This window comes from Gorilla gorilla, chromosome 1, assembly GCF_029281585.2.
Source record: "Gorilla gorilla gorilla isolate KB3781 chromosome 1, NHGRI_mGorGor1-v2.1_pri, whole genome shotgun sequence".
Classification (NCBI taxonomy): Eukaryota; Metazoa; Chordata; class Mammalia; order Primates; family Hominidae; genus Gorilla; species Gorilla gorilla.
In genome coordinates, this window is record NC_073224.2 from 220920028 (window position 1) to 221050987 (window position 130960).

The following is a 130960-nucleotide window of genomic DNA, read 5'->3' on the forward strand; positions in this document are numbered from 1 at the left end:
GAGGAGCAGGAGCCAACCTGGGAAGAGGAGGGTCTTTAACCTGGGAATAACATGGGCAAGAACCCGAGGCAAGAAGGGGTTGGGGGATCTATGCGGAATAGGAAGGGGGGCCAGGGTGCTTGGCCTGGAGTGAGCAGGGGGCAGTGAGCGAGATGCACAGAAGAAGGACTGAGAGGAATGACATTAAACTTGGGACAGTGGTCACACATGAGGAGGGACAGGTACTGGGGTGGGCAGCGGGTGGTTAAAGGTGAAGCTGACCTTCTGTGTTTTGTTTGAATATTTCACCATGAGTCTGCCTTCATGCATTACTTGTGCAATGAAAAAGTTAAAATTAGACCTAATATATATTCATTGCTGATCCTTTGAAAATGCAGCCTTGCCAAACGAAGGGGAAAAAAACACAACACTACACCCGAAGATAATCATGTTAAGATCTTACTGACTGGGTGCGGTGGCTCATGCCTGTAATCCCAGCACTTTGGGAGGCCGAGGCAGGTGGATCGCTTGAGCTCAGGAATTTGAGACCAGCCTGTGTAATATGGCGAACCCCTGCTTCTGTTAAAAATACAAAAATTAGGCTGGCTCGGTGACTCATGCCTGTAATCCCAGCACTTTGGGAGGCTGAGTCAGGCAGATCACTGGAGGTCAGGAGTTTGAGACCAGCCTGGGCAACATGGTGAAACCCCTGTCTCTACTAAAAATATGACAATTAACCAGGCGTGGTGGTGCACGCCTATAATCCCAGCTACTTGGGAGGCTGAGGCATGAGAATTGCTTGGGCCTGGGAGGCGGAGGTTGCAGTGAGCCAAGATTGCACCACTGCAGTCCAGCCAGGGTGACATAAAAGACTCTGTCTCAAAAAACAAAACAAAACAAAACAAAACAAAAAAATTAGCCAGGTGTGGTGGCATGCGTCTATAGTCCCAGCTACTCTAGAGACTGAGTAAGGAGCATCACTTAAGCCTGGGAGGTCAAGGCTGCAGTGAGCAGTAATGGCACTACTGCACTCCAGCCTGGATGACAGAGAGACCCTGTCTAAAAAAAAAAATCATATTACATCTTTCCAAATCTTTTCTATATTTTTCTATGCTTAAAAAGTAAACATATGACTCCATTGAATATACTATCTTACAATCTGCTTTTTTTTAATGCTTTATGCTATATTGAAGATATCTTTCCATGCCATTAAATATTCTCCCAAGACAGGTTTTCTTTTTTTTCTTAATGAACGCGTTGCATCATGCTGCTTGGATTTACATTATATATTTAAATCCCTTCATGTTGACCCACAGCTCATTTAAAAATTTCCTTTATTATATACAACCTTGGAAATGCATCTTGATACAGCTGTCCAGTTGCCCATTTAGGATAGTTTTATTAGGAAAGTGTGCCAGGCTAAAGCCACTTTAAAGCTTTTGATAGACATTGTCCAGATGCCTTCCGCAAACGGGGAGCTCACTGAAGTCTGAACAAGGCAGTATGTTCCCAATAAACCCCTTTGCCTCAAGCTTTTCAAGAGGAACTTCTGATGTAGGAGAAAATATTCCTAAGGGAATCAATGGCCTCTCCCCGACAGGAAACGTTCAGAGAGGGAAGAGATCAAGATCTGTCTGAGTTGGTCTCCAGAGGCAGAGCTGCTCAGGGGGTCTTTTGAGGTCCCTTCCAGAACTGGATTTTAGGTTTCCATGACAACAAGACAAACTGTGGAAGCAGCATCAAGGATCAAGATTAACCTTGACCTCTGTTGTGAGTGCCAGGGACCCTGGGTGGGTCTCCAAAGACTTTGCCTCCAAGAGCTCAGGCAGGAGTTTCCACAGAAATCCACAAGATGCCAGGCATTTTTGTTTGTTTGTTTGTTTGTTTTTTGACAGCGTCTCACTTTGTCACCCAGGCTGGAGTGTAGTGGTGCAATCACGCTCACTGCAGCCTTGACTTCCGGGGCTCAGGTGATCTTCCCACCTCAGCCTCCTGAGTAGCTGGGAACATAGGCATGCACCACCATGCCCAGCTAATTTTTTGTATTTTTTTTGGTAGAGGTGAGGTTTTACCATGTTACCCAGGCTGGTTTTGAACTCCTGAGCTCAAGGCCACCACCCACCTGATTGCCTCCTTGGCCTCCCAAAGTGCTGGGATTACAGGCATGAGCCATCGCCTGGGCATTTTTAAGAGACAATGAAAAAGCCTCATGATAGAAAGGTTCTATGAACCAAAAAGGTGACAGCAAACTCTTTGGCGTTGCCTTGGGGCTGAAGCAGCCTTGCCCTCAAGCTATGGAGTCTGCACATGGCTCCAAGGGTGGGTCTAGGGGCAGCTCCTCCAGTGAGTCCTCAATTCTCCTCCTTTATACAAAGTCTCCATCTAACTTTCTTCACTCTGCTTCTTCAGTCCAGTGCACACAGCATATTAATAACAACAACCATCCGTGTGACCCAAACATGCATCAGAAGCAGCCATCACCCCTGGGACCTTCAATTGCTTCTCCCTACTAGTCCCTGCTTTTTCTGCAAATACTAAGTATATTAACACACACAATGAAATAATGATATCATTATTGGCTCTCTCATCCCACAATCACTTCCTTGATAAAATTAAGAACATCCATCCATATAAAACATATCATATGTGTGACATATAAATAATAATAATAATAATAAATCCATGTACCTGCGATTCAGCTTTGGAGAGCTGACATTACAAGTTTGTGAAATCTTTCCCCATGACTTCCTCAAGCTCTCCTCTCCCTCTCATCCAGAGGTAATGATTGCTTTGATTTTTATGTTTATTATTTCTTTGCCCTTTTCTTTACTGATTCCTCACAGATAGTTGCGTTCCTGAACAATATATTGTCTAGTTTTGCATGCCTTTGAACTTTGGAGAAATAGTCTCATATGTAACATACGCATTTTTTTCATTTGGAGAATTTCTACCATATGTGTTTTCTTATAGCGTGTGTGTTGTTGCTACACATTTTTCATTCACATTGTTGAGCATAGCTGTGATTCATTCATTTTCGCTGCCATAAAGTAATTTATTGTATTTTTGTTTGTGTGTTCGTGTAGAGACAGGGTCTTGCTCTGTCAGCCAGGCTGGAGTGCAGTGGTGTGATCATAGCTCACTGCAGCCTGGAACTCCTGCCTTCAAGGACTCTTTCTGCCTCAGTCTCCTGAGTAGCTAGGACTACAGGTACGTGCCACCATGCCTGGGTAATTTTTGAAATATTTTGTGAAGATGAGGTCTTGCTATGTTGCTCAGGCTGGTCTCAAACTCCTGGACTTAAATAATCCTCCTACCTCCACCTTCCAAAGTGCTGGGATTACAGGCATGAGCCACTGTGCCTGGCCCTGTACTGTATTAATAAACCACAGATTATGGATCCATTCTCCTCTTGATGGACATAGGATTGCTCTCATCAATATCTGTTGTATCTCTTGATACACGTGTGTAAGAGTCTGTAGGTGAAGTACACAGAAATAGAAATTCTGGATAGGAAGCTATGTGCATTTGAACTTGACCGGACAATACCATGTTGCTTTTCAAAATGTTTATATGAATTTACACTCCCCTAAGCAATAAATAAGAGCTTGCATTGTTCCACAGCCCTTACAACACTTGAGGTTGCCAGACTTTAACATTTTTGCCAACTTGGTGGGTGTAAATTGGCATAAAATGGAGGCTTTAAACTTGCATTTCCCTAATTTCTAATGAGCTTGGGCATCTTTTCATGTTTATTGGCAATACTTGTTTTCTTGTCTCCACAAGGTCTGGCTATGTTTTTAGTCCTTTTTCTTTTGTGTTGCTTTTTTTGTATTGATTCTTCAGGAGCATTTTATATATTCTTATCCTAATCTTAGGTAAATTATATGCATTCTAAGTATCATTTCCCAACCTGTGACTTGTCTTTTCATTTTCTAGATGGTGTTTTTGTGTGTGTGAACAAAAGTTATTTTTTGGGGGGGAGGGGTGGGGGGATGGAGTCTCACTCTGTTGCCAGGCTGGAGTGCAGTGGCACCATCTCAGCTCACTGCAACCTCTGCCTCTCAGGTTCAAGCAATTCTCTTGCTTCAGCTTCCCGAGTAGCTGGGACTACAGGTGCATGCCACCATGCCCGCCTAATTTTTTGTGTTTTTAGTAGAGAGAGGGTTTCACCGTGTTAGCCAGGCTGGTTTTAATCTCCTGACCTTGTGATCCACTCGCCTCGGCCTCCCAAAGTGCTGAGATTACAGGCATGAGCCACCACACCCAGCCGAAGTTCTTATTTTTAATGTAGTAGAGTTTGTTGATACTTTCCTTTATTATTTGTGCTTTTTGTGTCCTTTAAAAGACATTCCTCCTTCCCCTGAGGTCACAGAAGTAGTTTTCCTTTATTTTCTTCTAAGAGTTGTGCCTTATGCATTTAAGACTTTAATCCACCTGGAATTGATTTTGTATAGAGAAGGATACAATTTCAGTTTTTTTCCATATGGATAAGTAACTACATAAGCCATGTTTACTGAATAGTTCATATTTTACATTATTTTGCAAAACCATGTCATCTACAGATCACATTTTCATTTATTCTTGAGTCTGCTTCTGGACTCTCTAGTCTCATTCACTGTCTATGTGTCTATCCCTGGGCCAATTCCACACTATCCTGATCACAAGTGCTTTAAAGCAAGTCTTAATTATCACTTTATGTTCTGTTGAGACCTGGTAGACCAAGCCCTACTCCTTGCTATTCTTCTTCAGGAATGTCTTGGCTCCTTTTGACCCTTTGCTTCTAAATTATAGAAAGAGATTGTCATATGCCATGAACACCTTGTTGGGGTTTAATTTGGAGCTGCATTGAATAATAAATTAATTTGTACAGATACTATTTTTATAGTTAATATTTACTAATAGTTACCTATCTCTTTGCCTCTTTTTTCCTCTTATTGTTTTATCTTGCATTTTAGACCTTACATTGGGATCATTTTCCTTCCTCCTGAGGTGTATCTAATAAACTCCTTTGATGAAGGTTTGTTGGTGGCCAACACACTCAACATTGCTTTGTTTGAATATTTTGTCCTTGTTCTTGAGAGATAGTTTTGCTGGGTACATCATTCTAGACTCTTATTTTCTATTAGCCCTTTCAAAATATTGTTACACTGTCTTCTGGCTACAGTTGTTACTGTTGAAAAGTCAGCTGCCCACTAGTCCCTGTTACTTTGTTGGTAATCTGTTGTTTGTCTCTCTGACTTTCTTTCTCCCTTCCTTCCTTCCTTCCTTCCTTCCTTCCTTCCTTCCTTCCTTCCTTCCTTCCTTCCTTCCTCCCTTCCTTCCTTCCTCCCTTCCTCCCTCCCTCCCTCTCTTCCTTCCTTCTTTCTCTTTCTCTTTCTTTCTTTTTTCTTTCTTTCTTTCTTTCTTTCTTTCTTTCTTTCTTTCTTCTTTCTTTCTTTCTTTCTCTCTCTTTTCCTTCCTTCTTTCCTTCCTTCCTCTCTCTCTCTCCTTCCTTCCTTCCTTCCTCCCTCCCCACTTCTTTCTTTCTTTCTTTCTCTCTCTTTCCTTCTTCCTTCCTTTCTTTCTTTCTTTCTTTCTTTCTTTCTTTCTTTCTTTCTTTCTTTCTTTCTTTCTTTCTTTCTTTCTTTCTTTCTTTCTTTCTTTCATTCCTGTCTCTGTCACCAAGGCTGGAGTGCAGTCGTATGATCATGGCTCACTGCAGCCTCAACTTCCCATGTTCAAGCAATCTTCCTGCCTCAGCCTCCCAAGTAGCTGGAACCTCAGGCATGCATCACCATGCCTGGCTAATTTTTTAAATTTTCTGTAGAGATGGGGTCTCCCTATATTGCCCAGGCTGGTCTTTAACTCCTGGGTTCAAGCAATCCTCCTGCCTCAGCCTACAAATGTGCTGGTATTACAGGCATGAGCCATCATGCCTGGCCTATGCTTCATTTTTGACCACATGCTCCTGCAGGTTCATTATATTTAGATGTGGCTTTAAACTGTCATCTTGCTCTTTATTTCCTGTACTTCTTGAATCTGACAATTCATGTCTTTCATCAGTTCTGAACATTTTTTAGCTATCATCCTTTTGAATATTGCTTCTCTCCCATTGTATTAGTTTCCTGTAGTTGCTGTAACAAATTTCCACAGACTTGGTGGCTTAAAACAGAAATGTATTCTTTCATTGTTCTGAAGGCCAGAAGTACTAGATCAAAATTATTGGGTTGAAATCAAGATGTTGACAGGGCCATGCTTTCTTTGGAGGCTCTAGGGGCAAATTTATTCCTTGGCTCTTCCTGCTTCTGATGACTGTCAACATTTCTTAGTTGATGGCAGCTCCATTTCAATCTTCAGGGGCAGCATTTTCAAATCTCTCCCTGTTCTGTCTTCATACAGACCTCTCTTCTGTGTGTTGTTGAGTCTCCATCTCTCTCTTACAAGGACTCATATAATTGCCTTTAAGGTCTACCCAGATGACCCAAGCTAATTTCCCCATCTTATGACCCTTAACTTAATCACCTCTGCAAAGATCCCCTTCCCTGTTTTGCTGCATAAGGTAACATTCACAGGTTGCAGTGATTAGGACATGGATATCTGGAGGGAGGGGATTTTTAATCCTGCCACACTCATTTTCTCTGAAAATTTCTGAATTTTTAATCCTACCACACTCATTTCCTTCTGAAACTTCAATGAGATACATGTTAGATATTCCCACTCTGTCCTGTACGTCTTTAATCTCTTTTTCATAGTTTATAATTCTGTCTCTGTGCTGCATTCTGGACAGTTTCTTCCAATCTATCTTCCATTTTCTCCATTGTCTTTTCAACCCTGTATCATCTGCTTTTTAATCTAGCCACTGATTTTTAAATTTCAATTAATATATTTTTATTTCTAAAAATGTTATTGGGTTCTTTTTCAAATCTTCATGAATATTTTACAGTCTCTTGTTTCATGTTCAGTTTCATTCTAACTGATTCAATTCTTTAATTTGAATGTGACTGGAGAAAAATTCACAAATCTTTTGTAAAACTTTACTGTGAAAATGATCAGAGAAATGAGCCAGTACCTGGAGGGACATGTAGGGTCAAAAAAAAAAAAAAAAAAAGTGAGGATTGAGAAATTATCTTAAGGTAAGAGTATTAGTCTGTTCTCATGCTGCTATGAAGAAATACCTGAGACTAGGTAATTTATAAAGAAAAGAGGTTTAATTGGCTCACAGTTCTGCAGGGCTAGGGAGGCCTCAGGAAACTTACAATCATGGTGGAAGGGGAAGCAAACATGTCCTTCTTCACATGGCGGCAGGACAGAGAAGTGTAGAGCGAAGTGGGGAAAGCTCCTTATAAAACCATCAGATCTCTCGATAACTCACTCACTATCATGAGAACAGCATGGAGGTAACTGCCTCTGTGATTTAATTATCTCCCACTGGGTCCCTCCCAAGACACATGGGGATTATGGGAACTACAATTCAAGATGAGATTTGGATGGGGACAAGGCAAAACCATATCAGTAAGGTAGAGATTTGTATGGTGAGGAGAATGATGCAGCAGACAGGGGCCAGCTGATGGATGTCCTTCCTAGCTGAAGAGGTCCAATACACAAGGGGAGGAATTGGTCTCAGGCAAGAGTGGGAGAGTTCACTCATAGCGACAGAAGGAACCACAGAGCACAGAGGCACATAGGTTGGGAATGAGGTGATGGATGGGTGTGGGCTGTCTCTTCTGGTTGCTTCTCTTCTTCATAAGTAGCAAGGAAGGTCATTAGCTGAGATGGGGGATGGGGAGGAGGTGTCAGAGCTATGGGAGAGGGAAGGTGTGAAACGGTCATTTAAGAGAGTGGGAGTGTGAATGGATTGGGAAATGTAGTGGAATTACCTGGCAGCACGAGAGACCCCAGGGAGCAGCAGAGGGCTGCATTTGAAGAGATACTGTGCTGGGCTTGGTGGCTCACACCTGTAATCCCAGCACTTTGGGAGGCCGAGGCAGGTGGATCACTCGAGGTCAGGAGTTTGAGATCAGCCTGGCCAACATGGTGAAACCCTGTCTGTACTAAAAATACAAAAATCAGCTGGGCATGGTGGCAGGCACCTGTAATCTCAGCTGTGAGCTGAGATCATGCCATTGCACTCCAGCTTGGGTGACAGAGTGAGACTCCATCTCAAAATAAACAAATAAAATAAATAAAGAAATAGAAACTGATCCACGTAGTTGTATTTTTCCAGACTACAGATTTGAACAGCCCCTTCCCTGCTTAAATCCCTCATTCACTCCACCTGTTCCAAACTCCTTTGCATGGCATTCAAGACCCTCTATGACCCCAGCCCCACTAGGTCCCCACTCCTTCCTTTTACGATCCAACAACTCAGAGCAACCTGTATTTCCCTAAACATATTTTGCACCTCTCCGCCATGGTCTTGCTGTTCCCTCTGCCTGGAACACCCTTTCCCAACCCGACCCTCCAACAGTGAGGCTGTCCATGAAACTGGCTTCACTTCTGCCTCCTACCCCTCACCCCACAATTTTCCAACAGACTTTTCGTGCCTAATATTCCTCCCATAAAACTTCATTGCCATCAATCATTGATGGTTCTGCCTCCTCCACCAGGCTGGGGGTTTGTCAGGGGCACAGACTGTCCTGTTCTCTCCATGTCCCCAGCATCCTGCACCAAGCAGGTGCTAAGACAATGTCCATTGAGAGGACTGACTGATGACTTCTAGAGGAGAGCTGGGTCAGCCCAGCAGGGGTGTTACCCACAGGGCCATTAGTGCAATCATTGCACTGTGGAGAAGAGCCGAGAATAGTAGCTAGAAGTAGAGCCAAGGCCTGAGGTCAGAAGAAAGCAGGCCATGCTCCCAAGTGGAGGGCAGGGAGGGATGGGGGTAGGAGGCTGAAGGAGCCACGTGGTTCACAACACACGTCTGCAAACTCAGAGCACCTGGCAGGATGGGCCTGGGCTGTGACCTGGTCCCTCGTTCTGGAAGAGGTGCAGGCTTATCTGGGTGAGGGGAGCAGGCTGAAGCAAAGCACTTTCCTCTGGGACTTCTCTGGTAATCACAGGCCTCTGAAAGCAGGAGTGATGTGGAATCTCTCAGCCCATTTCCAAAGAATCAAAAGTTCGACTCTCATCCAGCATTTAACTCTGCCCTCAGGCAATCAGGTCAAATGGGGATCTGAAGACAGCTTGGGGTAGTGCAGTGCCCAGGGGTCAGGCTGCTTAGTCCCCACAAGCTGCTCTGCATAAAAGGGAGATGGTAAAAATGACATATCACCCAATTACAAAATGGACAAAGGATTTGAATAGTCATTTCCAAAGAAGATTTTCACACGGAAAGCTGCTCCACTTGCTTAGTGCTTTGCATCCTTAGGGAAATGCAAATCAAAACCACAGTGAGACACCACTTCACACCCACCAGGATGGCTACACTGGAAAGACAGATAATAACAAGTGTTGACAAGGTGGTCAAGAATTGGAGGCTTCATCCATTGTGGTGGGAATGTCAAATGGTGCAGTGTCTTTGAAAAGGCGTTTTCACAGAATAGTAAACAGAGTTACCATATGATCAGGCAATTCCACTCCTAAGTCTGCTCAAGGAAAGTGAAAACAGATGTCCACACAAATACTTGTATGTGAATGTCCAATGCATGTTGGCTATTCACAATAGCCAGAGAGTGGGAACAATTCAAATTTCCATCAATAGATGAAGGGATAGACAGAATGTGGTGCATCCATATGATGGAATACCACTTAGAAATAAAAAAGAATGAAGTGTTGAAACATTTACAACATGGACGAACCTCAAAAGCATTATCCTAGGTGAAAGAAGCCAGACACAAAAGACCCTATGTTGTATGTGATATGGTTTGGAGGTTTGTCCCCTCCAAATCTCATGTTGAATTGTAATCCCCAATGTTGGAGGTGGGGCCTGGTGGGGGGTGTTTGGATTGTGCGGGGTGGATCCCTCATGAATGGCTTAGTGCCATCCCCTTGGTGATGAGTAAGTTCTCGCTCAGTGAGTTCACACGAGATCTGGTAGTTTAAGAGTGGCATTAACCACCCCCCGGCCCTGTTACACCCTCTCTCACTCCTGCTCTTACCATGTGACTCACATCCTCCCCCTTTGCCTCTGCCATGATGGAAGCTTCTTGAGACCCTCACCAGAAGCAGATGCGGGTACCGTGCTTCCTGTACAGCCTGAAGAACCATGAGCCAATTAAACCTCCTTTCTTGATAAATTACACAGTTGCAGATATTCCTCTATGGCATAGCAAAAACAGACTAACACAGTAGGACTCCATGTATATAAAATGTCCAGAATAGATAGATGTATGGAGACAGGAAATAGTGAAATAAGTGAAATTGGAAATTAATGAGTGCCTAGGACTGGTGGGAGGTGTCCATGGTGGGAAAATGGGGAGTGACTGCAAATGGGCAATGTTCTAACATTAGATTGTGGCGATGGTGGCCAAACTCTGCAAATAGACTAAAAAAGGTTGAATTGTCCACTTAAAATGGGTGAATTTTGTGGTATATAAAACAGTTTTTTTTTTTTAATGAGTAAGAGTTTTTTTTTTTTAATGTTGCCTGTGTTGGCCTCAAACATGTAGCCTCACCTCTTTATGCACCAGGATAACTGGCTTGAGCCACCGTGGCTCCCTATTTTTTATTTTTTATTTTTGAGACAGAGTCTTGCTCTGTCTCCCAGGCTGGAGTGCAATGGCATGATCTTGGCTCGCTGCAACCTCCACCTCCCAGATTCAAGTGATTCTCCTGCCTCAGCCTCCTGAGTAACTGGGATTACAGGCATGCGCCACCACCCCTGGTTAATTTTTATATTTTTAGTAAAGACGAGGTTTCACCATGTTGGCCAGGCTGGTCTCCAACTCCTGACCTCAGGTGATACGCCTGCCTCAGCCTCGCAGTGCTGGGATTACAGGTGTGAGCCACCGTGCCCGGCCAATAAAGCTGCTTTAAAAAGAGAGGAGAGAAAAAAAATAAGAAAAATAAATAAATAAATAAATAAATAAATAAATAAATAAATAAATAAAATAAAATAAAAAGAAAGGAGATAGTGACGCCCATCTTTCAAGGTTGTTGGGGGGATTAAGTGAGAAATCATGTGGATGGTGCCTGAGTGCCTGGAACACAGTAGGAGCTTGTAGCAGGTGCAGTGGGTGCCTCCACTGTCCCTCACCCTCATTGGCCACAGCACACGCCCCATTTCCAGCTGCTGGCCCCTTCCACTTTTTGCCTGGGATTTTTTTATGCTGCCTCCGCAGGTATAAAGTGATGGGGAATTAACACTCCTCCATCACATATGTAGATAGCAGCCCTCTGTAAAGTGGCAAACGGGAGTTGGTGTACGAAGACCCCAGATCCCTCGGCTCATGTTCTGCAGTGGCTCCCAGGATCCCCACGTTGGGAAGGAATGAACACTAGCTGTCCGCGGAGGTGGCTGGCTGCCTTCCTTTTTCTGTCTCACTTCCTCATCCCCTACAGAGGTTTTCTGGGATCACCTCCCCAGTTTCACCATATTGGGGGGTTTCACCATATTGGCCAGGCTGGTCTCAAACTTCTGACCTCAAACTTCTGACCCCAGTAAGCGACATATTCAGGTACACGAAGCCTTGTATCAGATCAGCTTTTGGGGGCACCCTGGCTTAGGCAGTGCTCCCAAGCACTAGTTGTGATTATGGTCCTATGGGGGCCAGATGAGTCTCATGACCCCTGCTGGCCCATCCACATCTTGCTCCCAGTGTGCCCCACAAGCCTGGTCTTTCTATTCTCCACCCTGAGGAGGTGAATATAAGGAATGACTTACGCTGAAGGAGCTGAGGCCTAGAGAAGGAAAGATGGGGTCCCAAGGATTCCTGTGAGTCAGTGGAAGTGCCTACACTGAGGATAAGGGCTGGGTTGGCCGGGTGCGTTGGCTCATGCCTGTAATCCTAGCACTTTGGGAGGCTGAGGCAGGCAGATTGCTTGAGCCTGGGAGTTTGAGACCAGCCTGGGAAACATGGCAAAACTCTATCTCTACAAAAAATACAGAAATTAGCCTGGCGTGGTAGCGTGAGCCTGTAGTCCCAGCTACTGGGGAGGCTGAGGTGGGAGGATAGCTTGAGTCCGGGAGGTCGAGGCTGTAGTGAGCCGTGATCACACCACTGCACTCCAGCCTGAGAGATAGAGAGAGATCTTTTCCAAATAAATAAATAAATAAATAAATAAATAAAAGAGCTGGGTGAAGTAAAGATTTACAATTGTCCCCCTTATCTGAGAGGGCTACATTCCAAGACCCCCAGTGGATGCCTGAAACTGCAGATAGTACTAAACCCTATATATACTGTGTTTTTTTCTATACATACATACCTATGATAAAGTTTAATTTATAAATTAGGCACAGTAAGATATTAACAACAGTAAAAGTAAAAGAGAACAATTATAACCATATCCTATGATAAAAATTACATAAATGTGATCTTTCTCTTTCCCTCAACAACCTTTATTGTGCTGTACATATTCACCTGTGTTCAGGCCACTGTTGACCAGGGGTAACCAAAACTGCGGAAGGTGAAGCTACAGGGAAGGGCGGATGACAGTACTTTGTGCCTGGCTCTGTGTGCAAAGCACTTTCCAGTGCTTGTTCATCCCCATGGCCACTCTGTGAGACAGGATGCTACTATTCCCATTATACTGAAGCTCAGAGAGGTGAAGTGTCTTGCCCAAGGTTATACAGCTATTAAGTTGTGAGGTTCACATTTGAACCCAGGGCCGGAGCTCTTCGCTACGGTGTTATACCCGGGCTTTCAGCCCTGTTTTGCAGCTGACCCACCTTCTTTCCGTTTAGACGGATGGGGACTCTGGTTTGACTGGGGAGGCTCGGCCTTGCTCTGCCTCCTGCTAACTTGGTCCCCAGCCCAGCTGCGAGGACACCATTCAGGCATGTCTTTTGCTGGGTTTTTTTTTTTAACAGATTTATGTTTAGTGGGGAAGCCCACTCACAGGAGAGAGGCTGGGGCTGGACCAGGAACAAGGACACTGCTGTGGCCTCGTTTGAGGTCCCACTGACTCAGGAACAAGGCAAGCCTCTTAGTCTGTTTCCTGGCTCATAAACCAACGTTTATAGGGTACTCTTCTCTGATTTCCTTCCCTTCCTTCCTCTCTCTCTCTCTTTCTTTCTTTCCTTTCTTTTTATTTATTTATTTTTTTTTTGAGATGGAGTCTCTCTCTGACGCTCCGGCTGGAGTGCAGTGGCATGATCTTGGCTCACCACCACCTCTGCCTTCCGGGTTGAAGTGATTCTCCTGCCTGAGCCTTCCGAGCAGCTGGGATTACAGGGACCCACTACCACGCCTGGCTATTTTTTGTTGTTGTTGTTGTATTTTTAGTACGACGGGGTTTTACCATACTGGCCAGGCTGGTCTCAAACTTCTGACCTCAAGTGATCCACCTGCCTCGACCTCCCAAAGTGCTAGGATTACAGACGTGAGCCATGGCGTCCGGCCTGTCCTCTGATTTTCAAGGGGCTGGAAGGGACACCGCAGGGGCAGCTCCTGGCATGGCCCTGGGACCCCCGTGAGAAAGCAGACTTGTACTTGGGCAGGCTAGTACAAGTTTGCTTGCGCTCAGTTTGCTTGATTCAGTTGGGAGCAGGGGTAGGGTGGAGGTGAGGAGGAAAAAGATGGGAGGGAACTCACCTTTACTGAGTATCTATCCCAGATCTGACACTGCGTTAGGCACTGGGGAGTTGTCCCCTTAGGCAAGAGCCAGTCTCCAGTCCCACAGAACCCCCGATCGATCAACTGCAGGGTGTGTGGGAGGGGAAAGAAACTGACAACTGCAAATACAGTGCAGTATAACAGCAAAAATTTATCGAGCACTTACTATGTGCAGGGGTTTCACGGGTGTTATTCAATCCTAACACTGATCCCAGGCACAATCTACTGTCACTGCACCCATTTTACAGATGAAGCAGCTGAGGCAAAGAGAGGCTCAGTCACTTGTCTAAGAACACACAGTTAGAACTGTGAGGAGCCAGACTGGAACCCAGGCTGTTTGGCTCCAGAACTTGCAGTCTAAGCTGCCCGTTCTACGGTCTTATCAATAACAGGAGGCACGGAGGCAGCACGGGGGACAGATCTTCTCTGTTGGGAGTGAGATTGGAGAACACAGTGGTTTCCATACTGATGCCTGATTGAGGCTTTGAAAGATGAATAGGAGTTAGGTATAAAAGAGGCAGGGAGGGTTTTCAGCAGAAGGAACAGCCTGTGTAAAGGTAGAATCCTGAGCTAGCACATTAGGCTTGGGAAGTTGTAACTGGTGGTGATATTACTTGGGGACGGGTTTGGGAGTTACAATTCAGGATCGCTGGAGCATCAAACATAAGCAAGGGAGAGGTGAGGTGAGGCTGGAGACCAGGCTCAAGCCACAGAGGACCTCTCCTGTCCTGCTAAAGTGTGTGAACTTTGTATAAGACACAGTTCCCTCCCCAGGGGCCTGTCCTGAGCTTGAGGAGACGAGCCACATTATTAGGAAATGATGATGAATCCACGGCTTCCTCCCATAGAGGGAGGGCAGAAGAGGAAGGGCTGCAGTCCCAGCTACTTGAGAGGATGAGGTGGCAGCATCTCTTGAGCCTAGGACTTCAAATCCAGCCTGGACAACATAGAGAGATATCATCTCTTAAAGAATAAAAATAAAAAATAAAAATAAAAATAAAAAAGAGAGATAGTGGGAAGTGTGTGGGGGACATGCAGAACGGAGCTCAGTAAAGCATATGTTATTTTTAGCCCTGTGTAGCCTCCTGCCCCTTTCAAATCTAACTTGCGTTCAAATCCCTGCTTGCTGCTGACTAGCTGTGTGACCTTGGGGAAGCCACTGAACCTCGCTGAGCCTTAGTTTCCTCCTCACCTATAAACTAGGTGGAAATAAATGATGACAATCTCCCAGAGTTTCAGTGAGGAGTTCACTGGATCTTTGCCATATCACCAAGGTCTTTGCCATATTAGCTAACCATCTCCACCAGGAGGTGGCAAACTCTTTCCATAAAGGATTAAATAATAAATATTTTAGACTTTGCAGCCCATTGTCTGTTGCAACTACTCAACTGTGCCATTGTAGCAGGAAAGAAGCCTTACACAAGAAGTAAACTAATGAACCTGGATGTATGCCAATTAAACTTTATTTATGGACCCTGAAATTTGAACTTCATATATTTGTCACTACCACAAAATATTATGATTTTTAGAGACAGGGTCTTGCTGTGTCACCCAAGCTGAAGTGTGTGGTGTGCTCATAACTCACTGTAACCTCAACCTCCTAGGCTCAAGTGATCCTCCCACCTCAGCCTCCCAGGTAGCTGGGACCACAGATGTACTCCACCATGCCCAACTAATTTTTAAATTGTTTGTAGCAATGGCGTCGTGCTATGTTGCCTAGGCTGGTCTTGAACCCCAGGCCTCAAGCTATCCTCCTGCCTCAGCCTTCCAAAGTGCTGGGATTACAGGTGTGAGTCACCATGGCTGACTCCCACAAAATAGTATTCTTCCTTTGATCTTTGTTCCAGCCATTAAAAAATGTAAAATCCATTTTTTTTTTTTTTTTTGAGGCAGAGTCTTGCTCCATCACCAGACTGGAGTGCAGTGGTGCGATCTCGGCTCACTGCAACCTCTGCCTTCCAGGTTCAAGCAATTCTCCTGCCTCAGCCTCCCAAGTAGCTGGGACTACAGGTGACCGCCACCACGCCCAGCTAATTTTTGTATTTTTAGTAGAGATGGGGTTCCACCATGTTGACCAGGATGGTCTCGATCTCTTGACCTTGTGATCTGCCTGCCTCGGCCTCCCAAAGTGCTAGGATTACAGACGTGAGCCACCGTGTCTGGCCATAAAATCCATTCTTAGTTTGTGAACGGTGCATAAACAGGCAGTTGGCCAGATTTGATCCTTGACTCATAGTTTGCAGACCTGTGACCTAAACTATTATATATTTTTTAGATTCACCTTTTACTTACTTAAATAATTCCTTTGAAAAGGAAATTTTCATCATACCAACGTCACTTCTGATGGCCATATAACTATGATAGGCAGGGTGCGGTGGCTCATGCCTGTAATCCCAGCACTCTGGGAGGCTGACGCAGGCAGATCACCTGAGGTTGGGAGTTTGAGACCAGCCTGGCCAACACAGTGAAACCCCGCGTGCACTAAAAATACAAAAATTAGCGGGCATGGTGTCACCTGTCTATAATCCTAGCTACTCAGGAGGCTGAGGCAGGAGAATCGCTTGAACCTGGGAGGCAGAGGTTTCAGTGAGCCAAGATTGCACCATTGCACTCCAGCCTGGGCAACAGAGTGAGACTCCGACTCAAAAAAAAAATGAGTAATGCAAATTTACATTATTAAATTCTCGACAGGCCTCTCATCTGAGCCTGGGGCCTGTTCTTTCTTTGTTGAAGAGGAATAGAGAGGTGTCAAGGACAGATGAGAACAAGACTGAGACTTTCTCCTTGTTGAAATCTGCGAGAAAAAATGGGAAAGGAATGAATGAGAGGTTATCTCTTAATGTAAGTCAATGTTTATTCAATGCTTTGCCTTGTACAGCCTCAAATCATCTTGGGATCCACGGTGGGAGGCAGCACTGATGTGATGTCATCCAGTGCCTAGAGATGAGCCTGGCTCTATTACTGGAGACCGCTGGTGGCTGCATGGTGCCCTGAGTTATAACCAAGATTGCTGAATATCTGGGGAGAAAATTTCTGTCTCTGATCAGCCTCTGGGGCATGAGTCAACCTCTGCTAAGTGTTTTGAGCTTGCCTACTGACAAATTGATGGCCAATGCAGAGAATTATTATTCTTAAGAAGATAGTAATCACAACTATGATGAATCCAGGTTGATGAGACATTAATGCCTGAAGGCTTTGGAGTATTTTTGAAAAGCATCGCTAAAATAATAATTGAAATCGCAACAAGGGGGAATCAAGAACATAAAAGCCAACTGAGATAACCTCGCAACCCCGCCTGCCTTTTCTAGACACCAGCTTGCTGGGGGGCTTCATGAGGCTTGTGAAGAAGACAGGACAAAAGAGTCAGGCTGTTGGGAATTTTAAGGTCCCAAGTGACATGATGCCTTCTGATGTTCCGGGCCTCGGTGGCCTCATCTGAGAAATGTGAATGATAATAGCGTATGTGCATGGACCAGATGAGCTCTTCTGGTCCTGTTCCAATTCTGCCAGCTCTTACTCGATGAGATTCTTAACTCCTGGTACCCAGGTGATTGCAGCATACCAGGTGCTCTCATTCTGGGAGGAAGTATCTAACTCAGGGGTAGTAAACGCACTGCCTGGGGGCCAGATCTGGTCCTTAGATGTTTTTTATTTGACTTGTATAGTTAAATACTTATAAACAGCTTTTGAGATTTATTACATATGGTAAAGTAATAACACAGACAGAAACAAGTACAATACTTTATTAACTAGCTCAGTGAACTATCACCTAGCAGACATTGGGGTAACCACCAACCAAGCATGGCTGGCCCCTCAGGATTCACCCTGGGCTTCCTTCAGTCACTTGACACTGTGCTGTACTTTTTTTTTTTTTTTTTTTGAGACAGGGTCTTGCTCTATCACCCAGGCTGGAGTGCTGTGGCGTGATCATAGCTCACTGCAGCCTTCACCTCTCGGATTCAAGAGATCCTCCCGCCTCAGCCTCCTGAGTAGCTAGAACTATGGGTGTGCACCACCATGCCTGGCTAATTTTTAAATTTTTTGTAGGGACAGGGTCTTACCATGTTGCCCAGGCTTGTCAACTCCTGGACTCAAGCAATCATCCCACCTTGGCCTCCTGAAGCACTGGGATTACAAGTATGAGCCACTGCACCCAGCCTGTACTTTAAAATATTATTATTATTTTAGTTTGGCCATGTGCTGCCTTGCTGTCTTCTTAAGCTGACACTAAATTATGTTGTTGTTTTTTCACACCTATTCTGCAATTCTCCGACACCAACTGAGTGTCCAATAATTCAATTCAATTCCGACAGTAACTACTTGGAATGAGTGCAGACTGCGCAAGTGAAGGGCTCAGTCCCACAAAACTGCCTGACTTCAGACACTGGTCCCAGGAGGTCACCCAGACTTCTGACCAATTGGCTATAAATCGAGAGTTCTCCTGACCCCGCCTCAGGCTCAATATTTCACTTGCATGACTTGCAGAATTTAGGAAAATACTTCATTTATGTTTGCTGGCTTGTTACAAAGGGTACAACTCCGGAACAGCCAGATGGAAGGTATTGGCGGAGGGGCACAGAGCTTCTGTGTCCTCTCCGGGCCCCCCACCCTCCCACCCAGCACCTCCATGTGTTTACCAACTCAGAAGCTCTCTGAACCCCATTGTTTAGGGGTTTTTATGGAGGTTCCATTATTTAGGCATGATCGATTAAAATCTTTGGCCATGGGTGATTAAATTCCATCTCCAGCCCCTCTCCTCTTCCCAGAGATGAGTGGTGGTGCTGAAAGTTTCAACCCTCTAATCATGGCTTGGTCTTTTTGGTGACTAGCTCTCATCCTGAAGCTCTCTTGGAGTCCCCTCACTAGCAAGCAAAGTACAGTAAATTCTGAGAAACTCAGAAACCCTGCTGAGAACTAGAAACCAGATAAAAAGATTAAATATTTATTTTTTAATTATATCACAGAGTGCCTTTAAGCAAAGGCATGCACACTCCAATTTGCCACAGACCCCACCATGCCCTATTATTGCTCACTGCCCTATTCATAGATTTGTGTTGCCTGTTCAGCCTCTGTAGGCATTTGAAATTGTGATGCCTGCTTAATAGATATTATTTGCCTTAATAACAATTGAAACAGTCATTGTCATAATAATAGCAATGACAATGTATTAGTCCATTCTCACACTATTATAAAGAACTACCTGACACCAGGTAATTTATAAAGAAAAGAGGTATAATTGACTCACAGCTCCACAGGCTGTACAGGAGGCATGGTTGGGGAGGCCTCAGGAAACTTACATCAAGGCAGAAGGTTGAAGGGGAAGCAAGCACACCTTCACATGGCAGCAGGAAAGAGAGAGCAAAGCGGGGAGTGCTGCACATTTTTAAACAACCAGATCTCATGAGAGCTCACAAGAACAGCGAGAACAGCAAGGGGGAAGTCTGCCCCCATGATCCAATCACCTCCCACCAGGTCCCTCCTGCAACATGTGGGGATTACAATTTGACATGAGATTTAGGTGGGGACACAGAGCCAAACCATGTCAAATAACAAAGTAGCTATCAACTGTTGGGTATTTATACTATTCCAGGGGCTGTGCTGAGCATGTCAGATGTAGCATCTTGTTTAATCTTCACAGAAATTCTTCTAAGTTGGCCGGGCACGGTGGCTCATGCCTGTAATCCCAGCACTTTGGGAGGCTGAGGCGGGTGGATCACAAGGTCAGGAGATTGAGACCATCCTGGCTAACATGGTGAAACCCCGTCTCTACTAAAAAAAAAAAAAAGAAAGAAAAATTAGCCAGGCCTGGTGGCGGGCGCCTGTAGTCCCAGCTACTCGGAAGGCTGAGGCAGGAGAATGGCGTGAACCCAGGAGGCAGAGCTTGCAGTGAGCTGAGATTGCACCACTGCACTCCAGCCTGGGCAACAGAGCGAGACTCTGTCTCAAAAAAAAAAAAAAAAAAAACCAAAAAAATTCTTCTAAGTAAGCATTCTTACTTAAGGACTCCCTTGGTCCATTTGTCTATTTTTCAGATAAGGAACCCAAGGATCAGAGAATTGGGGTACATTTTCTAAGGTAACACAGCAAGTAAGTCAGAAAGCTGGATTGAGCCCAGGCTGTGAAGTCGGATGAGGTCATGTGGGGAGTGGGACCAGCTCTAACCTTCGGGGACTGGGTTTTTACTGTATGAGTGGCACAGGTTTGGTGGTCAGATGCGCCTAGCGTCAACCTTCATGCCACCACCCTAGACACGTTACTTAGTCTTTTGAGCTTCAAGTTCCCTATCTAAAACATGAGCACAGTGACAGCCACCTCACAGGGTCACAGTTAGGATTGTATGTCTTAAGCACTGGGTAGAAGTTCCATAAATGATTCTTTGCTGCATCTGGCTGAAGCAGAGGGATTGCTACAAAGTGTAGGGTCCCCAAGGGGTGCCCTATCTCCACCACCTGCAAGACCCAGTTCAAGGCTACCTCCTCCAGGAAGCCTCCCCAGGTTCTCAGAACCCATGCGGCCTGATTCCAGAACCCATACGGCTTCTATGTCACCAAACACTCCCCCTGGCCAGGCACATTATCCAGGTGCTTTAAGCTCAGGATTATCTCTACTGCATCTGCCCTGCAATACCTTGGATTTCTCCTTTAATCCTCACACCAACCCTATGAAGTAGGTATGAGTACCCCCAATTTAAAGATGGGAAAACTGAGGCTTGGAGAGAGAATTGCCTTCTTTTTCCTCTCCTGCTGTTGAAACATGACCTATGAAGCAAGGTTGGCCTCGAAAGCTGCTTTGTCCTTAATATATCCCCAGGGATTTTGGGAATGGTGAGGGCAGGAGAGATGGCATCAGATTTGGAGACAGAAGTTTGAATCCCATCTCCACTACTACTAATTTCATAGCCCTGGAAAAAGCCAGGAGCTTGCATTTCCTCAAGGGGTACAAGGCTGGAAGTTACATTAACTTCGAAGGCTATTGTGAGCCCAAAATGAGATATAGTGCTCAGAGCAGTAGGCACATAGTAGCTGCCCAATAAATATTTGTTTCATTGCCCTTAAAGCCATGTCTTGTTCTGTGTTCTCATAACACATCTCCGGTTTCTCCCTTGGTCCACTTACCAAGTGTGAACAGGTATTCTTGTTATTTAGACACCTGGGGCTGGAAACTTCTTGAAGTCAAGGGCCACTCCCAAACATCTTTAGATTTCCCACTTGGCCTAGTACATTTGATGCAGTCATATCCAACCAATGTGTTTTTTTTTAAAAAGTGCAAATAGCTTTTCCATTTTTTTCTCATAATAAAAGTAATCAGCGCTCAGTGTAAAATAGGGAAAGAATTTTACCTCCCTCCATCATCTTGATGCGAGGATTACCTGTGATAAAGCTGGTAAGTGCCTGCCATTGTGTCTGTCACAGAGCCTTCCAAGTATTGTCATTTTCATTAGTTCAAAAAACACATAGGGCATTTCAAAAAGTAAAAAAACATCTGCTGATCTTCTGGGATGTCCTTACTGATGTTTTCCCATGTATATAAATTTAGACAACTCACAGATATAAAACACACACACTTTTTAAAATGGTCGTTCTGTGTTTTACAGTGTGCCTTCTTACTTTATTGATAAGTGGAGGAACTCTTTCTCCACCAATAACTACAGATGTGTTTTATCCTGCTGGATGGCCCTGAGTATTGTACGGTATGGATGTGCCATGACTTATTTAGTCAATCTCCTGTTGATGGCACTCAGTGATTCCCATAATCTGTTCTGGGTAGGGCTGGAAAGTGCTGGGCAGGTGTAGACCAAGGAAGCCTCCCACCGGCGGAGGCCTCTGCAGTTACAAAGCAGCCATCAGGGATGTCACCAGGCTGACACAGTGACTTCTGGCTGGCAAGTAATTTTGAAGTTGTGTTAAGGACAATTAGGGAGACATTCCTGTCGTGGGGCTGGGATGAGCTCAGCCGCATTCCTTCTTTTCATAGCGTTGGACGGGGCAGTCCTCCGGGAAGAAGGCCTTTTGACTCACCCTTTCCTTTCAGTCACCTCCCAGGAGGTGTCTCCATTGCTGCGACTTCTGTTTCAGCAGAAATAAGATGATGAAGCTTCAGGGGACCTGCCCTGCTTCCCTCGGAGGGTTTTCCCTGACACGTGAGAGAGTCATTTGTAAACCAGCAGTCAGAGGTGAGGTAAGTGGGGATTTACTGGGCTCACCTTCAGCAAGCTGGTGGAGAAGACAGGAGGGACCCCCAGGGCAAGGATGCCCTTGTCCTCCTTTGCCCTGGGGTTTGTGGAACTCCCAGGGTCTCCCTGGCAACAACCCACTTATCCTGGTCCTGCATTCAGCTGTGGATTCATCCATTGCCCTGAGGCTGGTGTGGACATTGCAGTCTCTAGGCAGGACCTGGCTTACTATTTTGGACCTATGATGTCCAGGCCCTGGAATCTTCCCTCGGCCAGGGAGCTTCTCCTCTCCAAGCCTCAGCGTCTCCATGTGTAAGATGGGAATGATGGGCCTTCCTGAAATTGATGAGGTTAGGATGGAATGAAATGATGCATGTGAAGCCTCCATCTGATGCCTGGCACTCGATTTGATGTCTAGGTGCTCCATAAACCACTGCCGTTAGAACTGATCCGAGCAGGGTGAGGTGAGGATGAACGAGAGATGGTGTGTGGAGCAATGAGAAGGTGCTCAGGGGAGTTGGTTCCTGAGGTCAGGGAGCCATCTCTTTGGACAGAGATAGATGCATCGATTCACACTGTTGGGCACTTTACAGTGCTTTCCCATGATGATAAGAATGAGGCAGGAGAGGCCGTCTCTGCTGAGAGAGGGCTGCAGGCTCTGGAGTGGCCTCAGAGAGTCACCCTGATGCAGCACTTGCCCTCTGCCAGGCATCCTTCCAAGGACTTGGACAGCATTTCATTTAGCCCTCACCAAAACCCTAAGGGGCAGAGGTGCCTTTCTTATTTTATAGATGGGGAAACTGAGGCTGGGAGAGGCCTCTGGAAGAAGCTGTCTTGTTAAGCATTGGGCTTTAAATTAATTAGGGGCTGGGCACTGTGGCTCATGCCTGTAACCCAGCACTTTGGGAGGCCGAGGTGGGCGGATCACTTGAGGTTAGAAGTACGAGACCAGCCTGGCCAACATGGCAAAACCCCGTCTCTACTAAAAATACAAAATTTAGCTGGGCAGGGTGGTGCACACCTGTAGTCCCAGCTGCTTGGAAGGCGTGAGAATTGTTTAAACCAGGGAGGCGGAGGTTGCAGTGAGCCGAGATTGTGCCACTGCCCTCCAGCCTGGGCGACAGAGCGAGTAAGACTGACTCAAAAAAATAAATAAATAAATAAATTAGGGCACATCAAAGACAGGGGTACTGTGTCCTCAAGGCAGGACTTCTGGCTGTAGAGAGAAGAGTCAGAAGGTGAGTGCTTGGGGCTGGGGCCATAGGGTCTGGCTTCTCCCTCCAGAAGGAGCTGTGAGTCGGGCAGATAGTGTCCTTTCCTCCCTCAATGAGCCCTCCCTTCCTGAGATGGGGAAGACAGTGAACTGGCGGAAATGCTACAGAGAAATGAATGCTTACAATGGAGAAGAACAGGAGGCCCCTACCCTCGGTTACAGGGTGTGGGGTGGCTTCTAGGAAAAAGTGCTGCCCTCACCTTCACCAGAAAGTCTAACATAAAAGGGACTGACTTATTAAATGTTAGCCGGGAGGTGGAGCAATCAGAACCCTCATGCATTGCCGGTGGGGAGGTAGAATTGCATGGCTACTTAAAAATCTGTTTGGCTGTATTTGCCAATGTTAAAAATGTGCGTCCCCTGTGACACAGCAATCCTGCCCCTGGGGCGAGTCCCAAGACGAACAAGTACTGTGTTCACCAAAAGACGTATATGAGAAGGTTCCAGCTTGACTCCTAGTAGCCCCAAACTAAGAAACAGCCCAAATCGGCAGTAGAAGGGATAAATAGATGGTGATGCTCACACCATCTAACTTTATGTAGCAAAGAAAAAGAACAAAACACAGCACACAACTAAATGGATGAATCTCATACACGTAGGGTTGAACAAAAGAAGCCAAAACTAGACCGTATGGTTCCATTTAATGAAGCCTAGAAAGGAATCTGGGGAAAGAAAAGTCAGCACCTGGTTACCTTTGGGAGGTATCAACTGAGAGGGAGCATGAAGGGACCTTCTGGTGTGTGGGAAATGACCTGGTGAGTTCATCGGGGGTGCATATGTAGGAATTCATAGAGCTCTACGATTAGTATTTGTGCACTCTACCTATATACGCACCTCTATGCAAAGTCAAAACAAGACAACAAAAGAGAAGGAGAAGGGCTCCCAAAGCTAAGATCTGGCCAATAAGCAAGGGCCAGCCAGTGAGGAGGGGGATGGTGTCTTGGAGGAGAAGCCAGAAGGTGCAAAGACCCAGGGGCCCGAGTGTGTGGTGTTGCTTCTCTGCCTGGTTCCAGGGTTGCCGACGGGGCTCCTGTCCTTCTCTTCTCTATGCCCCCTTCCACTCATTTGGAGGTTTCCACTGACACAGTGAACTAGGTTGACAGAAGTCATTTCAAAACACGCTCCTCCAGTCCATGTTTAATGTTCTACTTTTGAGTTGTTGCGGGAGGAGCTACAGTCAGAGCAGGAGAGGGGCTGGCCTTGGAATTCAAAGCTGGATTCAAAGCTCAGCTATGCCATGAACTGTGTGTTCTTGGAGAAGCCCTTTCTCCCCTATGAGCCTCAGTTTCCCCATCAGTAAGAAGGTCTTCTTAACATATAGAGTTTTAGTGAGAGAGTTGGCTGCAGGAGGTGTTCAACAGGTGCCCACCATATGGGAATGAGGGAATAAGGTCTGAAGGCAAGGGCCCCATGCCAGGCCCAGGGCTCCCCCTAAAGTGATTGAGTGTGGCCCTGATAAGGCCTCTGCAAACCCCGGCATTGATCATCTGTCACATAGAACTTAAACCACCACCTCAAACAGTGCCTGGCACATACCAGGGATTCAAGAAGCATTGGGTTATAATAGCTGGTGCCTAATATGTGCCAGGCATTGCTCCAAATGTGTCATACCTGTGGACTTCTTTTTTGATCCTCCCAGCAGACCTATGGATGTCTACCTTCCCGTTTTACAGAGGGGAAACTGAGGCACAGAGCATTTGAGTGACTTGCTCAAAATCACTCTGTTAATATTTGATGGAGCCTGGCCCTCGTCCCCTGTACCTAACCACACTACCACACAGCCAGAACAGATGAGGCCGCCTAAGCTGCCTCTACGGGGAGGCCTGGAGAAGGTGCCAAAGGCAACCAGGGCTCCCCCAGGGCTGCTGACCAAGATCAGTGCTGTCAGGGCAGCCAGGGGGACACTCCAATGCCCTGACTTTGGCAAAATCCACGCCCTTTTCGAGGAAGGCAAACCCACCCAGAATAATTGTTGAGCCAACAAGCAGCTTAAGCCGCTCATAAGCCCTGAGGTGCCTGTGAAGGCTGAGGCCCAGCAACGAGCTGCCACTGCCAAAACCAGTAAGAGTCACTGTTTTTGCCAAGCTTTTTTTTTTCTTAGCTGTTGTCATTGCTTTTTGGGAGGAGAGATGGGACATCTCAGGAATTCGCCTGTGCTGCTGAATTCTCACGTGCAGCCTCATGTGGACTCACAGCCACTCCCTATCCTCTGCACCATCATGTTTTACTGTTCTCTTTAATTCCACCATGAAGAGACTTGATAGGAATGTTCTGGAAACTGCAGCCTAGGGGTGGGGACGGGGGATGCGAGGAGTGGGGAGCGGTTTATTCTCCCTGGCAGCAGGACTGAACTTTGGTGCCAGAGGGCCACTGGGTGTGAGACTGTGGGAGATGTTTGTTTTTTTCCTGCCTCTTTATACATTTTATGGGCTTTCCATATTTGCTTAAGCAAAAAAGTTAAAAAATGACAATGATAATAGTTAACATTTATTGAGCATTGCTGGCATTGATTGAGCATTTATCGAACATACTGACTTTCCATGTATGAACTCACTTAACCCTTACAACCACCTTTTTTTTTTTTTTTTTTTTGGAGGCAGTCTCACTCTGTCACCCAGGCTGGAGTGCAGTGGCGAGATTATAGCTCATTGCAGACTCTACCTCCCAGGCTTACATGATCCTCCCACCTCAGCCTCCCAAGTAGCTAGGACCCCATAGGCATGTGCCACCATGCTCAGCTAATTAAAAAAAAATTTTTTTTGTAGAGATGGGGTCTCACTACGTTGCCCAGGCTGGACTCGAACTCCTGGGCTCAAGCGATCCTCCCACTCCGGCCTCCCAAAGTCCTGGGATTATAGGTGTGAGCCACTGCACCAGGTCAGATATTCTTTTTTTTAGACCAGGTCTCACTCTCACCCAGGCTGGCCTGGAGTGTAGTGGTGCAATCTTGGCCTCTGGGGGTTCAAGTGATTCTTGTGCCTCAGCCTCCTGAGTAGCTGGGACTACAGGCGCATGCCACCATGCCCAGCTAATTTTTTGCATTTTTACTAGAGACAGTGTTAAGCATTTGGCCAGGCTGGTCTCAAACTCCTGGTCTGAAGTGATCCACTCGCTTCAGTCTCCCAAAGTGTTGGGATTACAGGTGTGAGCCACTGCACCTGGCCCCAGGTCAGATAGTCCTATAGTCTTATTTCCAGATGAAGAACTGAGTACAGAAAAGGAAAAATTAAAACTATTGAAATTTAAAAAGAGATCATTAATAAAGAGGAACAAACTACTGATACATGCTACCACATGGATGAACCTCAAAGACATTGTGCTCAATGAAAGTGGCCAGACACAAGAGATCACATATTGTAAAATGTCATTTATCTGATATATGTAGAAAAGGCAACTCCATAGAGACAGATCCCAGATTAGCGGTTGTCTGGGGCAGGGGGTAGGAGTGGGGATGATGAAATATTCTAAAACTGGTTTATAGTGTTGTTTGTACAACTTGGTAAATTTATTAAAAACCATTGACATGGGTGAATTACATAATATGTAAAATATTCCTCAATAAAGTAAAATAAAGAAATGCAATTACGTTCTGCAAATATAACATTTCCTAAGCAGCCATGATCCACTTTACAGGAATTTCTCTAGTAACTAACAGCTCATTCATTTGTTCACCTGAACTCATCTTCGTTGAGCACCTATTATGTGCCAGGTACCATGCCAGGATATGGGTTCCAGGGTGAATCTGATCAAGTGTTTCTGCTCTAATAGAGAATATGGGTTAGCAAGTGTTAGAAGGCTGGGCTAGAAGGGGTGGAGATGCAGATGAGAAATCCAGCAATGACAAGAGCGTATACTTGGGGCTGCTACAGGGTGGGCAGTGCTGGCAGAGCCTGGAGGAAGCACCCTCCACCCAGACCTGGCAGGTACTTGAGAAGGTTCCGAGAAGAGAAGGTTCCGTGCTTGAGGCTGGGACCTGAAGGATGAGGAGTTGTTAGCAGGTGAAATGGCTGGGGAGTGGGGCAGGAAGAATAAAAGTCATTTTCTCATTCATTTCTTAATTCTTTTATTCATTCATTCAGCAACTGTTCATTGACAGCAGTTATGCCCATTTCCCTGATGAGGAAATAGAGCCTCAGAGAGGTAAAGTGACTTAGATACAAACCTTAGCCAATCTCTTGTCTTAAAAGCCCACCTTTTTCCACTCCCCACTCTTGCCTCCAAAAAGAGTCTGGACAGGTTAGACACACCACTGTGACTTTGAGGGTCAAGGGGAGGTACCCTGCCAAAAAACAAAAACCTAATTATCCTTGTTTAGTGAGAGGAGGCTGGCGTCCCCCTCAGGGATGTTCCTTTGTCTGTTGGAACTCTTCCGCTGCCTTGAGGACCCAACTTTAGCCCCCTTTGGATCTTGAATGGGGGAGCCAGCCTGCCAGCGTCTGGGGTTAAGGGGAGGAGACCACTGAATTCATTGTCTGGGCCAGGGAGGACCTACCATTGGAAAGGGAATGGGACCAGAATTCCAGACCAGGCCTTGATACCAATTATTCAGGAGACCTGGGTCAGTCCTTACCTCTCTGTGGCCCTCAGTTTTCTGGTCCCTAAAACAAGAAATCTGGGCTGGCTGTATCCTGAGCTATAGGACTTCTGGCCTCAGATGCCTCCAGATTGATATGGGCTGGAAGTAGGGTGACACATTTGTTCTGATTTGCTCGTTCTGATTTACTTTCCAGGTTTTAGCATCAAGAGAAACCTTCTCAGTTCCTGATAAATTGGGATGGGTGGTCACCCTAGCTGGAGGACTGTTAGGTTAACCTCACCTCACATTTTACCCACAAAGAGCAAGACACGCAGCACCCGCCTTTATTCCTATGTGGCCACGAAGCTATTTTCAAGCCATTTTGTTTGTACATATCATGTTTCTAGGGTTCAGCTGAAAACCCTCTCAGGTCCAGCTACCACTTCCCTCAATTCCTTCAGATCTTCTGGGCTCTGCTTGGCAATCTCCTTTTCCCCCCCTCTGCACCCCCTCCCATGCCTCAGGATGGTCTTTTTTGGTTGTCTCCATCAGCTCCCCTGGAGCCCCTTTAGCTCCTTCCTCTGCATTTAATGCAGGATCTGTGCTGAAGCAGGTGCTCCACAAGTCATCATGGAAAGTCTGAATATCTCTAGGGCCCAGGGCAGGGCTGCCCCCACCCTCAAGGAGGGCTTCACACCCCAATTCCAGGGCAACTTTGTTGGAAGGACAGATCCTTCCTGGAAGAGGTTGCAGGGAGCCACTCCCCAGGTGTGACTTCTTAACCCTTTCTCTTCCATGGGACCACTCAGGCATTGGGTGGAGCCTGTGGACCCCTTCTGAGAATAATTTTTTTAAAAAGGCATTAGGATTACTATGAAAAGTCATTTTACTAAAAATAGATATCAAACTATTAACAATTTCTCATATAGTAACATACGTTCTCCTTTACTAATACATTAAATAAGATTTAGTGGTGGGTCTAATATGACTTTAATTTCACAGTTCTGGTAGCTTAGATGATATCTTGAGATGTTTACAATAACTGTAGTGTGTTATGTAAATACCTGTGATTTCTACTAGTAACAAAATCACAGGGACATCTACTTGCTGCCTACATTCATAATCAAAGGATATGTTAAAAACCATTGGCTGGGCACGGTGGCTTATGTCTGTAATCCCAGAACTTCGGGAGGTCGAGGTGGGCGGATCACCTGAGGTTGGGGGTTCAAGACCAGCCTGACCAACATAGAGAAACCCCCATCTCTACTAAGAATACAAAAAATTAGCCGGGTGTGGTGGCGCATGCCTGTAATCCCAGCTACTTGGGAGGCTGAGGCAGGATAATCGCTTGAACCCCGGAGGTGGAGGTTGTGATGAGCCAAGATCACACCATTGCACTCTAGCCTGGGCAACAAGAGTGAAACTCTGTTTCAAACAAATAAACAAACAGACAACAAAGCATTTAGAGATTAGTGAGGCTAAAGATATAACTTTTGTCCACCCCTGTGTCATGGACCCCCCAGAATTCTATCCTCAGTCCTCTTGGGGGTCCATGAACCTCTGCTTCAAGGCAAAGGGGTTTTGATTCCTTAGGTTAGATAAACAAGAACATCATCGAGGGATGAGAGAACGAAGAGTAAAGGGCAGTGTCCAGATTGGGTTGGGTTAAGCAGAGAAAGGTTTCTAGATGAGTGAGTTTCAGAGCTGGGTGTTTAAGGTGAGTCCATGTTGGCAGGAAGCAAGGAACTGTGGTTGAGGGAAGGAACTATGGGGAAGGTTTGCTTTTGTGGCTAAATCAAAAACACAGCAGACTAACATCACAGCCACATCACTCCAGGCAAGCCCGTGTCTCCTTTGTCACCAAGAACACCAAGGCATTGTCCATGTAAGACAGTGTGCCTGTCCTCAAGCTTACATACAAAGAGACAAAACAAACACAAAAGTTAATAACAAGACAAAAATTAAACTGCTATTAAAAAATGCAGTCGGAAGTATCTGAAACATGCCACATATCTGGTTAAGTGCATACAATGCAAGCCACAGGCGTTCAAAGGTGGGGGTTCAAGGTGGGGGTCACCTCCCCTCTGAGGTTTGCGGTGAGGACCAAATGCGGAAATGGACACGAGGCCCGAGGCCAGCATTGTGGAAGGCCGGTTAGAGCATGCACTTTGGACCATTGTGGCTACTTAACGTCTCAGTGACCTTCTCTGTAAAATGGGGATAATAAATAAGTATGGCGCCTGACATATACTAATGTTTGCAACACGGTTCAGGAGACACCAGAGACTGGAGAACTTGGCCTTTAACTTGGTAGGTGTGAAAACATTTGAATGAATGAATGAATGAATGAATGGGTCCTCGGGTTGCCTCGGTCTGCCCCAGGCGGCCCGCTAAGCCCCATGTCTGTGAAATGAATCCCCAGCTCTCGGGGTCAGCTTCATCTCAGCGTGTGGGTGTGGGTGGTGGGGAGGTGCTGAGCAGCTCAGCAGAGGCGAGGCCCAGGCCGAGTTTGTGGGTGTCATCCCGGGAGGGTCTTGCTCGGCCTCCCCAACCCCCATGCTGCTCGGCTCCTCAGTGGGCGGGGGAACCAGCGGGCTTAGCTGTGCCCGGGCCGATCTCGAGAGGACAAGGCCCGCAGCTAGCATCCAAGGAGCCCACCCCCGGGTCCGCAGCGTGGGGCACGTGCCGGCCTAGGCGTCGCCTTATCCCCGAAAGGTCGATCTGGGCCTCCCCAGGCTAGAGTGGGGGTGGGGTGCCGATGCACCTTCGGATACTGTGGTCCCCCAGCCCTTCCAGCCGCGGTCGCCCACATCCGAAGGAATTTGGGGCCAGGGGCATTGCGGGCGGAGAGGACAGAGAAACGGAGCCCTCTCGGCAGGTGACGTGGGAGACGAGCGCCCTAAAAAGTGGAAAGCGAGCGTTGCCGAGGCTGCTGGCCCCTTTAAGAGGCCCGGCTGGCTCTGCGGCGGTTCCAGCTAACCCGGTCCCTGGTGCAGCTCTGCGGTCCGGGTCCCCCCAGCAGAGAATCGGCACCCGGCGGGGAGGCAGGACCAGACGCAGGAGAGGGCGTGGCCCCGCCGGGGAGCTGGGCGGAGTCTATGCTGCGGAGAAAGCAGGAGAACCCGGAGGTGGGCGGAGCCGAGGGTCTGTGGGTGGGGCCCGGCGCTGCGGGCCTCGTGGGGCGGAGCCTCGGGCTCGGGGAACGCCGCAGAGGGAGGAGGGGTGGGCGGGGCCGCGGCGGGGGCGGGGCCAGTGTCTGCAGTGGGCGGGGCCCGCCGCAGAAGGGGCAGTGCCGGCCGAGAGTCCTCTGCGTGCGGCTGCCGCGGCCCCTCCACAGCGTCTCTGACAGCCCGGGCGGTGAGACCCGCGACCCTTCTGGCCCCGCGCAGATACCGCGGCCTCCACCGCGTCCCGAGGAGCGGCCGAGTGCCCTCTCTCGCCTCGGCGCCCGCATCCGGGGCCATCCGTCCCGCCGTCGCTGCGGAGGCCGCATCTGGCGCGCATCTGGAACAGCCCGGCCGGCCGCGCTGGAGCCCGCGCCCACCCTGGCCCGGCCGCGCCGGGAGCCCTGCCCGGAGCTGGAGCCGCACCTGGAGCCGCGGGCCCGGGGCCCTGAGCCGCGCAGCCGGCGCATGGTGAACTCGCTGCTGTTCGGGGAGATGGCCTTGGCCTTCGGCTGCCCGCCGGGCGGCGGCGGCGGGGGCTGCCCTGGCGGGGGCGGCGGCGGCGGCGGGGCAGGGCCGGGTCCGTCGCCGGTGACGGCGGCGCTGCGGGACGACCTGGGCTCCAACATCCACCTCTTGAAGGGGCTCAACGTGCGCTTCCGCTGCTTCCTGGCTAAGGTGCACGAGCTGGAGCGGCGCAACCGGCTGCTGGAGAAGCAGCTGGAGCAGCAGCAGAGCGAGCGCGAGAGGCGGCTGCGCTACAAGACCTTCTCCCGCGAGCAGGCCGTGCAGACCGGGCCCGAGCTGCTGCGGCCCCCGGCGCCCGGCGGCGGGCACGGCCTCAGCAGCGGCGCAGCGGCCGGCGCCAACGCCAATGCCGTGGCCCTGGGCGGCCTGCCCCCCGGCGGCGGCTCGCATCCGCAGCACTACGGCCGCCTGCCCGGGACCATCTGGAGCTACACGCAGGTGCGGCGCACGGGCGGCGGCGGCGTGGAGACCGTGCAGGGCCCCGGCGTGTCGTGGGTGCACCCCGACGGCGTGGGCGTGCAGATCGACACCATCACGCCGGAGATCCGCGCGCTCTACAACGTGCTGGCCAAGGTGAAGCGCGAGCGCGACGAGTACAAGCGGAGGTGAGTGGCCGACCCTCCCCCGCCGCCCTGGGAGGGGGCGCCCAGGTCCAGGCTGCCGCAGAATGCGTATGCGGGACGGGGGCCGGGCGGGCAGCTGGTACTGGCAGGTGGGCTGGAAGCTGTGTTTGCAGAGCGTCTTACGCACGCCAGGAAGGCCCAGTTATCTAGATCCCAGGATGGGGGCGAGCGCTGGCTACCGTGGGGGCCACCTCGATGCTGTCACTGGTGAGGCACATTGTTTTCTAGGTGACATAATAACTATCTGTGTTTTATGCGATCTCATTTAATTCTCAGCACAATACAGCGTATTGTGTAAGGCAGTCTTATCCTCATCTTGCAGATGAGGAAACCGAGGTGCAGAAATGCTAAGTGATTTGCCTAAGGTGGCTTGGCGAGTAAGTGGTGAAACCAGGATTTCAACCAGAGATTTTAACCACTCCTGGCTAGTCTGTCTCCTAGCATAAGTATTTTTACCAAGGAAGTAGGAAATAGGCTCCCCTCCCTCAACATATGAAAAGAAAAACTCTAACCAACCCACTGCCTTTTTATTTCTTGAATTAAATGAGATCACGTTTTTGAAAATGGATGGATCTGCCCCTACCGCCTGGGGCCAGTGTCTGCCGTCTTGCTCCAGCTCTGTAAGGTCCAGCTTGCTGGGTTGGATAACCACAACTACAGCAGACTGCTCACAAGCTTTTATAAAATGCCTCCTTTCATCCCTCTTCTCCCCACTCCCTGAGTCTCATGGTTTATTGAGCCCTAACAAACTCAGCCTTAAAAGCCCCCAGGAGAAGATAATGTTGGGCTGGAGACTGGACATTGAATGGACTGAGACCACCATCTCTGGCTAGAACTGGGGTCCAGACTCTGCAAGACTGGCCAGTGCATTCCTGCCTAGCCCAGATTCCCCAGCTGGGAAACTGTCATTGCTTCCTGTCTGCAGTCTGGCCGACAATACTGTCTGCTTGGCTTTCCGATAAGAGGAGAGGGGTCTCCTATCCTCCTCCTCTTCCCATAAGAGGAGAAGGGTCTGTCTTTGGCATCTCAGGCCTGGCTGGGGAAGGGGCCCTCTGGCCCTGGCAATCGCTGTTCCAGGCACAGGCAGCCTTCCATTCAGAGCTATTGGCTCTGAACTCCAGGGCTTGGAGGATGTACTGAGAAGGACCCTTCCTTCCATCTCTAAAGGTCTGTCCAGGGAGCTGGGCATAGGTCTCCTTCCGTATTCTCCCATTGGACAGGCTAGCAACTGGGTAGGATTCAAATGCCAGCCTTATACCTGCTGGTGAGATTATCAAATCACTTGAAAGCCTGTTTGCTCATCAGAGAAATGGGAATAATAAAATCTGCCCACAGTTGCTCGAGGAGAGAGCAGGATGGTGATGCTCTTTGGGAGGTATAAAGTAATCAGGCTGATGTTATTAAAGATGATAGGCACTTTGTCAAGCTAGCAGGGAGTAGAAATGCTGAGAGTCCTCAAGCTCTCTCATGTGGCGCCTAGCTTCCTGGGGGTAGGTCTTACACTCCACTGGGAGACGGGCTTCTCTCCTGGGTTACCTGTTTCTCTGGAGGACTTGAGAATGGCCCGCCTGGTGCCTTGCCACGGGGAGGCCACCTCGCCGCCCCTCATGGTCAATGTCATTGGGGCAGGCTAGGGAAGCAGGCACTTGCTCTCAATGGTGAAACTGGGGAGGGATGGGCCGGGCCCTCCTGTCTGCCACTGTTGACTGTGTTGTCATGCCTCAGGCTTGTGTTGTGTTTGTTTTATTGTGTGTGTGCTTTTTGGACCTGGCTACTAAGGTGATGGAAAAACCGTGCCCAGTCTTGGAGGGAGATGGGTTGGCATTGAGCAATGATCTATTCAAGTTGCACCCAGGGTGTGGGGTGTGATGTCAGCTTCTGGCGCTGGCCTGGAATGAGACGGCGCTGCTGAGACAGGTGGAGTGCGGGCGTCTCTCTTCCCGCCCTTCTGGGATGCGTGCACACCTCGTCTTCCATTTATTTTCTGAAGTTAACTCAAGACTCATGTTGGATTTTTCCAAAGCAGGTATACTCCTTTCCCGGGGCCTCAGTTTCCCCGTCTGTGAAGTGAGGTGGGTGGGGGGCTAGAATTGCAGTCCTTGAAACCCCAGGCTTTCTTAGAGATGCTTTAGGGGTTCCTTGAATATTTAATAAAAATGATCATTTAAAAGAACATTAAGACGTTAATACAGTGATAAAAATGTGCTCACCCACTTTTAAGTTCTTAATATTAACTCATTGGTTCTACTAACATGCTAACTTGTTAGTAGTATGTTTTGGGTATCTCCTAAGAATTTTCTTTGGGGAGGAGGGCAGACATTTGATAAACATTTTTTAAAAAGTTGAAAAACCACTGGGCTAGATGATCTCAAAGGGTCTTCCCAGCCTTGGCAATATATAAATCTGAGTGTGAGCTCCCAGCCCGCTTCTGATCCCCTGGCCATAAGAGAAGTCACCGTCTAAGGGATGAGACCCAGGTGTCTGCCTGGACTGTTGTGGCCATGAAGGGCTTTAAATCATCCCAGGATATCTATCACAGAACTCCAAGCAATGATGCCCAGAAGGAGCCTAACCCAGAAGGGGAAGGTTCCAGGGTTTCCCCTGGTCCACCTGGAGGAAGCTGCAGCTCCAGAGACCCCCACTTGCTTCCCCAAAGGACAACTTAGGCTGCGAGGCTCAGCGATCTTCAAGCCGGAGGCTTGTTGAGTTCCACCTCCGTGATTTCTGGCCACGTCCATGTACTACCGCCTGTGCTATTACTTACATAAAATATTTTAACAACTTCATTGAGGTACAACTTGCATATCACAAAAACTGCCCATTTTAAGTGTACAAGTCAAAGATGAGTAAATTCACAGAGTTGTGCAGTCATTACCACAATCCCGTTTTAGAGCATTGCATCAGCCCCCAAAAAGATCCTTCATGTCCATTTACAGAAAATTCCAATTCCAAGCCCAGCCCAGGTAATCACTGACCTGCTCTGTTTCTAGAAACTAGCCTTTTCCGGACATTTCATAGAAATAGAATCATACACTCTGCAGTCTTTTGTGTTTGGCTTTTTTCACTTAGAGAATTTTTTTTGAAGTTCATCCATGTTGTAGCATGTATTCGCAGGCTGTTCCTTTTCATAGCTAAAAATATCCCTCTGTAGTATAGACCATATTGTGTTTATGAATCCACCCAGGTATTCAATGTCTTTTAAGTTTAAAACGTCAACTGTGTACCACCGAGCATCATCTCATGTGCCATCAGTGGTCCACAAACTGTGCTTTGGAAACACCAACCCAAACCAGAGCCCCTGGCCTGGGGTGCCTGGGTCCTGGCCCCAGTCACCACTGCTTTGGTTTTCCCTTGGCCCAACCAGGTCTTTACCACGTGGGAAATGTGGTCGCTGAAGCCGCAATGAGGACGAGGTTGTCAAGCGTTGATTTGGAAACCAAAACAAACATCTCTACTCTGTCACCACCCAGGGCCACTAAAATATCTTGTTCTGACTTTGCAAGCTGGGGGCTTTTCCCTGGAGATTCCCACTGAGTTTATCTGAACTCAACAGTGGAGAGTTCCCTGAGTTGGCATCCAGGAGACCTGGACTTTAGGTCCAGCTCTGCCACTGGGTGCTGTGTGACCTCTGGCCAACCACTGCCCTCTCTGGGCCTCAGCTCCTCCACCTTTACATGCAGGAGTTCCTGTAGGTGATCTCTCTCAGCTCGCTCTCTACTTTAGGTCAGTGACTCCAAGAGGCCTGTGTCGTGGCTGATCTTTCTGCCTCTGGAGACCACACTGTGTTCGCTGAAGCCTTTCTCTGTTCTGGGCTTCCCCTTCCCTCTCCTATCTCTGCCCCAAATAACTAGGGTCCAGGCTCCAGGCATAGGCAGCGCTGGCCATCCCATCCCCAGGCTTAACCGGTTCAGCCGTTTCCCCTGTCTTCATTGGCTCCAAGGAAGGATGCAGGAAATCTTTAAGGTTGTCAAGGAAAAGGTCCCTCCAGCCTGGCAGCTGTCACGAAGTTGCCATGGGCTGGTAGGGGAAGTTGCCCGGCGCTAGTAGTGCTGGCCTAGCTGCCTGTCAGACAGGGCGACTCTTTTGGGGGCCTGGTGTCCCTGTCCAGAAGCCTGTCCAGCCATCCTGGCCCCCTCAGGCCTAGTGTGATTTGCAGCTGGCTGGCCTGGTTCCCTCCCGTGCGAGTGGCTGAGTGTATGCGCCCCCCAGTTGAAGTCAGCCTGGAGGCTAGGTTTCTTTTTTTCCTGGTGCCTGGGGTGATTGGAGGGTGGTTTGGGAGCCTGGAGAGACCACTGTGATCATTCAGCCTGGTGGCTTTCAGGTGGGCTTTTCAGAGCCCTGGAGTCCATAGCGGGGCGCCTTGGGAGACTCAGGGGACAGTGGGAGGCTGAGTACCTGAGATTTGACCCACGTTGCCCACCATAGCTCCATGCCTCTCTGACTCCCAGATTGTCCAAAAAATATTCCATTTTAAAAAGGGTTCTGCTGTTTTAAAAAGAAAGAAACCACTGATTCAGCTGAGTACTTTCATTTTAAAGGTGGGGAAACCAAGGCCCAGAGGGGGGCTGGCCCTCAGTGCTGAGCTGGGCAGACCTTCCATCTGCCGTGCAGAGCTGGCCTCCCCGCCTCGACATGATGCGCGCATCATCCGCCCGCAGTCGAGGCTTTGTTATGTTCTTTCCACCTTTTTGTGTGTCTGTTTTAAACATTTTTTTAAAAAGCCACTTTCTGGGATGGGAGGGACTTTTGTCACAGCTATTTCTGACTGTGAGCCGGAAGGGGCTGGGCTGTCGGCCGGAATGGAGGACTCCAAAAAGGGATGGTGGGTGGGTCAGCTGGAGTGTCCCCTGCCCGTTCCCGTCACACCCCAGGGGGGCCCTCAAGCAGGTGGGTGCTTGCCCCTGAATGTCCCGAAGCCCGAAGGCTGCCCTGGAATAGAAAGCTGAGGGCTTTGTTCCCTGCCACTCCCATTGACACTTTCGTTATTTCTGAAGCTGGCACCGATACGGATTCTTTATTTCTGATTTTCCAGTGAGGCAGCCTTCGATGGTGGAAAAGGGTTTCGCATCCTGGCTCTGCCACTGTCTGTGTGAACATGGGCAAGTGGCTTGGCCTCTCTGAGCTGCCCTTGGAGCTCCCCGCTTCGTCCTCTGTAAAAGAGGGATCATCTTGTTGCTCTCCCAGGGATTGAGAAGGAACAAATGAGGTCTGGTGTTAAGGTACCTGGGGCTTGGCAGATTTTGGGCATACCTACCTCCACCCCAGCCCAGCCCCCTTCCCCTGGCAAAATCTGTTCCTTTAATTTACAAGGATTTCTCAGCATGGCCCTGACTGCCTAACAAGTCCATTTCAGGGCATGTCGCCGCTCTCTCTGTCCCATGGAGGCGCCAGAGATGGTGTTGGGGGTGGAGGGAAAACGGCTGCTTCTTTGTCCGGCATCTAAGAAGGCTGTTTGACCTACTCTTAGCGGTTGATTTGTGCCTCCGGAAATCTCTCGCCATCCCCCAGCCCTTTCTCCCAACTTCCTTTAAGAGAAACACACAAACCCCTCCATCTAGCGCCTCGGGTCCCTTGAGAACTATATTACAGAATCCCTTGGCTGGGTTGGCATTCTCACTGGGGACAAATTTGGGAGCGATTCTCAGAGCCTCAAGCTAGAGGGAGGGGAATGAGGTCCCAGAAAAGAAAAGGAAGCAGGGAGACAGCTGACGCTGAAGATTCCTTCTCAGAGGAATGCGAGGCGGGGCTTTGCCTTGGCAAACGAGACCGGATGCGGGGCCCCTGGGTCCCCCTTCCCCCCACGTGTATGCACACTCACACTCACACACATGTACGTGCACACACACACATTCACATACACATGCAGATGCACACACCAGGCTCTCCGTTCAGTCCTGTGGCCCACGTCCCCACACATGACCGTGTTTGAAGGACACAGAAGGGTAGACCCGGAATTTGAACACGCCCTTTGCTGCAACGAGATGCGTTGCCTTCCAGGAGAATTGATTTAAACTGTGCCATGTGTCAGTGACACCGGAGGCTGTGGGCTTTGCATTTGCAGTCCTGGCTTTTGATCGCATTGAGAGGTGAAGGCCGGCTGGCATTCCATTTATTTCCTATGTCGCGGATGGCTGAAGGCCCGGGATGGGAAGGAGGCAGCCCTGCTATGTCCTTGTGCTCAGGATTAGGGATGTGTTGCTTTTTCCTGACTTTCTGCTGTCAGGCAGTCCTAAGCACCCACCACCTCCCGATCACAGCCCCCCACACCCGGAATTGTAACTACCTGGCATGTGTCTGCCCCTGCATCGACTGGAAGCTCTGTGGGGGCCGGCTCCAACTCTGGCTTCGTCTCCCACTGGCAGATCCCAGCCAGGACCTGGCCAAGGTCCATGCTGAGTAAATACTCACGCAGCAGGGAGGCCTCTGTGTCTGGCTGCTGTGAGCTAGTAGGCCTTCAGGAGGATGGGACAGAAGACGGACAACACAGACCATGTCCAGGGATTCGGCTGTTTGTGGAGGGGAGGGCCTGCACTTGGAATCAGAAGGCCTGGGCCAAAGTTCAAAGTTTGAATGAACCCCCAAGCCTGGCAGTGCGGGGTGCTGGGGCCCCAGGGCAGGAGTTGAAAGCTGAGTGAGCTTGGGCTAGTCACTGCCTCTCGAGCCTCAGTTTCTTCATCTGTAAAACAGGGATGCTAAGCTCTGTGTCCGGAGGTTGTGGAAGAAGTAGACAGGCTTGCCTAGCTACAGCACAGGGCGTGTAAACAGTCAAGTTCGGAATGATTTCACAGGGCAGAGAGTGGGTGCCCTACAGAGGCGGATCTGTGCTGGCCCTGTGGGGTGGGCAGAGGTTGAGAACCAAGCTGGAAACTGGGAGAGGGTGTCCCGTGCCCTTTGTTGGCAGCATCTGTGGGTTGCACAGCCCTTTGAGCATTGCCAGACTGTGAGGTGTTTAGAAAATTCCAGGCCAGATGGGAGACTGCTGAAGGTTTGTGACGTTGCTGCCTCCTGCCCATGAGGGGAGTGTCCTCCCACCCACACTGGGCACCGGGTGCTTGGCTTCCTGGGCAGGATGTGGTTTCTCATTCTAGACCTGGTACAAGAGAGGGTAGTTTTCACCCAACAGTAAACCTGGCAAATGGCAATGCCTTGTTCTCTGGAGGGTCCGTGGAGCCCAGGTCCTGGTCTGGGTTTGCCTGCGATGTGGTCTGAGCTTCACTATGCCCACCTGGGAATGGGGACAGTGGGAAGGTGGGCTTGCCCAGCAACCCTGTGAAGACTACGTTCTCTCCGTAATGTAGCACAACTCTGTGCATGCCATTTAATCTCTTGCACCTCAGTTTGTCGCTCTGTAAAATGGGGGTGTGGTTTCTTATGAGCTCTGCTTCCCAGGGTTGAGGTAAAAGTCAATTAAAACAGTGCAGTAGGAAAACATTTTGCAAAAGGGTTTGAAAATAAATCAATATGGCTTAATGCTTCCGTTTATTGAGCACCTACTTTGTGCTAGGTGCAGTGATGACTTCTTTAAATATGTGATAATTATGGGAGCAGTCCCAAGCGGTGGGAAGTGATTATGCTCATTTTACAAATGAGAGGTTCAGAGAGGTGAAGACTTCTGTCCCAGATCTCGCCACAAGTCCATCTGGGTCTCTGGACCCCAAGGTCAGTGCTCCTCCCAGGAGGTGGCCTTGTCCCATGCCCCTGGAGGTTGCCGAAGGCTGGCTCAGGGTGAGGAGGCAGGCAGGAGGCACGGGGTCTCCCCAGCACCTGTCACAATATTGCCATGGCGGGTGGCAGAATAGGAGGCGGCTGCTGCACTGGGAAGACTCCCTGCTGTCACTTTACGGTAATTATTTCTTGAGAAGCAAATGAATCACTGGCAGTAGCAGGCAGATGAGGCTCCCGGGCCACTGTAGCAGGCCTGTCCAGGCCCCTGCTCTTTGGAGAAGGTCTCAATGGGGGCTGGCAGGGCTGGCAGGGGAGGAGTTGGGGAACAGGGAACACATATTATGACCCGTCTGGTGATTTCCACGCGGTCTCATTTAAACCCGGTGGTGGCACTGCAGGATGGAAACCGAGGCTCAGAGAGGAGAAGTAACTTGGAAGTCAGGCTCCAGATCCAACCTTTATCCTGTGCTGTACCCAGAAAGGGCCATGCCCATTGCAAGCCGCTTTCCTGCTGTGAGCCTCAGTTTTCACTTCTGTGAAATGTTGCCTAGCAAAGCTGGGGCAGGCTGTGGATCTCAGACTCTCAATTAATGCTCCATTTATCTTGCCCGGCCCCTGAGTGTCCTCAGGGCAGCAGCCAGCCCGAGGTTCTCATCCACGGATCACCAGCAGCAGAGGGCCTCGGGCATTCTGGTGGCTGTTTGGGAGCTCGCCTCCGCCCTGGGCTGGAGTCTCCCTAGCTTTTGCTTTCAGTCAGTGCTGTGAACTTTGCCAGGGAACAGGGAAGTTGTTACAATCGTTTGGTGCCTCTTGTTGGGGAAGATGAGACTGCTGGGTGTGGATGTCTGAGAAGCCAAAGTGGTGGTGGTTACAGAACAGTGGCTGAGTACCCACCGTGGGCCAGGCCCCTGCCCTCGAGAACTCAGAATCTGGGGACATAGACAAATGTGTCATGCCATGTGGCAGCATCATGTGACAACAGCATGTGCCCAGTACCTTCTCCAACAGTGCTTGCGGATAGTAGGAACACAATAAACATGTGTTAGTTAATGAATTTCATTAAATATTTATACAACATTTACTCTTTGCCAGGCTTCATTCAGAGTGGTTTGCAAACATTTAATTCATGGAAGCTGTAATAACCCTGTGAGTTGGGTGCTATCATTAGCCCATTTTAGAGATGCTAAAACTGAGCCACAGAGGCAGGGGAGGGAACTGGGCCAAGACACCTTGAAAGTGGCAAGCCCAGGCCCGGTGCGGTAGCTCATGACTGTAATCCCAGCACTTTAGGAGGCCGAGGCAGGTGGATCATGAGGTCAGGAGTTCAAGACCAGCCTGGCCAAGATGGTGAAACCCTGTCTCTACAAAAAAATACAAAAAAATTAGCCGGGCATGGTGGCAGGCACCTGTAATCCCAGCTACTCAGGAAGCTGAGGCAGGAGAATGGCTTGAACCTGGAGGGTGGAGGTTGCAGTGAACCAAGATCTCACCACTGCACTCCAGCCTGGGCAACAGAGTGAGACTGCGTCTCAAAAAAAAAAAAAAAAAAAAAGAAAGTGGCAAGCCCAGATCTGACCGCAGGAAGTCAGGCTCCAGTTCCAACCTTAAACCTGTGTAGTACCAGAAAGGGCCGTGCCCATTGCAAGTAGCTTCCCTGCATGAGCCTCAGTTTTCACTTCTATGAAATGGGAGTAATAAATCTGACCTCATGAGGCTGTTTGGAGGACTGTCTAAAATGATACCTGTGGAGCACTTTGTAAACTGGCAAGTGGAGTGCCTGTGGGGACTAAATCCTTGGGAGCCCTGAGCTCTACCCACACTGCGGTTTCTTTTCCAACTTCCCATGCAGGCTGAAGCTCCTTGAAGCTCCATGCAATGCCTTGTCCTCTCTTGCCTTTACATTCACACCTCCCCTAGATCCTGGGACGGGAGGTTGGACAGAAACCTGCTATGTTAGACAGCTTAGAGCAGAACGTTTGTGTGGAACCCAAAAGCGGGGAAGAGAGGAACCTGCAGGATTTATTTCTGCTGCCTGTCAGCTCTGAGACCTTGGGAGAGTCACTTTGCCTCTCTGAGCCTCTGTTTCTTATCTGGAAATGGGAATGATCATGTTGTGTGGATGGCAAGTGCGATGATGGTGCTCCGATTCTGGCTGCTGTGGCAAAAATCACTAAATAAGGCTGGGGGTTCTGGGGAGAGGAGCTGGGCAGGAATCGAATGGCGTTTGGGCCTTGGCCCTGGCGGAAGCCCCTCCACGTGGCTGTGCTGGGGGTGGGGCCTGTCTCTGAGCTGTCTCTGAGATGCTTGCTCAGCGCCCTCTGGCCTGCGTGCTCCGACTCTGGGATGTGTGTTCACACAGATCCTGCTCATCTGCTGCTCGATGGAGAGAGGCCCCTGCAGTGGAGACAGCGCCTTCCGCCCTCTTAATTGGCCATCTTTATTACTTGAGTTATTTAAGACGGTTCTTGGCTCACTGCCGCCTGTTTGCTGTCTTGGGGGAGGGGAAGAGCTACTGGTCTAAGCAGACCTTGTGAAGTTCCCCAGCAGACAGGCTCCTCTCTGTATAGGGTCGGCCCATCTTCCCAGGGCCCGTTGGCACCCCCGTTTTGCTCCTGGCCCACTGTGGCAATAGGCAGAGGACCATCTTGGGGTAGTGGAGGCTTTAGGGAAAGCTTGTTGCAAAGTCAGGACTAGAGAGTCTTGGAGGTCTGGGTGGGACACTGGTGAGACCCTAGGGTGCCCAAAACCCAGGGATTCTGGAAGGTACCCAAGCCAGTTTAGGGCCAGTCAAGAAAGGTTTCCTGGAGGTGACATCACCTAGGTTGTATCTGGAAGGTTCAGTAAGAGTGGAAGAGAAGGAGAGAGGGTGTTCCAGATAGAGAGGACAGCGTGTACAAGGGCCTGGAGTTGAGCTGCTGTGCAGAACAGTGTGGAGCTGCTCCTGGTGCCCGGGCTTGAGCCTGGCACTGCCAGAACTTGGCCTGTCCTGTGCTTGCTTCTTCCCTGTCTTGTCCCCTCCTCCCTCCTCATGCTCTTCTTGGCTCTCATTTTCTGTCTTGCTCTCCTTTCCTCTCCCTCTTTCCCTTCTTTCTTGTTTTGATCTCTACTCTTTATGGCTGGCTGTCTCACTCCCGTCCTGCTTGGGGCAGGGCTCTGAGGGACATCTTGTCCCCCATCCCTCAGCCAGATGTTGGGCCCTGGTGAGTGGCTTTTGCTGCTGGGGCCTTGTGAGCCCATGAGTGTGCATGTATGTATGTGTGTGTGTGTGTATACACGCATGTGAGTACAGGTCTGGAGCTTCTGGATTTGGAGCCCTTAAGGTCATTGCCCTGCCTCTGGCGGGCCCTGCAGACCCCTTGTACTATGGGGCTGGGGGTAGGGTCTTGACATCATGGTGGGGGGCAAGGGAGGCTGCCTAGTGAGAGAGAAGCTGCCGGTTTGGAGCTCAATGCTGGCCACTGGAGACCCTCAGCCTCCCCAGCCCCCATTATGGTCCAGGGCCTAGGATTAGACACAGGTCAGGAAGTGGGGGCTGGGGGGAGGCTTGGCTGCTCCCCTTACCTCTCCCTGCCCCGGCCCCCGATCACCGTGGCTGTCCCTTCTCCCTCACACCTATGACTTCCTCTCATCCCCTGGATGCTCCAGAGGACTTGAGGTACCCTTCAAGCTCATCTCATCCATCCTCCTGCTTCCAGGCAAAATCATTCCCTGACATCCCAACCAAGTTAGCTATGCCTTCTGTCTTTCAAAGCGACCTTCAGCCATTCTGTAGTGGTTTCTATTTCTCTCTCACCCCTATTTGCATATTCATGACCATTTTATAGATGAGAAAACTGAGGCCCAGCGAAGGAGAGCAGCTACCTTGAGGTCACGCAACAGAGCAGGGGCTGGAACCCAGGTATTTTCACCCTGTCCCCTCCACAGGACTCTCCTTAAACCCTTGAGCTCAGGGCTCCCTCTGGGGGCTGCTGGCACTTTCAGGAGGGGTTTGGAAAACTCCCAGAGGACAGAGCACTTGGAGTAGAGAAGCAACTGCCAAAGGCATGACTCGGAGCCTGTACAGTGGGGTTCGCAGAGACAGGGCCCTGCTCCTTGACCAGACATCTGGGTCCCTGGTGCTGTGGATGAAGCTCCCTCCACCTACAAAAGAGACATCTGAGGTTGCCCGTGGGGTTTGTCTCCATGTCGCAAAAGGCACTTCTCCAGCCTCTGGCCTGGTTTTGAGGTCTTGGGATGCTGACACTGACCTGCCTTCCCGATCTGCCAGCCCTGTGCTTGGCTGCACCATTTCTCTGTGCCTCGTTTTCCTTCTGTATGGGATGGGATGGGATGATGATACCCACAGGGTGTTGGTGAGCCTGACTCAGGAAAGGCTGCCCTGTCTCCTTATCTCTGGGATAAGCCCTGGAGCTGGAAGTCTTGAGAACTTTGCCTAGAATGTTGGAGTTGGGTGAACCGTAGAGGCTGATCTTTCATTCCCCATAAAGACCATGTTTCCAGAGCTCCTTATCTGGGGATGTGGCCTGACAAATAGTACTTTGGGATTTGCACGTGTTTTTATATGGAAAGACATTTTTTTTTAAGACAGGGTCTTGCTCTGTTGCCCTGGCTGGAGTGCTGTTGAATAGTCACTGCCTGCTGCATCCTTCAACTCCTTAGGCACAAGCAATCCTCCTGCCTCAGCCTCCCGAGGAGCTAGGACTTCAGACACACACCACTACATCCAGCTAATTTTTTTTTTAAAAAATAATTTTTGTTGAGATAGGGGTCTCGCTGTGTTGCCGGGGCTGGTCTTGAACTCCTGGCCTCAAGTGATCCTCCTGCCTTGGCCTCCCAAAGTACTGGGATTACAGATGTGAGCCACCATGGCTGGCTGAGTCTTAATATTACATTGCTGTTGGTTTCACACTTACCTTTAAATAAAATATTAGCATTTAAAACATCAGGACTTAAATTTGCCGGGTGTGGTGGCACGAGCCTGTAATCCCAGCTACTTGGGAGGCAGAGGCAGGAGAATGGCTTGAACCCGCAAGGTGGAGGTTGCAGTGAGCCAAGATCTTGCCACTGCACTCCAGCCTAGGCGACAGAATGAGACTCCATCTCCAAAAAAAAAAAAAAAAAGAAAGAAATAATATAAAATAAAACATCAGGACTTATCTGACTTGGAGACTGATGGCCTGAACTCAGCAAACTACTGCTGGCAGAGCCAGAATTAACCTGATGCCAAGTTGAGGGACCTCCAACTTGTAGATTATTCCTTTTCTGAGCCCTAAGGCATAATTCAATTGTGGGGAATTAAAAAGAACTTGCTTCATTTGCTCTTGCTTCATGTTTCCTGTTGGCCCGTGATTTGGGCCTTCTCTTGGGTGGGAGCTCTGGCTCTGAGGTGACACTGCTTGGAGTTGTGTTACTGCTCTGAGCCTCAGTTCTCTCATCTGTAAAATGGGGATGACAATCTTAGCTTATGAGGTTGCAAGGATTTGATGTTGCCTGCAGAGTGTTACGTGTGCTGCTGGCCCCTCAGCTGTTACTGCTCCCTCCCTCCTGCCCTGGCCTGGCTCCCACCAGCCCCCAGGCCCCAATTTGTACATATAAAAACGTGAACAAATGCCAAAGTACTATTCGTCAGGCCACATCCCCAGACAAGGAGCTCTGGAAACATAGTCTTTGTGGGGGAATGAAGGATCAGCCTCTATGGTTCACCCGACTCCAACATTCTAGGCAAAGTTCTCAAGCCTTCCAGCTCCAGGGCTTACCCCAGAGATAAGGAGACAGGGCAGCCTTTCCTGAGTCAGGCTCACCAACACCCTGTGGTTCTCATCATCCCATCCCATCTCATACAAAAGGAAAATGCGGCACAGTGAGAACTGCCTGCTCCCTCCCCCTTTGGCTGAAGACTGGCCTTTTGTGTTCTGAGCACTTCCTCTCCCCGGTAGAGCCGCCTGGGCAGCCAGGAGGAGGTCATGTCCCCTCTCTTCTCGAGCAGACTGTCAGCACAGGGTGACTGGGAAGGCAAGACCTGGCATTCAAGGCTGTGTCCAGTGCAGGGTGTCGCCTGGAGCCTGCGGCTCCTAGGAGGGCCTGATGGAATGTGGACATGAATGGGGGAGTCTTTCCCTGTCCCCGCCTCCCTGGGGATCATGGACTGTCTCAGCCTCCCCGTTGTGTGGATTTGGAAGCAGCCTCAGGGGGTCACATTGCTGGTCTGAGGTCTCACTATGAGGTAGGGCCAGGATCAGGATTCGAACCTGCCTCTTGCAGACTGTTACCCAAAGTACTCTCTGCCACATGTGCAAGCTCATTCTGGCAGGCTGAGATAGGGGAATTGGAAGACAGGGGTTCAAGCCCTGCCCTGCACCCAGCATCAGCAAGGCAGCCGTTCCTCCTTCTGGGCCCCTGTAGGCGATGGGTAGATGGTTTCTGTGTTTTCATAGACTGCTTTGCGAGGCCTTGTGGGTGAAGGGCCCAATCCCAGACCTTGGCAGAGGAGTGACGTTGAAGGCTGGCTTGGCATTGTTTTTCCAGAGTTGACGTCAGGGCAGCTGGTTTAGGGTTTCATCTGTGAGACAAAGGCTGCTTTGTAGCTTCTGCCCGGTTTAAGTCCAAGCACATCACCCCCCAAGGTGGGAAACGAGGTGGAAGGGATTGCAGGGCCCAAACAGAGAAGCCTTGGGAGGCTTGGCTTGCGCTCAGCCCCTCCAAGAAGGGAGCCAAGATCTCATAATTCTATCGCCATCTTGCTCACTTCCCGAGAGCACTCTGTATGCCCACTGCAGTGTTTGAAGCCGCACACATGTGTTGTCTGGAACATCGCACCACTCCAGCAAGGTGGCTGTGGGTATGTCCATTGTACAGATGAGAAAACTGAGTCGTGCCAGGTAAAATGACTTGTTCCTTGTCAAAGCTAGAGAGTGGCAGAGTGGGCATGTGACCTCAGGTCTCTTTGGCTTCCAAGATCACCACTGGGTTCCACCACTAGAGTCTCATGTTGCACCCAGCTTTGGAAAGGGAATTCTAAAAGCCAAGATACCCTGGAATCAGACTGGAGCAGATAAACCTCATGGCTTTTGGGGGGGACTTGGAGCTTTCTCTTGTCAGGATTCAGAGTTGGGTCACTGCTTTGAGCACGTGTTGCGTATTTGTATCTGCATGTTTAGGTATTTGCACATGTACATACAAGTTAAAGAAGGGATTTGGATACTGGAGGGTCTGTATCACTGGCAAGTGATTCCAGGGAGGCCTTGTGGGCAGGTGTAAAGAGTCATCCCAGGGGACACCTAGGACCTTCTGCTCTTCTTTGCCAGGATTACGCTACTTGATCATTTATTCTTCCATCCGTCTGTCCGTCCGTCTGTCCATCCATCCATCCATCCATCCATCTGTTTGTCCATCAGTCTGTCCATCCATCCATCCTTTTCTGGGCCACGGTGCTCAGTCCCTATGCTTGGGCTTTGGGGATGATGCTGCATGAACTGGGAGCTTGTGGAATCTGGGGAGCTTGCCAAGGGACTGTTAAATCAGGGCTGGAAGAGTCCTTAGAGATTGGTTAGATATTTTCTCTCCCTTTTGTCAGAGAGGGGCAGTGACTTGCCCAAAGTTGCACGGGGCGAGTGGCGGAGCTAGGGCTCAAAGTCAGGTCTGTAGGTCCCAGCCCCAAGTTTCTGCTTCTCTGCTGCGTCAACAGACAGCTCTCACTCCTGGCCGGCAGCCCCCTTACCTAGCTCTTCCTCCTCTGCTATTTTCATGTGTTCTTGGCTTTTCGGGAGTTGCTGGCAGCCTGTGTTCTGAGAGACTTCTAGAGGTGTCTACTGAACCAGCATGCAGGCCCCAGACTGGGGCCAAGCTTGGCCATGCTCTGCCCTGAGATGACACCCTCCCGCATCTGGAACAGCAGGTTGGCTGAGCCCCTGAGGGGAGAGACTCCAAGGCCCTGTTTACTTTACCCTACTGGACACTGGCTTCTTTTCCTCCAGGGGTCTCCAGAGGTCATCTGTTTCTTCCTCATCTTGGGGCTAGGACCACTGCAAATCCTGCCTGAAGATCTTACTGCCTAGGAAGTACATTCCAGAACCCTTTCTGAGACGGGCCGTCCAGTGTCCTTGTGGCCTTTTCCATTGGGAAGTGCTTCCTGGTGTCTAACCATGATCCCTACTGCTGCATTTCCCCCTTTGTTTAGCCTTTCACAGAGGAGGAAAGTGGTTGGACATCAATTTTCTGGTGGTTCTCAAGGCAGCACCATTACCTTGCTGCGTACCCTCTTCCCACCTACAATCTCCCTTTTCTCCACTTCCTGAGAGACTGTGCCTTGACTCAGATACAAGTTGAGACACAATCTTCATGCAGAAAAGATCTGGCTGGTCCCTGTAGTATCCCACAAGTTTCTGGGAGGGAGGCACATTCCTTTTCTAGGAGTCAGGGAGCCCTCTGAGCTAGAAGTGGCCTGAATCCCAGGGATCACTCTGGTCCCATCTTTCCTGATGGGGAAACTGAGGCCCAGAGAGGTTGAGCAACATGTCCACAGCCATTCAGCCAGCCTGTCCGAGTTGGGTGTCCTCCTTCATGTGGCAATGCTGTTTCTATGGTTTGGGCAGGGGGCTTGATAAAGGTGGCCGGTGGCCTCTGGCCTGGTGGTCCCTACCGCAGACAGATGTCCTGGAAGCAGAACAGCCAGCCCCATGTGGCCCCAGAGGGCTCCCTGGCCTGGAATCAGTGCTCCTGCCTGCTGGTTCCCTGACTTGGCAGATTCCTGGTGGTCCTGGGCTGCCCTCAGGGCCAAGCAGTGGCATCTTCTCTGCTCCCACCCACCCTGTGGCTTCCTCTCTCCCACAGCCTCCCAGCCTCCCTTTTGGCCCTAGAGGTGCCAGGGAGGCCCCTCACCTCCAAGGGGAGAGGACAGGAGGCCTGAGTGTACACCAGTAATTAAGTTGCCAGGGGGACACTAGCTCCTGTGGCTGGGGCAAGAAGGAGTTAAGCAGTGTTGCCTGCCAGGGCTGGACTCCCAGCTGGTGTCCCGGCCCCTGGGGCCAACCAGGCCATCTGGCCTGACAGATACCACACTGTGTCCCATCTGTCCCAAGGCAAAATCACCAGGAGGAGACTGCCTACTGCCTTTGAGGGCCTGCAGGGGTGGGCGTGGCCCCTGCTGTCTGTCCCTGGGGGGCCGGGCCAGTTGGGAGGGACTCCCCACTGGGCAGGCTGTCCTCTGGCCACCCTCCCTGCAGGGTCTCCCTAGGTGTGAGGTGGGGGAGTCTCAGTCCCTGGTGTGGTCGGAGCTTCCTTGTGCAGAAGGTCTAGAGAGGTGCAGGGATGGGCTCAAGGCCACACAGTAAGTCAGCACAGGCAGAGCTGGGCTTCCCCCGAGGCCTGCTGGTGGTTACGCCCAGTGGCTCCAGCTCACAAGCTCATTCATCCAGTCAATAGCGGTTGAGGGCCTACGGTGTGCTGGGCACTTGGTCACTCTGGATACCAGACAGTTCCCCAGTCCCAGCATGGGAGAGGGAACCCAGAGACAGAGCCTCTAAGGGGAAGCATGGTGCAGCTCAGCCAAGCCCGGGGCCCTGGACGCTGTAGCAGCCCTCCCAGTAGCCTCCCTCCCAGCCTTCCCAGCAGCTGGAGGTGGGGCTTGCTCACTAGGAGGAGCAAAATAATGTTAGGCACTGGTGTTTATGATCTTGTGGGGTCTTCACCATCCGGGGAGGTGTAGGTACTATTGTTATTCCCATTTTACAGATGAGGAAACTGAGGCTCAGAGAGGTAAAGTCGCTTTAGCAGATCACCAGCTGGGGAGCGGCTGAGTTGGACACCCATCCCAGCTCTGCCTGACGTCAAAGTGTTTTGGGATAAGGGACAGGGGGTGGCTGCAAGTGGCCTCCCACTTTGCCCCAAGCCGGCTTCTTCTCACCACGCTGGCCTGGACCATCTCCTTTTTGGCTTTTTGCTGAGTCCGGGCTGGGAATCCTGTGGCTGGAGGCCCAAATCTCAGGGGGAAGAGAGCCCCCGCTGGGTTGGAGTTGAGAAGAGAGGCTGTGCTTGTGCCGGTTCTTTTGCATAGCTGGGGCTGGTGACCCTCTGCCTCCCCTGTGTGGGGTGCCCGGCAGCATCTGGGCAGCGCTTGTGGGATTCCCCTCGGAGGACCCTCCATCCATCTGAGAGCCCCAAGGCTCTGCCCTCCAGTGGTGGCTGGGCCAGGCCATTGGGAGCCTCCATAATGCTGTTATGATTATGTGACCCTGGATGAGTCACTGCACCTTGGTGAGCCTCAGTTTCCCCATCAGCAGAATGAGGGTGATGAGATGACAAGCTCCAATAAAGATGCCCTCCGAGGGGCTTTGCAGTCATGGAAGTGTCCCTGGGAGGCTTTGCTCCATTTCATTCCCCCTCTCATCTTAAGGGGACTGACTTCTCTTTCCAGCCCCATGGGTAGTTGGGAGGAACACTCTTGTTTGTGTGTTGTGGGGTTGCCTGGTGCTCAGCCTCCACACTCACCAATGGTTCACATCAGGTGGAATGCCAGGGCCCGCCATGATGACAGGAGCCTGGGATTAAGTAATGAGTCCATCCCCTTGAGCTGTATTTAGTCACTAATTCTTTTGGTGCGCGTGTTTGCAGTCTAATTACCTGCCTCAGCTGCGCTGGAACCTGCCCCTTCCCAGCCAGTGAGGACCATGACGGCTCTGCACAGACAGGTGACCGTTGCTCTGTTACCCATCCTTGGTTGCACAAGCCCCACGTGTCTTTTGTTAGCTGGGTCCTTGTCACTCTTCCCTACTCCCTCCTGGAGATTGCTCTGGAATGTTCTCCTCCCCTTACCAGTGGCATGGCAGGCAGCTCCTAGTCTCTGGAGTTGCACTGAGCCAGCCGCTGCCTGTGTGGGACCTTGGACATATCACCTCCTACCTCTGAGCTTCAGACTTCTCATTTATGAATGACCTGGACGTCCCCGTCTGATGTCCTAGGATCCTGTGTTCTGTGCTTTTTTTTTTTTTGCCCCACCTGCAGCCAGTTTGTGTTTGCCCATCCTCATTGAATCCAGGTGGGGTCATTCTCACCCATTTTACAGGTGAGGAGACTGAGCCCTAGAGAAGTGACTTGGCTTAAGGCCGCAGAGCCTTGCTTTCAACCCAGGTGTGCTGACTCTTGCCTGGTGGGCTCTGCCTGGCTGCTAGCCCCTCATTTTTTCAGGCTGCACATGATAAGGAAAATCTGGGCTCCCAGGCAGCTGGCTCCAGGGCGGCTGCGGGTGAGTAAGTATGCGGGAGATTACCCTGAGGTGCCCTACATTTACCTCCAGGGCAGCAGTCACTTGGAATAAACAGTGGAGAGACCCAAAGTACATATTAGGTTTCCAAAATAGCCTTGGGAGTTGCTGTTTTTCTCAAAGCTGTAAACATAACCCTGGGCCTGGGGGCCCCCACACTCTCCTGGGCACAGACCCCCTGGGCCTCCTGCCTCTTGACCTGAGTGCCCAAAGACCTGCTGCCCAGACCCCCTGCTGGCTTCCACTTAAGCAAGAGCCAGCAGACACGGGATGGGGATGTGGTGGAGGGTCCATGGGGGCTTGGCCAGGCCTAGGCAGAAAGACAATGTCCCAGGGATGGAGAGCCGTGGACACCAACTTTCCCATCATCGGCCCCATGCAAGGTAGGCCCAGGCTTCAAGGTGCAGAGAAGAGAGTAGCAGAGTTGGCCTGGACTGTGGAGGTTGTTTGGGGAAACTGAGGCTGGCAGGGAGGGGCTGGCAGGGAGCCCATGTCTAAGGCGACAGGGCTGCATTGGCCTAGATTGGATCTCCTAGAGAAGGCCCTGGAGATGACACTTACTGGGCCTTTTTAATCCAGTGAATATTTATGGGGCCTCCTATGTGCCAGGCTTTGTGCTGGGCACTGGAGTTGCAGTTGTGACCCATAGATGGGCCTGATCTTGAAAGAGATGAGGGCCAGGTGCAGTGGCTCACACCTGTAATGCCAGCACTTTGGGAGTCTGAGGCGAGAGGATCGCTTCAGCCCAGGAGTTTGAGACCAATCTGGGCAACATAGTGAGACCTTGTCTCTACAAAAAAAAAAAAAAAAAATAGAAAAATTAGGCAGGTGTGGTGGCATGCACCTATAATCCCAGCTACTTGGGAGGCTAAAGCAGGAGGATCCCTTGAGCCTAGGAGGTCGAGAGAGCTGTTGTTGCACCCCTGTGCTCCAGCCTGGGCACACAGCGAGATCTTATCTCAAAAAAAAAAAAAAAAAAAAAAAGACAGAAGGAGAGAGAGAAAAGAAAGATGAGTTAAGTAGAGGAGACCAGCAGGGGATCAGTAACCTCAATACCAAGTGGCCCAGAGCCTTTGCAGTACAGAATAGTGGCACTTGACCCTGACCAAGGAGTCGGGTCGGCCTCCTGGAGGGGGTTATAAGCTGGGTCCTGAAGTCACATTAGGTAAGGGAGACAGAGAGGAAAATGACAAAGGGGAAGGGGTGTAGAACCTGTTGGGCAGAGAATGCAGCCCATGCCTTGGAGGTGTGATGGAGCTTGGCACAGGGGGGCTGGAGATGTCGGGGGGATGCTATTCTGCCTTACTCTACCCTAGCACGTGGCCTTGTTCTCCAGGGCTTATCACCCACCAGGTGAGACCTCTGTCTACCCTTTTGGAGAAGAAGTGTCTGGCCCATTTCTCAGATGAGCCTGATCTCCCAACCCTTGCTCCTTGGGGAAGGTAGAGGGCCACTGGTGAGGAAGGACAGTATTTATAGTGGAGTCTTCTGCACCCAACGGAGGCAATCTTTTGACTAATGAGGAAACTAAGGCACAAAACATTGTTGCTGCAGGAGCTGGAGTAAGGGCCCAGAACCCTGCTTTTCCTTGGCTCCCTGGGCAACTGGGAGCCTGTGGTAGAGAATGCCAGAGAGCGTTCTCTCCAACACGTCACACATGGCTCTTTAGAGGGGCACAAAAGCCTTTTCTACATCTGCACACTTGATCCAGAAACCCAATCTGGGTATCCCAGAGGGATACCTGGACACATATGCAAATGTGAGGGTAAGAAGGTGTTCACAGTCTTGTTTAGATTGCAAGGACTCTGCGCTGACAGTGGAGGACCCATCAAGCCAGTGGCCCTGCAGCCACCTGCTGTGTCACCTGCTCGGGAGGATGCTGCCGTATATTGTTAGGTGGAAAAAACGCATTTGAAAACCACATATGGTCGCATCCCATTGTCGTTAAAAACCAATCTCATCAGAAGAGAAAATCTCATAAGAAAAAGTTGGGAAGGATATAGAGCCGATGTTAACCGTAATTCTCTCAGGGAGGGGGATTCATTTGGGTGGGTTTTACATTGGTTTTATCTGGCTTACCTGTTTTTTTCTTTTTCCATTTCTTGTGTAATCATTGTAAACACTCATGCAATTTAAAGCAAGGGGAAAATGAGCAGGTATTTTTGTCTTTTAAAAATTTAAGTGGTTTTGATGTTTTGAGCAGGTATACATGACATCATTCAAAATTAAAAAGATACAGAAGGAGGGGAAATTCTGACACACACTACAACATGGATGAACCTTGAGGATATTATGCTAAATGAAATCAGCCAGGCTGGGCGCGGTGGCTCACACCTGTCATCTCAATACTTTGGGAGGCCAAGGTGGGAGAATCGCTTGAGCCCAGGAGTTCGAGACCTGCTGGACAGCATGGTGAAACCCCGTCTCTACAAAAAATAATTTTTAAAAATTAACTGGGCATGGTGGCTCATGCCTATAGTCCCAGCTGCTCCAGAGGCTGAGGCAGGGGGATTGCTTGAGCCCAGGAGGTGGAGGTGCAGTGAGTTGTGTGATTGTACCACTGCACTCCAGCCTGGGCAACAGAGTGAGACGCTGTCTCAAAAAAAAAAAAAAAAAGAAGAGAAATAAGCTATTCACAGAAGGACAGATACTATCTGATTCTATTTATACAAAGTACCCAGAAGTTGAATCCACAGAGACAGAAAGTAGAAGGGTGGTTGCCAGGGGCTGCGGGGAGAGGGGTACGGGGTACTACTGCTTAACAGGTACAGTTGCAGTTTTGCAAGATGAAAGAGTTCTGGAGAAGGATGGAGGTGATGGTTGCACAGCAGTGTGAATGCACTTAATGCCACTTTAAAAATGGTTAAGATGGTAACCTATGTTATATGGTTTATTTATTTATTTATTTTTGAGACAGGGTCTTGCTCTGTCACCCAGGCTGGAGTGCAGTGGTGCGATCTTGGCTCACTGCAGCCTTGAGGTCCTGGGCTCAAGCAATCCTCCCACCTCAGCCTCCTGAGTATCTGGGACTATAAGCGGTGCCACCACACCTGGCTAAATTTTTTGTAGAGATGGGGTTTCGCCACATTGCCCAGGCTGGTCTGGAACTCCTGGGCTCAAGTGATCCACCTGCCTCGGCCTCCCAAAGTGCTGGGATTACAGGCGTGAGCCACCGTGCCTGGCCTGTTATGTGTATTAAGAAAAGATACAGAGGGGACAGAGTGACAGTTCTACCCCATAATCCCCAGCCACCCAGGTCGCCGCTGAAGGGAACCAGTGTTTTCAGTGTGATGGTGGATGCTTGGTTTCCTTTCTCGTGCCTCTGGGTACAAATGGGCAGTGGCAACTTGGATGGGGCCCCTTCACTCATGGATGGAGGAAGATGCCCCCTGTCCCAGGGCGAGCATTCCCTTCCATCCCTGCTTGCCTGGCACAAGGCAGCCAGTGCCCAGAACTTCCCACGCTTCTTGGGTTGAAGGGATTGAGGATCTGAGGCTGGAGGAGCCAGAGGTCCTGCCCCGGCGAGAGCTCCGGAACTCGCCTCCCCTCTCTCAGAGGGAAGAGAATACTCTTAATCCACTTCTGTGTCCCCAGCACTTGGCTCCTGGGTGAGCACTTGGGAAATGTTTGTTGATTCTGTCCTGGGGGAAGAAGATGAAATGTAAGCCGGCAGCCAGCCTGAGTTGGGCTGTGGGAGATATTCTGGGCTGCCGGGCCTGGGTGTCTCCAGAAACACCCAACGCTCGCTCATGAAGTCTCTCTTGGTGTGAGGTCTTGTGCCAGGCACTGGGACATGGTGCCGAATTGGATACAAGGGAGATGGGACGTCCTCCTGTGTGTCTTGACTGTCGGTGTGTTGCCAAGCATTGGTAGCAGAGGGGGCTGGTTTGGCACCCAGGTACCCTGCCTCATCCCCGGGGCCTTGGCCTGTCTACACAGAGGAACTGCCCTCCAGCTGAGTTACCCATTTTCCATGGCAGGGAGGACAGCAGAAAGGCCGTGTTCCATGACTAATCATAGCTTCCATCTATTGAGCATTTACTGGGAGCTGGGCACTGTGCTAAGTGTGAAACGTGTATTGACTCATTTACTACAACAACCTGGCAAGGCAGGTTCTTCCGTTAGCCCCTGCTCAAAGCTAGGGGACCTGGAGCACAGGCGGTCAAGTGCTTGGCTCAAGGCATACAGCTCAGAAGTGCAGATCCTCTGCCCCTCCTGGCATCCCAGTCTGGGGGGGTCAGGGGTGGGATCTCTGCAGTCAGTGCCTGGGGGCTGGATGACAAGCTGCAGCCTCCCCACAACCCCACGATTTCCATAGCGCAGTGGAGCCAGAAAGAAACAGACAATTTTACAGACCAGAGCAACAAGGGTGCTGTTCTCTCAGACCCTGGAGCCAGTGACAGAGAAGGCGGAGAAGGGACGAGAGCCTCCATTTATTCGGAGCCTGGGTATACCCTCCTTTTCACAAACTGTAGCAGCCTCCAGAGGCAGGGGGGATCTTCATGATGACCAAATGGGGAGGCTTAGGGATTGGAAATCACTTGCCCAGGAGCATGTGGTTGGTACCACTGGGATTTGAGCCTTGTTCTATCCAGCTCCAGAGCTTGGTGCCTTTCTTGCTCACCACGTGCCGGCCCCAGCTCGTTGCCTTGGCAGTGGAGGTGGTGGTGTGCCGAGGCCTTCCTGCACCCTGGGTTCTCTGGCGCTGAGAAATGAGTGCATGGGCAAAGTGGCTTTGTTTCCAGGTCAGTGACTGTGACCCCATGTGTACACATCTGTGCATCTGACCGTGGCACTGTAACCCAGGTGCATTTTCTAAGTGATGTGCTGGGGGTGTGGGCAGGGAGTGGGGCTTATGGAGCCGACGAGACACCATCAGACCATAGAGAGGCTGCCCAGGCTTGGGAGCCGTATGGACCTGGATTTGACCTTGAACAGGTCGTTTCACCTGAGTGTGTATAGTGGGAATGATAACATCCGGCTCACAGAACTGTGGTGAGAATTAGAGATGGTGGGTGTCGAATGATTAGCACCTAATCAGCATTTTACAATAAATGCAAATTCTTCCCTTCTCGTAGAAGAGTGGAGTCTGATGAGAGAGACAGGGAAGTGAAAATTCACAGCCCCTGGATGCCAGTGCGGAAGGAGTGGGTTCAGGACTGGGAACATCAGAATGGGCATAGTGACTTATTCTGGGGAAGTCATGAAAAGCTCCCTGGAGGAGGTGATGAAGGGGTACCGAAGCCTGGAAGAGGCTGGCAGTGGTACTCCAGAAACTTCATGGTGGCCTGCAATTTGCGATGCAGATTTTTCCTCACTGTGAGATGCTGGTTGAGACAATTTCCTCCTTGGAGTGGCCTGGTTTTTTAGGGGTAGGGGGAGTGCCCACGTGGGTGTAGTTTCTAGACAGAAGCAGTGGGAGGAGGGCACTGGCAAGCATGCTGCTTGGGATTATGGGTGTCCACAGAGCTGCAGTTTCTCCAAAGGTGTTTTTTGTTTGTTTTTGAGACAGGGTCACACTCTGTCACCCAGGATGGAGTGCAGTGGCCCGATCCTAGCTCACTGCAACCTTGAACTACTAGGCTCGAGGGATGCTCCAACCTCAGCCTCCCAAGTAGCTGGGACTACAGGCGCGTGCCACCATGCCTGGCTAATTTTTAAAATTTTTTGTAGGGATGGGATCTCCCTATGTTGTTCAGGCTGGTGTTGAACTCCTGGCTTCAAATGATCCTCCTGCCTCAGCCTCCCAAAGTGTTGGGATTACAGCTGTGAGCCACCATGTTCAGCCTCTCCAAAGTTGTTTTCAATAAGCAATACCAAGAGGGAGTGATGCTGGGAACCTGGGCAAATATAGACAGGAGGGAATTGGACAGGTGGCTCAGAAAACAACTGAAACCTCAGATTGGCATTGGGGCAGGTGACCCGGGGGTTCCCTGGGCCCCATGTTGCCCAAAAAAGCCAGCAGCTGGCCTGGGTGAATACCCTTAAATGCCTTGTGTGTGTTGGAAGGTGCCATGAGACCAGCTGGGCTCTCCTGCCCTGGACCCACCTGCTGCCACAGTGGCCCTTGTTAGGACAGATCTCAAAGGGCTGGGCATGCCCATTAGTTCCTGGGGTATGTCTATGGGGTGTGGACGGCGAAAGCAGGGTTTTCAGTGGGTTTTGCTGACAGGGGTTCTGTGGCATTAGCATCTGGCTTCTTTCCTTCTGCCACCCTGTCCCCTTGTACTGCCAGCCACCCAGCCAGGTGAAGGCGGCATCTAGCTCATTATCATGACTATCAACAACATGACTGTTATGCAGACAGTGGCTCTGGGGTCAGATGGCCCTGGGTTCAAGTCTGACCCCCTCACTTACGATGTGGTCCAAGAGCATTCTCCCAGCCTCTCCCCACCTCTCTGAGCAGCTGTCATTGGGAGGTCGTGAGGATGAGAATGACACCAATGGCATGCTCATGGTAGACCAGGCAGTATTCTGGGCACTTTTCATATGCTATTCCATGGAATGTGGGCAAAACCCCTCGGAGCTGGGAGGTATTACCAAGGCCCAGAGAGGGTCATAGCTTGCTCAAGGTCACAGAACTGCAAGATGGATAGCTGGGATTTGATCCCAGGACCCTCTGGCTCCAGAGTCCCTGCTCCCCTCTCCACTACACACACTGGTTGGAACGCAAGGACAGACGTCTCAGCTGGCTTTTGAGCATTTGTGGTTTGTCAGGCGGCTTTGTGGTCAGTGTAGGATGCTTGTCCAGGGATCATGGAAGTTGTTTTCTGGCTTGGCTGGGTGGGCCCTTAGAATTCATCCAGTTTGACATCATTGCATTACTGACGGGAAAGTGGTGCCAGAGGAGGGGAAGGGACTTGCCCAAGATCACAGAGCCAGCTGGGGCAGAGGCAGGACTAGCTTCAGGACTTCCTGCACAAGGCTGCTGCCTCGTTGCCTGAAGGGGTGTGTGGCTGGGGGGCCGGAGCCCAGTTAGGGGCTTGCCGTTCTTTCCCACTCACCTCTCAAGTCCTGTTGGCTCACCACAGAGAGCCCAGAGACCAGCTAGCTGCCCTGCAAAGGGCCCCTTGGTCACCAGGAAACAAGTGGGGGGAATGTCAGGTGGGGGGAATGTGATGACCCCACACAGCTCATCCCCCCTGCCTGGCGATGGGACTCACTTTCACCTCCTTGCTGGGAAAACTCCTTAGCAACTTGATTTCAGTGCTGCCTCTCTCAGTTGCTCCTGGGTCCCCAGAGGGCCAGGACAGGTTGGAGAAGTGTCCTGGCTGAGGGGGCCCAGACTTTCACCCACCCATTTGCCCCTCCTTCCCCCAGGTGGGTAGAGCCAGGGTGACACCAGTGAAGAGCATGGGCATCATCCGTCAAGGGCACCTGTGTGCCTCACTTGAGCCTGCTCTCCTGATCCGTCCATGAGCCCTACAAGGTGGGATTGCTATCCCCGTTTTACAGAGATGGAGACTGAGGCTCCTAGCTTGAGGTAGGCAGGCCCTCAGGGGATCACACAGAGGCAGATGACTTTCTCAGCTCACCTGCCCTTCCTTCTGCAGAATTGCCTACAACCTTTGACTCTCTAAGGCCTGCAGGGCTCGTGGCAAGCCCTCAGGAACTGTTTATGGAATGAATGAGTGAGGGGCAAATGAATGAATGCATGCTCCCACACCACGCTGCTTCTTCTTCTGGGAGAGGGCACCCAGCGGGTGTCTGCTGTTGAGTGCAGGCTGTCAGAGCCCTGATGGCACCCAGGATAACTCTGGATGGAGTTGGTATCCCTGAGGCTGTCACCACTTCTGGACTCCAAGGAAGGGCCCTATCCAGGGTGTGCAAATAACACTGCAAATATCATGTCCCGAGGGATTTTGGGAGATCCTATTACAGATGGGGAGACTGAGGCCCAGGGCAGAGAAGGTACTTGCTCAGGGTCATGCAGCGAATTAGCAACGCCGCCAGGGCGTGAACCAGGACCTCCTGCTTCCTAGCCCAGTACCCGCTCTTCCACAGGGAACTTCCCTATGGATGTCAGACCCCTCTGCCTCTCCCCTGAGCAGCCTTGCGCAGACCTGGCATGCTGGGATCCCTGGAGGAGGCTGCTGTTTCTGGTTGAAAGCAGCTCTGTGTGTCTGTGTGGGTGGCAGTGTTCTAGGGGCACACTTGATTAGTGGCTTCTCAAACCTGGCCCCCATCCTCAGTGTGCAGCCTGTGCTCCGTCCTGCCCAGGCCATTACTGCCCGCCTGTAATGGAATTGGCTGCCCTGGTTAAGTGTTCGCATTAAATTAATACCTCCTCCGTGGAGACAATCAGTTGGCATTTAATTTGTCTTTCCTTCCGAGAGCTGGAAAGTACAGCTGGGCAGCCGGGCTCTGATGGGCACGTCTGCGAGGCAGCCTTTCCTGGGGATCAGGGGCTCCATGGAGATGGGAGCCGGGAGGCCACAAGAGGTGGTGCCAGGTGTCCCCAGGGGGTGGGGCTTGGGGTAGGCAGGAGGGGGCCTCTTTCATGCACAGGGGCTAGAGCTTATTGGCTGTCCATTTTTGGGGGAGAAGACGGGCTTGCGGCATGCCACGTGGGAGAGGAAGTCAGGAGGCAAGGCATCCACACGTGCATCAGTGCTGAGCTGCCCGGGAGGTGAGCCCTGTGTTAGCAGTGGTGGCGGGATTTCCACATTGTATTCCCAGCCCTGCGCCACTCCCACTCCCTTATCGGATTTTCTTTCTGCCTTAAATATGAATTGTCTGTGGTATTTGAGGGGGATGGTATGCAAGGAGGAAGTTGACTCGGTTGTGGTTTTCAGGTTCTCTAGAAGGGCTCAGAAGAAGCAAGTGGAGGCTGTTGGGGGCACGCAGCCCTGACCCCACCGGGGAACCTGCTCTGGTCTTCCCAATCCATCAGCTTCTACAAAACTGCATTTGCAGAAAGGGCTCCCCTGGTCTACCACTGTGCCTGCAGCCTCTTCCTCCAGCTCAGATATTATTTTAGAGAAGAACAGCTGATTGGGGCCCCCAGGCGTGGCCCTGGCTCTGCTGTGAGGATGCCTCTGTGCATCTGCAGGTGGGCAAACACAGGAGCTAGGGCAGCGCAGAGCTGAGGGGCATTGGCTGGGCCAAATCTGTGGTCTGAGCGGCCGGGCTCCAGCACAGCTCCCTGGCCACCTGCCCCCAGCCCTGCTGCAGTGGGGTGAGCTCCCCGAGGCCAGGGTGGAGCTGAGAAGGTGCCAGCCCTCCACCCGCCGGGAAGGAAGCTGCTCTCTGCCCCCACCTGCCCTCTGCCAGAGGCCAGGCCCACGCTTGGCCCAGAATGAAGTCTTCCACTGAGGGCTCCAGCCCAGCCTCACCTGAGCTCGTTTCCCCTCACCTGAGTGAGTCGGCCTAGGCGTGCCGGCCGCTCGCCTTCCCGCAAGGTGTGGGCCATTTCCACACCTCCCTCCCAACTCTGGAGGTGGGAGGCAGCCATGCACTGTGCAGTTCACATGGAGCTGCTGAACACCCATGGTCTGCTGGGTGCCGGGGTGCTTTTACCCACACCGTCCCCTTCCTGTAGTTCTCACAGCCACCTTCAAAAGGGGGTGGCTGGTTTCCCAACTCACAGAGGGGACAACTGAGGCCCAGAGAGGGTAACTGACTTGCTCAAGATCACGCAACTGGGAAGTGATGGGGCAGGATTTGAACCCGTCTCTTGCTGCCCTGGCGTCTTGGGATGCTCACTCCAGGAGCCCCGGGTTCGTCCCTGGAGGCTTCATTGTCTTGCTGGGCCTGCACCTACTTTCCTCCTGAGCGGGAGCCTCCAGCCTCTTTCTCTGACTGCACAGGAAGTGAAAAATCTGTGAGTCAGCCCCTCTGCTGGTGACTTCAGCTTGGGTTTCCGCCCCTCTGTAGGGCAGGCTTGTCGGTCCCTTTCCTGCGGGTCTGTGTGTCATCTTGAGCTGACGGGAGAGGGGGAGGCACTGGCCCTGAGTGGGGTGGGGGTGGGGACTGGCATAGAATCTGCCCACCCCTTTTCCCCAGAGGCCAGCAGAGACTTCTCGTCCCTCACGTGGTTCCAGTGGTGGCTCCTCAGGAATGCGGAGGGACCACATCTGGCTGGGGTGGTGCTGCCACCTCTCCCTCCTGGCCACCAGCCTCAGAGAGTGCTTGTTCTGCTAAGATGGTGGCCGAGGCCCCCGATCTCAGCTGCTGTGTGCTTTTGTGGAGTCATTTCCTCTCCCTGCACTCTTTGTCCTGACATCCCTGCCTCCCCTCCCTGGCCCAGGGCTATGGGAAGTGGGAAAGGGAAGGTTTCTCCTTCTCCTGCCTGCTTCCTGCCCTGGCCATCCCTCCCCCTGGCCTGGCCTGGCCTCTCCCAGGAGAGGCTCTGGAGCCGAATGGATGAAGCTGAGTGCAGGGGCTATGCTGGGAATTTGCCTCCTGTGAGCCCCTGGGCTGGGATGTTCAGTCTAAGGATGCTCTGGGGGAAAGGAGCTCTGGCTGGAGGCGAGGGCCATCAGGGCACTGAGGAGTAAGTGCAGCTTTGGATTCATTCATCCATCCATCCATCCATCCATCCATCCATCCATCCATCCATCCATCCAACCAATCCATTCGATAAATGTCTGACTCCTTAGCAAGTGCCCAGCCAGTTTTAGGTGCAGGGAATACAGTAGCAAGCACAGGAATGATCATCATAACCAGCTCTCTGGGCCTGCAGAAGGACTGGACCCCCGACCTGAGACCCGGCTCCTGTGCCTGTTTTCCCACCTAGACCAGGGAACTTGCCTCTTGCTTCCTCTTTGCCCCATCTCTGTGCCTGAGACCTCCCGAGATAAGTGCCAGCCCCCGGTGGCGATGGGGAAGGTGGAAGTGGCGGTGACCACACAGTGGAGCCATCACTGGCCCTGGCGTCATGGGACTGGCTCCTTTGGGCGAGAGCTGTGTGCCGTGGGATCCCACAACCATGCCACTGGGGAAGAGGAGATCCTGGGGCCTCCACTGCTTTAAGCTGTGGGGCAAACAATGGAAGTGGATGCGAGGCTTGGGGAAGAGATGACATTTGAGACAAGCCTGGGAGAATGGCTAGGGTTTCAGGAGGCTGAGGAGGAGAGAGGAAGAGGGGAAATGAGTTACCTGACCTCTGAGCCTCATCTGCAACATGGGGACGATCCCCAGGGGAGGGCTCAGCGGGATTTTATAGAGGGAGGTATGAGTGCCTAATGTGGTGGATACCACCGAGAAGGTAATCAATAAATGTCCCTTCTCTCATCCAGCGCTAGAAAAGAGAAGGATTTGGAAGTTTTATGAGCTGTTGGGTCAGGGTGGGCAGGGGCGGCTCTCAGTGATTCAAGCCGTGTCAGCCGTGGCTGGAGTTGTCCATAGGCCCTGGGTCTTCATTTTCCCACTTGTAAAGTGGGGACAGGGTAGCTTTCCAGCCCAGTGCATGTGCAGTATGATGGAGGGGATCTATGGAAAGGCCCTGCAGAGAGCACTGGGATGTGTTTGTCACCTCATTTTCTGCCAGTGGCAGGCCTGTCAATATCCTGGAGTCTTCAAAAGACCAGAAAGGACCCCTCCCCAGCCAACAGAACAGCTCCTGGACTGCTGAGGGAGACTCGAGGAAAATGGCCTTTGTGCCCCAAAAGTGATCTCTTTATGTTCACTCCAGCCTTCCTTCCCCTTTCAGCCTTAAAGGGCCCGGGCGTAGGATTCTGTCAGACCTGGGTTCGAATCCAGGCACTGCCACTTCCTAGGCAGTCTTTGGGCAAGTCGTTTGCTCAGCCATGGGCTGGGGCTGGGAGAGGGGATGGTGCAGGCTGAAAGGAAATGATGTCTGCAAACCGCTGATCCAAAGTAGGTGCACCCGCCTCTTGGTGGCAGACAGCGCCTGGCCTGTCCCTTCCTGCTGCCCTCTTTGTTTCTGTTGGTCCCTCTGCCTGAAACACCCTCCCCACTGAAACCTTACTCTCGTGGGCAGACCCAGGGAAGAGGGAGGGTTGTGCTTGGGAAGCTGGTGTTGAAATCTCTGTGCCAGCAACTTGGTTCACCAGTTCTCAGTTAAGCTGAGTGCTCCCTGGCTCTGGGTGGGTGGGCAGGGAATACAGGTGTCTGGAGTGCCGTAAGAAACACATCGCCCACCTGGCCCTTCACGCCAGTCCTCAGAACGGTCCAAGGACAGAGCTTTTCTGCATTGTCAACACTGGAGCTGGCTGAGCCAGGTTTTCTCCACCACCGCCGGGAGGGATGTCAGGGCGAGCGACAGGCTCTTCAGTCAAGCCAGCTGCTGTCCACATGCGGGGTCTGTCCTCAACCTCCTGGGAGCAGGCCAGCCGGCTGCCTCCCCCGTCTGGCTTTGGAAATAAAAAGCCCATGAAATCATTTGTGCAAGCTCATCCTGGGGATGTGGTATGTGCAGCTCAGGAAACACGATTGAGATGTGGGGTTGGGAGGGTGCAGAACTCGGGGCAGGAAGGGAGAGGTGAGGTGGAGGGGCTGGGTTGTGTGGTCTTCAGAGCCTGGCCACTCGGTGCCATCTGTAGCCCAGCATCACTGGGGAGCTGTTTGCCCCAGCCCTCGCCTGTGGAACCAGCATCTGCATGTTAATAAGATGCCCAGGTGATTGGTATGCACATTCTAGGCTGAGACACGCTGCTTTAGAGACTGGACTAGCTTTGAGTCCCAGCTCCCTGCTTGCTAGCTCTGTGACCTTAGACAAGTTACTTTTCCTCTTTGAACCTCAGCTCCCTCATCTGCAAGATGGGCTTAGTTAGAAATTCTTTCCCCAAGAGGGTTAATAATTCACATTCAAGCCAGTGATGTGTGTGTCCAAGGCAGTGAGCCGGGTGTGTGGGGCCCAGACCGTACCCCCCAGTTAATGGTTGCTGGTGCTGTTGCTGTTATTGTGTCTGGAAAGCCAAAGATCTGGGCTCCCGCTGTCACCTTGGGTGGATTTGGGGCAAGTCTCATTCCCTCTCTGGTCCTCGTTTTCTCCGTCTGTACAAGGGGTCTGTTGGCCCCTGCCTCGCCTTCCTCATGAGATGGTTGCTCAAAGGAAAAGTGAGGGGTGCTGGGCCTCATTCCCAAGGGCCCCTCTGGGGAATGGGGAGTGTCGGGGAGGTGCCCCTGGGTGCCTGCGTCCAAGGGAGGAGCCATGCCATTCTTTATTTTTTGTGCCCTTCTTTGCTACTCCTGCTCTTGCTGCAAGATGTGTTAGCAGGTTCGCTCTAGATGCCAGGCTGCAGCCAGAGGCTTGCCGGGGCTCGCCCTTGCACCTGCCCTGCTCAGCGGCTTTGGAATTGAGTCGCCTTCCCCTCTCTGAGCCGTGTGGCCAGGAGAGATGATTCAGCTCGGGACCTGTGCTCCAGCCTTTATCCCCGAGAGAAGCCCCAGATGCTCTGTGCTCCTGGGCAGGGATGGGGTGGCCTGGGAACTTTCCCCCCATTGTGATTCCTGTCCCCAACATGGGGCCTGCTCTTCTCGGTGAGAGGTGGCCTGGGACCGGACTCCTAGCCTTGCTCCTGATATACTGGGTGATCTGGGCAAATGGCTTGACCACTCGGCCTCAGTTGCCCCATCTGTACAATGAGGGGAGGTTCAGTGAGATGGTCCTGGCTGGATTAGGCCCTTAGGTTCCCTCCCTGCCCCCTGTTAGCTTCCTCTGTGCCCTCCAGCCCTGGCAGGAATCCCAGCCCCTTGCCCTCCAGGTCCGGACCCGGGAGCCCACGCAGATCTCAGCCTAGCAGCTAATGTTGGGGCTGGGAAAGGCTGGAGAAAAGGGGGAGAGGGAGAGAGTGTGTGTCCTCCAGGAGCCCTGGCCGGGGCTGTCTCCTGTGGGAGAGAGGAGGAATTTTCCTCTGTGTGTGCAAACAGTATCCGTTTTCTCTTGTTTCCAAAAGCCGGTGACGTAACCGGCTCTCCACCCCTCCCTCCCCTCTGGCCTATTTTTAGCTGGCCCCGACAGCATCCTAAAAGGGTTCCAGACTGCCCTGCTCCGAGGCCATGTAGGGAGGGTAGCAGTGGGGTGAGGAAGGAGAGAAGCTCCTCTGTCTGTCCCAGGATGGACAGACATCCGAGGAGGGAAAGAACCTGCCCCCAGCTTCCTCCAGGGAGGGAGGAACTCTGTTGGAGTAGCTGGGTTAGGGCCTTTAGGCTTTGACAGTTCCTGGGTCTATGAGGAGCTCCGCAAGGGGATTCTGAACAACCAGTCTGGAGCGTCCCCACCTGGGTTTCAGTCCTAGTTCCACACTATCTCACCCTGGCCTTGGGTTCAGCTTGTGCCTCTGGGCCTTGCTTTCTGCACCTGGGGATAATGACGGTGCCTACGTCATAGGTTGTTACGAGGATTGAATTAACTTCATGTAGAACAGTGCCTGGTACAAAGTAAGTCCCAGTGAAGGTGGTTCTGGAATTGGTATTATCATCCAGTCCCAGGGAACTGCTCCCACCCCTTCCTGCAGTTAAGGGCGGGGGTCCACTGAACCCTCCTTTGCCTTCTCCCCTCCCGCCCTCGTTTCCTATTCAGCTTCGGGCAGTACTCGTGTCAAAGTAGTGGTGTGGAAGCCCTTGGAACAACAGGGCTTGGCACATAGTAAACGCTAAATCAGTGGGAACTGTATTTATTGAGTTTTGTTTCAATGTAATAAAACAGCCCCACCTGCTGACTCGCTGTGTGTCTTTGGGTGAGATGTTTATTTAACCTCTCCGAGCCTCAGTTTCCACTTCTGTAAAATGGAATGATAACACCTACGTAGGAGAGATCTGTGTTGGTTTGGGTAGGCTGTCGGGCATCGCAATGCTTAGCACAATAAAAGTTTGTTTCTTGTGGGTGCAAAGAACAGCCTGAGAGTGGAGCTGGCTGCAGCCTGGCTCCTAAGGACTGGCTTTGCTACTGCATCTTGCAGCAACAACAGGAGCAGCAGTGCTTGCACAGCACTTTACAGTTTGCATGCAGGCAGGGTGGTGGTCCCTCCCACCTCTGTCTTCACGAAGTGCTGGGCTCATACCTTAACGTGGCACTTGTCACCACCACCTGATACTCTGGTTATATGTCAGCCTGGCTGTCCTCTCACACCACCTCCCCTAGGCGGGGAGCTCCCAGAGGGCAGGCAGGGATGGATGCCCCAATGCACCTTCCTTGCCCAGCTCAATATAGTCCCTGGGTGGGTGTTGGGGTTGTATCTGAGGGCTGGACTGGCACAGGGAACTCACCTTCTGACCACCTGTTCCTCTTGGCTTTTGCAGATGGGAGGAGGAGCTCGCCAAGCGCATGAACCTTCAGACCATGGTGGACACGCTGCAGGAGGTAAGAGCCCTCCGATATCCCGACCAGGAGAGGCACGCCAGAGAGCCATGTGGCCAAGGGGCACAGTCTTCATGCGGCAAAGCCAGGAAATTCTTGCACAGCCCCTACTCTGTTACCTCCTACCACCTCAGTCTCTCCTTTATGGAGCCAAGAGATCCCTTCCACTTCCTCTGCTTGGAAGCTAGGAATGGACCAGCACAGTGTTGCACAAGAGCTCTGATGCAGGGGTTGAGAAGCCTGGGTCCAGGTCCCGGGGTGCAAGTCCCAGCCGCTGTATGACCTGGGACCAGCGACCCTTCTCACCCGTCACTGTCTCCCCACCTGAGGCTTGGACTAGGTGGTTTGTAAGCCCCCAAGCAAGAAGGGTGCCCTCGGTTGGGGCTGAAGGCCTTGGAGAGGGCAGGTGGGCACGTCGCAGGTGGGCTCCCAGCCTGAGCAGGCTCTCTGTGGTGGGCAATTGGGAACATTCCCCTTGCTGCTCTAGCTGGAATCTCTGCATTCTGGGCTCTGCAACTCCCCCGCCTGCGGTGTAACCTGGGCAGCAAACTTCATCTTCTCAGCCTCTATTTTCCTCTCTGACAAGTGGGAGGAAGAGTAGCAACCCCATGAGAAGGCATGAAAAGTTCTTCCAAAAATGTCTAGAAATCGCATTCTGATACTGAAAGCATTTATCGTCTAAGAAAGTTAGAGACAGATTAAGATAATTGTCAATGCGTAGAAGGAAAAGGTTGAATATCTCCCTTTCTTTTATAATGAAAGTGCTTTTTTCTTTATAAATTTAATGGGTTCATCGTCAAAGATGTGGAAACTATAGAAAAGCCCAAAAATAAAAATTATTTCCAGTTCCCCCTTCCACAGTTGAAAAACTGGCGTGTGACCTTCTGATCTTGTCTGTGTGGACACACGCCCACGCTCTTCAGACGCATGTTAGGTCGACACACATGACATTGTCATTTTTGAAAGCAGAGATGGCCCAATACTGGCAGTTTCACACGGATTGATCTCATATTTTTAACGTAATAGGATTGCTTGTTAATTAACCTGCTCTTTTAATACCTTCCATGGATTTTCCCACGTAATAGATAACCCTTTGAAAAGTGTTTTAAGCAGTCAACAGTGTTCAGTGGGAAGTCAGGCTGGGATGAGGTCCTTGGTGCCCCTTCCCTGGCTGCAGGTGCCCAGCTGGGGTGGACATCGGGTGCCTAGGGCTCTGGACTCAGGTGTCCAGACCCTCCTATTCCCAGAGGACCCGGCCCCTCTGAAGCCTCCCCATCTCCGTCCCCGCAGGCAGCACAGGAGGCTGATGCCATCCAGGAGGAGATGAATGAGAAGATCGAGCGGCTCAAGGCCGAGCTGGTGGTGTTTAAGGGGCTTATGAGTGACGTAAGTGCCGCCCGCCGCCCCTGGGTGTCATGACCTCCCCCACACCCATCATGCAAAATGCTTCATTCCCTCCGAGGCTCCGGAGCTCGGCTTCTAGTTAGAATCCTGGCTGGCTGTGTTTGACCATGAGGATGACGGATGCATTGGATGCATCGGAGACCAGGCACCCTCCTCCCGCCCCCTCCCCACTTCTGCTTCCCTCGGTCTGAGTAGAGATGCATTAATCTGCCGCTTAACCCATCCCGCCCTCCCCCGGGCTCCCCTGATGGTCTGTGTGTGTTTGCTCCCACTCCTTCCCAGCTCGCCTTGATGAGGGCAGGCCTCGGTGTCTGGGCGCAGCGGGGTGTCTGGCAGGTTGGGCCGGGTGCCGTCTGGTCTGTGCGGGCCTGAGAGACTCGCAGGCCCAGCGGCTTTTGGCAGGGTTGCTCCATGAGGTCAGGAAAGGCCAGCGTGCGTGTCTTTTTGACAATCTGGGGCCCCTCTGAGTATCTGTGGGTGGGGGGAGCTGTTGGCAGCAAAGGGCTCCTTGCTGCTGGGGACCCAGGTCTCCTCCCCCTTCAAACAGTGGGCAGTACAGGGGGAGACCCCACCAGAAGGCAGAAGGGGCCAGAACGTGGGTGACTGAGCCTGGCATGGCTCCTGGTGTGGAGGGGCGTGAAGCTGGGTGTGGTTGGTAGAAGCCTCCCAGGACCCTAGTTGGAGGCCACTGGGCTCCCTCTCACTTGTGTCCAAGGGGATCAACCCCGTGGTCCTCAGTGACTCCCACTGCCGGCCTTGGAGGCATCCAGGAGAGAGAGCTGCCTGTGTGGGGGACAGGTGGGGTGTGCAGGTGGGAAAAGAAGGGCTATCTTTCTCCAGCGGGAGTTGTCTTTTTTCTTCGCTCTAACAAAGTGAACACGGACCCTGTGTCTGCTGGGAGGATGCCTTCCAGCCCTTAGGGAGAGCAGCACACACGGCGTCACACTGGACCCTGACTCCCAAGGCCCCAACCCCATCCCACCCTGAGCAGTGCCGCCGCAGCCCTCCACTCCACGGAAAAGCCCAAGGCACCCTTGGACTCTGGAGGCCTCCCCGCACCACCCCTGCTGACACCTAGGGGTCTCCCCACCTCTCTGCCCAGCCCCCCAGGCTTGCTCCATCCCTCGCTCATGTAAACCCTGCTGTCCTCCCTGCAGCCCATGACAGACCTGGACACAAAGATCCAAGAAAAGGCCATGAAGGTGGACATGGACATCTGCCGCCGAATCGATATCACGGCCAAGCTGTGCGATGTCGCACAGCAGCGGAACTCGGAAGACGTGTCCAAGATCTTCCAGGTGACTAGGGCTGCCCTGCTCACCAGCCAACCCCCCACTCTCCCAGAGCAGCCCTGGCCTCCACCCCTGCCCGGCCAACCCCTGTTTCCCTCCACATCCCACTCACTCCCTCCCCTTCCCCGAGACGTAGCACTACCCGACCCTGTGGCCTCCCCAGGAAAACGTAGAATCAGGCACCCGTGGACTCATAGGCTTGTCTGACTGCTTCATCCTATGGCTGGGGAGACCGAGGCCCAGAGGGTGATGTGCTGTGCTCACGGAAGGAAGTGGCAGAAATCAGTCTCCTGCCCCTCCAGGGCTTGGTTCACCAGCCCACACTGTACCCATTGTCCCGCTTCCTGCCCCTTCCTCTGGGTGCCAGAACTGGGCATCATCCCCACGGTTGGGGAACCCTGGCCAGGTTATGGGGAGAAGTGGGGGAGCTGGCCTGAGCTCTGGTAGAGGGGCCTCAGAGTTCAGAAGAGGAGCCGTTGGCCTTTGACTATTTTTCATTCCACCCCAAAGAGGCTCTCGATACCCCCCCGACCTAACGTGCAAGTGTGGGTGCCCCCGAGAGACGGCGATCAGGTTAGCGCCAGTGAGGCTGTCTTCCGGAGAGGGCTTGGGGGGCCAGTCCAGCCGAATGAGGCACATGTCATTCTCCGAAGGCTGCTTCTTGAGTTTCGGGTTGTGGTTTGGCTTTTGCTTGAGCCCAGGGCAATACGGTGTGTTGTCGCTCTGTGTGTGTGACTTTGACGTCGCTGGGCCAGATCTGGGCCTCCCTGGGGCCCTCTCTCCACCTCCATGCCTTCTTGCTGTCCCTCTGCCGGGAAGCAGGGGAGGCCAATGCAGCCTTCGTTTGCTCGTGGCTTGTCTGCTTGGAGTGGAAGCTTTCGGTGAACCTTGGGCCGTCTGTCCTTTGCCTTTGCATGTGAGCAGGAGGGCTCTGGTCAGCATGGGGCTGTATGGCCTTTGTCAGGGGTTCTCCATCTCTCTGGCTGGCTCTGAGATATCCCAGGCAACTCTGTGTCCTGGTCTGGCCTGCTCCTCTCCCCAAACTGTGGGGCTGCTTCTGTGGTAAAAGGGCGAGCCAAGCTGGCGCACCCACCAGGCCGCCCAGGGCAGGGAAGAGTCCAGGCCGTCTGTGTCCCCCTGCATGTCTCCCACCTCGCGCTTCCTGCTAACGCCGCCTGCTTCTTAGAGGACCTGCACCTTTCCTGGCACTGGCCGGCCCCAGTCACGCTCATCATCCTGTGAGATGCCGGCTCCCTTCCCAGTTCACCCCTACCCTCCATCCTAGCCGAGCCCCCCAGTTACCTTGATTGCTTCCTTTCCGGTTCAGGTGGTCCCCAAAAAGAAAGAGCGTAAGGTGGCTTCTGATGATGACATCTCTGAGCAGGACGGGGAGGTGAACCGGTTCTCGGACGATGAGGTCGGCTCCATGAACATCACCGATGAGATGAAGCGCATGTTTAACCAGCTGTGAGTATCCCCGTGGCCCGCACACTCTCCGTTTCCCCGGATTGCTTGCACAGGGGCGGTGAATGGGAGGCTTGGGCTGAGAGTAGCCTGCAGCACTGGAAGAATTTGAATTCATTTCCTTTTTTTTTTTTTTTTTTTTTGAGACAGGGTCTCACTTTGTCACCCAGGCTGGAGGCTGGAATGTGGCGGCACGGTCACAGCTCACTGCAGCCTCAACCTCTTGGGTTTAGGGATCCTTTCATCTCAGCCTCCCAAGTAGTTGGGAGCACAGGCATGTGCCACCATGCCCAGCTAATTTTTAAATTTTTTTGTAGAGACAGGGTCTCACTGTGTTGCCCAGGCTGGTCTCAAATTTCTGAGCTCAAGCGATGCTCCTGCCTTGGCCTCCCAAAGTGCTGGGATTACAGGCGTGAACCACCGCACCCAGCCAAGATTCATTTTCAACATTTGTAATTTGGGAAATTTCATATGTTCAGCCTCTCTTGGAAGCTCGAGGAGGTCAGGCATTGCTGAGCCTGGGGCACAGTTGACAGGGCTGGATGGCAGCTGCTGAATCTGGACAGGCGCATACTCTTCCATTCGCCAGCATCCTTTATGTTCCCTGTCTGCCATTCTCCTGCCTTTCCTTTGAAAGCTTCCTCCAAAAAAGCGGTGGGAGAAGGGGTGTTCTTGCCCATGAGATACAGGGGCTGGGCTGTCCTCTCTCTGGACATGTCTGTGTCTGAGGATGTCATGAACCCAGAAGGGGCAATGGCAGATGTGGTCTTATTTGTAGGCTATTTTTTTTTTTTTTTTTTTTTTGAGACAGGGTCTCACTCTGTCACCCAGACTGGAGTATAGCGGCCAGATCTCGGCTCACTGCAGCCTCTGCCTCCTGGGTTCCAGTGTTTCTCCTGCCTCAGCCTCCCAAGTAGCTGGAATCACAGGCATGCACCATGAGGCCTGGCTAATTTTTGCATTTTTAGTAGAGGCAGGGTTTTACCATGTTGGCCAGGCTGGTCTCGAACTCCTGACCTCCAGTGATCTGCCTACCTCTGCCTCCCAAAGTGCTGGGATTACTGGCATGAGCTACCGTACCTAGCCTGTGGGCCATTCTTGAGCAGACCTTAGCCAGACCCACCTGCACTAGTTTGCCCTTGGTGGGCTGGCTGTGTTGACCGCACGGCTTGCAGAAATGGCTCCTGATGTTCGCTTGGAGGGGGCTTCACAAATGTCACTTTGCTCACTCCAGATGCCCATCCTAGGAGATGGGGTATCACTCCCCTTTTGTAGACAGGGAAACTGAGACTCTGAGAGGAGAAGGGACTTGGGTAACACCACTCAGCTAGTATGTGGCTGAGCTGGGATTCAGAGCCAGGCCGCCTCCCACGCTAGTGCGCTGTCAGTAGGAAACACTGCTTGGAGTGGTGGCAGGGTCTGGGCTGGGTATGATCAGTGGTGGGCGAGCCTGCTGGTGCCAGCTCTTAGAAGCTGCTAAACCCACTCCAGGCTCAGTGATGTCATATTAGTACCTTAAAATTTGCCATTGCAGGAAATCAGCAAATGCTACCAATCAGAGCTCTGGGAGGCTCTGCCACCTCCCAGAACCCCCCCAGAGAGGGCATGCTCCTTCTAGCAGATGCCTTTGACATCATTTGTTTCAAAAGCCCGGGGCACGGGCTCTCCTAACCTCCCTGCAGAGCTCTGAGGCTGGCTCAGAATTCCATAGTCCAGAGCTCACTCTGCCCAGCCACTTCATTGTACAGATGAGAGAATGGGCTCAGAGGGGCACACAGAGCCAGGCCCCCAACTCTTGGTCCAGTGCTTTGTCCCCCACGCCATGCTTGGAAGAGAATTCTCTCTTCTGTCCCTATTCTAGGCTGACTTTTAAGGTAGACAGGAGGCAGGGGCAGGGTTGGAACTGGGTGGGGACAGGAACTCTTTTGCCTGATACTTTCTGGACCTGCCATTCCCTTGAAACAGAACTGTGATCGGAGCTGTATTTTGGGGGTTTGCTATTTAAGGGTGATAAGGAGACCCCTAGATTCTTGATTCCTCTTTTGAAACCCCCATCTCATATTCTCATCTTTTGCTGCCTGCCAAGAGGGGCTTTTTTTTTTTTTGAGATGGAGCCTTGTTCTCTTGCCCAGGCTGGAGTGTGGTGGTGCAATCTCAGCTCACTGCAGCTTCCACCTCCTGGGTTCAAGCAATTCTCCTGCCTCAGTCTCCGAAGTAGCTGAGACTACAGGCATGCACCACCACACCCAGCTAATTTTTTTTTGTATTTTTTTAGTAGAGACTGGGTTTTACCATGTTGCCCAGGCTAGTCTCAAACTCCTGGCCTCAAGTGATCCGCCCACCTCGGCTTCCCGAAGTCCTGGAATTACAGGCATGAGCCACTGCACCTGGCCAATAGGGGCTTTTGGAAAGAAGCAGTGGTTGGGTCTAGGTTTTCTGAATGTTGCCCTGGGCACTTCTGAGCCCTAAGACAGGATTGCATGTCCCGGAGATCCCAGGCTGGGTCCGTGTGGTTAAATTAAAGGACTTATCTGAAGAAATTGTTGTCCCTGCTTTTATAAAGTCCCCAGGGCATTGTTAAGCTGACCAGCAATGGGGTGAGCTACAAAAGGAGACAGATCAGAGTGGAAGCCAGGGGGCCCCATGGGCAAAGGCTCCAGTGTGTAGAAAGAGCATTCAGATCCAAGTCAGGCGAGACTGGCTGCAGGAGTGGGCGCCTCAGTGTTGATAGAGCTAAATTGGGTTCAATATGGAACTCGATTTAGCTGGTTGTAAAGTTACCAAAGTTAAAACAAACAGGCCGGGCGCGGTGGCTCACGCCTGTAATCCCAGCACTTTGGGAGGCCGAGGCAGGCGGATCACAAGGTCAGGAGATCGAGACCATCCTGGCTAACACAGTGAAACCCTGTCTCTACTAAAAATACAAAAAATTAGCTGGGCGTGGTGGCGGGCTCCTGTAGTCCCAGCTACGCAGGAGGCTGAGGCAGCAGAATGGCGTGAACCCTGGGGGGCGGAGCCTGCAGTGAGCCGAGATCGCGCCACTGCACTCCAGCCTGGGCGACAGCGAGACTCCGTCTCAAACCAAACAAACAAACAAAAAACAACAACAACAACAAACAACGAAACCTCTGATCACTTTGATCACCCCCCACCCCGATTCTGCAGTTCTGTGTGGGCCGCCCTGACCCCCACCCCAGGCGGGGCCCTGGGCCTTTCCCATGGACATCTCCACTAGCTGTGGGCAGAATCCTAGCCAGGCTGCCCCTGGCCAGATCTGATGAAGTGTTTGAGTAATGCAGCTGTGTTACAGTTGTGTTTTGTTTTGATCCAAGTCGGTTGTTTGGGCTTCAGACCAAGGAGAAGAGAGGGAACGTGTGGCTCTCCCCCGCTGGGGCCAAGGCTCCTCCTCAGCCCCACTCTGCAGATTTGTGAAGTGGAGGCCTCTTCCGAGTCCCTTCTCTTGCCCGTCTTTCTGTCCTTTCCAGCTTCCTGTCCCTCGGCTGGGGTTTCCTTCAGATCCCAGACGCTGGGAAGGAAGTGAAGTCAGGAATCGAGTGTGTGATGCAGTGACCACTGGACCCTGGCGGCTCCGGGCCACACGGCCCTCTCCAGCACCCACCCCCTACCAGCTCAGGACCCTGGACTCGGGGAGCCACCTATGGGCTCCTGTGGGAATGGCTTTTGGAGGGGAGCCGGCCCGGCCTGACTCCAGGGGGCGCTCGAGGCAGCTTTTTACCAGACAGCCTTCTTGGGACCTGCCCAGTCCCCAACCCAGTCCATTGGGAACACTCATTGTTGCTCTGGAGGATCCAGGAAGGAGTTGAGGGAGGGCAGGCAATGGGGAGAGCCCTGGGATGGCAGCCTGGAGACAGGGTCCACATTGTCCTGTGCTACCGATGCACTGGGTCAAGTGATTTCACTCCTACAGACTCAGCCTTCCCCTTGGAAATAGGGGTATGTTGGATGAGCTGATCTTTAGGTCTCCTCCAGTTGGGGTAACCAGTGCATCTTGGGAACCCCTTAGTCGCAGGCAAACCTGCCTGGTTGGTCAACCTACTTCTAGTTCTAGCCAATAGGGAGGTCTTGACATCTCCCAGGCTTTGAATTCAAATCTCATTTCCAGCATGTATTGGTCTAGAAGGCCACTGAATCCCTCTGAGCCTCTGTTTCCTCACCTGCAAAATGGGAATGATAGTTATGCTTACCTCATAGGATTGTTTTGAGGGTGGAATTGTTTTGAGGGCGTTGCATCTTGCTGCATGCTTAGTGGCTGGTCCAGTGCCCAGCACCTAACGGGTGCTTGGGGAGTGTCTTGATGGGGAGGAAAAAGCTGTAGGAAACAGAAACATTTGGCATTCTAGCCTGTTTCTGCTACATGCTAGCTGTGTGGCTTTAGACAGTTGAGTTATCCTTTCTGAGCCACCATTTCTTCATCTGTAAAATAGGTATAATACCAACCTTTCCGAATTACAGAGAAGATGATATTGTATTGAACATCTCACTCAAACTAGGGGCTCAAGAAATAGCTGTTAAATGAATGAGGAAAATTGCAAGATTGGACTTGGAGGAAAATATCTTTAGTCCCAATTAATTAAAGCCTGACATTAAAAAAAATACACATTTTTAATTGTACAAACAATACATAAATGCATTCTGCATTTTAAAAGAGTTAAACTCCTTTTGGATAAGGTGAATGTCCCCTTTGGCTTACTATCCCTGTCTTTCCTGAGGACAGCCTTGAAGCTGTGTACCCGCTGGGCAGCTGCCCCTTTCTGTCCCCTGTATGGGTCCCTGGAGCCTGCCTTCTGTTCAGTCATGCCCTCTGATGTCACCCCCACAGGCGGGAGACCTTTGACTTTGACGACGACTGTGACAGCCTGACGTGGGAAGAGAATGAAGACACGCTGCTGCTCTGGGAGGATTTCACCAACTGCAATCCGACCATCGACCTGCAGGGCGAGGTAAGCCCAGCGCCTGGCTTCCCAAAGGCCAGGACTGGGGCTCTGGGGGACACCGCCTTTCAATGGTCCCTCATCCCTGTTATTTTTCTACAGCCCCCACCACACTGCTAAACTGTCCCCTTTGGGCCGGGCGCAGTGGCTCATGCCTGTAATCCCAGCACTTTGGGAGGCCGAGGTGGGCAGATCACCTGAGGTTGGGAGTTCAAGACCAGCCTGGCCAATATGGCGAAATCCCATCTCTACTAAAAATATAAAAATTAGCCAGGCCTGGTGGTGGGCATCTGTAATCCCAGCTACTTAGGAGTCTAAGGCAGGAGAATTGCTTGAATTCAGGAGGCAGAGGTTGTAGTGAGCCGAGATCATACCTCTGCACGCCAGCCTGGGTGGCAGAGTGAGACTCCATCTCAAAAATAAATAAATAAATAAATAAATAAATAAAGTAAACTGTCTCCTTTGTTCTATTTCCCCAGCAAGAGGAAAACTTGGGCAACTTGATCCACGAGACCGAATCCTTCTTCAAGACAAGAGACAAGGAGTACCAGGAAACGATAGGTCAGATCGAGGTGAGGGCTCGGGATGTGGAGCCCACTCGTGAGGCTCTCCTGAGGTCCACATGGTTGAGATCCTGGTGATCAAACACCCATGTGTCATGGGCAGGGGCTGGTAGAGTGGGGCAGGCGCAGGATTGGGAGTCAGGAGGCCTCAGGGGCAAGTAACGTCTTTCTTAGGGCCTCAGTTTCCTAATCTGTCAAATGGGGGTGGTGATCCTTGCCTGCCTCAGAGAATTAGAAAGAATATATGTAGCTGAGATGATGATCCCATAATAACCACAGAGCTGACATTCGAGTGATAGTGAGTGACACAAGGTGCTGAGTATGCCCGGTATCCTTACCTGTACCCTATGCAGTAGGCACCGTGCACCCCTTTTACAGAGGAGGAGATGAGGTTGGAAGAGACCAAGTGACTTGCCCAAGGCCTTGCGGCCAGGAAGCAGCACTGAAGTATAATTCTCTCTGGCTCCAGAGGCGGTGCATGTGATCACTTCTATAAACGACAGTCATTGCTATTATGCAGGAGAAAGGGAAGCCCAGCTCCTTCCCTAGAGGAAGTATCACTTGATAGAGGACAAGAGTCAGAAACATGAAAAAGCCTTCAGGATTTTTGTAATCAGGTTTGGATAAAGGAACCCAAAGATGTTGAGTTCTCAGCACCGGGTGGGGTGCATCAGAGCCAGGCTGCTGCTGGGGTTGCTAAGCGACCATTCCCCTTTGGCCAGAATGAGTTCTAGGGGAAGTGGACCCATGTGCAGAGAGCAGAGGGTGAGGGAGGTTGATGTCCGGAGGCAGGGTCCTGATGGCATGGTGTCCAATGGTGGCTTTGATGGCACCATCCCTGAGGAATCCAGGAGGACAGGTTGCTGAGGCTTCTGTCATGAGGATGGCTTGCCCTCACCCTTATTCCTCACTGGTTCCTCCCAGCTCGAGCTGGCCACAGCCAAAAGTGACATGAACCGACACCTGCACGAGTACATGGAGATGTGCAGCATGAAGCGAGGCCTGGACGTGCAGATGGAGACCTGCCGCCGGCTCATCAAAGGCTCCGCAGACAGGTACCTGCCCATCCTCCCAGGGGATTCAGCTATGGCATCCTTGGAGGGGAATTTCCAAGGCTGCAACTCGGCCATGTGTCATGCTCCCAACCTGTCTCTCTGTCCGTCCATCTGTCCGTCTGTCCATCCATCCATCCATCCATCCATCCATCCATCCATCCAGTGACTATTAGCACACCTATGTGCCAGATGCCTTACATATCTAACCTCATGCAAGTCCCACCACCACCCTGCCCTTTGTGGATTCAATAGATACTTGTCAAAGGCCTGCTCTGTGCAAGACAGTGGGGCCAGTAAGTATAGCCCCTGCCCTCAAGGAGCTTAAGCCCCATTTTCTGCTGAAATGGGGAGCAGAGGCGGACAGGGCATGCTCCCATTTGCTCACAGGAAGTGATTTCCCTTCCTTTCCCATCTGTTAGTCTGTTCTCATGGTGCTATAAAGAACTGCCTGAGGCTGGGCGTGGTGGCTCACACCTGTAATCCCAGCACTTTGGGAGGCTGAGGTGGGAGGATCGCTTGAGCCCAGGAGTTCACAGCTAGCTTGGGCAACATAGCAAGACCCCATCTCCAAAAAAAAGAAATGCCTGATACTGGGTAATTTATAAAGGAAAGAGGTTTCGTTGACTCACCGTTCCACATGGCTGGGGAGGCCTCAGGAAACGTATAGTCATGGCAGAAGGCACCTCTTCACAGGGCGGCAGGGGAGAGAATGAGTGCCTAGCAAAGGGGAAACCCCCCCCTTATAAAACCATCAGATCTCGTGAGAACTAACTCACTATCACGAGAACAGGATGGGGGAAACCGCCCCCAAGATTCAATTATCTCTAACTGGTCCCTCTCATGACACGTGGGGATTATGGGAGCTACAATTCCAGATGCGATTTGGGTGGGAACGCAGCCAAACCATAGCATCCTCTTCCAACCCAGGGCCTGTCCCCAGGAGACTGACAAGTGTCAGGCATGGCACATAAAGCAGAGCCCCTGCCTTCAAGGACACACAGCCTTATCGGGGGACAGCCATGCTGAGAATGAGCTAATATGCGGAGAATGCCTGCCACACAGCACAAATACGTTGTCATTGTTTTCCTCGTTTTGCTGCATTACTGTACGAGAGGGAGGGACAGCTCTGTGGGGGCCAGATCTGTGTGCAGGGCCGTGGCCTTGCCTTTCAGACCTTTAAGTCCTCGAACCCCCAGAACCCAGTGTGGTTATCGCCATTATCCAGACAGAAGAGCAGACGCTCAGGCAGGTTAAACGGTTTGCCCAAGCTCCCCCACCCCCAGCTCATCCGAGATAGAATCAGAACTGCAGCCCAGTGATGTTAACCGTATCCCGCATGGCCTCCTTTTGAGCTCTGAGTCATTCAGGTTTTACTTAGCACCTACTATATGCCCAGACATGGGTTAGGTGCTTGGAGGGTAACAGCCAAACTTGATCCACGGTCCAGCTCCCAAGGGGCTTTCTTCCTAGAGAAGCCAACACAGCCAGACCAAGTAGGGGCTGGTGCAGGGGGTTACCTCGTGAGCTTAAAGGATCTTAAGGATAGCCGAGTGAGGCAGGAGCTCAGGACCAGGCCCCTCTGAGAGTAGATCTTATAGAAGTGGCAGCTCAGCCTTCCCACTCCTTGACCCTTCAGAGGCCCAGGGCTGCTCTCTGAATTTCCCCGCTCTCTTGTGCTTCTCAGGAATTCACCGTCCCCCAGCTCCGTGGCCAGCAGCGACTCAGGAAGTACAGATGAGATCCAGGATGAGTTCGAGCGGGAGGCGGATGTGGAGCCCATGGTCAGCTGATGACTGAGGCCCTGCGAGCCTGGTGGTCTTGGTGATGGGGCCCTGCCACCTCTCCTCTTGGGGCCAGGAAGGCCCCTCGGAGTGGGGTTCGAAGCCGCACCACACAGACTTTCTCTGCCCTCCCTTCTCTGGAGGCCCCGAGGGACTGCTGCTTCCTTCCTTCCTTCCACACCACCAACGGGTGCCCCGTCTCCATCCCCCACCCACCCAAGGAATGGTGCTGTCAATTTCTATTGTTCTCCACATTACAAATGCAGACTTCTGTGCGGACTTTGCAGTGTTAACTGTGCCTTCTCCCTTAAGCTGAGCCACTTTGAGCTCCAAAGAATTATTCCTAGCAGGTGTTTTTATACAGAACTCTAAGCTGAGGGCTGGGCCAACCGGCCATGGTGTAATGTGGTTTCTGCCGTCCGTCCCACCTGCTCCTCTGATTGGCCATGGGCTATGCCCTCCCTTCCTCCTGAGCCAGCCCAGACCGGGCCTGGGGCTTGGGGTGCTCTGCCAACCCCCAGGAAGGAGCTGCTTGCCTCTGTGAGCTTTCTAGGCCTGGGTAGGGACCACCCCAATTTTCTCACTCCCTGAAGGAGAGAAAGGTGGAAGGAAGGGAAGGAAGACACATTTTAATTTTTTGGGGGGATCGAGTGGCAAAGTTGAAGGGACAAGGCACTGTGAGGGGAAGGCGGAGCCTCACTGTGTTTAAACTACTATGCAAAAAACAAACAACAAAAGCAGCTTGCCTTATATCATTGTGGAAGGCAGGACCTCTCCTGGGCTCCTGGCTTCCCCCTGGAGCTGGGAGAGAGGCCGGGGTTAGGGTGATCTGTGTCGCAGCACTGACTGGGTAGTGTGGGTTTGGCCGAGGTTGGTCATGAGGCCGGGGTTCCCGCAAGGCACTGGCCTGCCTGACCGCTTGCTCCCTTCCGGACCTCTGGGTTCAGGGCGGGGGCGGAGGGATCCTTGATTTCCCTGATAACTTGATGTTCTTCCCTCCCTCGCCAGCCAACAATAGAGGCTTAGAGATCTGTAATTTCTCTGTGAGAAAGTCTGAAGGGGCCAGGCCTGGTCTCTGCTCCCTTCTACCCGCCTTGGGTTAGGACTGTCCGGCAGTTGCCCGCTTTTGGCTGCTGGCAGGAGAGAAGCCGGGTGGGCTGCTGGCAGTGCAGGAGCTGGAGTGAGGGCCATCCTTTTTCTGCTCCTCCACACACGCAAGCCTCTCTCAGCAGTTCCCTCGACTGGCCGGTCGGGGTATTGATCTGAGCCAGCATCCCCCAAGACTTGAATGGCTTGAGTGGGACTGCGTTGAAGGGCACTGTGTGGCCCCCTTCCAAATCTCAGCTTGGAGCCAGCTGAGCAGGCTTTGCTTTATTATTATTTTTTAAGCCTCTTTTCATACCTACTGCAGTGGGTCTGTTGCCAATTTTAATTTTTTGTTGTCCCAGGAGCTCCCTCTAGTGGTCAAGGTAGCAAAATGTGCCCAAGGACTAGAACTTGGGTCCCTCTGCCTTGCCTGGAGGCAGAAGGAGGGGGCTCTGGGTTTGACTGGGATTGTGGTCCCCAGGGGTCCATGGCCTTTAAGGCTCTTCTCTCTTTTCTGTTTCCCCCACCTGTGTTACAGTCTTAAAAATACTGTACATAATAGATATATGTAGAGAGAGAGAGAGAGAGCGTGAGAATGTGTTAGTGACTACGTGTGATGTAATTTATCACGATTTGGTGGCCTTCGTCATGAGTTTCTTCCTTTGTTTTCTTTTGCTGGGGGCACCTCCCACGGGTCCCCTGTGGCAGTCTGGCTGTGACGCTTCCATAGTCAGCATCTCTTGTTAGCCAAACAGTACCCTTTGACAGGTACTTGGAGGGACAATGGTTTCGGAAGAGAGACGGCCCTTCTCTCTCCTCACTGACCCTTGTTCTAAAGGTTACAGGGTTCAAACATACCTGATTCTTGTTGTTATTGTTGTTGAATTTTTATTTTAACCAAAGGTTATCAGAGCCAGTTGGGCTTGGACCTCAGCTGCTAAAAAGATTTTCCGTTTCCTCGAGGGCAGGAAAACATCCACCCTCGTGGGTCTCCTCCGTCCAGGGCTGAGGGAGGCATTGGACAATGTGGTATGGGAGTTTCGTGGGCAGCGTGGAAGCCGGCCCTGGGTTGTTCCCCAAGGTGGTGGGAGGGTGACAGATATATCTTTAGACTTAAGACTGTAAGGCAGCAGTGTTAGCGTGGGAGTAACTAAGGTTACTGTGGTTATCGGTGTCCGGCGGTATTATTTTTACTTTCCTCCTTGTATACATAGGTCATTTGTCTTTGAGGACTAGGGTACTCTAGGGAGTTTGAAAACTGCAGGAGTCAGAAAGAGATCCTGGCCTGAGAGTCCCTTCCGGCTGGCTTTTAATATCTGCTCTCCTCTTGGGAGTGAGGACTTGGGGCAGGTGGGTAGGAGAGGGAAAGCCAGAGTGTGATGGGCCTGCCTCCTGGGCTGGTTCCTGGGTCCGGCCTGCCTGCCTGCCTGCCTCTCCACCACATGCTTTTTTCAGTTAATGTCAGTGGGCCCTGCTTGTCCCCTCACCATGAGCCCACAGCTTGCCAAGAAAGATCCCAACGCTCGCTGGGGCAGCACCAGTCCTAGCTGGGACGAATTGGTCCATCCTTTGTAAAGCTGTAAATACTTAATTTTGACTTTCTATTTCTAAGCCCAGTGTCATATTGACACTGGTATTTTAGAATTGTTCTCAGATGGGCTCTCCTGCGCTGCCCTCTGTCTCCTGTTTTTGGGGGTTTTATACAAACAGAGGATTGGGGAGGGATAGGAAGACTAGCATCCTTTTGGCTCCCTGGTTGGTTGTGAAATACACACACACACACACACACACACACATACACTCGCACTCCTCTGAGACTCCGAACAGAGAAAAAAATTATTGGCAAATCAACACATTTTTCTTTCTCGTCTTGAGAAAATGTCTTGAGGTCCCTGAAGGGCCAAATCCATCGTGGACTAACTCTGTGGGTAGAGCTCAGATGGCCTAGGGAGAATTAAACCACTTACGCTTGGAGTGGGAGGAGAGGGGGTGGGGTGGGGGAGAATATAAGATGTAACTTAAGCTAAATGTAATCTATTTATAAAGCAAGAGACTCTCATCTATTTTTATGAAAGGAAGGTTTTTTTAATCTAGGGTAGGCAGTTGTGGTAGCCCAGCATTTTCCTGTGGACGAGACATGGTGCATGTTGTTGCTGGATTGAATGGAACCCATTCCTGTCCCCCGGCCTCGTCTTCTGTCCTCACTTTTGGTCATCCATACCCATGAGCAGCTTCAGCAGAGTGTAGGTCCCACTTCACCCCATTCTCCTCTCCTCTGACCCCTCAGCTCCTTGGAAGTCTTGGGGTGGGGATCTGAGGGGGTGGGTGGGCTGTAGGAAATTCAGAAATGTGGTGGGTGGGGGAAGGGACAAGGCGCATTAGGGAGGGAACAAGCTGGGCTCTGGGGATAGGCTCTGATTAATTAGTTACTCTGACTCTGGTCTGCCGAGATCCATTTCCAACCCAGTTGCGTTGGAAGAGGGTTGGGAGGCAGCAGAGCATGGGTGACAGTGGGAGCACACGACTTCCTTGGAGCCTGGGCCTTCGCGGGTCCCAGGTGGTCAGGCAGCTGGAGCAGGAGTGGAAATGGCTTAAGATGCTCATAGCCCAGCCCTGGCTGTGTCTACTCCAGGCCAAGCCTGGGCTGCAGTCCTTGCTATGTTCCCCCCAGGGCCCTGCGGGGGAGGGATCAGGGTGCTGGGGGTTTCCTAGGACAGGGGTCTTCCCCCTTGAGACACCAAGCTCTGGCTCTAGAAGAGCTCTCTCCTGGATTGGGGAGTCTGGAGGGGACTGGGTGGGTGCAGGTAAAGCCAGATTCTCTCTGGAAGGGAATTTTCTATGAATGGATGATTTCCAGGCTCAGGGTGGGCTGTGTGTTAGTTCTGAGCAAATCCCTCACCAAGACCCCTCCCTCCCAAGCCCTCAAAGAAATGAGGCAAAGCCCTTCCCTGCAAGACCCCTTGTGGACGTTTTTGCATCTACCTGATTTTTAGCCCCACCCAGGGAGACTTTATACCCCATGATCCTGCCCCACCGTTGCTGTTGTCTGCCAGCTGGGTCTAGCATCACAGGGAAGGGGGGGATTTATACTCATGGAAAGACTACTGATCCTACCGGAAACCAACCTGTTTACTGTACTGTTGTAAATATCATGCCCTTTATATCCTGTATATTGGCTTCTTTTAAATAAAGTGAAATGTCTTAGAACTGATGGTGCTTTTTTTTGTTTTTGTTTTTAAATAGAAGATGAATCTGGTGTTGGGGGAGGGGTAGGAGGACGGAAGGCCACAGAAACACTCAAGCTCATTAGCTAATTAGCCATAAAATAGGGGATTTCATATCACCTGTTACATTTGTAGCTCACAATAAAAGCTTTGGAAGATGACAAAGCAGGAATCATTACACACATTTTACTGAAGGGGAAGAGAGGACATGAGACATCACAGGCTCAGTAACTGGCTTGGCCTGGTTTGCAACTGATGTCCTTTTAACCACAAAGCCCCCATTTCTCCAGGCTCTCCAACGTGCCCACAGGAGGTCACCTTCCCAGGCTCTGGATTTCACACTAACCAATGTTCTAGTTTTTCTTGTTAATGGGCATGTTCAGGGCAACATTGCCCAAATGTGAACTGAGCCCACCTGTCTAGGGTTTTCTCCAAAGATGAAGACAAATAGCCGCCACCAATTCCAATTTGCTTTTTGCCATTCCTAATACTTGGCACTTAGGTGATCTCCCTCTCCTACTCTTCATTTAAATGTTTACATTCTCCCAAAGTACCTCAAATGGTGTAATCTGGAGAAAAATAAGTGGCTTAAGATCACGGGGGCTTTGTGAGTTGGGTACTATTACCTCCGTTTTACAGATGAGGAAACTGAGGCCCGGAAAGGATATGTAGTCTGCCTAGTGCCCTGTTGAGGAACCAGAATCAACATCGGAACTGACTCCTAGGCAGGTGCCCGGTTCACGCTGCTGGAAGAAATATAAACAAATTAGAACAGAGAGTAAGGAAACGTAACATTACTTTAGGAATAGATTGGGTCCCTGAGACCTCGTCATCAGAGAAGACTTCAGAATCCAAGTTTTAAATAGCATTCTAGTGTTTACCAAGCACACAACATTTTGCAAAGAAAGCTGAAATTTTTACTTGGGGGTAAAAGGCTCAGGAACAACTGGTTTTGCGGCCAAAGGCTTTAAATGAAAAGCTAAGCGTTGGCCAGCTCAGGTTTTATCTTGCATTGATCGTAATCTGCAAGGAAGCTAAGAAGCTGGCCGGCCCCGCGCCTGGAGGGTAGGTGGAGAGCGGCTGGGTCCTGGCCAAGAAGCTGGAAGGCAGGCTCATTCCAGGGGCCGCAGCCCCCGGGAAGAAGCAGGGGGCTGGCCGCGCTGTGGCCCTGCGGGGTCGAGGAGTCTGGTAGCGGACAGGTTTCCAGCCTTGCACAAGCCACCGGCAGCCCGAGAGAAGTCCGTCCGACTCCCACCGCACCCGGGGCGCACGCCAGAGGGCCGGGCGCAGCGAGTCCTTCTGCCCCGCTTCAGCACGTGTCCCATTCCGGTTATCTCATTGGCTCTATTCTGCCCCTCTCTGCTCCGCTTTGGAAGGCTGCAACAGGACCGCCCCGCTGATTGGTTCAGAAGCTTTGGTGTGTCACTCTGATTGGTCGACAGAGTTCACGCCCTCTCCCCCGGGTCATACCATAAAGAGAGGAGGGGAAACGCATGCATTTCAGGACTTCGCTTTCGGGTTCCCTTGTCCTGTGTTGTGTAATGCCCCCGTTATGGCAGTAGAAATATTTTTTATTAGCCGAAGCTAAATATAGTGGGACTTTGGCTGATCCCGAGCTCGGAGGACTGCCGGGGTGATTCGTTTCCCCCCGAGGATCGAGGTGGTGCGCTCTGGACGGGGTTGTGCATTCTAGCCGCGCCCGGGCGGACGATACAGCGAACAGCCCCGCTGCTAGCCCGAGATGCTGTTGCCCGCGCCCGCGCTCCGCCGCGCCCTGCTGTCCCGCCCCTGGACCGGGGCCGGGTGAGTGAGCACGGGGCTCGGGGCGGCCCGAGCGCGCGCCTGGGGCCCGGGAGCTTGAGAGTCACTGGGCGTCCCCCGCGCCGCACTCCCTCCCTGCCGGACCCCCAAGCTGCCTCGGTCAACGCCAAGTTCCTCAGGGGCTCCCCTCCGACCCCCACCCAGGCCTTTCTCCCACTGAGATCCCTTAGCCTCCTCCCTCAGGTAGTCACCCTCCTTTAGCGAGGGGACCCCTCTTCCCGAATCCTGCGACCGAGTAGGGTGCCTCGGTGGCCCTGCCGGTTCCCACGCTCGGAAAGTAGCCTCTGTAGTCACTCACCTCACTCCTAATACTGGATCTTCGCAATTTGCTGGCTTCCCCTGAGGGGCCCTTCTATTTTTAGCACACCACACATCTCACTTCCCCACCCTCGTCTCACGTTCAGTGCCCCCATCCCGCCCCGTTTTCCCCGAGTCCTCTCCTTCTACCAGGATTTCTACCTCTCTCTTTTCCGCTCCCCACACAACCCGCCGCCCGTTTTTTTTTTTTCAAGTTAAATGTTGGACAGAAAAAAGGATTCCTTTCTTCTTGTAGGTGGAATAATCATATTTATAGAGTGCTTATAATGAACCAAATGCTGGCCGGGCACTTGGCAGGTGTCTTATCATGAGGATTAAATGAGTTAATACATGGGGAGTGCACTGAACAGTGCCCAGCGCAAAGGCAGCGCCCGGTTATTATTATTGCCACGATCATCATCATTATCACCTCTATTTAAACTGCTCACTCCTGTGAGGCAGGTTATTATTCCAAATAATGAAGAAACCCAGGAGCAGTTCAGGGGTGGACCTGCCCTTCAAATCCCGATTTGCAAACCTGACATTGTGGAGCCAGGTGCCTGGACCCTTGCCCACTCAATGACAAATATTCTCAGAGCCCCTCCAGCTCGGAGCTAGGTTTGGAGAGGTAGGTGGGACACAGACCCTGCCCCAGAGGGGTTCCTAGTCTGGTGGGGCTGCCCACCTGTGGATCGGCCCCCCCTCCCATTTGAGTTTTGTTTGCTTGACCCCTGGGGCTGTTAGTGGCAGTGTCTTTCCTGATGAGCTGTGCCCTTTCTGAGTTAATCAGTGGCCCTCTCCCTTCCCCCAAGGGACGGCATGGTGGTGCTCTGAGCACAAGTGAGTTTCAACACTGCTGTGTGTCCTCTGTGGGTGGAGAGGGGATAGGAAAGGGCGCAGGAAGAGGACATGGGACAGAGGGGTTCCTCTTCTAGGCTGAGACTGGGGCCACACTTGCCATACTCCCTGTGTGATCCCATTTGCAGGCCTTCCCTGCACTCTGAGACTCAGGAAGATGGAGCTTATAGAGTCTTGTGTTTACTGAGTGCCTACTGTGAGCTGGTGCTCTGCCAAACACCCTAGAGATGAGGAGTACCCAGGGAATTTACATGGGCTGGGACCTTTGAGGAGTTTTCGGCTTAACAGGGGAGAAATGCACAGGAAAACCCTCCAATATCTAGTAGAAAGCAATCTATGTTCTAAAAGATAAGCCCATGATAACAATAATAATTATCAAGCAATTAAGCACCACGGGCTTAACACCGAGCCGGTAAGTACTGTCTCATTCCTGTATTATCATGGGAAACGATCTGCCATCAGAGATATATGACTGAAATTACAGTTGGTCTAAATCCAGATTTATGCTCTGAATTATGAGGCCTCCTGAACTGAGAGGGGAAAGAGAAAGAGCATTTTGCAGCCGGTTCCCTGGGCTCAGGTTACCCCTTTGATACGGCAGCTGGCCGCATGCCCTAGACAGGATTTCTCAACCTCACCACTGTTCGCATTTGGGGCTACATTTTGGTTGCTGTGGAGTCTGTCCTGTGCACTGTAGAATGTTTAGCAGCGTCCCTGGCCTTTACCCACTGCATGTCAGGGGCACCCCCGGCCCTGACAATTATGAAAAAAACCCTGGCCCTGACAGGAAATACAAGTTCCCAGACATTGTCAGATGTTACCTGGGGGACAAAAATCACCTCTGGTTGAGAGCCAGTGCTCTAGAGGAACAGCTTTGATGTTTGATCACTTGTTCATTTACTCAGTGAACATTTAGAGCACACCTGTGACATGCCATGTCTGCATTTATGGAGAAACAGTCGCAGGGCATTTTCAGTGACATCCCTCAGTGTCCTGCGTGTAAAACTCTAGTCCTGGGAAAAACCGCTGCTTTTGAGGAACGGGTATAGGAGATGCTTCTTAGTGTTTTCTTTTTTGCCTTGAGTGCCAGGAATCTCTGCTAGTTTTAAAAAATACCCTTGATACATGTTTTCTTTTAGTTTAATACATGTCAACTGTGAAAAGTACAGATAAGGCAAAAAAAATAGAAAAATCACCTGGAATTGTACCACACAGAGGTACCCACTGTTAACATTTTGATTCATGTCCTTTAACTTTCCATGAATAGATATGCTTTCAAAAAAAACCTCATAGAAACAAGCTCATCTGCCCATACTTTATTGTAGCTTGTTTTTTCCCTTTATACACTTGTCTGCCTTACAGTATGTTCCCAGGCCCTGGAACTGTGTCTGGCACCTGGTAAGCCCTTGGCAAACATTTAGGGAATGAATGAACTTATCATGTGAGCCCTTCCTTGTCAATCGATATTTATCACGGCCAGCCTCAGGACAATCACCATGAAGTGTGGCCTTTATAGGTGGGCCCAGGGATGGCAGCTGGTAACAATGACTGCCATTTACTTTTCATGTGGATTATTTTACTCAGCCTCTCAGCAACCTATGATGTAGGGGTTACCACCCCCATTTCACAGATTAAACAACTGAGGCCCATGGAAATTAAGGAAAACTTGTCCGAGGCCTTGAGCTGGTGAACACCAGGCCTCCCAACTGACTGTCTCTTTTCTCCTTTAACCCTGACTTCCTGTTTTTTTCTCAATCAACTTTACCATCAGTATCCTCGGTTCTCTTTGGAAACAAGTAGGATACAGATTAATAGCCAGCCCAGGCATGTAGTAGGCTTATAAGAGTTCACTTCTGTTCCTTACTTCTTGTGCCAAGCCCAGACATGACTCCAGCTCAGCCCATCTGACATCAGGGGGCTTGTGGGCCGGAACTGGTTACTACCGTGTCCCCTGCAGTGATCCTGGGTGATTTTGGACCCTTTTCAGGCTACCTGATGGTTTAATTTTCAAAATATCAAAAGCACACAATGCTTTTCCCAGTCTGCCCGGCCCTTGGATGGGCACAGCTTGTCCTGGGTCGAGGGCTGGCATTTCCCACCATTCCTTAGACATTCTCTGCTCTTGAACTCCTCCAACCAGTGGCTGGGGCAGTGCCTTTGGCCTGGAATGTCCTGCTGGCCACCTCGGTGAGCCCATTCAGTGCTTTGTGGCCTTGGCAAGGCAGCTTCTGTCCCTTCAGTATCCTTATCTGCAAAATGGGGATGATTGTATTAACAGCCACGTAGCAGGTGGCTGCAAGGATTAGCGGTGATGTGATCAGTGGTTTCCTGGATGCTGGTACCGAATGTGTGCTCTGTGAGTATTTGAGTGGAAGAATAATTAAAACCTGTGATTATTGTCACACTTCTAAAGTAGTGAAAGCACCATTGAGGCAGTGCTTGGCAGTGGCACCCCTGGGAGCAGCCTGCCTCCTGTGCCCTGCATCTGGCCCGGCACACAGTAGGCGTTGAACGGTTGCTGTTGAGATGGTCCAGAACACAGCATGGCTTGGATCCTGGCTCCAACTCTTGGCAGCTCTGTGGCCCCGGGCAGGTTACTCACCCTCTCTGGGCTCCCTTATGTTCTCATATGGAAAATAAAGATGACAGTAGTAGTCACCTCATAGGATTGTCCTGCGGGTTAAATGGTCTCATACATGAAAAGCACTTTGGAGTGCCCAGCACCTGAAATGCTCAGTAAGTGCTGCTGTGGTTATGATGATCCCCCTCTCCCACCAATGGGCTTCCTGGAGTGATCATCTTCGATCAGGAATATCAAGACAGCAGGGCCCAGCAGTGAAGGATGGTGGCAGGAGGGGAGGTATGGAACTCAGATGTCCTCGGTCTCTTCTGTTTATTCCAATTAAGTACCCCAGATGCCAAACCTCTTCTGTTTAATCCAATTAAGTACCCCAGATGCCAAACCTCTTCTGTTATTATTGTTGGTTTGTTTGTTTGTTTGTTTTGGAGACAGAGTCTCACTCTGTTGTCCAGGCTGGAGTACAGTGTCACGATCTCAGCTCACTACAGCCTCAACCTCCTGGGCTCAGTCATCCTCCCACCTCAGCCTCCCAAGTAGCTGGAACTACAGGTGCACATCACCATACCCAGCTAATTTTTGTATTTTTTTTTTTCGTAGAGACGGGGTTTCACCATGTTGGCCAGGATGATCTCATCCTCCTGGGCTGAAGTGATCCTCCTGCCTCAGTCTCCCAAAGTGCTGGGATTATAGGCGTGAGCCACTGCGTCCGACCTTCTGTTAGGCTTTTGACCCTGCTCACCTCAGGGGATGGAAGAGACTTCTCCCTTTCTTGCAGCCTCCTTAATCCCCAAACCTTCCCTTTCCTGGCAGAGGTCATGGCATGAAGTGAAGAGTCCCTGGGCTGAGCTGCTGTGCCAGTGGACAGCTGAGTGACCTTGGGCAAGTCACTGCCCACCTTGGGGCGGCGGCTTTCCTCAGGTGGAAATGAGGTTCTAGCTGTATGGTGAGGAGGATGAACGTGTCCCATCAGCCCCACCTGACCATGGGCCTCTGAGATGTTCCAGGTGCTTCAGCCATACTGTAAGTCTCCTGAGTAAGGAACAGCTGGGGTCAAATCCTGCTCTGTCACTCATGAGCTGTGACCCTGAGCCAGGAGTGAGTAACTCTGAACCTCATCCGTAAACAGATCATTCTACGGTCAAGTGTCCCTCATCTGAAATGCTTGAGAACAGAGTGTTTCGTTTTTTGGGTTTTTGTTTTTTTGAGATGGAGTCTCACTCTACCTCCCAGGCTGGAGTATAGTGGCCAGATCTTGGCTCACTGCAACCTTCACCTCCTGGGCTCAAGCCATCCTCCTACCTCAGCCTCCTAAGTAGCTGAGACTACAGGCACACGCCACCACGTCCAGCTAATTTTTGTACTTTTAGTAGAGATGGGGTTTTGCCATGTTGGCCAGGCTGGTCTAGAACTCCTGACCTCAAGTGATCCGCCCTCTTCCGCCTCCCAAAGCGCTGGGATTATAGGCATGAGCCACTGCGCCTGGCCGGAAGTGTTTTGTATATTGGACTTGCTTGGATTTTGGAGAATTTGCTGAACAAGTTGAGCATCCCTACTCCCAAGTTCCAAAGTCCAAAATGCTCCAATGAGCATTTCCTTTGAGCGTCATGTTGACACTCAAAAAGTTTCAGATTTTGGAACATTTCGGATTTTGGATTTTTGGATCAGGGATGCTCAACCTGTCATGCGTTCCTCATACGCTTATGTGGTGGATTCAGTGAGATGATCCTGTCTCACTTAGGTTAATGCTTGGCATGTGGTGGCAAGTGCTTGACAAATGTTGCCTGATGTTTGCTGGGCAGTGGCTGAAGCAGCTCATCCCTGGCATTGGGTCTTTCTTTCTTTCTTTTTTTTTTTTTTGAGACATCGTCTCACTCTGTTGCCCAGGCTGGAGTGCAGTGGCACAATTTTGGCTCACTCCAACCTCTGCTTCCCGGGTTCAAGCAATTCTTCTTCCTCAGCCTCCCAAGTAGATGGGATTACAGGCATGTGCCACCATGTCCAGCTAATTTTTGTATTTTTAGTAGAGACGGGGTTTCACCATGTTGGCCAGGCTGGTCTCAAACTTCCTGACCTCAAGTGATCCACCCTCCTCAGCCTCCCAAAGTGTTGGGATTACAGGTGTGAGCCACTTTGCCTGGCTGGGCCTTTCTTTCCCTCCAGGCCCTGCCCTGGGCCCTGCACTTTCTCTGCTCACCTAGTGTTGCCTTTATCTCAGTGATAGGGAGGATTAGCCTTTTCAGGCTCCAGATAATGGCTGGAAAAGCCAGGAGGCTGCATGAAGCAAAGATAATTTCCTTTCTGTTTCTCCTCTCCTTGTCCTTGGCCACCCCTCACCTTAGCCACTGGGGAACCCAAGGGGCCAGTGTCCAGCCCCAGGTGATAGCAGAAGAGCACTGGCCTTGGAGTCCAGTCCTGGGGGCCTGGTGTCAGCTCTGACACTCACGCATTGATTGTATTTCTCAGGTGCTTACTGTGGCCGGTCAGTGTGTTAGGCTTGGGGTGCCTGGTGGTGAATGGAATGGGTACGGGCTGGCTGTGTGGAGCCTGTGGCCTGGCGGGCACACAGATAGTCAGTCAGAGCTCTATAATAGGGTTTTCACTAGTGCTTCCAGAAAAGTCTAGAGCTATGAGAGGAATCCGATAGGAGCCCCATTCCGGCTGTGTGAGGTTGGACCAGTGGAGGGCATCTCAAGCAGAGAGGACCCCAGAAGAGACCGGGGTGACCAGATTGCAGCAAATGGGGCAGGGTGATGGGGAATACATTTGGAGGCCTTGGTAAGGATTCTGATGTCTTTATTTTAGAAGAAATGAGAAGCCACTGAGTAGTTTCTCACTGAGCTCCCCACTGTGCCATCTCTCTGATGATCAGATTTTCATGTTAACTTTAGTTGCGGTGTGGACCTGAATGACTTGGAGACTGGAGCAGGACTGGCATGGCGTGAGTCCAGGTGAAAGTGACTAGTACCTTGGACCAGGTGTCTTGGGCAAGGTGGAGTCTGGGCCCTCTGTGTCTTTTCAGTTTTTCCCTCTATAGATTTCTGAAGCTGCATTGGCTGGCCCACAGCTCCTTGCAACCCTGACATCTCCTTGCAACCCTGACATCTCCTGGTGCAGAAGGTGAAATGGTGCCTGGCCTTTGTAGATCAGATCCCAGTACTTGCAACCCTGACATCTGGTGCAGGAGGTGAAATGGTGCATGTCCTTTGTAGATCATATGTCAGTACTTGTAGCCCTGACATCTCCCGCCACAGGAGATGAAACGGTGCATGGCCTTCATGGATCGGATCCCAGTACTTGCAGCCCTGACATGTCCCGCTGCAGGAGGTGAAACGGTGCATGGCCTTCGTGGATCAGATCCCAGCATTTGTAGCCCTGACAACTTCCAGTGCAGGAGGTGAAACGGTGCATGGCCTTCGTGGATCAGATCTCAGCATTTGTAGCCCTGACAACTTCCGGTGCAGGAGGTGAAACGGTGCATGGCCTTCGTAGATCAGATCCCACTTGTAGAGGGTGAGGGGGACCAACTCGAGGTCTCAGGCTCAGGGCATGAGCAGAAAGGGCACTGCAGATTTTCAGGGAAACCTGAGTCAGATTCAGACTCTGTCTTGTGCCGCCTTCCCTAAGTGGGAGGACTGAGAGCTGCTCTGAGAAAGGTTGGGTTGGATCCATATCTGCCTCCCAGAGCCAGGCACTTCCTGGGTGCTTGGAAAACACGTGCTGAATAATTGAGTGAGCTGTTATTGACCTGATCCAATTTATCTCTGCATCGTTGCCATGTGGAATAAATGTGTACTGACTGCATAAATGCGTGAATGGATGAGGAATGCTGTCCTGCCAAGAAGGTCCTCATGGATCCTCAGAGAGGCCCCAAGTCCTGTGACTGATTCATCTCTGCCTTCACCCGAGCAGCCAGTGGATGGATACTCCTGTTAGCCCAAAATTGTTCATGAACCAAAAAAAAAAAAGAAAGAAAGAAAAAAGAAAGCACTGATGGGTGGGAGTCCTTAGGTTATTTTTAGCTGCAGTTGACTCAGGCTGAACTTTGAACTAGTGTCTGTTCTCCAGGCCACACTCAGACTGATGGACGGACAGCTGGGCCAGTGCTTGGAGACTTCCAGGCACAGGGAAAGCCATGGGGGCATGTGATCCTGAGGTCACAGTGGGCATCTGGGCCTCTGCCCTGTGGAAGGAGGACGGAGGCCTGCAGGATCTCTGACTCTGACATTTCCTGGGAGGAAACAGAGAAAGGAGAACTGGCCGCTACTACATTTATTTATATATTTTGAGATGGAGTCTTGCTCTCTTGCCCAGGCTGGAGTGCAGTGGCACGATCTGGGCTCACTGCTACCTCTACCTCCCAGGTTCAAGTGATTCTCCTGCCTCAGCCTCCTGAGTAGCTGGATGTATAGGCGCGTGCCACCACGTCTGGCTAATTTTTTTGTATTTTTAGTAGAGATGGTGTTTTGCCATGTTGGCCAGGCTGGTCTCGAACTCCTGACCTCAAGCAATCCGCCCACCTCAGCCTCCCAAAGTGCTGGGATTACAGGCGTGAGCCACTGCAACTGGCCTACTATGTTTTAACCTGGGGATGGAATATGGTGCTGTGTATTCCTCCAGCAGTTGCTGAGTACCTGGGCCAGTCCCCGAGGCTGTGATTTTTGGGGGCATCTGGGAGCCCATTTGTCTCTGAAAGCCTGATCTACTGAAATAGCATTCTGAGACCTTTACAGTTTTCTTTGGAAAGCAAGAGCTGGAGGGGTGAGGAAAGGCCAACACTTGTAATCCTCCTGATGGCCCTGCAAGGTGCATCATGTCAACCTTAAATAGTGAGATTCAGAAAGAAGGATTAAGTAGTTTATTCGAGCTCAGAACTTGAGGATGGCCACCGGGGAGCATAGATTCAAGTTACCTCGAATATACACTCCGATTAGCTGCAGTAACAAGTGGGATTTTAAGGTGCGGAGGAAAGAGGCAGTTTCTAAGTCATTTACCAAAAATTTATATTAAAATAATATAGGCTACCGGCCGGGCACAGTGGCTCACGCCTGTAATCCCAGCACTTTGGGAGGCCAAGGCGGGTGGATCACTTGAGGTCAGGAGTTCGAGACCAGCCTGGCCAACATGGTGAAACCCCATCTCTACTAAAAATACAAAAAATGAGCTGGGTGTGGTGGCGGGCACCTGTAATCCCAGCTACTTGGGAGGCTGAGGCAGGAGAATTGCTTGAACTCGGGAGGCGGAGGTTGCAGTGAGCTGAGATCACACCACTGCACTCCAGCCTGGGTGACAGAGTAAGACTCCGACTCAAAAAAGAAAAAAAAAAAAGCTACTGATTGGCTGTGCATTGTTCTTTGTGTGACGCTTTCCAGGATCATGAAGTTAATGGATGAGGCAGCTAGTCAGAAACAAAATGCCTTGAAATAATTGCCATCGGGTGTGGATGCAAAGGGCATGACTCAGGTCCCGTATTCGTGTCTCCCTGGGCCTGATACATTTTGCATACTTCACATAGCTCACACTGCTCTGAGCTATTTTTCTCTTTTTGGTAGTATTGTACCCATTTTCCAGATGAGGAAACTGAGGCTCGCAGACTTTCTAAGAATGCACTGAGGTCATGGAGCAGGTGTGAGCTTTGCCTCCGGATTTGACCACTTCTGGGGCCTGTGCTTTTCCCATCCACTGGGACCTGGGCTCCGAAGAGGGGCTGGGACAGACTCAGTTATTTGGAGTCCCGCTTCTCGGCTGAAAGAGTTGATGGTGATATCTGGCTCACCATCTTTGGTGGGTGTGGTGCTGTTGAGGCCTGGAGCGCAGCTTGAATGCAGGGTCAGGAGCTTAGCTGAGGTCCCTGTCAGAAGCTTCCAGATGGTCCCAGGGGATTGACACTGCCTTGCCCCTTCCTGAGGGACTGTGGAGACTCGTGGCTGCCTCTCCATTCTTCTCATGATGGTAGATGGGAGAGGGCCGTGCAGATTTTAATGTATTTATCGTTATCAAATCTCCGTAGTAACCCCATGAGGGGGTGTCAGTGTTTTACGGAGGGAAACTGGCTTCAAGACATGTGACTTGCCCAAGGTCACACAGCTAGTGGGAGGCAGAGTGGGGGTGGGGAGTGCAGAGCTACTGGCTCAGGGTGGAGTTTGGTGGGGAGGGGAGGGGAGTGGAGAGAAGGTCCTATGTGCTCACTTTACCTGTCAGGATCTTGGGTGCGCTGCCCCTGCCTCTCCCTCTCCCTCTACCACGCAGGCCCCTCTCAGCACCCCCCCGCCTCCTTCTACCTGGGATGCTCTTCCCGGCTCCTCTCAAGCCTCCTTTAAGTCCCTCTCAGGGTCACCTCCTCAGAGAGGCCTTCCCTGACCACCCTGGCTGAAGCAGCCCTATTCTCCCCCTTGTTTGCCATGCTCACCATCTGCGGTTACCTTGCTTATTTCCTGACCAGGCCTCACACTGAAGGTCACCTGTGTGCAGCCAGGGGCCTTGCTGTCTCTGTCACTGCTTTATCTCCAGGGTCTGAGACGGCACCAGAGACCCAGCAGGTCCTCAGTCAACCTCAAGTCAAGTGGAATGAACACAGGGCCTGGCCACACTCCTTTGGTTTTGTGTCATTCCTTCAGGCCTCCCAGGCTGGGTCTTTGAGCCCCAGACTCCTTCTGGCCCCCGACACTCATAGCCGGGCCAGTCTGTCTCCCATAGGGCAAAAACAATCTCACAGAACACTAGCCTCAGGCCACGTCCCTCTGAGACCATGATCAGATGAGACACAATAAGCCCTCTTCCTGATTTTTTTTTTTTTTCCTTGAGATGGAATCTTGCTCTGTCATCCAGGCTGGAGTGCAGTGGCGTGATCTCAGCTCACTGCAACCTCTGCCTCCCGGGTTCATGTGATTCTTCTGCCTCAGCCTCCCAAGTAGCTGGGAGTACAGGAGTGGGCCACTACGCCCAGCTAATTTTTGTATTTTTAGTAGAGATGGGGTTTTACCATATTGGCCAGGCTGGTTTCACACTCCTGACCTCAAGTGATCCGCCCACCTTGGCCTCCCAAAGTCCTGTGATTACAGGTGTGAGCCACCATGCCCGGCCTTCTCTTCATGATTTTTGTCTAAGCACGGACAAAAACAAGGTCTCTGTGCCACCCACAAAGCTCTGCACATCTTGGTAAATGTTCCTTTTTTCCCAGTCAGCCTCACCCCCACTTTCTGACGGCAGCCAATCCAGAGCTAATCGTGGCTTCCTTAAACCCTCCCCAAGTCACCCTGCCAAACCCCATGGGTTTCCTAACAGCATCTTACTGAGATGCCCTGTGGTTCCCTACGCTGTGTGTTTTCCCTCATTGCGCCGACCAGTGAACCCCACCTGTGCACTTCCAGCTGTTCGGGTTGTCTGGGGCCATTGACACCAGAGAGAGATGGTATCTGGGCCTTCTGGACTCAAGTGCAGGTTTCCCCTACTCTTGATCTTGAACTAGTCATTTTCCTTTTAGGACCGAAATGACCTTATTTCTGTAGAGAGGTGGCTGGTGAGGCCCATCCTATGCCACGGTAGATGGGAAGTTTGTCAATTTCAAGTGCCTTTTGGGCATTAGTTGACTTTGTCATCATCATTCTTCTCATTTACAGAGGGGGAAACAGGCCTGAAGGGGAAGCCCCACAGCTGGGAGGTGGCAGAGCTGAGGCTCCAGCTCTGGAATGACTGACCCCAGCGTCCTAGCTTTGAGCCACCTGACCTCCCACCTTGTGACCCTCAGATGTGGTAGGGGGTGGTGGAAAGAGGTCAGAGGATTTGAGCAAGGAGTTCTTGAGACTCAGTGTCCTGGAATCAGGCACCTCACCCCCAGGGCCAGCCCTCCCGGGGCTGTGAGCTGAGCTCAGGGCAGCCCTCCAAGTTCATGGTCCACATCTTGGACATTCCTGCCCAGCCAGAGCTCTCAGCCCTTTGTGCCAAGGGGATCTCAGCTGGTTCACATTCTGAGACTGTGTTCTGGAATGTGCTGCCCTTTCAGCTTAGAGAGAGAAGGAGCTTGGGTCTTTTTGGGATAAAGCCTGCCTTGTGGGAGAAGAAAGGGAGAGTAACGCTTTGCATGTGCAAAATACTTAAACGTGGTTTTGCATCTGTTTTTAAACTTCAAACAACCGCGTGAGTTCGGTGCGATTATTCTTACTTGATAGATGTAGAACCACGCTCACAGGAGGCAACTCACAGGCTCAAGGACACAAAACCGTGGGACTGGGACTTGAACCTTGGGTTGTGGACCCCCAAGGTGAGTTTTTGTTGTTGTTTTGAGATGGAGTTTTTCGCTCTCTCACCCAGGCTGGAGTGCAGTGGCACGATCTCGGCTCACTGCAACCTCTGCCTCCTGGGTTCAAGCAATTCTCTTGCCTCAGCCTCCTGAGTAGCTCAGACTACAGGCACACATGCCACCACACCTGGCTAACGTTTAAAATATTTTTAGTAGAGATGGGATTTCACCGTGTTGGCTAGGCTGGTCTCGAACTCCTGACCTCAAGTGATTTGCCCGCCTTGGTCTCCCAAAGTGCTGGGATTACAGGTGTGAGCCACCATGCCCAGCCCAAGGTGGGGTTTTGACCCCCCACTTTCTAGTTGCATTGGATTTCAGGCTCTGGGTGCCCACCTAGGACCCCCTGTCGGAGGTAGAGGGGCTGGGGTCTGGTGGTGGGGCCACTGCTGACCTCTCTGCCTCTGTCCCCTGCCCTTGTGTTCCAGGCTGCGGTGGAAGCACACCTCCTCCCTGAAGGTGGCCAACGAGCCCGTCTTAGCCTTCACCCAGGGCAGCCCTGAGCGAGATGCCCTGCAAAAGGTAATGGGAGGGTGGGAGGCACCTGAGAGGTGCAGGGCATGGAGCGGAGGCCATCCCCAGCAGCCCTGAGATAGTGCTCTGTGCCTGCAGCCATCACCCGCTTCTACCCTTGCTCCCAGCCTTGGGAGGAAGCCTGGGAGGGCTGTGGGTCTGGAGTGTGGGAACAGCTGGGAGGACCAGGGTGGCAGCCTGGAGCTACTCTGGGGCTTCTCAGGCCAGGTCAGATGTCATAAACCTAGTTGTTTTATAGTTAAACATGTTTTTCAGTTAATTGCCAGCATTTTAAAAATCATGAGATTTCATATAAGTTTCAGGTGCAGTTTTTTTATCTCTGTGTCATGGGTAGACCTCACCTTCCTGCAGGGTGACAATGGCTGGAGCAGAGTCCGGCTGTCCCTGAGGGCAGCACATGTTCTCTGATGGCCACCGACCTGGCCTGGCCCCCTTCTCATTTCTGTATTGCCTGGGCACCTCCGTCTGTGGACTCTGCGTTAGGGTTTTAGATGGGAGGAAGTGAGGAAGGCGGTGACCATACCCACTCTTGTCCCTCTCCCCAGGCCTTGAAGGACCTGAAGGGCCGGACGGAAGCCATCCCATGCATGGTGGGGGATGAGGAGGTGTGGACGTCGGACGTGCAGTACCAAGTGTCGGTATGTCCAGCGGGTGGGCAGGGCTCAGCCCTCCCCCTGAATATGTGACCTCTTTCTCTGACAGCTCGTAAGCTTATAATGTGTGGGCTCTGACTTCAAGGCCTTTATAGTGCCCCTCCCCACCCCAGATTTTGAATTCTGTGGACCAGTAAAACTCCCAAAGCAAAGGACGGCACCCACACTGCATCCAGCCCATAGCGGCATCCTGTGTCTGGGCAAGAAAGGCCATGAGGGGGCCACACAGCATCTTCTGTTATTCCTCATAGATTTCTTGCCAAGGGGGTTTGGGAGCTAATGACAAAAAGCTGGGCCCCGGGCCCCAAGCACCTCAGATGGCATTGGCCTAAGAAGCCCCCATGCTTGGAGTTTATCCATCCAGAAACTGGCATGCACTTTACGTGGGCCAGGAAACTCATAGGTCTGTGATTTGAGGGAGAGTAAAAGGTCAGCCCTTTTGCAAACAGGGCAAGCACATTCTGGCTCTGTCCGGCTGAAACCCTGGGCAGACGTGTGCAGGGGGAGGGGTGACTGAGGGGGAGGACCCAGGTCCCCCACTCTGAAGGTTCCCAGGACAGCCTGGGGCAGGAGTTGACCACAGCGGTGTCCTGGAGCTCTAGTTGCTGGGTCAGGACTACCCGGAGCTGTCCAAGCGTGGCCTGGGGTCTGCAGGCATTGGCCAGGTCACTCTGTCTGTCACTGGGTGTGTGTGCAGGTGCCAGCTGACAGCAGCACCTGCCACCCAGCTCCCTGGTTGTCTCTGTAGCTGCCTAGAGCTTGCCATCACCTGTAGCTCCGCAGGCGTCTGAGGCTGCATGGCAGCTGGGATTTTTCCAGGCAGCGAGGCTCTGGCATTCTGATAAGCCCCTGCGTGGATACTGCTGATTTTCATTTCCCACATTGCCTCGCCGACCTGGCTGGAGGTTCTGGCCATGTGCTGATCACTGTGGCACAAGACATTTGGGGTTCTGGGGCATGTGAGGGCAGGATCTATGTTTGCCGGGACATAGTGCTGACGGGGTTCTGCAGTCCACTGGGGCCCAGGTCGCAGCCACCTTCTCTGCCCTTAAGCATCACAGGCCAATCTCAGGTGTGGCCCGAATACAGAGTGACTGTGCCAAGCTTTAACATGAAGGAGAATGGTCACTTTCTACTCAAGCCTAGACCAGCGTCGGCCAGTAGAATTTCCTGCAGTGAGGACAGAAATGTTCCAGATCTGCATTGTCCGTTCCAGCGGCCATGAGCCGCCACGTGTGGTTGTCGAGCACATGAAATGTGGCTCGTGGCTACTCTTTTAGACAGGAAAGCTCCTATAACCCACCAGAAGACGGATAGGTAGCAAAAGTGTCAGCTATTATGATATAAACTATCTTGCCAGCCCTAGGAAGGAAAGAAGTGAAATTTCTCCCTGCTTCATTGGTCATGCTAGCGTTCACCACTGCTGGGCATTAGGTTTTGAAGGGAAGACAGGGGTTAAAGAAAGACACACACACAGAGAGAGGGCAGCTGAAACAGCAACACCAATATATTGCAGAAACCTGAGGAAGTGGGGGACCAGCTTAATGCCAGGGCCCACTGCTGCTTACAGGCTGAGGTACTCATCGGTATGGGTGAGACGGGTCTGGGCAGTATGGCTTGCTGCCTGGCAGGATATTGATAAGATGTTGTTATGATCAGGTGGTTTGGCCCTCTCCGGTGGGATGTCATCGTGGTGTTCCTTGTACCTTTACCCAGCAAGATATGATAGGGATTTTTTTTTTTTTTTTCTGAGATGGAGTCTCGCTCTGTCGCCGAGGCTGGAGTGCAGTGGCACGATCTCGGCTCACTGCAAGCTCCGCCTCCCAGGTTCATGCCATTCTGCTGCCTCAGCCTCCCCAGTAGCTGGGATTACAGGCATCCGCCACCACGCCCAGCTAATTTTTTGTGTTTTTAGTAGAGACAGGGTTTCACCATGTTAGCCAGGATGGTCTCAATCTCCTGACCTCGTGATCCGCCCGCCTTGGCCTCCCAAAGTGCTGGGATCACAGGTGTGAGCCACCGCGCCCGGCAGATAGGGAAGTTTCTTTAGGTGGGCCTCCGTCCGCCTTGCAGTCAGGCGGCTGAGCCAGTTGGTTCTCATTGCCTGAGCTCCTGTGAAATGTTTCACTTGGACCAAGGTCTGCAAAATAGCGGGGAGCTGACAAAATGGTGCGGTTTGGACCAACACCAGGTTGTGTTTATAAATGTTTGTTGAGGATCTTCCTATTTAGATTAGTAAATCTGGGGCTTAGGAAACAATTGCTCTATCCATGATGGCTTCGGGGCAGGGCGGAAGTCCCAAGCATGTCACAACACCGGTGCATTCTTTTGGGCCTCACCTGGTTTTGTTGCCCATAGTCGCAGCCTCATGCTGGACCAAAGAATTTTCATTGATGATCCCCTTTGGTTCTCCTGTCCATGCTGAGACAGGGAGGGCAGTCCCCGTTTCCTAGATGAGGAGACTTAGGGAAGGAAGTGAGCTTACCTGGGGCCCCACAGCTAGTAGGTGGCAGAGCCAGGATTCGAACCCATGTCTCTCTGACCACAAAGGTCCCTGCTTTCCTGGAAAGACCCTGGGGTCTATGCCTTTCTCCTGGACTCTGAGCCTTCTGGAGAAGGAGCCATGTCTTACTCATGGTATAGCGGGTACACCAGCACCCTTAACAGGGAGCAACCTGTGGGCCGGGCACTGGGGAGGGTTTCATGGGAGCGGGGGAGGGGGGACAGCAGGCGTGTCCAGGACTTTCCTGGAAAACCGGCTCTGAGTCCAGTCCTCTTCATCCTTATCCTGGCACCTCCCTCCCAGGCAAGGACCTCACTCTTCTCTCCTTTCAGCCTTTTAACCATGGACATAAGGTGGCCAAGTTCTGTTATGCAGACAAGGTGAGTGAGCCCGTGCGCCTGGTGACCCGGGGTTAGGGTTGCTGCCCCTGCTCTGCCCTGCCAGCTGCTGATATGGCGGGGGCAGGGGGCATCAGTTGCTGTGTCCTTCTTCGGCCATGGTGGGTAGGTGGGCAGGGGGTGGCTGACACTGAGGGAGTCCCTGGGTGATGTCTTTGACTGGGCCAGGCATGCAAAGGTTAACTTGAGCCAAACACAAGCTGCCTCAGCCAGGGCCGAGACATTCCCAGACATGCCCATTGTGGTGGGGCAGACCTTGGACTGGGGAGGAGGTGGATTCTGGAAGGCTGAGTCAGGGCAATTGGAGACACCATCGATGGAAAGCTAGGCCAAGAATTGGCACTGGAAAGGGCCAGCAGGAGGGGCTGGGGTGGCTGGGGGTCCAGGAACTGGCATTGTGTGGCGATGAGGGCAGTTGGGGTCTGGGAGGCCAGCAGCAGAGCCGTGTCTCAGGCTCCAGTTGACCTCAAGTTTCTGGATGGTGGGTTAAGGGGCACCAGGTCCCAAGAATAAGGTAAGGTTTTGATTAGACCATGAGAGAAAGTGGAGCCAGTGTAACAGCTGCGGGACTCAGTGCCAAGGCCTCGGAGAGCTGACCAACCTGGCCGGGCCCTTCAGGCTTCAGACTGGCAGCCACTACAGGCTCTGATGGGACGCTGTTGTTGGCAGCTATGGTGGCAGGGGGCTGAGGGCCCAGGGAGACAGGCATTGTCCCCGGATGGAAGAGAGTGGCCTTCCAGGTCTCTCCTCCCTCGCTCACTCCCCAGGGCCTTTCCCGCTGCAGGTGGCAGTCCCCAACCTCTCCCTCTCCCTTTAGAGCCTGCTCAACAAAGCCATTGAGGCTGCCCTGGCTGCCCGGAAAGAGTGGGACCTGAAGCCTATTGCAGACCGGGCCCAGATCTTCCTGAAGGCGGCAGACATGCTGAGTGGGCCGCGCAGGGCTGAGATCCTCGCCAAGACCATGGTGGGACAGGTGAGGTGCTGGTGGGCCCGGGTGGGTGGGGCGGGGTGGGGTGGGAGTCAGGTGTGCCCTACCCACGGCAGCAGACATCAGCTGAAGCGCTTCTGGGTCCCAAGCCCTTTTGGGGACCCAGAGATGTCCTCAAGGGACAAGGCCTAGGAGCTGGGATGGATGATCACAAATTATTAGGCGAGACAGATTGTGCAGAGCCCGTGTGTCCTGCCTCGGAAATGTCCCCTCTCCTCCATCCCTCTGCCCTCGCTCCTAGGCCTTTGTCATGCTTTGCCTGGACTGGTGGTGGCCTGCACTGTCTCCCTGCCTCCTAGCTTGGTCAGCCCCTCGCCACCCTCAGAGTGGTCTTTCCAACACCTCCAGGATGTGACTCCTGGCTTATGACCTACCCAGACCTCTCTACCACTGACAGGCAAGTCCCAAGACCTGAGCCCCATACCCAGGGCCCTTCTGCCCACCTCTGTCCAGCTCGCCCACTGCTCTGCCTTTCCCTGACAAGCTGTCCTGCCCATAGTGTAGCCATTTGGCACTTAGCAGGACTCCCCGGCCATGGCAGGCATCCTCTCTGCCTCTGCCCACGTGTCCTCCTGCCTGAAATGCCTGCTGTCTCTTCCGTGCTCAGTGAACTCTTACCTCCTGGTCCAGCCCAGATGTCACCCCCTCCGTGAGACTTCCTGAGCCTTCTCCAGCCGAAAGGACTATTCCTGCCTCTGTTTCCCCAGAGCATGTTGTTCCTGCATCAGTTACAGCTCAGATTGCACTGGAGTGTATTGAGTTCCTAGGTACTGCCCCTTTACAAGCTTTTTGGACATAGTAAGCATGTCTTGACATTCTCGGTCTTTTTCTGGGCTTTGCATGATACCTTTCAGGAGGCATAGCAAGCCCCTGATCAATGGTTTTCTCTGCACAGAGCTGGCATGGCAGCTCCTCACCCTGCTAAATGCAAGTTGAGTGAGGAGTGGCTCTAGCAGGCAGAGTGTGCGGGGGACAGGAGTCGAGGGAGAAAGGGTTATTTCACCACCTCCAGGACCTGAGCCCTACACTGCCAACTAACCTGGGTTCCTGAAGGGTAAATTGCAGGAGCCAGAACCCAGGCTTTCTGGATCAGGCATTTGCCACTGCCTGCTCCTCGGTCCCCATGGTGAGCGCCCCCTCTGCTGCACAGAGCTGGTATGACAGCCCCTCATCCTGCTAAATGCCTTCTTAGATTGGCTCAGCAGCCCTCTGGGGTGGGCGTCAGCTCTGCGTGTTCCTGGTGAGCCGCACGTTGCTGGGAAGACAGTCTAGGATCAGTTTAGGCTTTCTCTGTATTTGGCCTAAGACTCAGGAACTTCTAGGAAGCAAGGTACACATCTTAGCTCAGCTTCATGGGCTGTGTGTCTCTAATAGGTCGTGCACCTGCCAGTGACCTTGGGTGCCAAGAGGAGGCCACGTCAATCTGGAAAAGCCCCGTTCTTGGCTGTCCACAGTTCTTTTCCCTGCAGCTCACATTTGCTGTTATTAAGAATTGACGGTTTAAGGGAATCACAGTCACTCGCCTCTTGGTTTTTGGCCCAAACTAACCAGCAAGGCCGAACATCATTCCTGGGGAAGGAGCCATCCACCTCCCACACACCGAGTCTCTCTCCTGGTTTTCCAGTGACCAGTCTCCAGCTCATGCTAATCTGCCCTTCTGTCTGGAAGGCTCTGATCCTGAATTTAGGCTCTGATCCTGAGGCTTGACCATAGATCCTTTGCCATGCACCACCATTCAGAGTTGCTATGAAATGAAGACAGTGCATGGGAAGTACCTGGCCTGCTACAGAGGATCAGTAAAATTCTTCTGATCCCCGTCCAGCCCAGAGGGCCGGCTACAGGAGGTGCTAGCTCAGGGGCTGGAGAATCCTTTCCCCCTCAGCCCCTGGGATGGGACCTGATGAGCCCTCCAAATGTTTCCTGGTCCCTCCTGGGGCCCGGCTCAGTGCTCGCTTTGGGCACAGCGTCAGATGTGAGAAGAGGATGGACAGGAGGCTGTTGGCTGCTCCTGACCCCTGGCCCTCTGCCTTGCAGGGTAAGACCGTGATCCAAGCGGAGATTGACGCTGCAGCCGAACTCATCGACTTCTTCCGGTTCAATGCCAAGTATGCGGTGGAGCTGGAGGGGCAGCAGCCCATCAGCGTGCCCCCGAGCACCAACAGCACGGTGTACCGGGGTCTGGAGGTACCTGCAGGAGGCAGTGGGCGAGCAGGCGGGGCAGCCCAATGCCATGGGCCTGACCTCACCGCTGCATCCTTCCCCAGGGCTTCGTGGCGGCCATCTCGCCCTTTAACTTCACTGCAATTGGCGGCAACCTGGCAGGGACACCGGCCCTGATGGTGAGACGTGGGCACAGGTGGGACAGCGGCAGCTGGTTGTCCTCCTGGTCCCAACAGACAGACAGAGGCCACCCCGAGCCCCTTGGGTCTCAGCCTAGTCATGGGGAGAGGCACAGAAGGTGGAGGCAGCTTGGGGCTGTGGGTAGGCTTTGGGACCACAGACCCAGTTTGAATCCCAGCGTCGTGCCTCTTTGCCTGGGAGACCCTGGCAATCCCTGAACTTCTCTGAGGCACAGTTTCCTCATTTGCGAAGTGGAAATAATAGGAAAGCCTCCATGACTGGGTTGTGAGGCTCAAATGAGACACATCCAGCAGCAGGCAGGGCTGGCCCGGAGCTGGCTGAGTGTTGGCGGCTCTGTTGATGATCATTACCGCTGACCTTCAGTGCTCACCACGTGCCTGCTGCTGTCAAGCACGGCATGGAGATGATCTCATTTCATCCTCTCAGCAGCTTCGAGAGGGAGTTGTGACTCTGCCTCTTTGCCAGATGACAAAACTGAGACACACAGCCGTGACTTACTTGGCAAGACTGAGTGACTAGTAAATAAATGATGGAGCAGAGAGAGATTTGGATGTAGTCTCTCTCGGGGTTGATGGTATTCAAGTCACTCCTCTGCCATTATCGGAGTGAGGTTGGCTATTACCGGATGAAGTCCCAGGCCTGTGGGGGAGGCGCAGCCCAGCTCCCAGACAGCCTGGGTGGGAAAGGTCCACATAGTTGTCGGGAACCCCGAGCCCCAGACAGGGGCGCTGGATGCTGATGCCGGAGTGTGTACTAGGGACATGGATGGGGACGTCCTCATGCATCTGTGCACAGACAAACACGGTGCATGGCCAGGTGCCCACGTGCCTGGCTGCTGCACATGCCTGACCCAGGACATGTGCTGAGAGAGCCCGTGTGTACTTGCCCTGCCGCGCCCGGTGAGCACTCAGTGACTCTAGCAGTAAGAACAGACCTGCCCAGGTGATGGCAGGACTGGTTGGTGCAGGCTTCTGGGGAAAGGGAGCCTTGGCCAGAGCGTGGGGCAGATTGGGCTGTGCCGTGGCCTCCTTGGCAGGGACTTTTGGAGATAGGGCCAGACGCCTTGGAGGAGTGGGGTCGGGTAGGGGATGTCCTGGTTGGCACAGGGTCTGGTGGTTCCAGGTGAGGGACGACCATGCTGTAGGGTAGGGTGGGGTGGGGGTTGGGGGCTGGTGGTGCCATCCTCATGCATCACTGAAACACCTCCCGGGCAGGGCAACGTGGTCCTATGGAAGCCCAGTGACACTGCCATGCTGGCCAGCTATGCTGTCTACCGCATCCTTCGGGAGGCCGGCCTGCCCCCCAACATCATCCAGTTTGTGCCAGCTGATGGGCCCCTATTTGGGGACACTGTCACCAGCTCAGAGCACCTCTGTGGCATCAACTTCACAGGCAGTGTGCCGTAAGTCCCTGGGGATGGTGTAGGCTGTGGTGGCTAGGGGACGTTCACAGGCAACCCTGCTCACCTGCTGTCTGCCTGGGGATGGGGCTGTGAACCCAGGGGTCATGCATGGACCCTACTCCCTTACTTGCTGTGTGGCTATGAGTGAGCCACTTCACCTCTCTGAGCTTCCATTTCTTCACCTGTACAGGGAGTGATTATCCTTAATTTGCAGAGTCATTGCAAGGATTAAACATGTTAATGAACAGGAAAGAGCTTCGCAGACTGGAAGTGCACCCTACAGCTGTGGGTAATATTGATTTCAGTGCTACCTCTGCTACTGGAAAGGGCACAGGGGAGCACAGAATGAATTGGAGGAGTCAGGAAGCCTTCCTGGAGGAGGTGACATCTAAGCAGAGGAGTTGGCCAGGCAGAGGGGAAGAGGCAGGAGAAGAATATATATGTTGGGAGAGGGAACAGCACATACAATGTTGTCAAGCCAAAAACGTGCTCTGGGGCATGGTAGGATCCTGTGTGGCTGGAGTGTGGAGTTTGGGGGCGACAGGGCAAGAGAGTGAGGGCAGGGCATGGTTTGAGTTGAGGTAGGGGAGGCAGTCCACTACCTGATCTCGACCATCCATGCACTCACTGGCTGAGCAGGAAATTTGGAGCTCACACTAAGGCTCAGTGGTGAGCACACACCAGGGACAAGGTCCCGGCTCTCAGGCTGGAGGTGGCGGTGGGGAGTGGTTCAGTGACCATAAGATACTTAGGAGTCTGCAAAGGTGTCTGGCCTTTATCCTGAAGGTGATGGGAGCCATGGAAGGCTTCAAGCAGGGAGAGTGGCTGAGTCAGAGTTCTGTGTCAGGCAGAGATTGCAAATAATGGCCCCCAAATTGGATCTGGCAAGAGGCTCTACTTTCTTTGACTCCTAACAGTGATGACCCAACTTTGTATAATTGGGACAATTTCATAGATAAATCCAAATATTGGCCTGTCTTGGTCCCCTGGACCTGGATGCTCTGATCTTGCATTTCCTGGTGGTACCACTGGCTGGAAGTGGGTGGGTGCCCTCTGGCTCCCTGCATCCCTGATCCACGCTGTTTCCTTTCCCTGCTGGCTCCTCTGGGCCCCTGTGTTCGCACCCTCATTCTCAGTGATCTCTCTGTGACCTGATGCAGGAGACTGGCCAGGAACTGTTGACCTCCAGGGAGGGGTGGTAGGGGCTTGAACCAGGGGAGAGACGGGGGATGTGGAGAACGGGGCAGGTTCAGGTGAGAAGGATGCAGGGAGGCACAGTGGCCATTGCCTGTCCTGGAGTTGGGGTTGGGGTGCGTGTGGGGATGAGGGGGATTGTCAGCGATAATGTTCAAGATGGGCACCTGGGAGGGCGAGCGGGCTCGGGGGAAGATGAATCTCCTGTTGGTCACTTCGGGTGTTATCTGGGTGGAGATGCCTGGAGGCAGCCAGACGCCCGGGTCTGCAGCTCGGGGTCCTTCTTACCTCCTCTTCCAGGCCCCAGGCTCTGCCACCCCCTTCCCCGCAGCTTTGCTGGGGGTGGGAGTGGGTGGTGGCAGCGGGTGGTGGCAGCGTTAGAACTGCTGAGAAGGGCCGTTTTCCAAAAGGCCTGCTCCGCCAGCCACGGGCCCCTGGGCTCCCCGCCTATCAGCGGGCGGAGCGGGCCTGGCCCCCATTCTCCACGCTCTGATGAGCAGCGGGCTTAAAGGTGGGAAGGCCATAAATTAGTATTAGCTACTGTGTCACTGGCTCCTGGGTGATTAGCATTTTTATTGTTTTGTGGTGCTGAGGTTGGTCACACTTGGAGCCTGGGGAGGAGGCGAGGCCCTCCAGGGTGGCAGCTTCGGGCAGGGCCTGAGCTCCGTCTCCCAGGACTCTCCTCGGTTTGGCCTCTCAGGCCTGGGTGCTGGGCTTGGGTGGGATCCTTCCCAGACCACAGCGGGGTCTGTTCCCTGCCAGGTACCTGCAGTGTGCCCAGCATGTCTTAAGCACATGCCTCACACTTGAACTCATCACAAAACAACCCTGCCAGGTCAGGATTGTTCTCCCTGTTTCCCAGATGAGGTGCAGAATTCGAGGCTCAGAGAGGTTAAGTAATGAACCCAGGATCACACAGCCCTGAGTGTCCTCCTGGCTGCAGAACGTGGACCTCCTCTGCAGCATCTTGCTGTCTAGCCCCCCGTTGCCCGCTCCCTGTAGTCTTGGAATGCAGCCTGTTCCCAGCCGCCATCCCCGACTTGGCTCCCACCTCCTGCTGAGCTGCCCCCGGCAATGCTCCTCCCTGGGCTTTTCCGCCCCCTTCCTCTGGCCTGGCTCCCTGAACCCCACCCTTTCTCCTGTGGTTCCAGCACCTTCAAATACCTGTGGAAGCAGGTGGCCCAGAACCTGGACCGGTTCCGCACCTTCCCACGCCTGGCTGGAGGTAAGGCCTGCCTCACCTCCTCCTCCCCTATGGCCCCAGGGACCCCTCCCCTGGCCATTATGAAAGAGCGGGGAGGTAGAGAGGATCCAGCCACAAGTCAGGTGGACGAACCATTTCAGGCACCAGCACTGCCCAGTAGAACTTTTTGTGATGAGGGATGCGTCCAGTACCTTCACTCTCCAATACGCAGCCACCAGCCACACATGGCCATGGAGCCCTTGAAGGGTGGCCTGTGTGACTGAGGAACTGCGTTATCTAGTTTTCTTTCATTTTAATTAAGTTAAATCTTAGTAGCCAGTCATGGCTGGTGACTGCCGTGTCGGGCAGTGCAGCTGTAAGCGGAGGCAAGTGCAAATGCAGAGACCAGAAGTGGGAATGAACTTGTATTTGAAGAAACAAAGCAAGGCCCATGAGTAGGGAGGGAGGAGGGCTGGTAGGAGAAGACGGGCTGAGAGGTAGGCAGGGCTGGACCTTGTTGGCGTATTAAAGTTTTCCCACAAAGAAACAGTTTCATGGTCAAGGAAATTTGGCATGTGTGGTGTTAAAGCAAAATGGACTCCTCCTGTGCAGAACTTCTCAGAGCCTTGAATGCTCTAATACGCATGGCACATCTTCAAGGACAAGGTCTGCCATGTAGTGTTTCCCACACTCATTGGGCCATGGAACCCCGTTTCTGCAAAGACCCCCATGGACCAAGTGTTTTGTGGAGCACATTTTGGGAATGTGCTGAGGCCTAGAGGGAGGGAGAGCTGCAGCCAGCACATGAGCAGCAGAGCTGGGACCGGTGGTCCAGCATGTTTCTCTGTGGCGTGAAGTGGGGCCCACTGGGGAGTCTGGACCCTGTTCCTGGACTGGTGGGAGTTCGGATGGGGGTGTCAGGGAAGGTGAGCGCTCCTCAGGGTCAGCTGTGTGGCTTTCTGCTCTCAGAGCCTCCTTCCCTGCCTCCGTGAGGGAGAGAGGCTGCTGGTTACCACTTTCCAACCTGGAGCAGGTGACTTCATCTCTCTGTGCCTCAGTTTTCTTGGCTTGAAATTGCAGATAGTAATGGGAGGTTGTTGTGAGGCTTTGGTCAGACAAAGCACAGCGTAATTCGTCCAGAGTTGAGCAGCTGTTAAGTGCTTTCAGCTGCTGTTAGCTGCTGCTTCCCACGGAGGGAGGAAACTGAGGCTGGGAGAGTGAAGTGACCTGTCTGAAGCTCCCTCCCACTGGGGAAATGGGGGAGTGGTTTCCAGCACGGGTGGGGAGGAGGGGCCCAACCCTGGCAGCCGACATAGGGTGGGCTCCAGTATCCCTCGTGGACGAGGGCTCAGGAGAACCTCACAAAAAGCTGTGCCCACTTCTGGGAATGGCTGGCTCTCGGGGGCCTTGGGTTCTCATGTGTCCTCTGCTGTTGTGTTGGGTAGTTTCAGTTTTCCCATCAGTGTAATGGGGCTGTTGGACCTGATCACCTCTGATGCCCTTCACCCCTCCCTGGGCCTCAGTTTCCTCATCTGTGGAGTGGGAGAATGGGCCTGGCCCGTGGGTCTCTGGGATGTTGGCCAGCGCTCACTCTGAGCCTCCTCCCGCTCTGGGCTGCTCCGTGCTCGTGTTGGTCCCGGGCCATGGATGGCGTAGGTGGTGCTTTGGGCCCCTGGGCAACTGGGGGAGCCGGCTCCTCTGGTCATTTCCCCAACCCCGACCCCTGTAGAGTGCGGCGGAAAGAACTTCCACTTCGTGCACCGCTCGGCCGACGTGGAGAGCGTGGTGAGCGGGACCCTCCGCTCAGCCTTCGAGTACGGTGGCCAGAAGTGTTCCGCCTGCTCGCGTCTCTACGTGCCGCACTCGCTGTGGCCGCAGATCAAAGGGCGGCTGCTGGAGGAGCACAGTCGGATCAAAGTGGGCGACGTGAGTGGCACCGTCACCCCCGCCGCGGCCCGGCGGGGGGCTGATGGGATTGGGTCCCTGGGAGGCTCCTCTGCAGCCGGGGCTGGGGTGTGCGGGGAGGGGTCTCCCTTTGTCTCGGCCTGCAGTGACTCATCTCTTCTGGCGCCTCCCTTGCCTCCAGCCTGCAGAGGATTTTGGGACCTTCTTCTCTGCAGTGATTGATGCCAAGGTACAGGGTGGGAAGTGGGCGTTCCTGGGTGGGGGCAAGCCCTGGAGTGGGTGGAAGAGGGAGGAAGAGATACAGGGTACCCTGACCCAGGGCATGACCCAGCCCCACTGCTTTGATCAAGGCAGCTCAGCAGCCACACATGCACCTCCAGCTTCAGAAAGGGCAGAATCAGCCGTAGCCAGACAAGAGCTCATCTTGGCGGCCACCCTGGAACCAGGCTCAGCGAGCTCCTAATAGCATCTGCATGAGTGCATGTACACGTGTGTTTGTGAATGTGTTCATATAGGGCTCCGTGTGGCTACACATGTAGGTCTTTCCATATAAACACATACATATCCATTTGCACATAAGCACACACATGCATATGTCCATAAGTCCACCCACACGCATGTACATGGAGAAGGCATGCAGATCGCTACATGCTTAGACATGTGACCATGCATATGCCTATATATGCATTGATTGATGTGTGTCTATATGCGAGTGCACCTGTAGCACTAACACACATACACTTGTGTGTGTACACACACACACACACACACACACACACAGTGTGCATGTCTGTCCTTGTCTCTGCTGTGGCTCAGCCAGACCCTGGCTTTTGCCCTTGGCGTCCCCTACCCCGCCCCTGTTTCAGGAGTTGGGCCCTTCAGGTGCAGGTGTTTTGGGGTGAGTGTGTTGTGGGGGCTGCTGCAGGGATGCCTTCCCAGCCTCTTAGACCTCCCTCCTCCCTGCCCACCCCAGTCCTTTGCCCGTATCAAGAAGTGGCTGGAGCACGCGCGCTCCTCACCCAGCCTCACCATCCTGGCCGGGGGCAAGTGTGATGACTCCGTGGGCTACTTTGTGGAGCCCTGCATCGTGGAGAGCAAGGACCCTCAGGAGCCCATCATGAAGGAGGTGACTGGGGTGGGCAGCCTGGGGTCCAGAGGAGGACAGTCCCACCGGAGCACAGCACACACACAGTTCTCCTAGAGACATTCTCCCATTTCACAGATGAGGCCCTAAAGGGAGACCCTAAAAGGGAATGCCTCCGACCGGGAGAGAGTAGAGCCAGGTTTTGAGCTCAGGCTGCCTAACTCCAAATCTGGGGCTGTGTCCTTGACCCTGGCTGGGGTCTGAGCATTTCCAGTGCCCTCAGCAACCACGTCCACTGCAGCCATCATAATGGCTGACACTGATAGACTTTTACTGTGGGGCCAGCTGTGGCTGAGCACTTGGCTGAGATGACGTGGGTGTTACTGTTCCCATTTTACAGATGAGAAACTGAGGTCAAGGCACTTGCCCAAGTTGGTAGTGCAGGGCTGGAGTGTGCCTGAGAAGATCTTCCCCCCAGCCCCTTGGTGGCAGAGGGAACCATGAACCCTTCTGGAGGGAATGGTATCTCTGGGCAACTCTCATGCCAGCTGCTGCTGGAAGCCTCTGGGACCTGGACCCTTAGTTCTCCGGGTGTGGGTTTGGCAGGGAGAGCCAGAAAATGTTTGCATCTTTTGCCGGCTTGTGGTGGGATGGACAGGACAGGGAGCTGGGCACGTTGCTGTCCTGGAGGGAACCCAGGAGGAGGCGGCACCTGACCCTTCTTGCAGACACTGAAGTGTAAACTGAGGCCCAGGGACTGGGGAGAGGGTGAGCCAGAGCAGGGGCACTGGGAGGGCTCAGGGCCCTGGTCCCTGGTCCCGTGGAGGGTCTGACGCTGGGGCCTCTCTCCTAGGAGATCTTTGGGCCTGTACTGTCTGTGTACGTCTACCCGGACGACAAGTACAAGGAGACGCTGCAGCTGGTTGACAGCACCACCAGCTATGGCCTCACGGGGGCAGTGTTCTCCCAGGATAAGTGAGTGGCCAGGCCGCAGCCCTGGTGCTGTGCTCCGGGTGTCCTGTCCGTGTCCCCATCCCCACCTCCTGGACGTGGTTTCCAGTAATAATGCTGCCCCTACCTTCTCTCTGTCCCCTCCCCTCAGCCCAGACAGGCAGCCAGGGCTCACCACATGGGCCCACAGCAGCAGGCTCTTTGTTGCCAGTACTGGTGGTGCCGGTGCCAGGGCGCCACTGGGGACCAGTGGATCTGAACCTCTAGGGGCAGGGCCAGGAATTGGTGTCTTCGACTGGCTCTGCGGGATCTGGTGTTGCCCCACTGAGTGAGGTGATTGTCCCATGCTACAAAGCAGGGCAGGCCAGGGGCTGCAGAGGCAGGATTCGAACCTGGGTCACATGAGGCTAAACTTGAGGCTTCGCCTCTTCTTTCCTCCATGGCACTGGTTGCCCCCATGTCTGCCTCTTTGAGAAAGTGGAGGTGAGCTTGGAGAGGGAGGAAGGGTGTGGGCCTGGGAGTTGGAGTTTCCCCTGCTCCTGAGGGACAGGAACATTGGACCAGGACAGGCCACTCCCTTCAACTTCGCAGTAGCCCTATAACGAGGCGTGCCAAGCCCCTCCCCAGAGGAGGAAGCTGGGCTCAGAGACTGGGTAACCTGACCGAAGGCCCACAGCCAACAGCTGGCCAGCATCCCTCATCCCTGACTCGGCCTCGTGTTGAACCTGGAAAGCCAGTGTGGGCTGGAGCAGGGGTGTTGGGGCTGGAGCTGGGGCTGGAGGGGAGATGAGCTGGTTGCTCTGTCACCATGCTCTGCTTTGTAGGGACGTCGTGCAGGAGGCCACAAAGGTGCTGAGGAATGCTGCCGGCAACTTCTACATCAACGACAAGTCCACTGGCTCGATAGTGGGCCAGCAGCCCTTTGGGGGGGCCCGAGCCTCTGGTGAGTGGGTCCCCCTTCCCACAGGGGAGCTGAGTTCCTGGTGGGAGACCCTATATGTTACATCTCGAGGGGCTTCAGAGTAATAGGAAGGATACCATTTACTGAGCACTTATTGTGGGCCAAGCAAGTGCACTAGCTCAGGGTCCTTTCAGCAAACTCGTGAACAAAGGGACTATTCTTCCCATTTTACAGAGGAGGAAACTGAGGCTCAAGGCCACATGGCCCTGGTGGGATTGTAATTTTGGCTCCAGCAGCCGCACTTTCTGCACCATAGCCAGTGTCCCTGAAGTCCAACAACCTCTACTTCACAATGGGAAACTGAGGCTCAGAAGGAGCAACGGCTTGCCAAAGCTGACTGCTCCTGAGTGGCAGAGCCAGGGCTGAACCCAGGCGTGCTGGGGTTTCCCACACCGACCAGTTCTCCAGCTCTTGATGGATGCTGGCTGGGTGTCCTACAGTTTAACTTGAGGCTCACTGCCTGGGGTTAGTGCAGACCCCACAGGTTAAGAACTCAGTCCCGTAAGACTGACCCCCCAACTTCAGATGCCAATCACAAGTACTGGGACCCCAGGTTACCCACACCTTGTCTGACTTTGCGACACATTAGAAGCTCCCATGATGCCCTCTTGAGTTTTGATACGTTGTTAGAACGGCTCACGGAACCGAGGGGAAGCGTGCTTACTATTACCCACGTATTGCAGAGGGTATTTTAAAGGATACAGATGAACAGCCAGATGCGCAGACACATAGGGCAAAGACTGGAAGGGTCCCCAGCATGGGCACCGCCATCCCCCTGGAGTTCGGGCCATGCCACCCCCTTGGCATGTGGACGTGTTCACCAATCTGGAAGCTCTCCCGACCCTGTCCTTTTAGGTTTTTATGGAGGCTGCATTACACAGGCACGATTGATTCGATCATTAGCCATTGGGGTCGACTCAACCTCCAGCCCCTCTGCCCTCCCTGGGGCTGAAGGTTCCAAGCCTCTAATCACAGGGTTGGTTCCTTTGCCAATCAGTGCCATCCTGCAAGAGCCCTCATTAGCATAAACTCATGTGTGATTAGAAGGGGCTTGTTATGAATAACGGAAGACGCTCCTTTCACCCCCATCACTCTGGAAATTCCAAGAGCTTTAGGAATTCTGGCTAGGAACCAGGGGTGAAGGCTAGATATGTACCTCTTATGGCACCCCAGGACCATGCCAAGTCCCTGCCTCTCAGTCCAGTGCTCTCTCCACGCCACACCCTGCCTCTTAGACATCCTCGCATCCCAGCAAGGATGCAAGGCTGGGTGCGACTGGAGAGAACAATGGAGGCTCCGCACAGACTGGAGACTGGAGGCAGGGTCTCCCGTTCATCCCTCTGGCTCTTCTGCATGCCCCAAGCTTGGCAGCAGGCTCGCTGCTGGCCACCACGCTGCTGGTCCGTTGATTCCATCATCTCCTCCCTTCCCCTTCTGCCCAGGCTGTTGCGTCTTTTCAGAGAAAAACAGAAGTGTCTTTTCCGCAGGAACCAATGACAAGCCAGGGGGCCCATACTACATCCTGCGCTGGACGTCGCCGCAGGTCATCAAGGAGACACATAAGCCCCTGGGGGACTGGAGCTACGCGTACATGCAGTGAGCCCCTCTCGGGCTCCACCGTCCAGCTGTCTGTCCGTCCAGGTGGCCGACCTCACTGCACAGACCCCACTCCAGCCCCTCCATCCCTTCTTCATGCACAGCTGCCTTTCTATAATCCGGGCTTGACTCCCTTCTTACCACTGTATTCTGGCCTCTCCCACGCCTCAGGCTCTGGTTTGAGATCGTGCTGGGGAGGAACATGGCCACTACCCCTTATCCCATCGGCCATGTGGGAGGTATGACCCTGGTGCCCGGCAGGTTCTCCCTCTCCCCTCCACTGGGCCCAGTGGCTCAGGGACCTGGGGAAAGGAGATGGAGTAGCTCTTGGGATCCTTTGGGGAAAAGGAGGCCATTCTGGGCCCCTTGGCAAACCTCAGCACTCACAGAGGCTCCTGGCCTTGATCCCTGCCCCTCCAGGTGTCCAGGGTAAAGTGTAACTCAGACTGACCTGTGGGGCACAGGGGGCACCAGCTGGCCTTGCCCTCTCTGGTCTGGGCTGTCTACCTTTGTCACTGTATCTTTGCCCAGACCCACCTGGGCCAGTAGGCCCCTGTCCCCAGCCACACACCTTAGATGCTGGCATGCCTTACTCCAGGTGCCTGTGTTTGGCCGAGGCCTGTGTGATTCCCGGTCTGCACCACATGGCGGGGTTGGGGGGCCGCTGGAGGCCACCTGCCAAGGCGTGGGATGGGATGGTCCTGCCGGTTTAGGCTATGATTCTGGAAAACCCTGGATGGGCCTTCGTCCTATGTCAGCCTTCCCTCTGATCCTCAGGCCCTACCTGTAGAGACCTCCACTCCTAGAGCCAGTCTCAGGGTCTGGGATTTCCCTGCAGGAGCTCAGCCACCACTGTGCCATGGTGACACAGGCCAAGGCAGACATTGCCCCTCCCTTCTCCCAGCCCCCAGAGGCCTGGCCTTGGGTTCGTCAGCGTGGGCCGAGGACGTTGCCTGTAGAATCCTCCTCTGCGTGGGAGTGGCTCTGTGTGGACCAGTCCCTCACTGGCCCATTCTTTTTTTGACGCAGCCAATCTGTGACCACGATTCCTCCCACAGATGCCTCCTGCTTGGATTCTGAGTGGTCAGGGATCCATAAAGCATGACTTTCAAGGATGGTTCTTAGGGGACTGTGAAAGTCTTGGGTCTTCCTCCAGGATGCCTGCATGGGACCCCACCCGGAGCTGGTGTGGCCATTCCCCAAGTGCCACTGGCCCATGGATGGGGGTGGGTGCTGGTGCCAGCTGGGCTGGGTGTGGGTTCTGTGTCCTTCCAGGATCTGTGTCATTTCCCATGAGGGGCCAGGGCAGGTGGCTGGGGGGGGGGGCACGGGCTGGAGTATTCTCAGTTCTACTGGTTCTACACTGTGAGGTGGCAATGGGATTTGCTCAGATGCCACCCAATAAAATGCCTGTTACTTAATCAAAGTGGTGGATAGTCTTTCTGGAGGGGATGGTGGGGGCAGCCAACATCTTTTAGGTCTGGTGGCATTGCCAATGTGTCACCTGGTCATGGGCACAGTGCTCTCAGTGTGACAGAAGGAACAGTAGGTGCTGATGTTTGAAATTGTCTGTTGGAGGCGGTGGGGCTGGGTTCACATCCTGGCTCACTGCCCCCCAGCCAGATGATTGCCCCAAAGTTATGCAACCTCTCTGACCTTCCATCTCTTCATCCATAAGATGGGGCAAGCGCCCCCTCCCTCCGCCATGGGTCATCGTGAGAATTGAACGAGTTAACACATACACATGCTCAGAATAGTGCCAGACACATGATGATTCAAAAATATTACCCATAAGGCCGGGTGCGGTGGCTCACGCCCGTAACCCCAGCACTTTGGGAGGCTGAGATAGGCGGATCACTTGAAGCCTGGAGTTTGAGACCAGGCTGCCCAACATGGTGAAACCCCATCTCTACTAAAAATAAAAAAAATTAACCAGGCATGGCAGCATGCACCTGTAATCCCAGCTACTTGGGGAGGCTGAGGCAGGAGAATCTCTTGAACCTGGAAAGCAGAGGTTGCAGTGAGCTGAGATCACGCCACTGTACTCCAGCCTGGGTGACAAAGTGAGACTCTGCCTCAAAAAAAAAATACCCGTTACCCATTTTCGTTGTAAGAACCACTATCCTGTGTGGTGGTGGTTAATTTTATGTGTCACTTTGGCTGGGCATGGTGCCCAGGTATTTGGTCAAACATTCTGGGTGTTTCTGGGTATTTGGATGAGATTAACATTTAAATCAGTGGAGTTTTCAAAGTAAAAAGCAAGGCAGGTGACCGTTCATCCTGTAGGTGAGCGTGGTCTAATCAGCTGAAGGTCTTCATGAAGTGAAGAATGAGCTCTCCACGCGGGAAGGAATTCTGCCAGCAGATTCCCCTTGCACTGAATCGCTGCAGCTCTTCCTTGGGCCTCCAGCTTGCTGGGCTGCCATGCAGATTTTGGACTTAGTAAGCCTCCTGTTCTGTGTCTCTGGAGGACCCTGATGAATATGTGTGCTGAAGGCCCTGTATGTTTCCTTACAACAGCCTTTGGAAGGAAATTCTGCCACCCTCCCATTTTGGAGAGAAGGAAATTTAGGTACAGAGGTCAGGGGACTTCCTGGGGGTATGGTATTGCTGAGACGTAAACCCTGGTCTGTTGGGGAAGGATTCGTTCCTGGTACAGCCACAAGAAGGCATATATGACTGCTGTCTTGGAAAGACACGCTCAGCTGGCCAAACGATGACTGAGAGGAGCCACTGCAGCCAGTTAGCTTGAGCCCAGGTCTGTGGGCCCTAGCCCATGCAGGCCAGGTGACTTGTGGAGGGGTGGAAACGTGTGACCTGGCCTGTTCCCACCTGCCCATGATGTAAAAGGGGCTGTTTTGTAAACCACACTGACACCTCCAGGGACAATAGGCAATACCCAGAGTGCCCCAGGCTGGAGCACAGAAGGGAAGGGTGGCAATTGCATTTATAGTCGTGGGACCGGCTGTGAATGTGTTTGAACCATTGGTGTGACTTGCTTAAGATCACACTGAGACAGAGTTGGCTAATTACTAAATGCTTTACCTACCTGGTTGCTTAGAGCCTTGGCAATGACCTTACCAGGTAACTGTGGCAGGACCCACAGAGGTCAGAGGTGGGATAACTAGCTCAAGCTCACGCAGCTGGTTAGGAGGAAGGCTGGGGCTTGCACCCGGGTCTGCAGCTGCCCACGGCCCACGCTCTTCGCCACCTGCTCCATTGGGCTCCTGACTTCCAAGCTCCTCCTCTCCTACTATTATTTTATCCAACCTCCCTCAACCTGCCACCTTTGCCTCCTTTTGGACTAGGGGTGACTCAAAGCTGTTGCTTACTCTGTTCTCTCTCCTCTCCCTCGTCCCCTAGACTTGGGGCTGGTGGCTCTTGAGGGCCCAGTGCCTGCTCGGGGACCTGAGGCCTCTTTGCATGGTCACCACAATAAGTCCCTGTGTTTGCGGTGGCCCAAGGAGCCCCTTCATTTCCCTGCTGTGGCCAGGGCCAGGGCTTGGAGCGTGAACCATTTGACTGAGGCCGGATGTCCCTGCCACCACTGTTCCACGGGCCGCCAGTGGAGCATGCCCTCTAAGGAAATGAGGGGCCACCTGTGCTGGCTGCAGGCCACCAGGCTGACCCAGAGCTCCTGGCGGGGGGAGTCAGGGGAAGTGGCAGGAGGCAGACCCACCCTCTCCAGAGAGTCTTCATTTTCACTAGTTCGTCCCCGCCCCATTCATCGTCTTACTTCCTGGGTGTTCTGTTTAGAGGCCAGATGATTAGTAAATAACAAGAGCCACCATTGTTTGAATGCAGGCTGTGTGCCAGGCATTGGGCTAAATGCTTCGGGCATCATGGCCTCGGATCCTCATGGAAGTCTCATAAAGTAGGTGCTGTTACTCCCATTTTACAAAGGAGGAAACTGACACCAATGGGTTAAGTAACTAACATGCCAGTAGGAAATGAACAAACTGGGTTTTAGTCCCACACCTCTGACTCCCAAGCCCCTGGCCATAACCACCACTGCACAGTGCCCTGGAGCTGGACAGGCGCTGGGCTCAGATCCCAGCCTTAGCCCCTTGTTCCTGTGCCTTGACCTCCCAGCTTCAGACTCCTCCAGGAGCTGAGGACCAAATGAAATATTTAAAAACAAAACGCTGCATCCCATGGCCTGCCAGGGTGAGGTGCCCAATCAATGTGAACTTTTAATTTTCAACCTCAACACTTCTTCATCCTAGATATGTGTGTTCCCCAGGAAAGAGGAGAAGCCAGATGTAAATGAGCACCTATCAATAGGCCAATTGTTCCTACGAATTCTCTTGGACCGCACCGGCCTGTGAGATAGTATTTTAGCCCCATTTCACAGATGAGGACTGAGGCTTAAAGAGGTGAAGAGAGACCTGCTTAGTAAGGGACAGGGGCAAGAGAAGAACTTGTTTCTGATGAACATACCAGCAACCCCTTGTCATTGTCCCTCACAGGAATCCATCCTTCCGGGTGTTCTGTGCATGGGTGGGAGGAGGCACTGCTGCTGTCATGGCTCTGAACACAACCAGCCAGCCTTGTCCTTCTGTGTCCGGGGGGCTGCCAGCCCCCCTGGATGATGGAGCAGGTACCACATGCCCCTCAGGCACCCAAGGTAAAGCAGAAGGCTGTTCCAGGCCTCTGCCATGCTTTCCCTCAGCCCTATGTGCCCAGGCAGTTGCCCTCATCCCCCAAGCATCTGGTCCATAGAGATTGGAGGGAGCTGATGTTCTGTTGGGCACCTGCTCCAGGATGTGCATCGGGGCAGGCATCGCTGGAGGGAGAGTGAGGCTCAGCGAGGGAAATGCCCGGAAGAGGCCACACAGCAAGTGGCAGAGCCAGAACTGGAACCCCAGTGAGTCAGATTAGAGTGTTAGTCGACAGCCATAGAGTCACAGACCCCAGCCTTTTACTAGGGCTAAAATTGAGGGTCCCGGCCGGGCGTGCTGGCTCACGCCTGTAACCCCAGCACTTTGGGAAGCTGAGGCGGGAGGATCACTTGAGGTCAAGAGTTCGAGACCAGCCTGGCCAACACGGTGAAACCCCGTGTCTACTAAAAATACAAAAATTAACCGGATGGGGTGGTGAGCGTCTGTAATCCCAGCTACTTGGGAGGCTGAGGCAGGAGAATCTCTTGAACCCGGGAGACAGAGGTTGCAGTGATCTGAGATTGTGCCATTGCACTCCAGCCTGGGTGACAGAGTAAGACTCCGTCTCAAAAATAAAAATTAAAAAAAAATTGAGGGTCCCTTGCCAGTACCATGCCAGGCACAAAGCCATTGGCACTGGAGGGCATCATTTATTGGTGATCATTTACTAAGCAATATTAACCTCATTTAATCACCATTTGAGGGTGCCTGTGGCCGTTTTACAGGTGGGGAAGCTTCGAGGAGTCAAAGCCTGCTTGTTGTCCCCTGTCCCTTGGGCCAGGCTGGGGCCTCAGGAGCCCCACAGAACAGGACCACTCCCTTGTCCTCATCCCAGCCCTTTATTTTCCATCAAGAGCTCCCTGAGCCTCTTCCTTCCCAGGCTGAACATCTTTTATTCCTTCAGCTACTCTCTGTGGGATGTAGTTTCTGGATCTTTCTCTACCTAGTGAGCTGCTCTGGTGATGCCAGGGAGTAGAGTCTGGAATCATCCTGAACTGGGATCCAGGCTGTGTGACGTTGGCTGAATCGCATCCCCTCTCTGGGCCTCAGTCTACTCTGCTGTCAAATGGGGACATAATGTTGATAGTACTCATCCCTTACAAGTTAGGAGGACTGAATGGTCTGAAATGTGAAAACAGATTTAGTGCTGGGCCTGGTGGCCAGGAACAGGTCAGTCAACATGAGCCAGTACTGTTAAGGTCATGCACCCGTGTGAGGTCTGATCACAACATCACACGGCAGGACGATCACCTCTCTTGTTCTGGACAATCTGCTCCTTTGGCTATAACCTTAAATTTCACTTGGCTTACACGAATGCAGTGGAAAGATTAAGAGCTCTGGAGTGCAATGAAAGTGGATTCAGGCCGGGTGCGGTGGTTCTTGTCTGTAATCCCAGTGCTTTGGGAGGCCGAGAAGGGAGATCACTTGAGGGCAGGAATTTCAGACCAGCCTGGGCAAAGTAGTGAGACCCGACTTCTACCAAAAAAAAAAAAAAAAAAAAAAAGAGAAGTTTAAAAATTAGCCAGGAATGCTGGCATGTGACTGTGCTCCCAGCTACTTGAGAGGCTGAGGCAAGAGATCTCTTGAGCCCAGAAGGTTGAAGCTACAGTGAGCCATGATCACGCCACTGCACTCCAGCTTGGGCAACAGAGCAAGAGAGCAAGATCCTTTCTCTTAAAAAAAAAAAAAGTCAATTCCCAGGGACTTTGGACAAGCCACTTAACCTCCTGAGCCCTGGTTTCTTCATCTGTACAATGGTGATAAAAATCCTTCATGGAGTTCTGGAGAGCAGATGCGGTGATGTTTGAAAGCATTGCAGAGGCTCCATAAAAGCTGCTTCCTTTCCTTTAGGCTTTAGTCACTATTACCCTTTTGGCTCTTATTGAGCTTGTGGTCATTTGAGACCTCCAGCTCTTTTTCTGGTTGAGAGGCAAACTGCTCACCGTCACTCAGCAAAGTTTGGTGAGGAGGCTTGAGTGGATCCCGGGGTGCGAAAGAGTATCCCAACCACAGCAGAGTCCCTTCCTGAGGTCTTAGCCGATCCCTGGCTTCCCAACTTTAGGAGCCCACACCACTCCACTCCTTGGACTTCTTGTCTCAGAGGGGTCGGGTGAGGAGTGCCGATGAGGCTGGGCACTCTGAGAACTGGCTTGGAGGCCTTCCCAGCAACCCTCCTCCGAGGTGCTTCTGAACCAAGTGGGTTGGCTTAGGAACTGCCCATCTCCCAGAACTTTCTTGGGGTGGCCCTGCATGCCCACCCCCTCCCCATCATAAGCCACACTGGAGGTGGGTTTCTAGTGGCCCAGTTTTGTCCTGGAGTATGGAGTGCTGGTGAGAAAGAGGGAGAGAGAATGGTGGGTGGGGAAGGAGGAGGCAGGAGTGAATGGAGAGATATGCAAGTAGAGAGACAGAGACAGATCAGAGGGTGGGGCAGGGGCAGCAGCTGATGTATCCCCCAGTCCCTAGGGTCAGGATCCTCTTGGGGGCTCCCCCTGTGCCTCAGCCCCCATCCAACCACAGGGCAGGGGGAGGAAGGACGTTCAGGGCAGTCCCTTCCAGCCGACATGCCCATTTCCTTTCCGTGCACCTCAGGGGAAGCAGATGCCAAGGCAAATGGGCAGCTCCTAGCTGGCTGTTTCCATGGCTCACCCCTCTCTCCTTCCCCCGTGGAATTTGCATAAGTCTGTCATGGCTGTTGGTCACCTTGGCAGCCACACAGGCATGAGCATGGGGACGGCAGGCCCTGGACCAGGCGGTGAGGGTGATGGCTGGGGCTGGCCTGCGCTGTGTCCAGCCACACGGGGCATGTGCTGTGTGTGTGGCACTGAAGGAGAATCCCAGTGACATTCCCAGGCATTCCCATAGCATTCCCAGGCATCTGTCCTCAGGGAAGCCAGTGCTCTGGATGGTGTCCGCTTGCCCCTCCTAGATAACGTCAGGGCCTGAGGGGACCTTGCAGATCATCTCAGTCCAGAGTTCTCAGATGAGCCTCAAGGGCTGGCAATGCCCTGGATGTGGGTGCATGGCTGCATTTGTTGGGGGCGTGTAGGCATGCAGGGCTTTCGTCAGAATCTCAAAAGGATGCTCATCTCAAAACCATTAAGAAGCACTGAGTCCATTTTACAGATGAGAGGATGAGGCCCAGAGAATGGAAGTGACTTGTTCAAGGGCAGCATTGCAAGTTGGGGCAGAGCTGGACCAGGATTTTGACTCTCTGTCCAGTGTGCCTTCAGATTTCGGTCTTCAGGGACATCATCTATCCATATGGGCAGCCCACTCTAAAAAGCTCTCCCTGTCAATGGGACCCCCATTATTTCTTCCTCGTTGGAGCCCCTGCATCTCTACCACTCCCATTAGCCGCCATTAGGGCGCTGGGTTGTTCCAATCCACATACTTGCTATGTGCTTTTGAATAAGTTACTGGTCCTCGCTGAACCTCAATCTCCTCTTCTGCAAAATGAGGAGATAGTAGCACCTTAAAAGGTAGAATAGGCCAGGCGCAGTGGCTCACTCCTGTATTCCCAGCACTTTGAGAGAACAAGGCGTGTGGATCACCTGAGGTCAGGAGTGTGAGACCAGCCTGACCAATATGGCGAAACCCCATCTCTCCTAAAAATACAAAAATCAGCCAGACATGGTGGCACATGCCTGTAATCCCAGCTACTCGGGAGGTTGAGGCATGAAAATCGCTTGAACCGGGAGGTGGAGGTTGCAGTGAGCCGAGATCGCGTCACTGCACTCCAGCCTGGGTGTCAGAGCAAGACTCCATCTCAAAAAAAAAAAAAAAAAAAGAGGTAGAATAAAACAGAATGGCGGAGCATAACAAGGGCTCAGCGCAGCACCTGGCGGAGAGTGAGCACCCAAATCACGTTAACAACATAAATCGCTCGTGCTCACTGTCACCATCATTGTCCCATGTTTCACGGCACAGACCCTGCCTTCCCCAAGGAGCTCTTGGCTGGTCGGTGCCTTCCTTCCTCTTTACTCTATCCTGGTGGCATCACACACTGTCCTGATGTACTTTTGATTGACTTTATTAGAGCAGAGGTCTCAAATCCCAGCCTTAGCCCCTTGTTCCTGAAAGAAATCTGCCTTTCTGGACTTGGTCCAGAAAGAACTTGGTCCTGAAAGTCAATATGCCTTTCTGGACTTGGGTGACTGCCCCTCTCCAGGCCTCAGTTTCCCTATCTGTATACTGGGTGGGTTTGTGGGTCTCCGTAGGCTCTCTCAGCTCTGACACAATACATCACACTGCGGATGGGCCTGGTTCCCCGGTGTCTTCCAGTGTGCACTGCCCTCACCCAGGCCCTGGTTTCTGTCTCCAGATGGTAAACCCTGTCACACAGTGGGCTCAGCTGGTGCCCACTGGATAAACAGCTTGCTTAACCGTTCTTGTTCTCTACCACCCTCCCTGTCCCAAACCCTGAGACTGGGGCTTTGGGCCGACTGACATGGAGGCAGATGAAGACAGAGCAAAGAGGGCAAAGAGGGCCTCCCCACTCTATAGATGAGGAAACTGAGACCCAGAGAAGGGAGAGTCAGGCCCAGAGCCCACACGTCCCAACACCCCATGCAGGGTGCTTCCTTTTGTTTTATGAGTCCCCACCTCCCATCCAGTGGTTTACCCAAAGAGGGGCAGGGACAGGCCCTGATCACACAGCCAATTCTGCCTCTTCCTGCAGCACCAGGAGGCCTCCCCCTCTTGACTTAAAGGCCCACAGGATGGCCCTGCCCCAGGGGTGGTCAGGGGCAGGGGAGGGGGTGCCCTGAGATCAAGGCTACATCCTGGGCTTCCCAGTTAACTTAGATGCTCTCTCTCTCTCTCTGGCATACCACCACCCCTAAGCTTTGCCAAATAATGTGGCTTTTCTAGAAGTCTCCAGAACATCCCAGTGCCTCCTGGCCTCTTTATTCCCCAATTCAGAACTGACATGTGCAGTCATATGTGCCTTCTTGTGACTGTACCAGGAACGAATCCTTCCCCAACACCTGGGGTGGGACCTGAGTTGAGGGAGGGCAGGGCCATCCCAGAACCCCCATGGCAGGAGGTGCAGTGACAGCTTCTGTAGGCAGAACACACTTAGCACAGGGGCTAAGAGCTTGGGCAGCCTGGATTTACATTCTGGCTTCACCACCTAGTAGCTTTGTGACTTCTGGAAGGTTGCTTAGCCTCTTTGAGCCTCAGTTTCCTCATCTTCAAAATGGTAGTAAAAATGGCTACTTTGAAGGGGAGTTGTAAGAATTAAATGATAATGTATATAAAATGCTTGGCACAATGCCTGGTGTTTAATAGACTCTGGGTGGATTTAATACACACCAGGCGTGGTGATTTACACCTGTCATCCCAGCACTTTAGCAGGCAGAGGAGGGAGAACCTCTTGAGGCCAGGAGTTCACGACCATTCTGGGCAACATAAAGAGACCCCATCTCTACAAAATATTAAAAAAGCTTAGCTGGGTGTGGTGGCACGTGCCTGTAGCCCTAGCTACTCAGGAGGCTGAGGTGGGAGGATCACTTGAGCCCAGAAGGTCGAGACTGCAGTGAGTTTTCATCATGCCACTGCACTCCAGCCTGGGTGACAGAGTGAGACCCTGTCTCTGAAAAACAGAAACAATACATCGCACTCTGGGAAAGGCGCTATTTGTTGTTACAACCCACTCATAAACCCCTAGGTATTTGGCAGGGCGGGCGTCTATGGTCTCGGAGGCCCCTAGAATGCCACCCCAGGAAGATCCTCCAGGGACCCAGACCCAAGGAGGCCAGTGTGGCCGTGGTTTGTGGCACGTGGTGCAGGAGAGACCAGGCTGGAAAGGCCAGGAAAGGGAGGATGAGTGAGCTGGGGCTGGGCTGGGGAGGCCTCAAATGCCAGGACAAGGAGCTCAGACTTGATCCAGCTGGTGACGGGGAGCCCCGGCGGGTATTAGAGCAGAGGAGTGATTAGCTGACAGCTGTGGTTTGGGGTTTTAAACAGTCAGTGTGGGGCAGATGGAGAGGTGCAGAAAGCGGGTGATGAGGGTCTGTGGGGGTTGTGGCGTGGAAAGTGGGAGGGCATGGAGAGAACCCATGGGGCAGTGGTGACGGGTCAGTGCTGGGGTTTTGGGCCAGCTGACGTGGAGGCAGACACGGGCAGTGCAAAGAGGGGCTCCCCACTGTACAGATGAGGAGACTGAGACCCAGAGAGAGGAGAGTCAGGCCCAGAACCCGCACCTCCAAACACCCCTTGCAGGGCGCTTCCTTTTATTTTATGAGTCCCCACCTCCAATCCACTGGTTTACACAGGCCCAGAGAGGGGCAGGGACAAGCCCAGATCACACAGCCAATTCTGCCTCTTCCTGCAGCACCAGGAGGTCTCCCCTTGTTGGCTTACAGGCCCACGGGATGACCCCGTCCCAGGAGAGGTCGGGGCAGGGGAGGAGGCGCCACTTCGGCTCTGCAGTGGCTAAAGACATCCAACATCCTTCAGGGTAACTTCGAGAGGCTTTGGGACACAAAGGGGCACTTTCAGCTGGTCATGGAGCCCATGGTGCCCCCTGCGGCAGTCGATTTCGTTGTAAAAAGAAACAACCTCGCACTTTGGCAAACTCACCTTTCTCCAAGCCTGCTCCACACCCCCCAGTTTTATTTAACTTAATTCCCACACCAAGTCCATGAGGCTGAAATGGTTATCCTTGTTTCAATGGGGAAGAAACAGAGCCTCAGAGAGATTAAGGAACCTGCCCATGCTCATCCAGCAAACAGCTGATGTCAAATCCAGGTGGGTCCACGTCACGTGGTTTCAAGGGTCCTCAAGTAGAGTGGACACACGCAGCAGGATCCGGTTAACGGTGTAAGGCTGGTAGCTAGTGCCCAGCGACAATGCAGACAGGAGGCTTGTTGCTGCTCAGAGCGGGGGAGGTTCCCTTGAACTGGGTTCAGGAGTGGTTCCTAGGAGGAGGAGAAGCTCAGACTGGGCCCTGAAGGAGGAGCAGGGCTTGGCTGGGGTGGGGCAGGAGAGAGCATGTTTTTATTTATTTATTTATTTTTGAGATGGAGTCTCACTCTGTAGCCCAAGCTGGAGTGCAGTGGCACCATCTCAGCTCACTGCAACCTCTGCCTCCTAGGCTCAAGCGATTCTCGATTCTTGTGCCTCAGCCTCTCGAGTAGCTGGGATTACAGGTGTGTGCCACCATACCCAGCTAATTTTTTGTATTTTTAGTAGAGACCGGGTTTCACCACGTTGCCCAGGGTGGTCTCAAACTCTTGAGCTCAGATGATCTTCCTGTCTCGGCCTCCCAAAGTGCTGGGATTACAGGCGTAAGCCACCGTGCCCAGCCGATCATGGGGTTTTTGATCACCTTTTTCTACCTTGAAGCCTCTGCCCATCAGAACCGTGGAGCGCAGCAGCCGGGTATGTGCCTGTGACAGACCCATTCCAGCCATGTGGTGTGTGGCAGGTTCCCTAGGGCTCGGCCACATGTTGGTAGGGCTGGAAAGGAACAAAACAGCACTAAATGGACAAGGGTCTCTGATTCAAATGGGTCCCTAATTCACTGGAGCCACCTCCCCGCTTCTGACTCCTTGGGCATATTCACCTTTGAATTTAGGAATTTTCAACTTTCTGTTTTGCCAGCAACCCTGCCCTTTGGTGTGGGGTCCAAGGGGTCGGGGACCCAGAGTGGGTGTTGCTGGGCTGACTGATGGCAGCCTTCAGAGGGAGTGAGACCACCCCTCCCTTCCCTCCTTCCCCCACCCTCTTTGACACAGCTGGTTTTTTTTTTTTTTTTTTTTTTTTTTTTTTATCAAAAGCACTAATTTTGTGATGTAATGTGATGTAGCGATGAAGGACCCAGCCCCGGAGTCAGACCATGTGGTTTGAATCTCAGCTCTGCTAGTCGGGCAGCCCGGGCTGGATTTCTTAATTTCTCAGTGCCTCCATTTCTTCATCTTTGAAATGGGGTTAGTAATAGTCCCGGTTACTGCAACCATTATATGAGATGATGAACCGCAACACCAGCATGATGCCTGGTTCTTATTGACAATGGCTACCACTTTCTCCACACCTATACATCACTACATGCCTGGCCTAACTTGGCTGGACTCCAGAGTTGGGCTCTTTTGGCCACAGTACTGTGTTTCCTGATAGCACTTATGTCCTTTACTCCTGAAATATTTGAAATGTCAGGAAGATGAGACTTGTCCTTGGACAAGTGGCAGAAGGCCAGGGCATGGCCAAGTTATCAGGATGCTCTCTCTTTCCAAATAGGGTTCCCCTAGACCACCTAGCCCCTCTAGGCTCTAAGAAAGAATCATCATAATTCCAGCCTCCTTTCCTCCCTCTGGGCCCCCAAACCTCTCCACCTGCTCCAGGTGCCCCACAGTCAGTGGCGGGACCATCGCTATGTAAATGTCTGTGCAAATACCCTGGTGTCAAGCCGCCAATTCTCCAGTGAGGCAGGACTACCTCCTGAGACCATCACTTCCCAGCCATGGGGCCCAGGGCAACGACCATCTGCTCCCTGTTCTTCCTCCTATGGGTCCTGGCTGAGCCGGCTGAGAACTCGGACTTCTACCTGCCTGGGGATTACCTCCTGGGTGGCCTCTTCTCCCTCCATGCCAACATGAAGGGCATTGTTCACCTTAACTTCCTGCAGGTGCCCATGTGCAAGGAGTGAGTCTCCAGTGTGGGGCTGGAAGTGGCAGTGGGGATGGGGTGGGAGGCCAGGCCTGGTCCTGTGGGTCCTTGGGAGCCAGACCAGGACCAAGGGCTTAAAGCACTCCTCCCTATTCATTGCCAACCCCCTTATTCTGGATCCATGCCCCTAGTCCTCAGGGAGGCCCCGTATAATATGGGTTACCAAAATCTTCGGCGACTGTGCTCTGAAACACTGAGACTTGGGTCATCTCAGTGCCATTTTTTTAAATAGAGTTACAGAATGTTTGAGCCTAGAGGGCTCTTAGAGGCCATCAAGACTGCTCCCACCCACTTTGACAACTGGGGGACTCCCAATGGGTCCATGTCAAAGCCCATTCTGAAAACCTTCAGGAGGCAGAATGTGATTTTTCTGTAGCAGGTTCCGTGGTGGGTAGGGGTGCTTTTGGGCCTAGAGGGAAGTTCCTCTTCCCCCACCTCCTCCCTGAGCCCCTTGGGGTGGCAGCATCACTTGGAGATTGTGGGGGCTGTGTGCATCTGCATGCAAGCACGAAGGACATGGAGCCAGCCTGGGACTAAAAAAGAAAGAGTGACCTCTTGCAGAGAGGGTGAAGGTATTGTGGGAGACAAGGAGAAAGGTAGGACAGTGCAAAAGATGATTAAGGGTTCACTATAAGAAATGCATCATTTATGACACTGGGGAAGATTATATGCTGGCTTGAGAATGGTGAAGGTGATGGCACCAGGCATGATGCTGGGTTTTCTAATGCTTGTGATCATGGTGGGGTGTATAATGATGGTGATAGTTGTGATGAAAGTAATGGTGGTGATGCTGATAATGTTGATAACAGTAATACTGGTGATGATGACAATGATAAAAAGTATGATGGTGATGATGATGATGATAGTGGTAATGGTGGTAATGGTGGTGATGATGGTGATGGTAGTGATGATGATGGCAGTGGTGGTGGTAATAGTGTTGGTAATGATGGTGCTGGTAGTGATAATGGTGATGGTTGCGTTGATGATGGTGATGGTTTTAATGATAGTGTTGGTGATGATGGTGATGGTAGTGATGATGGTGTTGGTGGTGATGATAGTGATGCTGAAGATGGTGCTGATGGTGGTGATGGTGTTGGTGATGATGGTGATGGTAGTGGTGCTGGTGATGGTGTTGATCGTAGTGATGCTGATGATGGTGCTGATGGTGTTAGTGATGACGTTGGTGATGGTAGTGATGATGGTGATGGGGATGGTGATGATGGTGATGCTGATAATGATGGTGCTGATGATGGTGATGGTGGTGAGGGTGTTACTGATGGCGTTGGTGATGGTAGTGATGATGATGTTGGTGGTGGTGATGGTGGAAATGGTGGTGGTGATGGTGGTGATGATGGCTGTGATAATGGTCGTGCTGATAGTGATGGTGGTGACGGTGATGATGGTGGTGATGATGGTCACAAGGTTGTGGTGACAGTGATGACCCTGGTGGTGATATTGGTAATATGGGTAGTGGGTGATGATGGTGATAGTGGTGATGGTGGTGATGGAAGTTTTAGTGGATAATGATGGTCACATTGGTGGACATTGGTAGAGTGGTGATGGAGGTTATAGGGATAGTAGTGATGATGGCCACATGGATAACAGTATCAGTGGTGGCCATATGGGCAATGGTGACCCTAGAGATGTGGTATGGTGACAATGACATGGTGAAAATGCTCGAGTCTTCTGGAGTGGCTCTTCTCAGTCAATGCCTTGGCTTTCCTGTGGCAGGAAGGAGGAGTGGGCTGGTTCTCTTATCTCTTCCTTCCTCATTCTGGATCTGCTTCCACCTCATGATGCTGTGGCCCCTCCAGGTATGAAGTGAAGGTGATAGGCTACAACCTCATGCAGGCCATGCGCTTCGCGGTGGAGGAGATCAACAATGACAGCAGCCTGCTGCCTGGTGTGCTGCTGGGCTATGAGATCGTGGATGTGTGCTACATCTCCAACAATGTCCAGCCGGTGCTCTACTTCCTGGCACACGAGGACAACCTCCTTCCCATCCAAGAGGACTACAGTAACTACATTTCCCGTGTGGTGGCTGTCATTGGCCCTGACAACTCCGAGTCTGTCATGACTGTGGCCAACTTCCTCTCCCTATTTCTCCTTCCACAGGTGAGGCCCCTGGGCCCTGGAGAAGGACCTGGGGAGGGGGGCAGAGGAATGGCTGTCTAGAGGCCTCAGAAGCCACTTCCTCCATCAATCATGGGAGGTGATGATAGGACCAGAAGCAGGGTCAGGACATCAGCCCAAATCTTGAGAAGGTAGCCCAGCTTATGGAGTAAGGGCTCAGGCTTTGGAAGCGGGCAGATCTGGTTGTGCAACTTGGCACCGAGCCTTGGCCACAGTGAAGCCTTTGGCAAATCTCTTGACTCTTCTAGCCTCAGTTTCCTCACCTGTAAAGTGGGATGATAAACGTTCCATCCCAGGACTGTCTGAAGGTTAGTGTTCAACCTGTGTAAATTTCTGGCACACAGTAGGTAGTAAATAATGTTGTTTTATAAAGCATCTTGCACAGGAATAAAAACTTGAAGTGCTTAGTATTATTCTGTACAGCTGCCTAGCACAAGGTCTGCCTCGTAGTAGGTCCTCACAAAAGGGTGATTTGTATTACTACTATTATTATAACTATTATCATAATCATGCTTGAAAGTGCCAAGTGCAGTACTGGTACAGGCTATATATTCATTAAAGATCAGCTAGCAAAAGACTTGGCACACAGTAGGTAGTCACAAATATTGTGATTGTTACTGTTTAATGTTAGTACTTTTACATGAAGCATCTAGCTGAGGACTGAATTCATTCTTTCATTCATGTAACAGATATTTATTGAGCACCTACTATGTGCCAGGTACTGTTGTAGGTGCTGGGATACAGCTGGCAACAACTTAGAAATCATCGCCCTCATGGAGTTTCTCTTCTAGTGGAGAGAGACAGAAAATAAGTGTAAACAATAATAGGTGATGCAGGATGTTAGAGGTGAGAAGTGCAATGAATAAAATAAAAATGTGGGCAGGGTGGGGGGGTCTGGCATGTCAGTGGAAAGGAGGAGTTGGTAGAAGGAGATTGCAATTTTCAACAGGGTTGTCAGGTGGGTGTCACTGACAATTG

At 52.3% G+C, this 130960-nt stretch overlaps 3 protein-coding genes across 6 annotated transcripts in view; all 3 read left to right on the top strand.

Annotated features, from left to right (window-relative positions):
* Positions 1–30918: 30918 nt before the first annotated feature.
* IFFO2 (intermediate filament family orphan 2) lies at positions 30919–82942 on the top strand. Of its 3 annotated transcripts, XM_055354942.2 has the most exons (10): positions 30919–31929; positions 66077–66137; positions 67425–67520; positions 68696–68836; positions 69341–69403; positions 70158–70297; positions 75135–75255; positions 75726–75818; positions 76734–76864; positions 78549–82942. In XM_055354942.2, exons 1-10 carry the CDS (start codon positions 31265–31267, stop codon positions 78652–78654), a joined length of 1617 nt encoding a protein of 538 aa, XP_055210917.1. In that variant the 5' UTR covers positions 30919–31264; the 3' UTR covers positions 78655–82942. The 3 variants fall into 3 exon arrangements, with proteins under 3 accessions (XP_055210917.1, XP_004024829.1, XP_055210972.1); XM_004024780.5 differs by lacking the exon at positions 69341–69403; XM_055354997.2 differs by lacking the exons at positions 68696–68836; positions 69341–69403.
* A 1479-nt stretch (positions 82943–84421) lies between these two features.
* On the top strand, positions 84422–115939 carry ALDH4A1 (aldehyde dehydrogenase 4 family member A1). Of its 2 annotated transcripts, XM_063702241.1 has the most exons (16): positions 84476–84758; positions 97234–97327; positions 97885–97977; positions 100828–100875; positions 101711–101866; positions 103916–104065; positions 104146–104220; positions 105457–105644; positions 105859–105933; positions 107990–108063; positions 109751–109947; positions 110108–110155; positions 110900–111052; positions 111864–111985; positions 112786–112904; positions 114410–115939. In XM_063702241.1, exons 1-16 carry the CDS (start codon positions 84697–84699, stop codon positions 114520–114522), a joined length of 1767 nt encoding a protein of 588 aa, XP_063558311.1. In that variant the 5' UTR covers positions 84476–84696; the 3' UTR covers positions 114523–115939. The 2 variants fall into 2 exon arrangements, with proteins under 2 accessions (XP_004024826.5, XP_063558311.1); XM_004024777.5 differs by lacking the exon at positions 105859–105933 and having other exon boundaries at positions 84422–84758.
* Positions 115940–127643: 11704 nt separating this feature from the next.
* Positions 127644–130960, top strand: part of TAS1R2 (taste 1 receptor member 2) — a 20070-nt gene continuing 16753 nt past the window's right edge. The window contains exons 1-2 of the mRNA XM_019039186.4: positions 127644–127825; positions 129664–129964. Of these exons, the coding sequence (XP_018894731.1) occupies positions 127644–127825; positions 129664–129964 (483 nt within the window). The remainder of the gene's footprint in view (positions 127826–129663; positions 129965–130960) is intronic.

What these genes read in the sequence shown, in the direction of transcription:
- IFFO2 (XM_055354942.2), top strand. Translation starts at nt 31,265, where the DNA reads ATGGTGAACTCGCTGCTGTTCGGGGAGATGGCCTTGGCCTTCGGCTGC. An exon ending in CCCCGAGAGACGGCGATCAG is followed by an intron (nt 69,404 to 70,157) that starts GTTAGCGCCAGT and finishes TTTCCGGTTCAG; the next exon opens with GTGGTCCCCAAAAAGAAAGA. An exon ending in CCATCGACCTGCAGGGCGAG is followed by an intron (nt 75,256 to 75,725) that starts GTAAGCCCAGCG and finishes CTATTTCCCCAG; the next exon opens with CAAGAGGAAAACTTGGGCAA.
- ALDH4A1 (XM_063702241.1), top strand. Translation starts at nt 84,697, where the DNA reads ATGCTGTTGCCCGCGCCCGCGCTCCGCCGCGCCCTGCTGTCCCGCCCC. An exon ending in AACTTCACAGGCAGTGTGCC is followed by an intron (nt 105,645 to 105,858) that starts GTAAGTCCCTGG and finishes CTTAATTTGCAG; the next exon opens with AGTCATTGCAAGGATTAAAC. An exon ending in CTTCCCACGCCTGGCTGGAG is followed by an intron (nt 108,064 to 109,750) that starts GTAAGGCCTGCC and finishes CGACCCCTGTAG; the next exon opens with AGTGCGGCGGAAAGAACTTC.